This window comes from Mobula birostris, chromosome 9 (assembly GCF_030028105.1).
Source record: "Mobula birostris isolate sMobBir1 chromosome 9, sMobBir1.hap1, whole genome shotgun sequence".
In the NCBI taxonomy this organism is placed as follows: domain Eukaryota; kingdom Metazoa; phylum Chordata; class Chondrichthyes; order Myliobatiformes; family Myliobatidae; genus Mobula; species Mobula birostris.
The window spans coordinates 28487339-28614197 of NC_092378.1; the positions used below are offsets into that span (position 1 = coordinate 28487339).

Consider the following 126859-nt stretch of genomic DNA (forward strand, 5'->3'; position numbering starts at 1 on the left):
TTCCTGTCAGATAGAGTAATTAAAACATCTTCAGTGACTGATGATGATTTTTCTACAATCTCCCCCTGTGGGAAAATTCATGGTCCCTGCTGATCACAGCAGTTGGGATCAGCAAAGCTTAGAATATCCTACCCTTTGTTGCAAAGCCCAAATGCACTCCCTCTTTAGTTTCTCTGTAGCCAGAGTGGAATAATGATGCATCAGTCAGATGCAGGGAGCTGGCTTTCACCCTAAGCTTGGCTGCCATCTGTAGAGAGTCTGAACATTTTCCCTGTGACAATACGGATTGTTGCAGGGTGATTTCAGTGCCAACCTCAGCCATGGCTGTCTGTGTAGAGTTTGTAGGCTTTTTATCTGCAGAGTGCTCAGATTTCTTCTGACAGTCCAAACTCTGGAATAAAATATGCAGTCAGTGCAGCTTGTATGTAATTATTAGTTGTAGGACATAATTTGTCACAAGTGGCCTATAATCCTTCACTGCTATAATGTAATAGTGGTACTTTTTCTCTTACATCATCTCTATCTCCAAACCCTGTCATTGCCTTTTCAAATAGGCAGCTCACAGTGAGATGAGGATTGGCTTTTACCAACCTAACAGTGTGAAAATTCAGTGACAGTGCACGGAATGAGGGTTACTTGCTTTTTAGTTAGAGTACATGCGCCTTTTCAACACTGATGTGAACTGATTTCGATTAAGAAGATTATGCGCAAGAAATTTTTTGAATCCTTCACAGCTGCAGGCTTAAACAGCAGCCAATTTACAAGCATTACTGCAAGAAAGCCCATATACTGGAGCCAACAGTAACACTTTGGATAACACCCACACTACACAAGATGTTTTTTAAACTGACAGTGACTGCACTCACAGGTTCTTGTCCATAAATCAATAAAAATAGCAACAGATTGACTCTGCACATCGACACAAGGTGGTGATAATAAACCTGATTCTGATTCTGCTATCTCTAATTAATTATGTTAACCATCTGCTCTGCTCAATGTAAACATATTTCCTTTCTTTATTGCCCATTCTGGAATGCTGGGCATGCTCAGATGTATTTTGAATGGAAAATGCACAGTTTTGTTAAAATGGAGATATGCTAATACATTGTTTTATTGACCAAGTGCCAGGTCAGGTAGTACAACTGTCTTGCAGCTCCAACAACATGGTGTTAGTTTTGACCTTGGTTACTGACTGCATGGAGTTTGCATGTGTTCTCTGTGTGACAGTGTGGATTTTCCCCTGGTCCTTTGATTTCCTCCCACCTGCCAAGGATATGCTGGTTGGCAGATTAATTGGTTGGCATAAAATAGCCGCTGAGTGTATGTTCATGTTCATCTGCTGGTGTAGCTCAGTCATCCAAGTTTCAATGCTTGTGCATTCAGGGATGCTCTTCTGCACACCGCTGTTGTAATGAGTGGTTACTTGAGTTACTATTGCCTTCCTGTCAGCTTAAACCATTCTCGCCTGATCTCTCTCATTAATGAGGCACTTTTGCTCACAGAACTGCTGCTCATGACATGTTTTTCTTGTTTTTTGACCATGCTATGTAAACTCTAGAGACTGTTGTGCATGAAATCCCAGGAGATTAGCGTGAAAATCCCAGGAGATTAGAATCCAGAGATATTCAATCCTCTGAAGCTCATACTAACATCCGACAGTCAAAGTCACTTAGATCATATTTCTACCCCACTCTGATGTTTGGTCTGAACAACAACAGAACCTCTTGACCGTGCCTACATGCTTTTATGTATTGAGTTGTTGCCACATGATTGTGTGCTTAGATATTTGCATTCATGAGTGGGTGTACAGGTGTACCTAATAAAGTGGACACTGGTGTATTGTAAAGGGAGAAAACGCAATGTTCTCAAAATGGAGAATTGCTATCTATTGTTACACTGACCTACTGCTATGGCAAATAGTTCAACAATCTCACAGCTCCAACAACACAGTGTTGGTTTTGACCTTGGTTGCTGTCTGTGTGGAGTTTGCATGTGTTCCCTGTGAGAGTGCGGATTTCCTCCAGGTGCTCTGATCTCCTCTCACCTCCCAAGGATGTGCTGATCATAGAATCATGGAGTCAGAGAACACTACAACACAGAAAAAGGCCCTTCAGCCCAACTAGCCAGTACCAAACTATTAATCTGCCGAGTCCCATTCACCTGCACTCAGACCATAGCCCTCTATACCCCACCCATTTATATACCTATCCAAATTTCTCTTAAGTGTTGGAATCGAATCAACATACACCATTTCCTCTGATAGCTCATTCCACACTTTGACCACCCTCTGAGTGAAGCAGTTTGCCCTCATGTTCCTCTTAAACATTTCTCCTTTCAACCTTAACCAATGACCATTAGTTCTAGTCTCACGTTAGTGAAAAAAAACTGCTTGCATTTACCCCTCATAATTTTGTATACCTCTATCAAATCTCACTTCATTCTCCTACGCTCTAGGAAATAAAGCTGCTAGGTTAATTCGTTACTATAAATTGCTACGACTATAGGTGGCTGATGGGAGAATCAGAGAGTTGTTATTTTGAATATCTAAAAGAATACCTTATCAGGTAATAGCGTGGTTGATATAATTGCATGGAGAACTAGCGGCGTAAGCTGTATGGACTCCTGTCTTAAGAAAGTATGAAAATATATATGTAATAAACTAACTTAACACCACTACATCCAGCAGTTCCCCTTAACATACAAGATTACTTTTATAAAATCAGTCTTTAAGCCTCTAATTTCTAGGAATATAGCCTGAAGATTAGAATCTTAACGAGTGATTTTATTAAAGTGTGTAATGTTTCATCATAATTGAACTTTTGGTGAACAGATATCATTCTGATAAATTTCAGTTCCACTTTGCCCCCAGGCCAACATGCCCACCATCCTGGGTTCTGGTGACTACTCCAGATGTGGCATCACTATAGCATAATCCCCAAAGGTTTATATTCTTGTCTAAAGACCAGCATTCATTTTGCCTCTCCAGTTATTTTCTTTTAAGTTTCACCCGTGACAAAGGTAATAATCAGCGGATGTAGATCCCTAAGTCTCCCTAGATATCCACCATTCCTAATATTTCACCCTTTAGAAAGTATTCTACTCTGTCTTTTACGAATTCAAATGAATTGACTTTACATTTGCCTGGACTGAAAGTCAACTCCAACACTTACTTCATTTTCTTCACTTATGAAAGTATGCATGCATTTTTATGCTTCCAGGTGCATTAGCTACTATATGGTCCACATTTTAGTCAAAGGCAGCCTTAGAAATGTGACATTCTAAGGATGTAAGAATATAAACAAAAGGAGCAGTAATTCTTTCTATCACTTGTACCTGCCTCATCAGTTATGAGATCATGGCTGATCATCTACCTTGGTGTCCCTGTTCTGTGTTGGAGTGATTCTTTCTCATGCCTGGCTGGATTCAGGTGTTTACATTCCGATCCATCTGCCATATCCTCTGCCATTAGCATAACCTGTTTTTATCCATCACATGTTGGGGGGTGTAGGGGCACAAGCTGGCAGGTGACAGGTGAATTCAGGTGAGAGGGAAGGTGGGTAGGTGGGGAAGGAGATGAAAAGAGAAAATGGAAGGTTATAATACCCTTGATGGCCTCATTTAAATTATTGACATAGATTCTGAACAACTGGGACACCAGCATGATCTCTATGGCACCATTGTGATCACAGCACCCTGAGCTCAAATATTTCACAGTTTTTTTCTACTTTTCCTTTTCTATTTGTTAGCCAGCCTTTGGTCTATGCTAGTGTATGATCCCAAATCCCAATTACTTCATTGGGCTCAGGCTATGGGTCTACTTTGGCTGCTCTGGCCTGTTGGCTCCGGGTCAATGAACTCAATTTGTTAGTCAGTCTTCAGTTCATGCTGGTGTATGATTCCAATTCCCATTACTTCAGTCTAGTTTAGTTGGCTCTTGTGTTGCAGCTTTTCAAAAAGTCCAACTACATGGCATTAACATAATTAGGAAATTCACTCTCTAGTTGCAAACTTTCCATCATGTCCTCCATTGTCCAGTCCAATTATTTTCTAAATGTTCTCCTATCACTTCCATAATAACAGATACTAACACCTTGCCTACTCCTGGTGTAAGGATAACAAGTCTGCATTTCCATGGCTTCTCTCTCCCTCCTTTCTTACAATGTGAACGCATTTGCCGCTTTCTAATCTGTGGGAACTATGCCAGTTATGATCGAGTTTTGGAAAATGGCAGGTCATGCATCTCTCCATCGATGTCTCTTTCAAACTTTGGGATGTGGTTCATCAGGTCCTGTGGATTTAGGGTCATGGGATCCCGGGGAAGCCTGGATAAATAAAGGACTTGCAAAGAAATTCTCAAGGGTGCTGCATTAATTGTTTTCAAAACATTCAACTGACTTGCTCTTTACAAATAGCGTACAGTAGTAGGCAGCCGTCGATCCCAGGGGATCACGGGTTTGCGCCTCTAGTGGACTGTGTCCTCTCCAGGGCGCAAGCCTGAGCGAGGAGATTTGAAGAACCAACCGGCTGTTGCCCAGGCAGCGGGCGCCCCCTCTCCATGCCACCGATGTAGTCCAAGGGAAGAGCAAGCACCGGTACGGCTTGACACCAGTGTTGTCGCAGAGGTTGACAGAGTGAAGTCGTAAGCAACATCAAACTGCCTTGGGGACCCCGGCACCGGATTTCTTCCTCGGGATTTACTCCCGAAGCCTTTCCCATTGGTGGGCATAGCCTCAAGGCAGTGGAGGTTTAAAATAAGAAACACGAGGAATTCTGCAGATGCTGGAAATTCAAGCAACACACGTCAAAGTTGCTGGTAGACGTAGCAAGCCAGGCAGCATCTCTAGGAAGAGGTACAGTCGACGTTTCGGGCCGAGGCCCTTCGTCAGGACTAACTGAAAGAAGAGCTAGTAAGAGATTTGAAAGTGGGAGGGGGAGGGGGAGATCCAAAATGATAGGAGAAGACAGGAGGGGGAGGGATGGAGCCAAGAGCTGGACAGGTGATTGGCAAAAGGGATATGAGAGGATCGTGGGACAGGAGGTCTAGGGAGAAGGAAAAGGGGGAGGGGGGAAAAAAAGCCCAGAGGATGGGCAAGGGGTATAGTCAGAGGGACAGAGGGAGAAAAAGGAGAGAGAGAAAAAGAATGTGTGTATATAAATAAATAACGGATGGGGTACAAGGGGGAGGTGGGGCATTAGCGGAAGTTGGAGAAGTCAATGTTCAAGCCATCAGGTTGGAGGCTTAAAATCAGAGATTTCTTTCTCCTACGTGGGCTGCCGGACGAGCCCCACCTGTCGAATGTACAAATAACCTATGTGAATGAAACAGAAAGGAAAATAGAGTCAAGCTCAGGATCAGGTCAACAGGACAGATTCAAGGGCAAATGGTCTACCCCTGCTGCTATTTCCTTTATTTCTTATTATCGACATTGATGTAAACTTAACTGTGTCCTGCACCTATAAATTTGAACTGTGCATTGATGGGGAATGAGGGCAAGGATCAGGCCCAGTGCACTAATGACGGAGCAGTCGATCAGATGCATTATAACATAGAAACTCCAGCTACTCTTCAAGTTCAAGTGCAAAAAAACATTAAGATGAGGAGAAAGGTTTTTCCAGTGATCATTACTTAGCCCTCGATCAACTCAATGAAAAGAATCTAATCATCGTTCTTCACACGATGCATCCTCGCCACTTCAACCTGACTGCTGGATGTTTTCCGTTATAACGGGAAACTGGGTGATCAGGAGCCATCATAAGTCTTGTACCTTCAGGGTGCAGTAATTTCAGATGTGCTGGGGGAATTTCATTTTAATGAGATCCTGGAAATATGTTGGTGATGCTTCAACAAGAGAGGAAAATGATATAGATATAAATTCATTTTTACCTACCACCTGCCAAAACCGCCTGCCCTATTCTCAACACCAGATTATTGGGTGTGGTATATTTTTCCATTCTCTTCCTGAGAGTGATTCAAGTGAGAGACTAAAATATCTGTCTAAATATGTAACCTGGATAATTCATGTCTGTTTTGCAAATTGTTCTGCTTTCAGTCAGATGATTTAACAATATTGGATGTAGTTACAATAACATAAGGTTGAACAGTTTGTTCCTGGAGATAAAAGACATGCCATTGCCCTTGTTTATAATTATTTACAATGAAGAACGTGTATCACCATTGTGGTATTTTATTCAGTTCAGTGTGTATGTACTCTCACATGAAATATACACACCAGCAAGAATGTGTGCATATGGCTATGTGAGAAAAATGAAAATGAACCAAGTAACACCCATCATCTGGAGCTGAGTGGCAGGTGGTGTGTGTAAGAGTCAGTTTGTGGTTGTATCTTATAACCTCACAAAGTCCACGATCTGGAGCTGGGGGGTGGAGCAGTGGTTGTTGGCTGGAGGCAGAGATGGAATACAGCAGTCTCCATACTCATATAGAAAGAGAGATCTAAGACTCTGTGCTAACATTACTCCAATTATTGGATGGCAAATTACATACAGTATATTCAACTTTGCATCATGGCTGATGGAAGTTAATGGACTCCCATAATGCATATCTCCTTCTGTGTAAATTTGTGAAAAGCATTCTTAAATTTTGCCAACACCCTTTAATTAAAACTACCATAAACATGTTCATTTATTGATTGTCAGAGCCAGGATATGTTTCAGTGATGAATGGCTGCAGTTCAGATTATCACTGAGCTGCACTGTAAAGGGTGATCTCAGAGTTCCTAGAGGCTCCCAAGGGTGCCCTGTTGAATCTTGTGGAAGTGGTTAAAACATAGAGACTGCAGAGAAGGATAAACCATCTCTTCAAACTGACTTTACTGAACTGGTATCTGTGACTTGATTAACTCCACTCACAGAGGAGCATTTATATGCTGCTTATGGCATTGAGCACCTCATCGTGAAGAAAGAAATCCACCAACAATTCCAAACTCAAAAAAAAAACAAAATTCACTCATGCATTACAATCAATTTACATTGTAAACCTGGCAGATTTACTCTGTGAAGAAGAGATCTTCTGTAAAACACCAGGGCCATGAGCATCTCATGCTAATTTTGTACTGCCCTTGAACGGAAAATTCTGCAAAAAATAACGCATATGGCCCAGTCCATCATGGGTAAAGCCCCCTCCGCCATTGAGCACATCTACACGGAGTGCTGCCCCAGGAAAGCAGCATCCTCCATCAAGGACCCCCACCACCCAGGCCATGCTCTCTTCTCGTTGCTGCCATCAGGAAGAAGAATCTCATGACCCACACCACCAGGTTCTGGAACAACTATTACTCCTCAGCCTTCAGGCTCCTGACCCAGAGGGGATAAATTCACTCAACTTCACTTGCCCCATCACCGAACCATTCGCTCGACCTATGGACTCACTTTCAAGGTCTTTCCACCTCACATTCTTTATATTTATTGCTTATTTATTTATTTATTATTACTTTTCTCTTTTGCACTGGCACAGTTCGTTGTCTTTAGCACATTGGTTGTTTGTCTGTCCTATTGAGTGCGGTCTTTCATTGAGTCTATTGTGTGTCTTGGATTTACTGTGTATGCTGCAAGAAACCAGTCTCAGGTTGTATAATGTGTACTTTGGTAATAAATTTATTTTGAACTTTAAACAGAATTTCACAGATAGTTGGTGAAGTAGTAGCCACAAGGCATTTGTGCTGCTAAGCAAGTGGAAGTCATCTGCAGATGTACTCATCGTTAATGGTGTCATGGAAGTGACGTTTGCCATTATTTGAGTGCCTAGGTTTTTTCTTGACAGAGCAAACAATCCACTTTGGTTAATATTGATACTCTAGGTAAATTGTCTAATATTTGAAATCATAAACAGGAGAAAGTTTGCATATGCTGGGAATCCAAAGCAACAGACACAAAATGCCGGAGCAACTCAACAGGTCAGGCAGCATCTATGGACATGAATAGACAGTCAACGTTTAGGGCCGAGACCTTTCTGTAGGACTGGAAAGGAGGGGAGAAGGCACCAGAATGAAAATATGGAGGGAGGGGAAGGAGGATAGCCAGAAGGTGATGGGTGAAGCTGGGTGGGTGGGAAATATAAAGGGCTGAAGAGGAAGTAATCTGATAGGAGAGGAGAGTTATTTATCAAATGACTGAAAGCCCCTTTAATTAAACTTATGTTTCTCTACGGTATTCAGTTCCTAACTTGCTATGTTATCAGATTTAATAAGAAACACCTTAAAATGAAAATCATCTCCATCAATAAAATAATGACATCCTGCAATATAAATTCCCTTAAAATGAATTTCTATATTAACATAACAGTAAATCTGTATATCTGAATATATTAGAAGAATACTTCTGTAAAAATGTTTCCAAGTGGAGACCATGAGTTGGAGTTCCCTCACACGTTTCCTGGAATAACGATGGAAAATGGGTGACAGCAATTATCATAGCTCTGCTCAAGTGTCCACCTTTCGTCCCCTAGCTTCTGTGAAGTTCCTCAATTGACTAGTTATTGCCTGTAACATATAAAGTGCAATCCCCTTCTGCCATCATCATGCCTGTTACTCCTAGGGATTCCTCAATGGAAGGCAGTGGTAGATTCATGGGATACTGTTGGAAAGACCCCTAGGCCGCTGTACAAAGGAAGATATCCCAGCAGAAGGCCACCCACGCTCCATAATAACCTGTGAAATGTAGGTACTGAAGTAATTGATTTTGTTTAAGGGCTTCATTAAAAATTACTTTGAAAATTCTGGCTCCTTTGGAGCTTTTCTGGCTCAGCCAGTTCTATCTCCCTGCTTTGCAGCAACCAGCTCTCTTTTGTAGCATGAGCTTATCACGAGCCTGACCCACGAAAATGTCCTCTGGTTACAGGGGCATAAGGACACACAAAGGTACAAAATTGCAACAAGGGCAGGGGTAGCAAATCGTAAACACGAGAAATTCTGCAGATGCTGGAAATCCAAAGCAACAAACACACACACACAATGCTGGAGGAGCTCAGCAGGCCAGGCAGCATTCATGGAAAAGAATGGCGATATATATTCAGGACACTACAGTGTGTGATTCGGTTTTCCATAGGTATTGCCTGGCCTGCTGACTTCCTCCAGCATTTTGTGTGTGATGACTGGTGAGTGTTACTTTGCTATGATAGAAGTTTATTTTTCTGATACCCGGAATCGCTTTCATTGTGCTATGGCACTGCTGAGTTTTCTAAGGCAGGAGTCCCCAACCTTTTTTGCACCGTGGACCGGTTTAATATTGACAATATTCTTGCGGACCAGCCGACCGGGGTTGGGGGTGTACAAGTAGGGTTAAACTCACCTCAACATGTCTTTTATAGTTAGAGTTGCCAATTTTCTCACTCCCAAATAAGGGACAGAAGTAGCAGTCAAATACGGGACAATTGTGTTTACCCCAGGAAAGGCTACCATGACCATGAAGCCTTGCGCGGGCACCCATGTGCACATGCGCGTACGTGCCGATTTTTTTTCCCCTCAAATCTGTTTTGGCTTAATCTTCCCGACTACACTGTACATACATTATTTCTACTTTATATAGGCTGGGTATTTATCATATAATTCCTGCTTTTACTATATGTTAGTGTTATTTTCAGTTTTATGTGTTATTGATAGGTTATTTTTTGGGTCTGGGAACGCTCAAAAATTTTTCCCATATAAATTAATGGTAATTGCTTCTGCGCTTGACGCCATTTCAGCACGAAAGGTTTCATAGGAACGTTCTACCTTAGCAGGGGAAATACGGGACAAGGGTGGTCGCGTATGGGACAAACCAATTTGCTCCTTTGTGCATGATAAATTCAGGGAGTACTTGATGGAAATTTGAACTCAATAGAATGTTGATGGTCAGCGTGAACTCTGGGCCAAAGGACCTGTTTCCATGCCATACCAGCATATGACCTTCATATTTGCAGATGTATTGACAAGCGCTTTGCCGGAACAGTTGGCCAAGTCACTTTTTACCTTTGAGTCTGGTGGATTGCTTGATGGTGCTTGCTCTATACAGTTTCACCAGTACTTATTGTCACAATTTGATAGAACTGAATGACTTGTTAGATTATTCTTTAAATCCATTGAGAGTCATCCAGACTGTACTGGTCCAGGAGTCACATAAAGGGCAGATTAAGTAAGAATAGCAGATCCCCTTTCTTAAATGGTATAGTGAACTGGTGGGATTTTACACAATTATGTTCAGGGTGAAGATTGTGTATTTAATTAACTAAATTTAAATATTGCATCAGTCATGGTGGGATTTGAATTCATACTTCTGAACCATCATTAAAAACTGCTGAATTACTGGTCTGATGACGCAATTCCTACATTACCATTGTCACCCACCCTGTCTTTATATCATTATACTGCTTTCACTTATAGAAATATATGGTAAACAAAATAACCTTGCTTTAATTCACAAATATTATGCATTTACTTGGCTTTGCACATTAGCTTTGCACTTATTGCAGTTTCCAATGCACCTGACATCGGATTCGTTTATTGAGCTCACCTTGCAGCAGTGTCTCAGAAGGAATCTGAGGGAAATTGGGATTTCAAAAATATCTGTTCCATGTTCCAAGAGAAAAAAGCCAGAATGTCATAATGCCATCAGCAAAGGTCCCAGCAGCCCCCTGCTAACCTGTTTTACAGAGGAGGGGCTGCATTAATGGCAGTGATGGACGCAGCCTCTTTATTTTGCCATGTCACCTCTCAGCTCTGTCTCAGAAATGTGACACTGTCATCCCTGATTTTTCTCTGCTTTCCACATGTTGTCAGGTGGAGTGCTTTCTAAAACCCAACATGTTCAGTGCTCAAGTTGTAAGTTTAGCAAAGGGGCTAAACCATTCCACTAGGCTTAGCAAAGGGGCTAAACAGGCTTAGCTCTTTCTACAGTGTTTAAAGGTATAAAAGACTGCTGAGGTTGCATATTTAGTGATCACTCTCTAACTTCATTTCCTGAACCTCAAGATTAAATATCAGAAAATGGAGATTCTATCAGTGCAAAAAGTAGGGGAATTTTAAACAAGTTATGCAAATTCTCTTGCAACTCCATCTTCAGTAATGTTTACACACATTCAAATGTCTGGAGTAAATTCAAACCATAAAGTAACGGTATCCTCAGTCAAAATCATGTGATTCCACTGAAGGTCTTCAATTCAAAGCCTTAGCAAATGTTCACTTCCTTTGGTATACAAGCATATGTGGGAATGTTTCAAAGCTTTTCAATGTCGAAAAAAATAAAATATTAACAAACTTAATAGTCAATAGTGATGGAATTATTAAATGCTTCAGTGCAGTTTTGATAAATAATGTAACAGTTTGTGATTTTAGACTGTCACTCACAGGTGGGGAATTAAAACATGCTTTCTTTTATTTATAAACCTATTTTCAGATGTATTTACAAAAAAATTACACAACTCTAGATCACCATTGAAAAATTATTATAACTTACTTTTTGTAGAAAGAAAGAAAATAGGTTCTGTTTCTTTGTTTGAGTGCATTGGGTTATGGTAAGTTTTCTACACGTTTATGCAAACAAATGTTAAGGGCGATCTCAACGGCAACCTAACCAACAGCATTTCAGATGCAATCTGAGTGCAATTTCTCTACAGCAGTTGAATTCAAATCCCTATTGTCAGGTTCTTTGTTAAAATTCACCATAGAAATCCAGACATAAAGGATACTTGTGATGTTTGACATTTAATCATCAATATCTGAAACCCTATTTTCACGCAAATATTTAATGACAGAATATTGAATTTTTCCTTTTATTGATTCATGCTTTCATTCTTTATGAAGTCTTCAAAACTTAACCATGAGTCTTCTCATTACCTTACACAAAATCAAATTGGAAATGACCATCTTTAAGTTAAATATAGTGTGCATACTGGAACAAAGAGAGCTTAATCAGGCAGTAATACCCTAAAGGTGAGGTGAAGAGCATCAGTCAAACAATCTGTACATTCACACATCAGATCACGCCAAGAACATTCATGTGATGATTGCAAATCAACAAACGTTCAAACTGAAGGATAGTTTGCAATTACAGATCTTTATTGAGCTTCCAAAAAAATAAAGAAATCATGTGCAAATTTCAAAGAGAGCAAGGCAGTTTGGCTCCTTTATTCCAGTTTCAATTTACATTCCTACGGCAGAATCACGTATTCAGGAGAAAAAGCAAATTTTGAATTTCCAGGAGAGGCTGGTTGTTTTTGATGTAAGGAAGAACTGTGGAACCTGTGGGAAGAGATCTATCTATGGTCAATAGCACTAATTTGGTGTGAAAACACTGGTCTCATTATCTCATTCCCAATATTTGGTTCCACATAATTTAAAGGACAGATTATGGAAAAGGTCTATGCACCCAGTGGCTGAAATACCCATCGACATTTAGTACTTGGTGGCCAAAGATGATTATTTTTTTCTTTTTTTTATTATTATGCAGTCTGTGGATTTTGAAGGGATGGAACGAGCGCAAGAATGGAAGGAATATAGGTGGCTCCTCTGGTTCTAATGCTGAATCTATGACAAAGTGTGGTAAGCTGCTCGATAGAACCAACGTTTCAGTGCTGTGACGAGAGACCTTGTATTCAAGGCTACAAAAATGAAAAGATCGACTCTGCAGAGTGAACAATATCCACTGTGGGCCAGGAGTACAATGAGTCCTTTAACTTTCACTAATGATAGTGTAGACACAGATCTTTTGGGATAATGGACTTCATTGTCACATGTAAGATCCTCTTTGTCAAACAAGGCAGATTTAATATCACAGTAACACACTCATGATACTATGTGCAGATCTGAAGCAGTGAGCTCGTGGAGAGGGTTTACTTCTGAGGAACTAACAGCAAATAAAACCTTACTTCTATCTTTTCTGATGAGTCTGGAATTAGACCTGAGGGGTGAATTAAAACTACTGGCAGCCACCTCAACTACTTAGAACATTGTGAAATAATCTGTTCCTGCCTTTAACTAACAACACTGGAAGAGAGTAGGCTAGAATTGGAAGTAGCAGGAGCTTCACAAGCAATGCTTGTAGCTAACCCGTAGGGTGTTACGTAAATAGAACACTCACTAGAGCTCATTTAGCCAACAGTACATGGTGACCTGCGGCAGCCCAGGTAACTTTGACACAATAATTTGATTCTAATGATGGTGTCCAGTCAACTTGCTTATTTCTTGTTGCTTATTTCTCCAATATGCCTACAGGTGCTGACCAATAAATCACCAATATATATTTGCTAATTAATAATTCACAGTTTACGGAAGCTGTCCTTTCGGTATGGAGATGTACATGTTGTCATTTGATGGAATTTTGAGAACAATGGAACTACTGTTTTTTGGTGGGATAGGATATCTTTAATAGGTAAACTTTTATCCAGCAAAAGTTTGTAGAAAGATTAAACTGAAGAGGACAGATGTTCCCTTGTTTCCCGAGTACACCTTAACGGCCGCTTCTCGGTGATTAGGAGCTTCAAAACATTACAGCCCAAAACTCACATATTTCATAAGTAAATTTTAAATACATTGGAACGATGGAAATTTATGACTGTGGTGAAACATATTAACACTAGAGAATGAAGAGGCTCTGTACTTTAAAGAACTGAGTTAGATGTGCTCCCCCAATACTTAAAGCCATTTACCTTTGCTTTACTCTCAACACTCTGCCTCAGCCATAACTTCAAAAGGTCACCTCTACTGGACCAATAACCCATCTCCCAAATCTTTATACAAGCCATTTCTATGAAATTACTGCTCCAAATGAGTGTAAGATGAGGCCATTTTGTGCTCTGTCCAAATGGAGAAAGATTTAAGACTCATTTTTGCATTAGAACTGATACAGAAAAGTGACCTTCACATTGAAGCCTAGCATTTCATTAGCCAGTCTCCCATTATTCATAAATTAAAACTGTGTTATAGCCATTATGAACTGAGGTACATTAATAAAATTGTCCCAACATGTATGACTGAAATGGTAACTGCAGTTTGTACTACAGGTTTATTCTTTACATTAGTCTGCATTTTTTTAAAAAAGCAAAGACAAATATTGATTTGTTTTTGAGAAATACTGCAATCTTGGATCTGCAGTGGCACAATCTTGTTGTTGCACAGAAGGACTTTGAGAGAAGCTATGCTCTGACAGAATTTGCCATCAGATATCATTCATTTATTGATACAATGACCAAATTTGAAACAGTTTGTCAGCTCTGGATCCCATGGCAGTCCGGTGTGTGCACTGCAAAACCACCTTCAACAGGGAGACAGTAGCACTGTGAGAAAGGGTGGCTTCTCTCTCTCTCATAGCCAGTGCTCCTGCCAGCATTCTCTGAAATGTTATGAAAGCTTTCATAGTGCATGCAGCACACGCACGCACACGCACGCACACACATACACGCACACAAAATCATCGCAGGGATTTGGACTCACGGTGCTCACTGTTCAATAGGGAATAATTAGCACTTTCATCCATTGCAAATAAAAGCCATTTGCTCCATCAATAAAAGATAGCAAATCAAAAGTGGCAGCAAAGTGTGGTACAGAACCAGATATAGCTGTTGCCGTTAGAGACTGATAGCTCTGAAGGTTTAGTGGTGGTAAAAATAATGATCAACTTGTTTTCTGAGGTTTGAAAGTGAAAAGTCACCAAGGTTCTTGCTCCTGATTGTCATTAAGCAAACCTTGTTGGAAGACTATGATCCAGTATGGCTTGAAAGGCTAAATTGGCCACTCGTTTGTCTTGTTCTTACATGATGATTGATCTGCCTGCTGGCTAGGAACTGCTAAAGGCAATAGGATAATTTTTTTGTAGGAACGATAGCCTTTGGAAGAAATAGTTAGCAAAAACAAATATTTTTTTGAGATAAACTTTAAAATTCCATGCCCAAATGAATATTTCCCAAAGACAGAATAAAAACAAACCCTGAAAAATCCTCAAACCGCTAAAACAAATGCTCCTGATTTGAAAGCTGCCAAGTCAGAATGGGTTCCACCTCGCACTCCTGAATCATGTATTCTGGGGTAATGATTCTCGCTGCATTGGATCCCTTCTTTAGTTGGCCACCCATAATCAAATGTTTCCCAGGCTGCTGTGCACTCTCCCTGCACCTCTGGTTCCACCTCTCATGACTAAAAGCCTCTTGTTGTGTTGCTGGCTGTGATCCACTTTGGGAACTGATCCAGCTGGAAGAGAGGAAATCCCCAGGTGGTGATGGCCAGCATCACAGCGACCACCCCAATCACGTTCACTCCGAAACCAGCTTTCACCTGCAACAGAGAAGTGGGACTTTAGTATAGGCACCATCCTGGGAAAGCATTTAATTCACCATTCAGATCTCCAAGTCAAAAGTCACCAGCAAAATAGTTCTGATTCACAGTAGATTCAGCCTGCAACCCACACTGACGACAAATATCGTCACTAGTTCGGTGTTCTCCCTCTATGTGAGTACACACACTGAATGAACTAAAGCTGCTGACAAACAGTGTGAAATCAGAGAGGTAACAGAAACAACAGTACACAAACATGGGACTAAAAGCCATTCACCATTTAACCTCGGGGCCTGCTAGTTGAGCCATTACACAGGAAGCTATGCTCAGGATAGCCAAAAACAATTACATGCAAATGTAGTTGTGTGCACTGTTCACATCCTGTTCGAATACACACATTGCACACATTGGGGCTGTTCCTATCGGAAAAACTCACATTACCCAGGGTAATTATTGCTAGTATATCTGCCCTTTGAATCAACAGTGGACTTTCCCCATATCCCTGCCAAAGGCTCTGAGCACAAGATCTAGTATACAAAGATGGGCATGCAAATTCCAGTTACACCCACAACCATTTGCAGAGAAAAAGAGAAAATCTGCAGATGCTGGAAATCCAAGCAACATGCAAACACACACACACACAAAATGCTGCAGGATCTCAGCTGGCCAGGTAGCATCTATGGAAAAGCTGATGTTTCGGGCCAAGACAATTCATCAGAACTGGATGAAGGGTCTCAGCCCGAAACTTTGACTATACTCCTGCTGAGTTCCTCCAGCTTTTTATGTTGCTACAGCCTCTTACTGTTGGTACAAATGGCGAGATGACTTACAGCACTTGTTGAACCAAAGGATTACAATGGACATGAGTACGAGTTCATGCTCTTCTCTCACTACTACCATCAGGCAAGAGGTATAGGTCTGAACACTCTGAACTGATTCCAGAATCTATAGACTCACTTTCAAGGACTCTACAACTTATTAATTTAGCACTTCTTTTATTTGCACAATTTGTTTTCTTTTGCACTTTGTTTATGTATTTCGGTGCTTCTAGGCAGGCTGCAATCAGTGCAAAAGGTGGTTCGTTGGCTACGGAGTGCAAGTTTTAAAAAGAGCTTGGATATTTTTCGGCTCTTGTTCGGCGGGTTGCAATTAGTGCAGGACCAATAAAAAGAAAGGCAGTGTAAGCTGAGTGGCCACATTGGAGTGGGGCAGTGTCAGAGTGGTCCAGCTTTGGCTCAAAAGGCTTAGGCAGTTGGAGGTTCTAAGTGAGTTTCTAATAAGTTTTTTTAAAGTCTGTTAGTACATAGCTAGCATGCTGAGAATGGGTCTGGAGGTAGTGGCATGTTCTTTGTGAGATGTGGGAGCTCTGGGAGACCTCCAAATCTCCCTGATAACTACATCTGTATGAAGTGCACTGAGCTGCAACTCCTTAGAGACAGTGTTAAGAAACTGGAGCTGCACCTTTGGCTCATATGGGAAAATAAGGAGGTGATAGACAGTAGCTACAGGGAGGTAGCCACCCCTAAGTTGCAGGAGGCAGGTACCTGGGTGACTGTCAGGAAAGGAAAAGGGAATAGGCAAGCAGTGCAGAGTACCCCTGTGGCTGTTCCCCTCAATTATACATATACCGCTTTGGATATTGTTGAGGTGGGACAACCTACCATGGGAATACCGTAGCAACTGAGTCTCTGGCACTGAATATTCCTTAGTTAGATTAAATACAGGAGATACTGTGGACGTGATTGAGACACCAGTTTGCTTCTTAGGTGCCAGAGTCAGGGAAGTCTCAGATCGAGTCAATGGTATTCTAAATGGGAAAGGTAAACAGCCAGAAGTTGTGGTACATAGTGGTACCAATGACATAAATAGGAAAAGGGAGGAGGTTCTGAAAAAAAAATATAGGGAGTTAGGCAGAAAACTGAAAAGTAGGATCTCCAGGGTAGTAATCTATATATTGCTGCCTGTGCCACTGAGAGTAAGAATAGGATGATTAGGCAGATGAATGTGTGGAATTGGTGAAGGGAGGACAGCTACAGATTTCTGGATCACTGGAACCTCTTCTGGGGAAAGTATGACCTATGAAAAAAAGGACGGGTTACACCTGAACCAGAGGGGGGCACATATCCTTGAGGGCAGGTTTGCTAGAGTTGCTGGGAAGAGTTTAAACCGATTTTGCAGGGGGATGGGAACCGGAGAGATAGGGCTGAGGATGGGGCAGTTGGTATACTGTACAACTAGATGCAATGTGGAATGAGACTATGAAGAATGACAGGAAAATGATAGGGCATAATTGCATTCAGTGGGATGGGTTAAAATGTAACAGGGGGCCAATATCAAAACGAGGACTGAAGGTGTAATAATTGAATGCACGCAATATACAGAATATCGTAGATGATCCTGCAGCACAGTTAGAGATTGGCAGGTATGTTGTTGTGGGCATCTCTGAGTTGTGGCTGAAAGAAGATCATTGTTGGGAGTTCAACATCCAATAATACACATTGTATAGAAAGGACAGTTAGGCAGAGGGGTGGGGTGGCTGTCTTGGTAAACAAAAAAATGAAATCAAATCCTTAGAAAGAAGTGATACAAGATCAGAAGTAGAATCCTTGTGGGGGAGTTAAGAAACTGAAAGGGTAAAATGTCCCTGATGGCAGTTATATACTGGCCTCCAAACAGTAGCCAGGATGTGGGCTACAAAGTACAATGGGGGATAGAAAAAGCATGTAAAAAGGGCAATGTTGCAATAATCATGGGGGAAAGTTAGGCTGGTGCTGGATGCGAAGAGAGGGAATTTGTACAATTTCTGTAAATTGGCTTTTTAGAGCAGCTTGTGGTTGAGCCCACTAGGGGAAGGGCAATTCTAGATTGGGTGGTATGTAATGACCCAGATTAGATTAGGGAGCTTAAGATAAGGAACACTTGGGAAAACTTGGTCATCATATGATAGAATTTACCCTGCAGTTTGAGACAGTGCAGGTAAAATCAGGTGCACCAGCATCAGAATCAGATTTAATTACATTGTTACAGTGGATCAAAGGCATGGAAGAGGAGCTAGCCAAAACTGTTTAGAAGGGAATGCTAGCAGGGATGGTGTCAGACAGGGGAGAAGGCCAGGAACTGAGGTTGAGGAGGAGATAGAAAAAAGGATCAGTCATGATTGAATGGCAGAGCAGACTCGATGGGCCAGATGGCCTAATTCTGCTCCTCTGTCTTATAGTCTTATGGTTTTTCTGATGGAAATTCAGAAGACGCAGGAAAGGTACATTCCAAAGATGAAGAAGTATCCTAAAGGGAGGATAAGGCAGCTATGGCTGACAAGGGAAATCAAAGACATCATAAAAGCTGAAGACAGGACATACAATATAGCAAAAATTAGTAGGAAGGTAGACAATTGGGAAGCTTTTTAAAACCAGTAGAAGGCAACTAAAAAACCAGAAGGAGAGAAAAGATGAAAATGAAGGGCAGCTAACCAATATATAAAAGAGGATACAAAGAAGTTTCTTTAGATATATAAACAGTAAAAGGGAGATGACATTCGAAAGATTGTAATGGGGGACAAAGAAATGACGGATGAACTGAATAAGTATTTTGCATCAGTCTTCACTGTGCAAGACACTAGCAAAATGCCAGAAATGAGAGTGTAAGGGGCAGAAGTGAGTGTCACTGTACTACTAAGGAGAAGGTGATTGGGAAGCTGAAAGGTCTGAAGGTAGATATTTCACCTGGACTAGATGGACTACATACCATGATTCTGAAAGAAGCATCTGAAGAGACTGTGGAGGCATTAGTAATGCTCTTTCAACAATCACTAGAATGGTTCCTGAGGAATGGAAAATTGCAAACATTGCTCCAATCTATAACGAGGGAGGGAGGTCAATTTGCCTGACCAGTGATTGGAAGGACGTCAGAGATCATTATTAAGGATGAAGTTTCAGCGTACTTGGAGGACATGATAAAATAGGCTATAATCAGCACGGTATTCGAAAGAAGAAAACTTACATGACAAATCCTCCTGGGAGGGGGGAGAAGATGGCGGCGTGACGACAGCGCGTGCGGCCACTTCGGTGGTGATGTCTGTTATCTGTCAAGTAGGGGACCGTGCACAATCCTGATTTGATGGAGACAGACATGAGAGCACAGCGGAACATCTGGAAAACTTCTGAAATGTCCGCTTCACTACCGCTGCTACTGTGTGGTAACCGGAATCTCCGGAGCTGAAGGCCCAGAAATCCTCGGCTTTGCGTGTTTCAGTGGCCGGAGAGAGGGCGAAGGCGCTCGGCAGAGGATGGCGCTTGGGAGGCTGGTCGGAAGCTCGGAGTTTTCGGATGGATGGACTCAGTGTCGGCTGGGGTCGGCTGCTTCCAAGGTATCGGCAAGTTGACGGTGCCTGGAGGTTTATGGCAGGGAGTTTCTCCCTTTTGCCGCTGCTATCGGGGATTCGGGAGTCAATCGACTCGGGACTTTGAGACTTTTTTTAACTGTGCCTATGGTCTGATCTTTATCAAATTATGGTATTGCTTTGCACTGCTGTAACGAGATGTTATAATTATGTGGTTCTGACAGTGTTAGTCTTTGGTCTGTCCTGTTTTCTGCGATATCACTCCAGAGAAATATTGTATCATTTCTTAATGCACGTATGCATTTCTAAATGACAATAAAAGAGGACTGAGCGTTCTCATAATCTAAATTCTTTAAGGAAATATCAGGCAGGATAGACAAAGTCAGTGGATGTTGTTTATTTGGATTTTCAGAAGGCATTTGACAAGGTGCCATACATGAGGCTGCTTGACAAGAGCCCATGGTATTACAAGAAATGTACTAGCATGGATAACAGATTACCTGATTGGCAGGAGCAAAGAGTGGGAATAAAGGCCTTTCCTGGTTGGCTGCTGGAAACTTGTGATGTGCTGCAGGGGTTGGTGTTGGGACCACTTCTGTCCATCTTACTTATCAATGATTTGGGGTGAAGGAATTGATGGCTTTGTGGCCAAGTTTGCAGGTGATACAAAGATAGGTGGTGCTAATATGGTATACTGGATCAGCAAATTTGCAGATAACATCAAAATTGGGGGCATAGTACACAATGAGGAAGAATATCAAAGCTTGCAGCGGTATCTGGACCAGGTGGAAAAATAGGCCGGAAAATCAGCAGAAGGTATTTAATGCAGACAAGTGTGAAATGCAGCCAACTTGGGTAGGTCTTACACGGTGAGCGGTAGGGCACTGAGGAATGTGGTAGAAGAGAGGGATCTGGGAATACAGATCCATATTTCCTTGAAAGTGGAGTCACAGGTAGATCAGGTTTTAAAGAAAGCTTTTTGCACATTGGCCTTTGTAAATCAAAGCACCTGAGTGGAGGAGTTGGGATGTTTTGCTAAAATTGTGTAAGACATTGGTGAGGCCTAGTTTGGAGTATTATGTCCAGTTTTGGTCACCTACCTACAGGAAAGATGTAAATAAGACTGAAAGGGTGCAGAGAAAATTTACAAGGATGTTGCTGGGATTTGAGGACCTGAGTTATAGGGAAAGGTTGAATAGATTAAGACTTTATTCACTAGTATGTAAACAATTGAGAGTTGATTTTATAGAGGTATACAAAACTATGAGGGTATAGATAGGGTAAATGCAAGCAGGTTTCCACTGAGGTTGGATGAGACTACAACCAGAGGTCATGGGTTAAGGGTGAAAGGTGAGAAGTTCAAGGGGAACGCGAGGGGAAACGTCTTCACTCAGGAGATTGTGAGAGTGTGGAATGAGCTGCCAGCACAAGTGGTGCATAGAAGCCCAATTTCAATGTTTAAGAGAAGTTTGAATAGGTACATAGATAGTATGGGTATGGAGGTCTATGATCCTGGTGCAGGCCGATGGGAGTAGGTAGATTAAATGGTTCAGCATGGACTAGATGGTTTCCATGCTGTAGTGTTCTATGACTCCACAGTTTTTTTTTGTAAATTCTATTGTTTTTATTTTTCTCTAAATGCTTGCAAGATAATTATCATGTTTGTTCATGGTAACCTAGACATACTTTAATAAATTTGACTCCACCACTGTACCAGTCATGAAAGGATGATGGAATAGCAGATGACAGTGAGAAATATCGGTGTCAGAGTAAGAGATTAGCAGAGAAACATACAAATTTGGAGCAGAGATAGGCATTCAGCCATTGAGTCTATTCTGCTGTTCATTATGAGCATGGCTGATCATCCAGGTTTTTCTTGTTCCTTTTCCCAACATCCGGTGAACTTAACTATCTGTACTATATATAACTTTTTAAAAGCACAGTTGAGGTCTTTGCCTCAACTACCTTCTATGGCAGAGAATTCCAAAGTTCTCCACTTTCTTGGAGAAGACATTTCTCCTCCTCAACATTTCCCAGGTGGTCTACCTCAAATACTTGGACAGTGATCGCTGTCTGCAGCCCTACCCGTCAATGGTGACATCTTTCCTGCATCTAGTTTGTCCAGTCCTGACAGAAAGTTTCAATGAAAATAATTCTAAATCTGCGAATTGTTTTCTTTACTGCCATCTGCAACCCATTCCGTTGGTTGTTGGGATCGGTTCTGAGTTCTCCCTCTGTGTGAAGGTATACACTGGATGAGTTGGAGTTGCAGATAAACTGTATCAAATAGAATGGCAACAAAAACACCAGTACACAAATATGTGATACAAACTATTTCAATATTTAATCTAGTGGCTTGCTTCCTGAACCACTATACAAGTAGCTATGCTCAGTATAGGCTGAAAACAAGTACTATTATTGTTCTATCCTTCAGGAATTCTTTCTCTAAAGTATTGCTACTAGCCCAATCTACATTGGAGTTACTTACAATTTTGGCAATTTGGAAGCCCCCTCTAAGATACAAAATATAATTTCAAAATCATATTTTATTGGATGCCTATGTGGGAGGGAAGGGTTAGATTGATCTTGGAATAGGTTAAAAAGGTCAGCATGACATTATGGGCCAAAGGGCCTGAACCATGTTCTATGTTCTAAATAATTTCAAATGGAAGTTCATCACCTTAGCTGTAAAGTAATAACCAAGTTTCCATCATTACATCTGATTCACTTGGAGAAAGTAAGGTCTTGATCACTCATTCCCTTTCCTCCCTCTCTGCTTGTAAAGCAGAAGTGGTAAATACTCAACATATTGGAAGCAGAGTTCAAAGTTCAATGTGTGATTGAACTTGGTATATCGTATAACCAAGAGTGAAATTCAGGCCCAGATGTGCCTTACCATGTCCTGAATTTGGCAGTGCCCATAGCTGAAGACAATGGCATTTGGAGGATTACCAACAGGCAGCATCACAGCAAATGACACACACATTGTGGCTGGTATCAATGTGTACAACGGGTTTATCTGCAGCGTCTCAGACTACAAGGAAAACAGAAAGCAAGTGTTAAGGACAAAGTAATAATGTTCCAGGAGTAACTTATTGCTTATGTAAAGAATAATATAAAAAAAAACTAAAGTTTGCTTTCAGAGTCTGGGAGGGAGCAGGATAATGTAACTTCTGCCTCAGAAATCACTGGCTGGTGCAATGGAGCAGAAACTTCCCAACTCCTCTTTTACTTTAAAAGATTTCAAATGCCACAGCAATGAAGAAAACCATTTCTAGCCTTGGTGACATGTTACACAATGAAATGGAATTCTTTAAAAGGAGACCACCACCCTGTGGGAGAGGGCTTTGCTAACTCTCTCACACACAACAGCATCTTCTCGTGCTGAACATTCTCTCCCATAGACTCTCTCCACTGATACAATAGCAAGTTTCCTGCTTTAACTGTGGGTGCACACAACCCTAATATTCTCAGCTGTCAAATTTAAACCTGTGCATGTACATCTCACAAAGGTATACCCCACTTCAGTTCCTCAGTGAGAAAATTATTTTAGTTTCGAGCAGGTTTCACTGCAAAACATGTCAGAAGCCTCAGACACGAACAGGAGCTTTTATTTTATTATTAACTTTTTCTTAAATGTTGTTAGTACTTTTCTGAGAGCCAACTCCCAAGAATGCAATACATTTTACATTTTATTTTCATGTGAACTCATGGGCCCGATAAAAGGTGAAAGAGCTATGTTGACATTATTTAGTTTACCCCATTGCACATCAAGATCTGAACCCGAATAGGGCTGCAATCCTCTGTTGAAAGAGTTACCAAGGCTCAGCCAATCCGAACACACCAAAAATGAAATTGATAATTTGTTTTAAGCAAGCATATTAACAGCTGGGGCATAAGCAAGGAGATGGCATTAGGCTGTGGCTCAATCATGATCTAATTGAATGGTGGAACAAGATCGAAGGGATGAATGATCGATTCAGTGTTCCCATATTTGCAAAAAGTGGCAACTGGAGCATCGTAGTTCAATATCTTACAGGATAATTAGAGCATACATGGCCACTGCTTAGTATAGGCTCACCAAAGTGGAGAGAATAGGCAGGAAAACTGTGATGGTAGCTGGATTACTCGCAAATTCAGTGACGACAGACACCAAAAGGCATGCAATTAACGTAACAGCCCATGGCGGGAGATTACTCATTGGTTCCATTTGACGTCCAATCCACTCTGATAGGCCAGACACCTGAGGGGAAAAAGCCAAAATTCAATGAAGTGTTGTATTTGCAATGGAGATTGTGAAAAACAAACCCCTACTCAGGAAGCACGAAGACTATATGATGGTATAAAACACCTAAATCATAATTATACAACACAACTAACAGTTCAAATAGTTAGCTGCTGGACTGGACAACTGACAAACAGCTTCCTCTATGTACACTCCTGGAGTAAGGAATACTTCACCTGATCAGGATAATCCATTCCCCAAATGTTCCTTCCTATCCATAGGTTCAGCCAGCAGGACGCCCAATATTATATGAAGAGATACGTTTCATTTTACCTCCCTTACAGCGGGCATTGAGTTATTTCATCAATTTAGTTGTGGTTTATGAAAGCATCTTACAGGCTTGTTGAGTAGTTTGGTAGGACCAAAAGAGTTTTCTATTATCTCATCACTTTCAGTGGTGCAAAGCAACAACTTTCAACAACTGTCTGTGCCAGTCCAAGCTCACTTGCCTTTTGCTTACAGGTTAGCCTCTATGAGATTCCGCGTGCCCATGCATAATGAACACAGTTTTGAAGCACATTAAGCACTTATTGTCTCTCGTGCCCTTCTTTACCTTGCAGCCTGCAGCTAAGGCATATCCACCTCCAACAAGGATGACAATCTCCCAGGGCATGTGTTTCTGAAAGTCTTTCCAGTTTATCAGTGGTGCTAGGAGATTGTGTTCCTTTGATTTCTTCAGATTCTTTAAGTCCCTTGCACTTTCCACATCTGCACAAGGACAAATGATCAAGTTTAAATCTATCTCAGCACCTCCCCACTCACTCTCCATCAGTCACATTTCCAGTGTCATTACTTCAATCAATTACGTGGCATGGAGAAGCTGGTGGCAGACTGTGAAGAGGCCAGCAATTCACTCATCAGAACTCACCATTGTCCTCCTCACCAAAACAGGAGAAAGATGGTTTCTTAGCAGGAATCAAGAAGAGAAGAAAGCCCAGGAAAATGGACACAGTGGCATCTGTCCTATAGCCTTTTCTAGAAGGAAAGGAATCAACATTCAGACAATACTGAGAGAAAGGATTCATTGGATAGAGTCTACACAAAGCAGCCATTACAACCATCCAAAAAAAAAAGGTAATTTGTCATATGCTATGATTGTGGATCTGGGCACTGGACGCATGTGACAGTGGATATGGTGCAAAAGCAGAGACAGATAATCAAGTCAATGCTGATGTTGAAAAGCCTTTGTTATTCATTGAACCCCATCCTTACCTCTCAAAGAGTGATGTCCATCCTGGAACAAACCCAGGTTCCCGAGTAAACCACAATAATGTCAACAATACAAAGAAGATCCCTGTCACCATCTCAGGATAGCTGAAAAACATTAAAGTTGAATGAATGTAATTCTATTTTGAGAAACTTTAATGCCAAATATTGGCTCCATTCTAAAAGAGGCAGCAACAATTTCCCCCTTACCTGAATGGCCCCAATTTCTCATATTCTTCTTGAATTCTCCTTTCAGACACCTCCTCACGTTTTGTCTTTCTCTTTTTGCTCAGAGAACAAGTTTCCTTAAAGCTGTAACAAAAGATTTATTCAAGTGATGTAATGAAGTGAATTGTCATCTGTTCTATCCGATGGGAGACATTTTTACCCCTTTATGTAGAGTCAATATGTATAGAACAATGCCATTGGTGATATTAAATCACTGATTCCTTTAGAGACTGGAAATTATCTTAGTATCTGAGGTGATATTAAACCGAGTAGAATATAGAGCCTTAGGTTTCTAAATATTCATTCATACAGAGCTCTTTTGTCCAGAGTGAAGACTTACCAAAAATTCTTGGATGAATTTTAATGGACAGAAAAGCTGAGGAAGGTATATAATTGATGATATGTGATGGCACTGGTTTGTTTATACTATACAGAAAAACATTAGTAAAATTAAACTTGAAGTTCTCAAAGATTTTCAGCACTTTGGTAGTTCGCACCCTAAAGTGAGCAGTCTGTGCCTGAAACAACAAATCGGCTTTTGGTTACATTCCATTCAATGATAATGCTTTTCACAATGTAACCTGCTTCTTGTTCTTTCATTATGATTGTATTTCCAAAAAAAGATTTGCTAATTGCAAACAGAGGATGTATCATAGCAAATCAGTCTTCTTGCAAAACTGTTGTGTTACTTGTATTTCCTATAAATAAATTCATCTAGAATTGGATTGAATTCTGTAGGACTCAGATATAGAAACCCCTGGCTGAGCCCAAAATGGTAAAAATACTTCAGCGATGCATTCTGACAGCAGCGACTGGGGCTGGTATAAACACTGTGCTCTCCTAATGGAAGTGAGTTCTATGTATCTATTTACATATTCCTCCAAGAGTCACAGGGGAAACATATGCTGATATGATCTGATGAGCAGAAAATCCTATTGAACATTTTCTAGACTTCTCAAGGCTGGTGAGTGGAATTCAGCACATGTGGAGGAACTCCTCTTTGAAACCTGACTCTAGGTATGTGCAGTTGCTCTAGCTCTCTTCTTCATGGCATAATAAGAACCTTAGATTGGGAAATCTGTCTCCCATGCAGAGGTACATTGAATAAAGCCAAATGGAAATAGCAGCAAAACCTCCCATTGCTCTCCTGAAATACTACATCCATGGATAGGCAAAGTGCAGTAAAAGTGTAACTTTGCATGTGGTGAAAGTACTGCTGATCATTTCCTGACTGGTTCCATCATGGCAAGGTATGACGATTCATTTGTGCAGGAATGTAAGGTGTTGCAGAGTGTGGTAGGATTCATCATGGGCACATCCCACCTCAACACTAGAAGAACCTACATGTGGTGCAACAAGAGAATAATATCTATCATGAAAGATCCCCACCATCTGGCTATGGCATCTTCTCACACCTACCATCAGGCTGAAGGAACAAAGGCCTGAAGTCTCACACCACTAGGTTCAAGAACAGCTACTTCCCTTCAAACGGCCTGCCTCTCAGTTTTTTTTTTGCACTACCTTACTTTCCATTTTTCTATTTTCTATTTATGATTTATAATTTAAATTTTTAATATTTACTATTGATTTGTAATCCAGAGAGCGGGAAGCGCAGAATCAAATATCGCTGTGATGATTGTACGTTCTAGTATCAATTGTTTGGCGGCAATAAAGTATATAGTATCTTGAACCAACCAGCACAACCCTAGTCACTACTTCAGTGTTGAAAAACTATACAATTTATGGAATACTATCATCTTTTATAAAGTTAAATCAAGCAACAGCAGGGCTTCGCTTCCAGATGAGCTGAACGCTCCATGCTCACTTTGACCGAAAAAACATGGGAGGAACCATCAAGAACTCCACATCCCTCGATGATCCTGTGATTTCAGTCTCTGAGGCCCACATGCGAGCAGCCTTCAAGAGGATGAGCCCACGAAAAGCATCAGCCCAGATGGGGTACCTGGCCAAGTACTAAAGACCTATGCTGATCAACTGGTTGGAGTGTTCGCCGAGATATTTAACCTCTCGCCTCATGAGACTGAGGTACCCACCTACTTGAAGCAGGCTTCAATTATACCGGTGCCCAAAAAGAATGCGGTGGCCTGCTTTGATGATTATCACCCAGTGATGAAGTGCTTTGAGAAGTCGGTGATAAAACATATCAAGCCCTGCCTGAGAAGCAACTTGGATCCGCTCTAATTTGCCTACCGGAGAAGCAGGTCCACAGCAGATGCCATCTCATTAGCTCTTCACTCAACCCTGGAACATCCGGATAGCAAAGATGCATACATCATGATGCTCTTTATTGACCACTGCCCAGCATTCAATACCATTATCCTACCAAAATTAATAAATAAGCTCCAAGACCTTGGCCTCAATACCTTCTTGGACAATTAGATTCTGGATTTCCTCACTTGTAGACCCCAGTCAGTTTGGAGGAGAAGATGGCGGCACAAAGTAGAACGCGAAGCAGCTCCGAATGATATCTTATTTGTGAAGTAGGATGCCATGCACAATCCTGATTTGATGGAGACAGATGTGAAGAAGCACGGAGGAACGTCTGGAGAAACTTCTGAAATGCCTGCTTCGCTGCCGCTGCTACTGTGCGATCGAGAATCTCCGGAGGGGAAGGCTCCAGATCCTTGGCTTTGCCTATTGCCTGTTTCCGCTGGGGCTGGGGTTGAAGCGCTTGGCAGAGATGGTGCCCAGTGCTCGGTGTCGGAGAGCTGGTCGGAGGCTCGGAGTTTTCGGATGGACTCAAGAGTCGGACTGTGGTTGGGGTGCTTCCAGGATGCTGCATCGGCAAGTTTGCAGCACTGGAAGCTCATGGAAGGGAGTTTCTCCCTTCAACCGTCTGCGTGAGATGATGGGACTTTCCAGAGACTTTGAGACTTTTTTTTTACATGCCCATGGTCTGTTCTTCATCAAATTACGGTATTGCTTTGCACTGTCGTAACCATATGTTATAATTATGTGTTTTTTGTCAGTTTTTTTAGTCTTGGTTTGCCTTGTGTTTATGTGATATCATTCTGGAGGAATAAATTGTATCATTTCTTAATGCATGCATTACTAAATGACAGTAAAAGGGGACTGAGTGTCCTCATAATCTAATCTCCTCCATAATCTCTGTCAGCACAGGTGCACCACAGAGCTGTGTGCTTCATCTCCTGCTCTACTCATTTTCCACCTTTGACTGTATGGCTAAGCACAGATCCAGTGCCATATTCCAGTTTGCTGATGACATCACTGTTGTGGGCCAAACCAAGGTTGAGAATGAATCAGCACATAGGAGGGAGAATGAAAATCTGGCTGAGTGGTACCACAACAACAGCCTCTTACTCAACGTCATGAAGATCAAGAAGCTGATTATTGACTTCAGCAGATGGGAACCAGAGGTCCATGAGCCAGCACTCATTGGGGGTCAGCAACTTGAAATTCCTCAGTATTATTATTTTGCGGGACCTGTCCTGGGCCCAGTACGTAACTGCAAGTATGAAGAAAGCACAGCAGCACTTCTACTTCCTTAGGAGTTAGCAGAGATTTAGTACGACATCTAAAATGATAACAAACTTCTATAGATGTGTATTGGAGAGTATATTGCCTGGCTGCATCACAGCCTGGTATGGAAGCACCAATGCCACTGAACGGGAAATCCAACAAAAGGTAGTGATTCAGTTTAGTCCAGTCCATCGTGGGTAAAGCCCTCCCCACCATTGAGCAGATTTAAATGAAACACTCTTGCAGGAAAGCAGCATCCATCATCAAGGAAACCTACCAGTCATGACATGCCCTGTTCTCACTGCTGCCATCAGAAAGGAGATACAGGAGCCTCTGGACTCATATCACCAGCTTCAGGAACAGTTACTAGTCCTCAACCATCAGGCTCTGAACCAAAGGGGATAACTTCACTCAACCTCACTGGCCCATCATTAAAATGTTCCCATAACCAATGGACTCATTTTCAAGGAATCTTCATCTCATGCTGTTGATATTTGTTGCTTAATCACTCTTATTATTTATCTATTTTTGTATTTACACAGATTGTTGTCTTTTGCACTCTGGCTGAATGTCAAAGTTGGACAACCTTTCATTGATTCTGATATGGTTATTATTCAGCAAATTTATTATGCCAACATGAAAATGGATCTCAGGGTTGTATATGGTGACATATACGTACTTTGATAATAAATTTACTTTAAACTTTGAAAAGTTTGCACTACACTTGATTTTTTTTTGCTCTAGTTGTGTTCTTTTAACTGTATCATTAAAATTTCATTTTTGTTTTTCTTGTGTTACATTTCTAATGCTATGTGCCTGTGCAGCAGCTGAAAGTAAGCTTTGCATTGCACTGGTACATATATGTAATCATGCATATGACAAGAAACTATTTATCTTGAAACTTTAGTGGCAGTGCAGAACATGACCATCTCAATGCAGCATCTATATCAGGAATACTTTACTGCATCACACATTGCCATCTCCATAGTGGTGTGGTACTTTGGAGAAGACATTGACAAAATATGTCATCACATTTACATTAGTGACTGTTGGGCTCCCAGCTGGGCTGGGAGAAGACAACAAAACTTTTGGACTCTTTTTAACAGTTTTTCGATAATCACTTCTAAGAGATCTTTTTATTTTGTCTATTGCTTCAAATCTATAAAAGAAACTTCAGAATAAAATCTGTGCCAATGCAATTTTAAAGTGAAAAATATATAGTTACATCTATTGCTGAAGTCAGAATTCTGCAAAGGGTCTAACTACTTGTTTTCACAAATCATGTGTTTACCTTCAGTGTTCTGCCAGACAATTTTGGGTGATATCAGCTTTTTTAAAAAAAGAAGTTGATTGACCTTTGCTAGTTTTCTAGATTGGCAAGTTACACTATCAAAGAACCAAATACAAAGAATGGGCTGAGACTGCGGCTTCCTGTTTATCAGTTTATCTTAGTTTAAGAAGCAGACTTATCCACAGGCAGTAAACAAGGTACTTGAGATAACAGCCCAAGTAATACACAGACACAAATGTTTACAGCAGAGAGTTCTTTTACCATTTCAAAACTGTATTAAAATAGAGTACAAAGCACACTGTGATATTGTTCCTTAATGTAATTTCACAGTAGATAGTGTTTAGTGGCGAGCAGAGCCTTGTTCCAAATCCTCCATCGTTGTACATAAGAATGTTAGAAATAGGAGCAGGAGTTGGCCATCCAGCCCATCGAGCCTGCCCCACCATTCAGTAAGATCATGGCTGATCTGTCCGTAAACTCAGCTCCATCTACCTGCCTTTTCCCTATATCCCTCAATTCCCTTACTATGTAAAAGCCTATCTAACTGTATCTTAAATATATTTAGTGAAGAAGCTTCAGCTGTTTCCCTGGGCAGAGAATTCCACAGATTCACCACTCTCTGGGAAAAAGAGTTTCTCCTCATCTCCGTCCTAAATCTTCTCCCCTGAATCTTGAGGCAATATCCCCTAGTTCTAGTCTCACCTACCAATGGAAACAACTTTCCTACTTCAACCTTATCTATTCCTTTCAAAATTTTGTATGTTTCTATAAGATCCCCTCTCATTCTTCTGAATTCCCAGGCGACTCAATCTCTCCTCATAGGTTAACCCCTTCATCTCTGGAATCAACCTGGTGAACCTCCTCTGCACTGCTTCCAAAGCCAGTATATCTTTCCTCAAGTATGGAGACCAGAACTGCACACAGTACTCCAGGTGCGGCCTCACCAGTACCCTCTATAGTTGCAGCATGATCTCCCTGCTCTTGAATTCAATCCCTCTAGCAATGAAGGCCAACATTCCATTTGCCTTCTTAATAACCTGTTGTACCTGCAAGCCAACTTTTTGCGATTCATGCACAAGCACTCCCAAGTCCCTCTGCACAACAGCATGCTTCAATCTTTCACCATTTAAATAATCTGCTCTTCTATTATTCCTTCCAAACTGAATAATCTCGTATTTATCAACATTGTATTCCATCTGCCAGACTTTGGCCCACTCACTTAACCTATCTATATCCCTCTGCAGACTCTCCACATCCTCTGTACAATTTGCTTTTCCACTCAGTTTAGTGTCATCAGCAAATTTTGCTACACTACACTCAGTCCCCTCTTCCAAATCATCAATGTAAATGGTAAACAGCTGCGGGCCCAGCACCGACCCCTGTGGCACCCCACTCAACACTTACTGCCAACTGGAGAAACACCCATTTATACCAATTCTCTGCCTTCTATTGGTTAACATAAGAAATAACATAAGAACTTAAGAAATAGGAGCAGGAGTAAGCCATCCAGCCCATCGAGCCTGCCCCACCATTCAATAAGAAAATGGCTGATCTGTCCGTAAACTCAGCTCATCTACCTGCTTTTTCCCCATAACCCTTAATTCCCTATGTAAAAACCCATCTAACTGTTTCTTAAATATATTTAGTGAAGAAGCCTCAACTGCTTCCCTGGGCAGAGAATTCCACAGGTTCACCACTCTCTGGGAAAAATAGTTTTTCCTCATCTCCATCCTAAATCTATTCCCCTGAATCTTAAGGCAATGTCCCCTAGTTCTAGTCTCATCTACCAATGGTAACAACTTTCCTACTTCTACCTTACCTATCCCTTTCAAAATTGTGTAAGTGTCTATAAGATTCCCTCTCATTCTTCTGAATTACAAAGAGTATAGTCCCAGGCGACTCAATCTCTCCTCATGGGTTAACCCCTTCACCTCTGGAAACAAACTCGTGAACCTCCTCTGCACTGCCTCCAAAGCCAGTATATCCTTCCTCAAGTATGGAGACCGGAACTGCACACAGTACTCCAGGTGCAGCCTCACCAGTATCCTGTATAGTTGCAGCATGACCTCCCTGCTCTTGAATTCAATCCCTCTAGGAATGAAGGCCAATATCCCGTGTGCCTTCTTAATAACCTGTTATACCTGCAAGCCAACTTTTTGCAATTCATGCACAAGCACTCCCAAGTCCCTCGGCACGACAGCATGCTGCAATCTTTCATCATTTAAAATAATAATCTGCTCTTCTATTACTCCTTCCAAAGTGGATGATCTCACATTTACCAACGTTGTATTCCATCTGCCAGACCTTGGCCCACTTACTTAGTCTATCTATATCCCTCTGCAGACTCTCCACATCCTCTGTACAATTTGCTTTTCCACTCAGTTTAGTGTCATCAGCAAACCAATCCACTATCCATGCCAATATACTTCCTCCGACTCCATGCATCCGTATCTTATTTACAAGTCTCTTGTGCAGCACCTTATTGAACACCTTCTGGAAATCCAAGGATATGACATCCACCTGTTCCTCTTTGTCCACTGCATTCATAATGTCCTCAAAGAACGCTAGTAAGTTTGTCAAACAGGACCTGCCCTTTCTGAATCCATGCTGCGTCGGTCTAATGGAACCACTCCTTTCTAAATGTTTCGCTATTTCTTCCTTAATGACAGCTTCAAGCATTTTCCCGACTACAGATTGTAAATTGATCATTGCAAAGAGTGTTTTAGCAGATAATACAATACAGGGGCAAAACTCTGCTGTTGACGGTAAAATTCAAAGTACATTTATTATCGAAGTATATATACTATATACAACCTTGAGATTCATCACCTAACAGGCAGCCAAAAAACAAAAAGAAACCCAATAGAACCCATTAAAAAAAAGACCGTCAAACACCCAATGTGCAAAAACAACTGAAGAAACATAAAGAAAGCACATCTTTTAAGTTATCACACACCATGAAGTTGCATGCAGTAAGGCCAAAGGATAAAATCCTACAACGGGAGGTGGGTGGAGGGGATCATGATATACCCTACCCTGGCAGTTACTCAGACAAAATCAACACCTGCAGTATTTGTGAGAGATGTGGTTTACTTGTTTGGGACTCTGTGCTTACTTGCATCCCAAGAAAAGCCAGTGCATCCAGATCCAAGTCATAACCAGCATGATGATGGCAATAGGAAAGCTGAAAACAAACCATGTGCCAAAGTTGATAGATCTTGATTCAGGGTAGCGACTGTGAAATAAAAACAGCAGGATGTCAGAACTGCCAACAGCAGACAGACCTTTCAAGATCAAACATGCACGAACGCAAATTTTCACCACAAACTAAAAGGGGAAGGAACAGAGACGAAATGCCGGAGGAATTCAGCTGGCCAGGCAGCATCTGTGGAAAAGAGTAAACAATGTTTCGGGCCAAGACCCTTCATCGGGACTGGAAAGGCAGAGGAGGAGTCAGAGTGAGAAGGTGGGGGGGGAGGGGAGGAAGAAGTACAAGGAGGTAGGTGATAGGTGAAACCGGGAGAGGGAGAAGGGATGAAGTAAAGGGCTGGGAAGTTGATTGATGAAAGAGATAAAGGGCTGGAAAAGGGAGAATCTATAGGAGAGGTGAGAAGACCATGGAAGAAAAGGAGGGAGGAGGAGCACCAGAGAGAGGTGATGGACAGGTAAGGAGATAAGGTGAGAGAGGGAAACGAGAATGGGAATGGTGAAAATTCGAGAAATGGAACTTCTCAGGTTGGAGGCTACCCAGACAGAGTACAAGGTGTAATGGAAAGGAGCTCAGTGGTGATGTGGTGACTAAAAATGTCCCACCTGATTTCCTCCATACCTCTCCTATGCAGACTTGTAGCCAGGAAATCCTTGGACAGCAGCCAATTAATGGCACCTGATCCAGGCCTGCTCACGGCTGCCATGGCAACAACTGAGCTGGCCCTCTGCAAAGGGATCAGGTGACAAGGTGGTAGTGAGGCCTCAGAGATGACCAGCCTTGAGGAGGAACAGTGCTGAGGCCCTGCCCTTGTAACATCGCAAACAGCCTTGGACAGGAAAGCAATCCCAGCTGTGCGTTGAGCCTCAGCTCCAACCAAAACTTCAGGACATTTTTTTAAAATGTTGGCAACTTAATATTGCTGTAAATAATTACAATTTTAAGACTATTACAATGTTATAAATATAGAAAATATAAACTATATTATTTTGCCAAGAAATAATTTAAACAAAATAAATAACTTGCCCTCTTCCACTTAAACTCTAGACTGGGAATCCCCATTGATATTAAAGGGCTGACTGCTCCACAAGGCAGGTTCTCCATGGTATCCTGAAGAATCCCAGGACAACAGGCTCCAAAGTTGGACTTCAGCAGCACTCTGCACATCACTGACTTAACAGGAGCTTTGTGCAAGCTTGGTACTTATTTGAGTATGTTGGCTAAACACTGGAGGATGCATTTAGAGCAGCTGGCCACAACCCACACCCTTTATTCATAGCTTAAATTACTGATAACTAGAGGTTGCATTGTTGCAGGTCCTCCTTTTGGGCCACACAGCCACAAACAAACCAAAATCAGAAAATGAGGAAAGCAGCATCCTTGGGAAATAATACAGTCAATGGTTCAGATCAAATGCCTTTCATCTGAACTGAAATGTTGCGGAGAGAGAAAAAACAAATTATAGAGAGGTGAAAGAAACAAAAAAAGGGACACATTAAAGTTGCCAAGGTAACAATTGCTGTAAAAACTGGCAGGTAGAGATAGATGAGAGAGAAAAATAAAATCAGAAACAAGTTAAAATTGGGAAGTATAGCCACAACTATGGAAAAGAATAAGAATTATGAATTGAAATAGTTAAATTCAGTACCAGGTCCTGAGGATTACAATGCACTGAGTAGAAGAGAAAGTGCTGTTCTTTGCAGTTACAGTAGGCATAATTAGTGCAAAATTCAGGACAAATTCAAAGAGACTGGAGTGAGAATGGGTGCAGAATCAAAGTCACAGGCAACTGATTGCTCAGGACTGCCTTTAAGGACTGAATGGAGGTGTTCTATAAAGCAACTATACAATCTGAATACGAGGATATCTGCAGATGTTGGAAATTCAAGCAACACACATAAAGGTTGCTGGTGGATGCAGCAGACCAGGCAGCATCTCTAGGAAGAGGTACAGTCGACGTTTTGGGCTGAGACCCTTCGTCAGGACTAACTGAAAGAAGAGACTAAGAGATTTGAAAGTGGGAGGGGGAGATCTGAAATGATAGGAGAAGACAGGAGGAGGAGGGATAGAGCCAGGAGCTGGACAGGTGATTGGCAAAAAGGGTATGAGAGGATCATGGGACGGGATGGCTAGGGAGAAAGAAAGGGGGAGGGGGGGAAGCCCAGAGGATGGGCAAGGAGCATATTGAAAGGGACAGCGGGAGGAAAAAGGAGAGAGAGAAAAAGAATTATATATATATATATACACACACACACACATATATACACACACACACACATATATATATATATATATATATAGACACATACACACACACACACACAACCTGAATTTAGTTTTTCCAAGGTCGAAGCCTGTAACTCTAACTGTGAGGCAGTCCTTGCAGCATGGCAGTTCAGCACCATCTCCTTAGCAGCATTTTGGGGTGGAAGCTAATTACCGCTCTTACCAGGGATACCCAGAACCTACCGTAGGAATATATTTACTTCTTGAGATACTGTGCGAGATAGGCCCTTCTGGCCCTTCAAGCGCGCCACGTGGCAATCCCACAATTTAATCCTAACCTAATCATGGGACAACTTACAATGACCAATTAGCTACCAACCATTACATTTTTAGACTCTTGAGAGGAAACCGGAGCGCCCGGAGGAAACCCACGCAGTCACGGGGAGAAGGTACAAATCCCTTACAGGCAGTGGCAGGAAGAAAACAGGCACAGAGGGAAGTTTGTTCCAGAAGTGGCAGATCAGGTTGATTAACAGGATCGTTATCTGCGGAATGAGGATCTTACGTATTGAACTGCTCAGCGAAGATGAGGTTGGTTGAGGTTCCTGTAATTGTCATGAGGCCTCCAATGGTAGCAGCATAGGTGATGCTTAGAGAAAGGCACTTGCAGATCATGTGATCGTGCTTGGTCTTGTACTTACTGCTGTATTCCTTTCTGGGTTGACTTTGGTCCTGTTGGAAAACAGCAGCAGCATATATATTAAGTGTAACATTGATCCATCTCCCTCCTTCTCCCAGTCTCCTTCCCTTTTCTCAGTGAGCACCCTGTCTGCTATGGGTTGGTGTTCAGCAGCTACACCAGTTATTCAGTGTGTGGTCAGTAAAGCAACATTTCACATGCAACTCCAAACAAAACAAACGTTAAACTTGCCAATACGAGATAGCCATTGGATGTCTGCTGATCATTGTAAATACATGGGAACTGGACACTTCATTAGGTACATCTGTACACCTGCTTATTAATGCAAATATCTAACCAGCCAATCGCGTGGCAGAAACTCAGTGCATAAAAGCACGCAAACACAGTCAAGAGATTACGTTATTGTTCAGACCAAACATCGGAATGGGGAAGAAATGTGATCCAAGAAACTTTGACTGTGGAATGATTGCTGGTATGAGACACAGCGATTTGTGTATCTCAGAGACTGTTGATGTCCTGTGACTTTTTACACACAATCTCAAGAGTTTACAGAAAATAGTGTGAAAAACAAAAAAAAAACATCCAGCTCTGTGGGTGAAAATGCCTTGCTAATGAGAGAGGTCCAAGGAGAATGTCCAGACTGGCTCAAGCTGTCAGGAAGGTGAGAGCAACTCAAATAGCCAAGTATTACAACAAAAGTGTGGAGAAGGGCATGTTTATGAAGTATCTAATAAAGAGGTCACCAAGTGTATATGCAAATAGTAGACAATAACAACTCACACTTAATAATGGGTAACACGTGCAAACAGGTAGCAAAGCAGCAGCATGCATCTCCTGCTTCCAGGTCTTGTTCTATAGACCTCTATCCTACACTCAGCAAGTGTCACACACATTGTATTATAACTATTTGCGTTGGGGAGTTAAACATAGACTGCAGACTCAGTAACCAGCAAAGCCAGCCTGGTGGACGTTTGACCCATTTCAACACCTGGAAACTCTAAAAAGAGCTAAACCACAACTGATAAAGCTCTGTGAAATGCCACTGCCCGGACTGAGCTGGAAGGCAGCCTCAGTGGATATTTACTCTGTGGAGATTATCTGTTGGCTGCATTTGGCAAGCAAGCATATTAACTGAGACCTCGACCTTTTGGATCTGTTCAAGTATTTGATTTTGAATAATTGAGAATTTTGAGTAGATTATGCGGCCTGACAAAGGCCCTGGCTCAAGTATGCAGCTGATAGCAAAATGATCAATAGCCTAGCAGCTTGTTTACTTGTCTATTTTCAGCCAAAGGCAGGATGAGGAATGTTTCTGTATCCATGAGCCAAAGTTTGACTAAATCCTTCACACAAACTCTCTGCAGGCAGCCGAATGGTATGGCCCAGATAAATCTACTCCACGTCACGTCACATAAATGATGCAGCTTGTTCTGCTAATTAGTCCACTTTGGCCAACTTGATGTGAGCAGCTCTTGTGGAAGAGTAACCGCTCTTTTCCAATCGATTCCCTACTCTGATTCGAGGGATCAACACTTTGGTCCCTCTTTTATGGGAAGATGCTTCCCCCATACATATACTTCTGACTAGAGCACTGCAAAGCTACAGAATGAAAGGGTTGGACATGTTCCCTATTGATTCAGCAGCATATTTCACCATTCTGTTTACTGTTCTGCACAGCCCTGATATGTGTTCACAATGCTGATTGTGTTCGGTCTGTGAATCAGCTTTATCATCTGCTGTTTTGCTGTGGCAGTACAGTGCAATATCTAAAACATTTCTATCGTTTGCAATAATAGATAGAAAAACACTGCTAAGAGAGAGTAAATTGGTGAGGTTGTGTTTATGGATTCATTGTCCATTCACAAATCTGATGACAGAGGGAAAGAAGCCATTCCTGAAAGACTGTGTCTCCTCCAGCTCCTGCACCTCCTCCCTGATGGGTGTAACGAGAAGATGGCATAACCTGGTGGGTGAGGGTGCTTATTGATGGATGGCCCCCTTCTCGAGGTACTGCCTTTAGAAGGTGTCCGCAATGGTGGGGATTGCTGTGCTCGTGATGGTGCTGGCCGAGTTTACAACCTTTGCTCCTTCTTCCCCATCCTGTGCGGTGGCACCTCTGTATCGGGTGGTGATGGAATCAGTCAGAATGCTCTCCACGGTACATCTGCTGAAATTTTATGGAGTTTTTGGTGACATGCCCTACCTCCTCAAACTCTTAATGATGTGTAGCTGCTGGTGTGCCTTCTTCGTGTTTGCATCAGCACGCTGGTAGATCCTCCGAAATGTGGACGCCCAGGACCTAGAAGCTGTTGTCCTTTCCACTGCTGACCCCTCAATGAGGACTGGTGTGTGTTTCCTCAACTTCCCCTTCCTGAAGTCTACAATCAATTCCATGCTCTTACAGGCATTACGTACAAAGTTATTGATACAACACCGCTCAAATGGCTGATCGTGCCAATTCCACACCACATTCTCTTCCAGCGTTTAATACATTGTGATTATGGCCACATTTATATCTACCTACAATCCCCATTCTGTTTTAAAATGACATTTTTTTCTCGTCAGTTTTATCGGAAGCTACTACCTACCGCAACAACCCTTGTTTAGTATCATGTCCGGCGAGGACAAAATGTATATTCTTGAAACCCAGCTCAATAACAGGGTAGAAGCAGTCATTTGTCAGCTCTGATGAGAATTCCCATGAGGAATAGCTACACTTCCAATAAGTGCTAACCCCACAGGTCTGGCCTGCTGGGAAGTCAGCACAACTCCCTTTTGGTTGCAACAACAGATCAGGCCTCAGTGATATCGGAATCATGGTACTAAAAGAAGGTTGCTTTAATTTTAGCTTGTATCCTTTCTCAACAACCTGACTGGAAATGTAAAGCACAGTGGAATGTTGTAGGTACATCTGTACCTTGACTTAGTTGGTAGTAATGCCACCCCAGCTTCAAGCAGCCTCTCTTGGTAGAGGGCAATATTTTACAAATAAGCCTGTTTTACATTGCTAACCCAACAAAGAATGCACATCCCATTCCCCTCCCCTTCACTGCATGTTGCAGGATTAGGGCACCAAGGACAGCCTGAACACTGAGGTTTTGCTGTCGGAGCTGAAGGACAGCTTGCTGGTTTCAAGGGGAGCTGCTGCCGTTCAACCACTTGAGCGCTAGGTGAACTAGAACAGCGCCCACGTGCCGTGAGCCTGGCACTTACTGAGTTAGAGATGTGCTGCAGTGGAGCCCAGATGTGGAGGGACGGATGGACAGTGCACTCTCCCGTCCTGCACTGGTTCAGACCTGACACAGGATACCAGACCCCACTGATTTCAATGGACATTCTGGGCCTATGAGTCAGAAGGCTAAGTAATAATTTTAATATCTTACTTTATTATTTCCAATCATATCTCCGTGTTTTTATAGGTTTAATCCCCTACATCAGTGTTGATAGCTGTTAGATGTTTCTGAATATCGGAGGTAATTAACAGGGGAGATGGAAATATTACTGATGGTGTTGTCAGAAGGCCTTCCGCAACAGGGCCTATGCACTGCAGCCTGAATCAAGGAAGATCAGGCCTGCACAACCAGTCCTCGTAAGTGCAAATACACTGGGATCCCAGACACTGGTTATAGGCCTGGCTCAGGAAAATCCAACCCGTTAACATAAAATGTGTGTCCACTTGTTGCTATATAGCTGGAGTGACCTCACTTTTTGAAGGAAGAAATTTGTAAACATTTGCAAGCTACACAAATTTTTAAGTGAATGTTGCTGAATAGAAATGGTTTCCTAATCTTAACCTTTATCACAAGCAACAATGTAATCATAAAACATCATAATCAGGCTACTAAGAGAGGACAGCAGGGTCATAAAACAGGAAGAAACAGAATAAAGTTAGCAACCAATTTGTATCAGTGATAAGACAACAAATTTGATGAAGCTGCAAACCTGTCTGTCTGACTTAGTCAGCATCTCCTTGTCAGATTGGTTCTTCTTCATTCCACTAGAAAAACAAACAAAACGTTAAATAACTCCAGTAAATCACCAGTATTTTGCAGAATCACGTTGCCTAAAAGAACACCTGCTATTTCAAAGAACCTCTAATTACCATTCATAACAGCTAACAAGGAGCTTCTGGAGATTTCAAACAGTGCCATGTTCTCAGTTATTGAAGTAAATGGAAAGTGTTGCCTGATCAGAAATTCAACTAATAATTCTTACGGTCCACTGTCTACTTCCTGATAGACCACGAATGGGAGAGATAAACAAATTATAATGACTAGATGATCAGGTAAGTCAAGCAGTGAAGGGGCATCTGTTTGAACCTTAAACAGAGTGCACACAGCTGGAGTGCATTAATTTCAAGGATATAATGTCCAGATTGGATCTGAAGTGTGGTGCATACAGCATGAGCTCGTCTAGTTTGGATGACCCAGGTAATGTACTGGTCGATTCTCATTTGATCTTTTTGGATTCAGAATGGTCTTAATGGAAAGACGAGCAAATAAATTGCCAGCGCCACAAATGAGCTCGAGCTGATGGATACTGACTTGAATTCCCTCTCCTGGCATTTTTATTAGCCCCGTGATTCACAACTCATTCCTTCAGAAACTGGTATATAGCCGGTATTAGTCTATGCAAATTGCTCATCCCCACATTTACCAGTAGTTCACTTCACAAGTTTATATAGATTATGGACATTTTGTAATTATTTGGTTGTGTATCCCACTGCCCATAGAATTCTGATTGATGCATTTAACAGACTTGCACAAGAAGTAAGCCCAGAACTGTCTGTGACTCATTGTTCCAAATATACCATGTACACACCTCACAGCCTGGCATTAACAGACTCAGTCTGAACGCATCATAAGAACTGAATTCTAAAATGAATCAAAGAAGCCCTATATCCGTGATGATTTTCTTTCCTTGTTGTGTCATGTCTGCAGAAGAGTGGCATCTGAGAACAGTAGTGAGAGCTAAAATTAATCAGCTCACTCCATTACAGGCCTTACCAATCTAATTCCAAACCAAAAATGCATTCCTAATTTAAAATGGACAATTTTGCGAAGAATGTTCTGAAGATTCAAAGTCTTCATATATTTAAATATTAAATTTCCTCAGTGTCTTTCAATAAGATGCTGAACTTGAACCTGCAGCTTAAAATCAGTTTGGATCATCTTAGACTTAAAATGATAACATTTCCAGTCTCCACAAATGCTGCCTTATCCATTGATTATTTATACCATCTCTTATTTTTTTATTCCAGTATCTACAATTTCTACTTTTCTAGGAACATCAGTACTCTACTCTCTGAGTCTCCCAGTTTGGGTTCAAGACCAGTTCAAAGACTTGAGTGCAAAATTTAGAGAAACTCTTCAGAGCAGCATTCAAGGAATTACTTTACAGTTAGCGATGCCTCCTCTTCGGTGAGGCGTCAAACCAAGACCCACTGGTCCTCAGATTGGAAGAAAATCAGTTGAGATATCCCCAGCGTTCAGACCAATATTAATCCCGCAACAACATTCAGTAAAAAAAAAATCACTTTGTCTTTATCCATCCTACATCATTTTCTGCTATGGTTTGGTTAAACACAAAATGAGCCAGGACATCCAACCTTGTATTGGCCCACCATCCACTGGCTGGTTGCAGCCTCATTTGGCTCACTCATTCAGGACAACTTCAGGCTCATCGGTCATCGCTAAGTTCATAGGCTGACCTACGATGGACTGTCCCACTGGCCAATCATCTGCACACGCAGGAGGTCAAGTGACCATCGCTCTTACTCTGTGGCGATAAAGTTAAAAGCTACTCACTTCTCTAAAGCCTGCATTGCAACTCACTGGAAGGCTGCATGTAAATATTGAATCAAAATTATTAAAATTAATTAATTTCCTTCAAAATATTGGTAATTGGACTGCATTTGAACAAATATTAAATCATCTTTTCCTGTTAATGTCACTATTTGTTTAAACTAATCTCATTCAGACAGTTTACAGAGACAAGTCAGTGAGAAAAAAAAATTACAGCAGGGGAATGGATTGCTTGATTTGGAGCTGAGCACACTGTCAGTGGCAGCTGGGAAGCCCTTCTTTGCATATCTTATTGGCGTTGGTTAGTGGGCTTATGCATGCTGCGTATATTTTCTGGAGTGAAATAACGGCTCCACTTAAGGATGATTTCTGCAGGGTATGTACTGGGCTAAATTTTGCATGAAATTTTCATTCACGATGAGCTGGAACGTTTCTTTAATTTAGAAAATGTTACCTTCAACCCAGTAATTTTCACAAAATCAATAGACCCAGGGTGATTTAGAATGTGCCAGTATTTGATTGACAACAACAATTGAGCTAGAGAAATTCAGGGAGTTTTATATCAAGTATCGGTAGCCATTAATGGTAAGAAATCAGGAAGGAACCCTACCACTGCTCACTCTGAATAGGGAGTAGGAGCATTATGAAACACCTGTAGCAAACCAGGTAGGATTAACCATAGTTAAAACTTCAAAAAAAAACCCAGAATATCTTAAATGTGGGTACTAGAAAGTGCTAATTGTACTTAGACTTTGAGTGGTACTACAATGTCTACCCTTGTACCATGAAGTTTTATTTTCGGATTAAAGTTACTTTGGCTCTGTAGAAGGTGCAGACATGAAAATGCCAAATTTTTGAGCTTTGGATGATGGGAGCAGGCTTACCTGCTTTGGCAACATTGATGCCTGATAAGGCTGATGCAATTGTTAGGCCTCAGCTTCCTCAATTCACAGCTCTGCATCTGACAATTTATGCTTTCAGCTCCTCCTCAGTAGAGGCTCCTTTCTATGTGGCCAGTCAGATAGGATATTTCAAAGAGATAGTAATGGCAGAACTAAGGGTTTATGAAGTTTACTGGTGCATAGTTAGACAGACACTGAGAAGTATACATCTTAGGATCACGTTATTCTTCTTTCAATTTAGCAAGTGAGCAAAGAGCCCTTGTAAAGGGACAGACACAAAATGCTGGAGGAACTCAGTGGGCCAGGCAGCATCTATGGAAAAAAGTTCAGTTGACATTTTGGGCCGAGACCCTTCGGCATGACTGGAGGAAAATAAGATGAGGAGTAGATTTAAAAGGTGGGGAAGGGGAAAGAGAAACACATGGTGAGGGGAGTCCGACAGGAGAGAACAGGAAGCCGTGGAAGAAAGAAAAGGAGGGAGGCAGGTAAGGAGATATGGTGAGAGAGGGAAATGGGAATGGGGAATGATGAAGGAGAGGCCGGGGGGGGGGTGGCAGTGGCGGTGGGATGGTAAATTACCGTTGGTTCAAGAAACCAATGTTCATGCTATCAGGCTGGAGGCTACCCAGGCGGAATATAAGGCGTGTGCCCCCCTCTCCCTTCCTTGAAAAGGAAAGTGACATTTTGCTCACAGAAGAAGTAATTTGTAATTATAGGAGTTACCTGCTGGTTAGTGTGATTATTAGTCTTAGACAACCTCAGAGCTTTGCCTGATTGCCTTAAGGAGTCAGAGAGAAATTTCTCAGCAATTTTTCCATATGAACTGTTGCATTTATTTGCTGTTCCCAAGAGATAACAGGATGGAAATAAGCAGGAGTGGGCAGGATTGCATTGTTAATTTGCTCTTGCAAGGAACACAGCTTTTAGTTTACCTTTCAGGGCTCATGTACTGTCAACACTACCTGCAAGTGTTAAGACTGGAGTGGTCCCAGAGCGAGACAGGGATAGTTGCTCCACACAGTAACCTCCTACCACTCAGGGATCAGGCATCCTGAAAATTCTCAGTGGAGCCTTAGTCACCCGTACATGAGGTTGCCCATGTCACAGACGCTAAGAGGGTCCAGCTTTGAGGGATTCACGAATGAGTGGGCAGCTAGGAAGTCAGTGGTCCAGCAGTCACTCACGAAAGAAATCCATTGATCAGCCTCCTCTGACCAGACAGGGTACCATCAGCAAATGACCCAGCCCAAAGCGATTACATTTTATAACTTTCCGTTCCTTTTGCCTCTCATGATATTCCCCAATTTTGAATCTGCAATAAGTGTTCTAGCCCAAGACTCATTCTATCATAAAATATCTGAGTCACAAAAATCTGTTAGAAAAGTACACACACAGTTTAACGTAACAAATGCAAACAAACTAAAAGACGGCTTACAGCCAGTCTCAGCAGTTTTTAATCTCTGTTTCTCTGGTATTTGGAAGTGTTGGTAGCTGGCCTAGAAGGCTCACTTGTTGATGCTGAGCTGTAGTGTCAGTGAGAAAGTTTGGCTCCTCATTGTTACTTTTATAGATGTGGAAACTTTAACCTGACACAGATGGCCATGCCCTTTCCCAGTGGCCTGCGCTGCCTGTGGCTCTCAGCCAGTCCTCCTCAAGTTCAATTGTAGTACAGCAACACACAAACTGGTGGAGGAACTCTGCAGGTCAGGCGGCATCTATGGAGGGAAATGGTCAGCCTACATTGAGAGGAGAGTTGCTGTCAGTTAAGGCCCACTTTTACTGTCTCCCCCACACCCAGATTTACTGAGAACAACAAGAGCTGTTTGCACTTTGTACTCACAACGGGGGTTTTGTTTCCCCCCCTCCCCGAAGATACTCTTCGAGTATCAGCATACTGTTAATGATTTCTGCATCTTCAAGTCTGAAAGTTGAGTGTTCCAGTTCACTTCCAGGACATGGACACTGACATGGAATCTTATCTGAAAGTGAGGAGCTACTTTGCTGAAGATGTTTTAATAGGGAGGGAGTTTATCTTCTTGCTACACATTCATAATTGTTGGAAAAGGTCCCAGGGAAGATTCCCAAATTCCAATGCTGTACTAACTGATGTTGTGTGATCAGTAACTACCAAAAGATAATTACGACTCCCTCATGACTTTGCTGTTTAAGAAGTGCTGAAAGTTATTTGCCTACAAGCCAGTAACTGCACTTTAGGACTGATGGTTCTGTTGCTTGTTGAGATGTCCTATTAAGATGCGATACAAGTTCTTTCTCTCCCCTTATCTTTGCATAATCACATTTTCATGCACATGTTGTATGTTTTAATGCAACTTTCCAATATGTTTTAGACATCAAAAGAGACTTCAAAAACCTTGGGGAAAATTTAAATTGCGTTAACCAACTTTATGGGTCAGTTAAGCATCTCAAAGTCCAAAAGCAGTGGTAGTTTAAATTTAGCTTTCTTGGCCAAGACAGAAGCGTCAGCCGCCTTGGGTCTCTGTCACGTCTTTCACTGCCCATGTGTAACACTTGGAGCATGCAATGTCGATAAGAGGAAAACTTTACCTGTTCTGAGCATTAACAAATAATTTAACAGCAGGAAGGGTGACCGATTTCAATACCAATCCAAACCTCTTCTGTCGTATGTACTCAAGCTTACTCAACTCACCTTACATCATTTGAATGTTCTTTCTAATTCCCTATAATCAGGGACATATCTGATGAGGTGGGCTGCTGGATGGTCTCTTCACAGAGCCCTCAGCACATTGGGGATCACTGGTACAAGGAGGCAGGGTATCATCAGCAACATCGCCAAGGCTGCGGAGAAAGCCTCAATGTGGCTCTGGATGAGAAAGCAAGTCCACAGGGACTTGCAGCATATGCTACCTGAACACAAGCCGTGGCTTGGTCAACCACTGCTGGGTCACCTGGGTGAGGACGTCTGATGTTGAAAGACCTGAGACACCCAATGACCTCAGGTTACATCGCTGATTATGTGTTCAAAGCACAGGTGAATTCTTCAAATAATGCACTAACTCTTACTCACAAGTCCCACAGTATCGAGTAACACAATGGCATTTGAAGGCCTTTAAATTTCCTCAAAGGATTGCTTCTGTTGAAAGACCTAAATGAGTTTAATTCGAGTACCAGTGTGTTCATCTCGGAAGATTCACAACTGGTGAGGATCACAGTAGGCAAGTGAGCAGCACTCTGTTGCTTTAGGGTCATCCAGAATTAATTTCCTAATCTTTTATCTCCAGCAAATATAACACGAACAATCTCCAAAAACAGTATTTAGAAATTCAATTTAAATTAATCACTAAGTAAATTCCCTTTCCAGTCCCATTCCTGGAGCCCAGTTCTCATAACTTGAATCACAGGCACAGAAGGAAACTTACTTTTCTTTAAGGTAGATAAGCTCCAGTTGCTTCTTCTCATTTTCCTCCTCTGGAAGGAATAAGGGGCAGATAATGAAACTTGCAAATGAAAAAGACCAAAGTAAAAAGAAAAAGCCAATTGCATGGTTTGAGATTAGAGGTACTGCCAAAAGTATCCTCAGCCAGGCTGAGCCTGATCTCCAGTCTCTACTAACACCAGCTGACAGCTAAGCCTTTAGTAATGGTTCATTATCTCTACACTCAGGAGGAAAGCCGGCTCCTGATTACAATCCATGTTGGTCTTCAATAGAAAGCTCGCAGATAGAGAACAGATTATAGTTTTCATATCTCTTTACTCTATAAAGCTTATATCTCCTTATTCTGCAGTTGCTAGTTCCCAAAATATCCCAGCAGACCCAATTCTCTACTTATGTCCCTCTACAGCTAGGAACCTGTCGAGGAACTCAACATCTATAGAAAGAGAATAAACAGTGGATATTTTGGGCTGAGACCCTGATTTCCTCCAGCATTTTCTGTGTGCTGCTTTGGATCTCCTGCATCTGCACATTTCCTCATTTTGGTTATTTTTCTGTTCTCCCACACGTTCATCAACTCTGCTCTGCTCCTTCCAACCACCAATTTTTGATACTCATAGATAGACCCTAGGGGAATGGTTCAGTTGCCAATTAACCTACCAGTACACATCTAAGATGTGGGAGGAAAACAGAGAACTCAAGTCAAACCCAAGTAGTCATAGTGAACAAATTTGTAAATTCATACAGCCTATACCTGAGGTCAGGATCGAACACAAGTTGCTACCTGCTTCACCACTGATTTGCCATTGGTGGTTTGCAGTGGCCAAGGAGCCAAATGCCCCTTCTGGATGGATAAGATGCTGGGGCCTTACTATGGAAGGCCACTGTGTCCAGAAGGAGGAAATAGTTTTGATTTTAACTTGCCTGAACTGGCCATAATGAGAGAGTCATGGCTCTTTACGTGATCATTATAATTTTGACATGATCTTAAAGCAGGATGGTCCAAGAGTGTAGATGGTGAGTCTTTTAAAGTGCATGTTCATATAGTGACATCCACTAAAAAGCAGAGAGATGGAGGACAAAAATATTGGAATAGCATACTGAGTGGATATGGTCAATTTGAGTTATTATGAACAAATTAAATTGTGTGTCACTATGAACAATAGAAATTCCTGCAGACAATGCGAGTTAGCAAGAATAATGTGAATTAATGAAGTCATCATGAGTTACTCCAGGTTACCATGGTCGTTGTGAGTTACTTAGAACAAAGAAAGCTAATACACACCGTATTTTTGGGACGCTGGGCCAGAGTAGGTGTCTTCCACACTGTCAGTGTCTGTGATTACGGCTAACTCGACATCAGATTCCAGGCTGGTGTTGATGAGCTGCTGCAGGACAGCTTCTGCAATTGGCATCACCATGGCAGTGGTGGAGGTGTTACTGAGCCACATGGACAAGAACATGGTACAACACATGAAGCCAAGGACTAACCTGTGAGCAGAAGTGAATGTAAACACCTTGCAGAGTACTTAGCATCAAAGATGGGGTTAGGAGGAGAGGGAGGGTGATCCATATTGACGTGGAGGCTGATGTGAGGGCCTTGCCAGTGAGGTCACCTCAGCCCAAGTGGCAGCAGCCAAGATACCAATGGCTCCACCCTAACATACATCATCATTATATGCCTGTTGTTTGATGTGGGCAAATATGGTCTTTGATAATGATTGTTCTTGACAATTTTTTTTTGTACACAAGTGGTTTGCCATTACTTTCTCACAAGATGGGTGACCCCAGCCATTATCAATACTCTTCAGAGATTGTCTGCCCCTCATCAGCAATCATATAACCAGGACCTGTGATATGCGCCAGCTGCTCATACGACCATCCACCACCTGCTCCCATGGTGATCGGGGGGCGGGGGGGGGAGCTAAGCAGGTGCTACACCTTGCTCAAGGGTGACCCGCAGGCTAGCGGAGGAAAGCAGTGGCTTACGTCTCCTTTGGTAGAGACGCTTCTCCACCCGCCACCTGACCCTAACACTAGGTGCATGATGGGGCAGAATTAAACTTTGACAGTTCTGAGGGATGATAACCCTGTCTCAGACTGGGAGAATATAGAAGATGCATTCTCTATACCTGAATCAATAGTGGCTAATAATCCAGGAAATTCACCACCATCTTACTCAACTCTAATCCAGTGGAGGTAAAACAAGAAATATGCTGTACAACTCTTCAATGCCCAGAGAGAGATCAGCTCTCTGTTCAGACAATCTTCTCCCTTTGGGTCACGTATCCTCTGAAGGATTTTGAATGATTGTAATAGAATCCACTTAATCTCTCTGAAGATGACCTCTCTATCTAACTCCATTTCTTCCTCAGAACTACACTTTGGTCTACTGACCTCTTTTCATCTGACACACACCCTGCTGCTAGCTATTACCCACTGCAAAGCGAATGGTTCTGACTCTCCCCTCTTCCCCTTGGACTTCACCTGGGTTCTCCCCACCTCTATACCCAAACTCTATTCCACAGCAACATATGAAAACAGACAGAAAATATATTTCTTGTCGCCTATGTGAACAGCTCCTACCTGTTAACCATCAATGGATTTCATTGTAATAAGTAGTGCTTTAAAGTTTAACATTGATAGATTTTGGTTTTAATGTAGCTGCAGTGCCCCCTACTGCCACTGGAGGTCTCCATACTCAGAATCAGAATCAGGTTTAATATCACCCGCATATGTCGTGAAATTTGTTAACTTTACAGCAGCAGTACAAAGCAATGCATGATAATATAGAAAAACTGAATTAGTATACATATTAATTATAAATTAAATAAATCAAGCAGTGCAAAAACAGAAGTGAAAAAGTAGTGAGGTAGGATTTGTGAGTTCAATATCCATTTAGAAATCAGATGGCAGAGGGAGAGAAGCCGTTCCTGAATTGCTGAGTGTGCGCCTTCAGGCTTCTGTACCTCCTTCCTGATGGTAACAATAAGAAGAGGCCATATCCTGCCTGGTGGGTGTCCTTAATGATGGACGCCGTCTTTTTGAGGCAATGCTTCTTGAAGATATCTAAATGTGCATTTCTAACCCCTATAATTTGACACGACAGTGAGCTGACCCACACTCTCTGCCACCTTTGAGCATTTGCTGCAGTAAGTTTAGTGAAAATCCATGCTACAACGTAGAGTTTGCTGTTGATGGAGTGCCACGCCGCTGTCCTCCCAGGCTGGGACTTTCAAAAGCAGATCAAAAGTAACACCCACAGATGCTGCAAACCTGAAATAAACGAGAATCGAAAAAAAACTGCAGACAACCTGAAACGTCATCTCTGTCTGATACTGCATGACCTGCTGAATATTTCCAGCATTTTCTGCTTTTATTTCATCAATGAAATGCATTGAGCAGTGCAACGTTGCTGTGATTCCATGGCAGGTGTGAACTGAAGTCCCCAAAGACACTTGAAGAGGACTAAGGTGGATGTTTCAGAACGACTGAAGGCCTATGCTCACGTATTTGCAGCTGGTTAGCTTTGAAAGGTTGTTTTAATTGAACTTGATTTTATAATAACTGCCAATGACATTCCCTCAGAGGTAATTGTGCAAGGGCCCACCTCAAGGAAAAACTACACCTATGAAGGCTTGCTGTGAAGACCAGCTGGGTTAGAACCATCTCCTGCACATTCGCCTTTGAATAGGTAGATTTTTAAACTAATAACCAGTAGCGCATTTTTAGTATTTATCCCTCTTAATTTGCTTAACTGGCATAATATCGAACCTGATTTTAGGCATTCATCAAGAAAGACACAAGAAATGGAGGGTGATCAGGCTAAAAATAGGCAGAGCGTCTTCCTGAGGTGTTATCGTCTTCGTAAAACTGCGCAGGGAACACAAGTAACTGATAAAACTCAGAGACTAATGTCATAGGTCTCAGATAGAAAACAGATCTCAGGGTTTTATATGTTATTCTGTCTGGGTAGCCTCCAACATCAATTTCTCGAAATTCAGGTAATGCCCCCCCCCCCACCTTCACCATTCCCCATCTCCTTTTCCCTCTCTCATCTTATCTCCTTGCCTGCCCATCGCCTCCCTCTGGTGCTCCTCCCCCCTTTTTCTTTCTTCCATGGGCTTCAGTCCTCTTCTACCAGACTCCCCTTTCTCCAGCCCTGTATCTCTTTCTCCAATCAACTCCCCAGCTCTTTACTTCACCCCTCCCCCTCCCAGTTTCACTTATCACCTCATGTTTCTGTCCCCCTCCCCTCCACCTTTTAGCTCTGCTCATCTTTTTTTCCTCCAGCTGAAGGGTCTCGGTTCGAAACGTCGACTGTACTCTTTGCCTGTTCCTCCAGCATTTTGTGTGCGTTGCTCAGGGTTGTATATGGTGATATACATGTCCTTTGGCAATAAATTTATTTTGATCTTTGAAAATTGTTACAAAGACTAAGCTATAAAAAAAGAACGAACAACACCTAACTCCTTGTGAAGTTTCTGGCTAGGTGGTTCTCAATGCGAAGACAGAGTAGCCATCCCCTTTTGGTTACTGGCAGATGGCCCTCAACCTACACATGTTTGAGTGGAGGTATCACCACTGCAGCCTTTTCCTTCCCAACTTCCTCCAGAACAACTGAAGGAGAGGGCAATTCCAAGGTTGCCATTATGGTTTTCGTCAAAAAAAAACCCCTGGGGTACTTGAGAAACAAAACCTGCTAAGCAGATCATTATTGACTTGGAGAAACCTTCTTCTGGGCCTTGTTAAACATGTTCAATATAACCCCTTACAGTCCGTAGTACAATTATCCTACATCCAGGAGATTTTACTTTGTGCTTCTCTGCTGAGATTCCAGGTACTCTAGTGAATGCAGTCATGGACCTCTATTACACAATCTAATATAGACAGGTGGAGTCTCTTCAAAATGTCAGTTAAAATAGTCAGTAGAGCATTAGAAGACTGGTGGGCCAACTTAACGAGGCTCTGCTCTTTTTTATGATGTTAGGGTTACCATCCCCTCCACTATGAACACTATCTCACTATTTTCCATTCATTTTGCATTACACATTTCTTATTGCAACTTATAGTATTTTAATTGCTCTTTACAGCTGCTGCAAAACAAGTATCATGATATACGTCAGTGATGATAAACTTGATTGTGAATCTGATTCTACCATTTGTCCAGATATTGGGTGAATTGGTAGACATTGCCTTCAATAAACTTATGCACTAAGACGCTAGAGCAAACCTAGCCTATTTAATCGGAGTCCTGCTGTGATGCTCTAGGCTATATATTCCCAGCATAGATGAAACATGCAGATTAAGATGATATATACTCACATTCCTGGTTTGGCTCCTGCTAACATCACCATGCGAAGAGCAATCCTCTTGTGCAAGTTCCATTTTTCAATGGAAGCAGCCAGGCAGATGACACCAATCAAGAGTAGCGTTGTGTCCTTAAAGTACTCTGATGCAACCTATTTATAAAATACACAAACATCAGCTCCAGTACTGAAGGAAATTATGCCTGCATTGGTATTCACCAAGGAAAAGGATGCAGAAGATAACAAAATCAATATTAGAGAGAATTCTAAGGGACAGACTCACATTTGAAGTGTGGGCTTATTAGGGATAGTCAAGATGATTTGGTATGGTGAAGGTCATGCCTTATAAGTTGATTGAACATTTTGTAAAGGTAACAATGATAATTGATGAAGGTAGTTCATTATCTACATTGACTTTAATAAGGCATTTTACATGGCCTCTCATGGGAAGTTGATCAATAAGATTAAGATTCATGGGATCCATACTGACTTGGTAGATTGGATTCAAAATTGGCTTGACCATAGAAACGAGAGTGTGGCAGTGGAGAGGTAGCATCGTGACCGAAGGTCTGTCATCAGTGGAGTGGTGTCCCGCAAGGCTCAGTGCTGGGACCTCTGTTTAAGAAAAATGCCTGCATGAAAATGTAGATGGTTGATTACTAGGTGTGTGGATAACATGAAAATGGTGTTGAAGAAGGCTCCAAGGAGTCAGCAGGATATAAATTAATTGCATGTACCAGTGGAGAAATGGTGGATAGAGTTTAATCTGGGCAAATGTGAGGTGTTTCCCTTTGGGAGGCCAAATGTAAGGTGAAAGGACATGTGGCAGGCGGGTAGACCTCCCTGCCTCGTGTGGCGTCCCTCTCTCTTGATGAACGCCAGTGATATCGGTGGATGGTATTGTCATTCTGCATTTATGCATTGGACTATTGTGTTCTGGACTGTGGACTTTTTCAGACTTATGGGTTTTATCTTCTGTGGTTTTTTTTAAAATCACCTGTTCCTTTTCCGTTTGGTTGTGCAAGGGGAGGGTGTTAAGGGGTTAATGTTCAGTTAGTTTCTTTTTGTGTGGGGGGTGGGCTGTTTTTGGGGGGGGGGTGAATATTCCTGTTCCATTTTGTGCGAAGGGAGTTAATATTAGGGATGCCAATCTTTTTCATGCGGGTTGGGGGGTTGATGTTTCTCTCTGAATGACTTTCATGTTCTTTCTTTGTTTTGTGGCTATCTGGAGAAAACAAATTTCAGAGTTGTATATGGATACGTGTTTTGATAATAAATGAACCTTCAAACTTTTTTTGATGTATAGAGAGATGTTGGGGTCTAACTCCATTGCTCCCCGAAAATGGCAACAGAATTAGTAAAGAGGGCGGATGACATGCTTGCCAACATCAATCAGGGCACTCGGTATAATTCTGGTTAGGTAGTGTGCAGTTCTGGTCACCCCATTTCAGGAAGAATGCGGAGGCTTTGGAGAGGGTGCAGAAGTGAGTCATGAGATGCTGCCTGGATTAGAGATAATTAACCATAAGGAGAATTAACCATAATCTTGGATTGTTTTCTCCAGAGCAGATGATAGAGGTTTATAAAATAATGAGAGGTGTAAATAGGGTAGATAGTGTTTTTTGCCCCAGGGTAGAAATATAAAATACCAGAGGACATAGCTTTCAGTTGATGGAGGGACTGGGGAAAGATTAAAACAGATATGCAAGGTACTTTAAAAAAAAAGACAAGGGAGCAGTAAGTACCTGGAACATGCTCCCAGGGTTAGTGGTGAACATAGACATAATACTGGCATTAAAGAGGCATTTGGACAGGCACGTGAACATAGAGGAAGGAGGGAAATGAATCAAGTGCAGGAAGGCGGGGCGGCATGGTAGTGTAGCAGTTAGCACAACGTGTTGCACTATAGGTGATCCAAGTTAAATTCCTGTCACTGCCTGCATGGAGTTCCTTCGTTCTCCCCATGACCGTGTGGGTTTCCTCCCACAGTTCAAAGATTACCGGTTAGTAGGGTAATCGGTCATTGTGATTAGGCTAAAGTTAAGTCGGGGGATTGCTGGGTGGCATGGCTTGAAGGGCATATTCCACGCTGTATCTTAATACATAAATAAATAAACAAGTAGTATCAGAAGCCTTCCACACAACAATGCATCATGTTGGCAATTCTGCACCAGAATGTAAATTACACTGATGACCCTGCCTAATAACAGTGAAAGAAATGTATGAATAGCCAGCATTTATTATACAATGCTGTGTACAAGGAATGAGATTTGACCCAGTGCTATTGATTAAGATGTTCTGAGCAGCTGTAACTTTGAGCGTACAACATAAGGCTGTTTTTACGCATATGGAGGGGTGAGGAGGAGGGTTAGAAAGGTTAATTACTGCTTCCAGCACAACCATTTCTCATCATTTGCCAACTTCAGCTGAAAGCTTCAACAGGCAGCTGAAAGTTATGACAGCTTAGAACCCCAATTACATATTAATGAAGCCAGTGCAAAGTCTTTGTCATTCTCCCTGTCAGGCTGACACACGTAGTAAAACCACTGGAAATCTCAAGCCAGAATCTCAAGACAAGGCAGTTGATATTTTGGGCTGAAACCCTTCATCTGAACTCATTTATGCATCTTCTGTCATCAGTTCCTCTTGGAACAGAAGAACAAGATTCAGTCTGTCTCCATAAAAGCCAGTCTTGAATGGGAACAAGCAAGGATTAGGAAGTTCTGATGCTTTGTGATTTAGTAAAACGGAAGCTTCTGCTCAAATCTATACTAGTCTTGCTATACCTAAGGATTTCATTACACTATGACCAAGATATAGATATTGATGTGAAGTAGTGTGAATCATCTTAAATAACTAAGGTGCAGGGCAATTGGAATCTGCAGTATGAAGATAATGAGTCTTCATTATGTCACAAAGGCATTGAGTTTTTAACCATGCTTGTGGTCTAATATTGTGGGCAAAATTTAAACAATTTTTAGCTGCATTAGCAGCATTTTACCAAAGGATCTGAAGCAAGTTAATGAGAGGCAGGGTATTTGGTGGGTATTTCAGTGAAATCTGAGCAGCTAAAAAATGTGACACTATTGCTCTGACAATTAACATTACAGGGCCAAAATGTCCTCTGTCATTATACTTGTGGCACTCTTTTAGCACAAGGTTTGGGATTCTCCATGTACAAGGAGTGGATCAATGTAGAGTTTTTTTTTCTGGAGGCATAGGTTACCTGATTCTGCACAGTACAATGGAATACTCAACACAAAAGGCATGTAGAGAGAGAAGTCCCTGAAACTCACACCCATCTTCACAGCAACAGTAAAATCTTCTGCCAAGCAGGATTAGTTCTGCACCCCAGATCCCAATTTAGTCTCTGTTGTGAAGACATGCCCAGTCTCCGAAGCCAGGCTCATTCTTTCCCTGACTCAGATTGACATTAACTAAGCAGACCAAGGTCTAATTTGGGTGGACCCAATAATTAGAAATTTAAATTAAAACTCTTAACCTACTTTGCTGATGGATAACCCATTAAAGTTACATCATCTTCATCGTAGTACAGGAGAACTTTGGCCTCTGACGCAGTGATAATTAATCAGTGACTTTGATCACTTGAGAGGTTTCATTTACATTTTAGTTTTTATTTAAAAAGTAACATTTTAAGTGGCAATTTGCAATCCTTCTAGGTTCTCCTGATAAACTTTAATGAAGAAATCTTGAACAAAAGGCTGGGAATTTCCACAAGAACATAGAGGAACAAAATCAAATTGAATCGCACTCTTAGACATTCATGTGCATCCTGTTCCCTTTCTCCCAGCTTTATCTTCATTTCCTTCTGCAACACTTATTAGGTGTTGGTTGGGGATGTTTGCCGGATGAAGGGTTCCTGGTACAGGAATCGATATGCTGCTGCTAGGTAGCAAGGCAATGCATGAGCCATTAAAATGGAGAGGTATTATTCCCCACTCTTCAGATCCTCAGGATTGCATTATTCTCCTTTTAAGCATTGTTTCCTCTTCATCTCTGTGAGCATTCTCAATTTTACATGGTGGCTTAGTTTTGTTAAACAATGAAAAGACTGATTTCTTGATGAGATCATAGGACCATACCTGCAGGAATTCATGACAACTGAAGACCAGGGTTCAAAATAAAGTGAGAATGATTGAGGCGAATAAGCAGCCAGGGTTAGAAATGACTCCACAGAATGGTTGTGCCAACTTACTCTCAACTTATTGACTCAGTTTGGCTTATGTTAAAGTTTGGTGGCTAGAGACACCAGGAAGAAATAAATCTTCTCTCTATGATTTCCCAGGTGAAGTCAACTTTATGGCATCTACAGAACTAAATGTCCAGATGGAAATTCACCAGTAGCCAAAATTCTCATACTTTTAGCCTGCACAGATTTAAGGAGAATTAAAATCAGGCAGTTTTGTTGGAGATGCTTGTTCTGTCACATTAGCTTTGTACCAAGTAGCAAGTCTACATCCCCAGTGGTCACTGAACGAAGCTAAGTAGAACATCTCTCTTCATTTCCCCTCAGCTGGCAGGTTCTCAGCACATTTTTGTCTACTCATGCCTATATTAATCAGCACCATGATCAAGTCTACTCCATTTACCTAGTTATCCATCAATTACAACCTCTCCGTTCATCAGCATACTTAGTTCTACACATCTGCTGAAGAAAGTTCTTGATCGGCATAGAGAAAAGATGACGTTTCTTGAACTTGGCCAAAAACTTAAGTAATAATTTCAGGTTGGGCCTCTTCTCATGACTATTTGTGTGAAAGGTCACTGACTTGAAAGGTTAACTCTGTACTTGCAACATTTCTGATTTCATTTCAGTTTTCTGCCAAGTGGAATGTCCCGTCTTTGTGTTATGAGCCAAACGTATTGTGTGCAGCATGGGAAGGGCCAAAACAAAGTAAAGCAAAGGCTTACAGAAGAGAAATCTATAATAATGAATACACTGTTACATTCAAGTGACAAATAATTATTATTGTAATTACTTCTCTTAAGCACTGTGTTCACAAACAACATAGCAGAAGCCCAAATTATTACACGCCAGTCTGTTGTTACCCTTGAGATTCAGTTCAATAAAACACTGTTGCTTCAGTTCTTTAAATAATTTACTGGCAGTTTATAATCTTACATTTAATTTGGTATTTTCTATTCATGAAACTCCAACTCAAAAATCATTTCAAATCAGATAATATTCTTCAGAAATCTGTATTGCTTTCTAAACTACAATTGTCATGCTGTGGCTGATAAACCAGGCAGATCCCATGATATCTTATTCCCTCAAGAGCCATTAGATTTTGTGGAGTTCAATGAAATCAGCATCATAAGATCCTCAATAAACTTAAAGTACTAATTGGACTCATCACTATCCCTGGGAATACTGAAGATTCTAAAGTGAACAAGATTAATTCTTTCACAGGATCTTGTGGTTCATTAGTACTAGATTTGTAACTTGCCTTTGATCTTCAATGTCTTTTCACCCCATCATCTCTTTCTTTACTCCAACTAATTTCATGGAAACCAAAATCTCCAACAAGCTGAGTGTTCTTTCTTGTGGTAGTAACATGAGTATTTTCTAGAACAGAGGTTCCCAACCTGGGATTCATGGACCCCTCTGTTAACAGTAGCTCCATGGTGTATACTGTAAAAGGTTGGGAACCCCTGTTCTAGAATGTTTGTCAGTCTTTTATCGAAGGTTGGTCTATCCATTCTTTACCACAATCCACCTGTCTCCATTTCCCGTGCATGACATCCAAATAATGGGACTAAGTGCTGACATAATGTTCTTAACTTCGCACAAGAAATCGGCACATGCTGGTTACTGCAAGGACCTTCCTTCTGCTAGGTGACCCAGCCACTGCAAATAGATGAGAGACTTGCTAATTTGTTGGAAATAAAAGTCAAACAACATATTTTGGATCAGGGTACAACCCTGAAGTCAGTCATCCTCTCCTACAATTCATTCACGAGAAGTAGTCAAAAAAGTAGACTGAAGCTATCATCTGCTGGGCCATATTTATATAGTGCCATCCATATCCCTTTCAGCTTAAGATTATGGTCTATAGAGATCACAATCTGTAATTAGGTTAAACTGGAAGCATGTCTGGTATTGTACTAGCCTTTTCTGGGACTTCAGTCTTATTCCCCATTATAGTATTGCTGATTCTATTGTCCATTGACCTCCCTGACGGGGACATGGGAATAGGCTATTGATCCACTTAAGGCTTAACTGCATCCTAAGTCCATTTACCTGGCTTAGGTCTCTTGGTTTTAATAACATTGGTCCTATGAAATTCTGTCAAGGGATAAAAATAAAATAGAAAAGGCTGGAAGCACTTAGCAAATGAAAGAGAAACTGAGTTACTGTTTTACGTCAAAGACCCTTCATCAGAAAGACTGCCAGTCTCAATTTTAATGCTAACCTGGCCTCGGCAGCATATAGGTGATAGGAGGTAGGTAACACACAGAGAGGGTTTGTGTGATGTTTCCAGTATTCCTGGACCTACATATGCTGCGGGCCCACTCCAAAATGCAATTGACATTTGCAGTTCATCTGTTCGAGTTAACAATTACAAAAATCAAATACTCCTCCTGCCACGATCTTCAGAGGCACAAAGATTCTCATGTCTGCTTGCCTGATGTTAGACAGTTACAAAAACTGAATCCACCACCTCCAACATGTGAAGCCGTTCATCATTACAGAGCTCAGCAAATCATTGTGTGATGTCAACATGTACATTTAACTGAAAGCTTCAGACAGAAAATGGAAACATTACTGCAATCTTATTGGTTTAACCTGCGGTTGGAGATTAAGGCTAGAACGAACATAAAGAGAGTATACAATATAATGCCAGCAATTTACATACTGGCTGTACGGTTTTGTTCCCTCTGAAATGCTGTCTAATTTCTGTCAAATGCATCCTGTAGCAGCATACTAGTTTCAAACCTTGGGAAAAGTGAATCATCAATATTGATGCCCTTAATGTTCATGAAGGCTCTAACTGCCTCTATGATTCATTCCGGGCACCACAACAGAAACAGCTTAAATGGCAATTCTTAGCTGTGACACTGTTTCTGTAAGGTTCTGGGATGATATAACAGACCACCAAGAGACTTTCAGGTGAGTTGGCATAAAGGCTCCATTGAGTAGAGTGCTGAAGGAGCCCGATGAAGGAAGTTGAGAAGTTTTGTGAGGCATATTCTTCCACACAACTGGCTAAAGTTAAGCTCAAGAACTATTTCATGTACTTTATCTGCATGAATACATGGAAGAATAATATTCACATACAGTGGCATGCAAAAGTTTGGGCACCCCTGTCAAAATTTCTGTTACTGTGAATAGCTAAGCAAGTAAAAGATGAACTGATTTCCAAAAGGCATAAAGTTAAAGATGACACATTTATTTAATATTTTAAGCAAGAAAACTTCTTTATTCCAACTTTTACAGTTTCAAAATAGCAAAAAAGGAAAAGGGCTTGAAACAAAAGTTTGGGAACCCTGCATGGCAGTACTTAGTAACACCCCCTTTGGCAAGTATCACAGCATGAGGCCAAAAAGTTCTAAGGTACATTTAAACAAGCCTGATGCATTTTGGAAACAAGCCCTGTGGACTGATAAAGTTAAAATAGAACTTTTTGGCCGCAATGAGCAAAGGTATGTTTGGAGAAAAAAGGGTGCAGAATTTCATGAAAAGAACACCTCTCCAACTGTTAAGCATGGGGGTGGATCGATCATGCTTTGGGCTTGTGTTGTAGCCAGTGGCACGGGGAACATTTACTGGTAGAGGAAAGAATTAATTCAATTAAATACTAGCAAATTCTGGAAGCAAACATCATACCATCTGTAAAAAAGCCGAAGATGAAAACAGGATGGCTTCTACAACAGGATAATGATCCTAAATACACCTCAAAATCCACAGTGAACTACCTCAAGAGGCGCAAGTTGAAGGTTTTGCCATGGCCCTCACAGTCCACCGACCTGAACATCATCGAAAATCTGTGGATAGACCTCAAAAGCGCAGTGCATGCAAGACGGTCCAAGAATCTCACAGAACTAGAGATTCTGCAAGGAAGAATGGGCGAAAATCCCCTAAATAAGAATTGAAAGACTCTTAGCTGGCTACAAAAAGCGTTTACAAGCTGTGATACTTGCCAAAGGGGGTGTTACTAAGTACTGACCATGCAGGGTGCCCAAATATTTGCTTCGGGTCCTTTTCCTTTTTTGTTAGTTTGAAACTATAAAAGATGGAAATAAAGAAGTTTTCTTGCTTAAAATATTAAAGAAATGTGTCATCTTTAACTTTATGCCTTTTGGAAATCAGTTCATCTTTCACTCGCTTAGCTTTCACAGTAACAGAAATTTTGACCAGGGGTGCCCAAACTCTTGCATGCCACTGTACAAGGCCTTCAAACGAACTGAAGTTCTGAGGCTCAGTTACCATTCAGACAATTGGATTGAAGTTTACTTGAGCACGATACAGAAAGATGGGAGCAGAACTGGAATTTCTGCCTGAGTACATTAACAGTGGAGTCCCACACACTGTGTTAAGTGGTCAAAGGGGAGAGATTCTCCCGCAGCAGTAGCTGACATTTTCTCCCAATCACTTACACGACTAAGTGATTAATGTAAACAAAATCAGCATCAAAGAGATTTTGACTTATTCGTTAACTGCGTTTTGTATGCCAGTTACGTTAGGAAAAGTACACCTAAAAACAGAGAGCAAGGCTACAGAATAAATCAGCCCAGCTTCAAACTTGAAAAACAAGTTAGATGTGATTACTGATAATTTATTAAAACTTCCCAAATAGTTAAAAATATAGGATAAGCACGTAAAAAAAGTAGCAGGCACTTTTAATTCTTCATAATTCTTTGATGGGAATAAGGAAACAAACTATTCACCAGCTTACTGGGACTGAAAAGAGCACTGACTAGGATTAAAACACGATTGAACATCACTCTAAAACTGTCTGTGGAGGTCTTATGAAGATTGAGATTTTCATTTGCAGGGTTCAGCACAGGGCAGGGCTGTGTGAATTTCATCTTGAATACTGTATTAACTTATGATTTTTCACAGCAGTTGGCATTAGCCAAGTAGTTCTCAGCAGGCAGCTCTTAAAGGTATAAACCATAGCTGAATCAGCATGCTTCCAGTTATAGAGAAATACTGAATGGACGATGCAGTAATTTTAGTGAAATTGGCTGCAGTAGCTGGCAAAGTGCTCCTAAGAGTTAAGCGGAACATGTATAGGTTGATGGAGAACGCTGCCTATAAGAGACCTGCCCCTTGTGGAAGTGGTGACCCTCTAGGATTAATGACCGGCACTCTTGGTACGAAGTTGTAGGGGAATTTTCTACAGCAGCAAGTACTATGAGTGAATTCATTAAATGCCTGCTCCTTAGAAAATCCTGCAGTGGAGGAACAAGCTGAGAGAAAAGTAGACAAGGTCTTCTCTCAGAGCAGTGAGTTTGGGGTGACCTCTCTGATGCAGTAGAAAATAGCTTCTGTAAGATATGCCAGAACCTGGAACGATACTGAGTCTTGGAAGCTGAAAGTGTCCATGTCCTTGATGTCCACAAGCAAACCTGTCGAGGCCCACATGTGCAGGAGGTCACAGATCTCAGTGTGGGTAAGAATGTAGTTTGAGAACCTGTCTCTTTAAATAGCACCCTATCAGAGGGACTGAAATAAATAAATGTTCTGAGAGCTGGTTTTCAAATCAGTCAGGTGTAAAATATGCTGAGAAAGAACTTTGTGCAGTGCACAATTGTTGATATCATTGTGAGAGCTTTACAAAATAAAAAGAAAAAAAAAATCACAGCAGAGCTGATGAAAATTCCAATGAAAAAAGAATAATCAAGGGTTGAATTATCTGAGGCCCTTCTCCAACTTAAGTTGAGTTTCATCTGAATAGGACAGTTTTCATAGAACGGTATTAAGTAATTTTTAGGCTTAGATCCCAATCTCATTAAAGAAAGTTCCCTGAAACTTTCTGCATGGTTGAATATTTTGCTTTTCACCTCTGTAATTACCCATCTTTAGTTTGAAACATTTAATAGACATTCCATTTACAGCCTTCCAGGGTATACATTTTCATGTTCACAGGCCTTTGTGTGACCAACCAATTGCTGGATTTGGATTTAAATTGGCAAAGCCTGTCCTTTTAGAACAGGAAATAGATGGACATTGATTTGTCTAAGGGCATGTGGAATGAAGGAAAGATTTCAAGGAAAAATTCTATGGATGATATAACCACGTCATCTCTAAGTTACAAAGCTCAGACAAGGCAGCATAATTCAAGTCTGTACAACACCGACAGTTTCATCCACTGTACATCCCGGCGGCTTATTTAATTTAGATAGAGAACACAAAACTAGACAATAGCAGTTCAAAATTACCAAATACCATGTCAAGAAAGACAGAAGAGATAAAGTTGTTCTTTCCAGAAAATAATTTTTTATATATTAATTAATGTCTTTTCAGATATGGAGCTGAATGTTGTAAAGATAAAACAATCACTTCTGCGTGAAAGAAGAACTGTTGAGAAATTAGCCCAGGAACTTCTGCACACAGCTGACGTCAGTGAGTCCAACATTCACCGGGTGTCATTCATGTACCTAATGACATCAAAAGTCATGTAATTCAATGGAGGCAAGAGAGATTGCAGGGGCTAGAATCGGGTTCTAAAGAATCAGACTGCTGGAGAAAATCAGTGGATTTGGCACTGTCTGGGGACACGAATGAAGAGTTGACATTTCAAGTCGAGACTGATGAAGGCTCCAGAGGAAGGTCCCTGTCACAAAATACCAGTTGTCCATTTCCCTCTTGATAAATATCAGAGGGAAATATCCTCATAATGTAATCTAAATATCAGAATACGTTAATTCTTAAACACAAGAATTTAAATAAACACAAGGTTGCAGGAGTAAAGAACAGTTTCACCCATGCTAACAGACTGCCAGAACTAGGTATCAGTAATTGCTCCCTTTGCACTTCCACAGCTGGATGAGCTGGCAAGATGTTGAATTGTAGGAGAAACATTCACCCAGTTCTGTCTAATGCATCGTGTGCAGGGAGGCAGTTCTGGTGCTAAACCTCACATAACCATCAGGTTTAAATATAATGTGGCTCGCCCAGGAAACCAACCCCAGGCTCTGCTGCGTGAAGTAGTCACAATTCAGCCACAGTATCATATCAACCATACAACCTCTTGATCTTGACATACATGTTATTAGATATGTAACAGATACTAAAGAAATGTGTGAAAGAAAGATGCCCAAGTCACTTGGCACCTTACTCTACCCCAAGGTCACCCAATGCACTTTATAGCTAACAAAGCAATTCTGAAGTGGAACCCTATTGTTCAGTTCAAAATAGAACACTTAGCACATAACAAGCCATATGCTGGATCTTTTTTTAACCCCCTGGTGATGCTATTAAGGAATAAATGCTGGGCAGAATGTTGGGAATTCTGCTGCTGCTGGGATTCTCTACATCCACCTGACAGGAGAGCTGGTATATTAATTAATCATTTCTTTCAAATAATGGCAGCTCTGCGAGTGTTGTACTCCCCAAATACTCCACACCATTCGGCTTATGTCAGAGATTGTCTCCTCGCATTCTGCCAGCAACAGCTTTTAACAGTTATTGATGTGAATGAGGTACCCTGACTAGGCAGGTTACAAAGTGCCTTTGAATCAACACACACAAGATGATGGAGGAGCTCAACCGGTCAGGCAGCATCTGTGCAGGGAAGGAAACAGCCCATGTTTCATCTCTTCATTTCCTCTTGTTTTCTTTCACACAGAAAGTGGTGGGTGTGTGGAATGCACTGCCAACGATGGTGGTAGAGGTAGATAGAATAGGGACTTTTAAGAGACTCAGATGGGTACATGGAACTTAGAAAAATAGAGGGCTATGCAGTAGGGAAATTCTTGGCAGCTTCTAGATTAGGTTAGATGGTCAGCACAACACTGTAGGCTGTAATGTGCTGTAGATTCCTATGTTTCTATGTTCCATAGATGCTGCCTGACCAGCTGAGTTCCTCCAGCACTTTTTTGTGGGCGTTTCTCAAGATTTCCAGCATCTGCAGAGTCTCTTCTGCCTTTGAATCAGTCCTTTCCTATGTCATTCCTAGAATGGAGGACATATTTGCTGTTTTTGACTAGAGGGCAGCCGTTCGGCAAGTTAGATATGAGATGTGTGTGTCAGCTGGCAGTGTTAGAGGAACAGTCCATGAGGTTTTGGTCATCTGGAGCTTGTTTACTATAGCTGACCACTTTTGGAGGTTTGTCTGAACCTGCTACCTTTCACAGAACTATATAGTGTCTGCTGCATACTAGCACACTCTCCCGATCAGGGGCACCTGAGGGAATGGATGCCTGTGTAATCTGGAGGAATGAGCAACCTGGAAAAGGCAGGCTTGTGGCTGCAGAGAAGTAGGTGCCCTTTCGTGTTACACGAAGTACACAGCTTCTGACAGTGCATGGATGCCCAGGACTACACCCTGTTATATATAAAGGCCGCTCCCCGACCCATTGGGCTTCCCCTGCATTCTCTTTTATTTCAGATTCCCAACAGAGGTATTGCCTTGTATCTCACAGATCCAGCCAGTTTGACCTCCTCCACCCATCCCTCAATGACAAGGGAACCCCCAGCCACGAGTACACAGGCCTCATTGCATCAGTCCACTCCACCAAGTCCTGACTTGGACTCTCTGATCCAGATATCGCAACTCACCCACCAATTACTGCTCCCCCACTCCCCATCAATGCCTTGTAGTTGTCATTTTCACTAGTCATTGAACCAATCCTTGATCTGGCCTATTTATTTCATAGTCCAATCCTTAATTTATCTCCAAGTTCCCTGAGGCATTTCCCCAGTAACTAACCACACCCTTCCCTCACCTCCAGAAAATGTCTCAGTCCTTAACCTCCACAGAGTACATAAAAGGAACTGCTCCACAAAGTGTATTGCTATTCAGCAGAGCACCATACCTTCGGTACCAGGAACCACTGAATTTCTTAGCAAAGGCCCAGAAACAAAATATTCATTGGCCGAACATTCAGCAGCTGCAATTACTCTCTGAATTTGAGGTATTGTTGTAAAGACCAAACACAAGCAGCAAAGAATCCCAGCGCCACGGGCAACTTGTAGTTGCAGCCCAGGATAAAATTTTGGAGTAACATATGTGGAGAGATGCCTGGTCTGATTGTTGGTTTTTGTGCAAGAAAGTATACTACTCAGTGATCAAACACAAAACAGCAAACCCCCAACTAGCATTTCTATGAATTCAACTGCAAATTAAAATGCAGATTATACTTCTTGCTGCCAGGCATTTGACATTCTAAGAAACAAAATACCAATCTGGTAGCTTAAGAAAACAGACTGGAAATTACTCAGTCAAGTCATCATCTTGCCCTCCTGCTGATGCTGCTGATTGCCTCTTCCCCATTTCAGGCAGCAAATTGGAACAAATACGAAAAAGTCAAAGAAACTAAAAAGCTATAAAATTGGAGCAGGAAAAAGGCAGGTTACCAGGCAGGGCTGGCCTATACATCAGAGTGCACAGGTACATTCAGCTGCTATTGAAGTCTCATTTTCTCACTTCCTAAATCCTAACGTCTCTGACAAAGGGAGAATGTCCCCAGGGTCGGGGGAGCTTTAGAGTGGTCATACAAATACTATTAGTCAACATTTCAGAGCTTTAGTGTCACAATTCAGCACAATAAAAGTCCCAATGTGCCCCGTCAGAGCTTAGTAAATGTACTGAACAGGCATCTCCCTTCCTTTGCTTGTAATTCTCAGCTGTAGTTGACCACTATAGATGACTGTAGTTGTTGCCTTTATATATCAGAGATAAGAACTCTGACTCCCTCAAGTACATGAGGCTCTTCCTGAGGCAGAGCAGTGTGCAAGCTGACGGGGTCCTGCAAGGCTTGTCCAATGGATTGGCAAGTAGGAATTGGCAGTGGCAAATGGATACCAGAGGGGAATGCGGTGTGAAGAACTTGTGGAAGATGAGAGACTAGAATGCAAGACGAGGGGAAGATAGTCAGTGTAGAAGAGCAAACTGCATGGCGTAAACTGGGTTAGACTGGGCACAAGGAGCATCGTAGTATCTGACTGAATGGCACTGGATGCCAGGAGGTGTTACAATATACAAACAGAAAAGGGGCATGCTGCAGAGCAAGTGGGCACTGAATAGAGAGGAGAAAGAGGAAGGTGTAAGGACGGGAGGAGAGAAGTGGCTATCAGTTAAACAGAACCATTAGATCATTATGGAAGTGTAATGCTTTGGGGTGGAAATAGATCGGAATTAAGTGTATAGGAATCATATGTAAATATTGAAGTTGGGTAAAGGGGCAGAAGCAGTGGACTGTACAGAATGACTTGTGTGAAATTATCCATTAACATTGTTCATTTGGCTCTTTTTTGTTTCACAAGAAGTATAATTGGTGTAGTTCTATGATACATCAGATCTAAACGTTCATTTATTCTTTTTATTTAACCAATACATTTGCCATTTTTTAGCGACACAGGCCTCTAGAGTAACCAAGAAACAGATGCAGGAGTAGACCATTTGTTTCTTTGCCACTCCTATACCATTCAATGTCCTTCCTTAGGTAGAGCAAGACCTGGCCTGTATACAGTTTATCACCAGGAACTTGTATAATTATTCAGTTTACTCTTGTGCTCAAATCCACTTATAACAAAGCCCTAAATAACATTTGTGTTATGTTTTGAAACTCCAGAAATTAACTGAAAGTAAAACATGAGCCAGGGATACTTATGTACTTAATTCTTCTTTTAATGAGTCACTCACATATGACATTGTGACATAATGACGTATGCCATTTATGTACTTCTTACATAACGCTGAATTATATAAACAAAGAATGCTTAATCAAACAATATATTTACAATATTACTGAAATAGCAAATACACTACATTCTCTGCTCAGCTGTAAACTCCAGGAGAATATAGAATACATCTCAACACACACCAAGTATACTGTATATAGGCATCTATTAGTCTCGTGAGACCATGGATTTGTGCCTTGGAAGGTTTCCAGGGCGCAGGCCTGGGCAAGGTTGTATGGAAGACCGGCAGTTGCCCATGCTACAAGTCTCCCCTCTCCACGCCACCGATGTTATCCAAGGGAAGGGCATTAGGAACCATACAGCTTGGCACCGGTGTTGTCGCAGAGCAATGTGTGGTTAAGTGCCTTGCTCAAGGACACAACACATTGCCTTTGCCAAGGCTCAAACTAGCGACCTTCAGATCACTAGACGAACGCCTTAACCATTTGACCACGCGCCAATACAGTATACTATATAATATAACTACTATATAGACATCCAGAGCACTGTAAAATTTAAATTGTCCAATTCAGGGCTAAAGATTTAATTGTGGTGGAGGATTTCTTGCTCTTGTGGGATAACATCCCAGGTGAGACTTGTAGCTGTGAAACAATCTCAGGCTCCGGGGCCTCCTCCATGGTGGATGTAGGAGTTGATTTTGGGACTGCAGGAAGTAGTTCTGACAACCCTGGACACCTTTCTTCTCTAACAACCAACTCTGCTCTCCTGAACTGATCGACGTGTCTGATGTCACCTGGAGATGACACAATCTTCATTGTATAGGACAGTGGTCCAGTTCTGTTCTTAATCTTTCCAAGTACCCACTTTTGATCACCTCTGTAGCTCCGCACCAGGACTACTTGCCCGGGAGTGAAACATCGAACTTCCTTGTTTGAGGAGTCCTCAACTTGTCTCAGCTGTTTTTGCTGCATACTCCTTCTGAAATAGGTTTTGAGGAGATCTAAGCGTGAGTACAAAGGACTACCTAGGAACTGCATATCTGGTGAGTTGGTTGTGGAATGTGCTGCATTGTGATATGAAAGGAGGAACTTGGTGAGCTTCTGATTCAGTGATAGTGCAGAGTGTTCTACTGATATTGCTCGTAATACCATCTTTAGATGTAATAGGTCTTATTCCATTTATTTTCAGGAATGACTGAAATTCTTGCAAAACAAATTGTGGTCCATTGTCACTCACTAAGTGTTCTGGAATACCCGTCCTTGAGAAGAGGCTACTTAACATATCAACAATGTGCGAGGCTATAGCTAATGCGATTATGAAGACTTCCGACCACTTTGTAGCTGCATCCACTACCACCAAGAAATTTGAGCCCATAAAATGTACATGTATCATCTGCCAGAGCAATGCAGTCTATTCCCAGGGATGGATAGGCACCGCTCTTGACACCTTCTGAATGTGTTGACATCCTGAACAGTTCATGGCAGACTGGTTGATCTGCTGATCTGTCCCAGGCCAGCAGACAAAGCTTCAAGCCAACACTCTCATTTTCACCATGCCTAGATGATCAGCATGTACTCTAACACTTCAGCTGTCAGCTTGGATGTTACAATTCTCAATTCCTACATAAAGCAACCCCTGTCAAGGGCGTTCATGCCAGCACTGGTAAAAAAAAAAGCAATTGGAATTTGTGCTGCAAATTCCAGCCAATTTGAGTAGCCATGTGACCTGAGAGAATGTGCTTTCCCTTTGGATCATCTCTACCATATAGGGAGACTGCTAATTTGCATTAGAAAGAATACATAAATGTCCTCTTTCGTAAATTTTTCAAGTATTTCCTTTTCTAAAGGGTAAACAGGACACTGCATCAGTCGTCCTCTTGAATTTGGTCTTGCAATTGTGTCCTCCAAGGTACAGGGCACACCTCTGCATTGATGCAGTTACTGTTAGTGGAATACCCTTCTAGGGATTGAAAATGGACACCGGTGGTTGATTACCAGTGATGAGGGTAAACTCTATTCCATACATGCATGGTTAATAAGTGCCACACCCCAAACCAGACTCAAGGCTTCCCTGTCAATCTGTGCATATTTTCACTCTGCAGCAGGAAAGGAATGTGATGCAAAAAGCTATGGGGCATTCACATCCATCACTCATAACATGTGGCATGACTGTACCTAGATCTAGACCCATGACTGCATTACAGGCAAGCTTCACTGGACATAGTGGATTATAATGTCTGAGTACAGTGTCTGATGTCACCATTTCCTGTCTTTTGGAAAGCCACCTCACACTGCTTTGTCCGTTGCCATTTCTTCTTGTTCTGTAGTAATGAGTTCAAAGGGTGGCGCACATAAGCAACATTTGGCAACTGTTATAGTAATTGACAAATTCCAAAAAGGAACAGCTGCGACAAGTCCTTTGGCCTTGGGACATCCACCGCCACTTGAATTTTCTCTGCACGCTTGTGTAATCCTTGTACACCAATTGATGCTTGTAATTGATGCTTGGTTTAAGGAATTCACAACTTGTTGCTTTGTGCTCAGAGCCCATAATCTTCTAATCTTTTTAGTAATGTCTTGAGACTTTGGAGATGGTCCTTGTCATTCTTACCAGTAACAATCTTGTCATCCAGGTAACACTGAGTGCCTGGGAAGTCTTGCAGCCCCTAGTCCAGAGCTTTCAAGCAGAGTGCCAGTGTAGGTGCTACTCCAAAAATAAACCTATTATCATAATAAAACCCTTTGTGCATGCTTAGGGTGAGAAACACTTTGGACTCTTCTTCCACCTCTATGTGTAGGCCTGAGCTAATCTACTTTGCTGAAATGTTTACTTCCAGAAGGGTTTGCAAGATATCCTCTATCCTGGGCAGAGGGTATTGATCTAATTTCAGTTCTGGGTTGATGGTGACCTTAAAATCACCACATATCCTGACAGACCCATTCTTCTTGGCTACTAGGACCACTGGCATTGCCAGGGGCTCCACTCAACCTTGGAAAGAATTCCTTCAGCCTCCATGCAATCTGGCTCACTGGCTACTTCATCATGGTTGGTATAAGGAACCAAATGGGTGTTATAAAATTTGGGAGCGGTATTTTCATTTAACATTATTTTACCCTTGATATGCTTGAGTTTTGCAGTGCGATCCTTGAACGCATCTGTAGCATCATCCAATACCTTTCTTAATTCACTTTTGGTTGGCTCTGTTGCAAGGGATGTGGCCTGCAAATAGTGGATGGATCTTCAATTGTCCCAGCAAATTACAACCCCACAATGTTAACACTCCTGTTTTTAACCACATAGAAGCTCAATGTGGCTTGTTGGATTTCACTGTTATGAATGTCATTCCCACAGGAGTTATCTTTTCTCCAGTATAAGCTCTTAGTTGGATAACTGCAGGCTTTAGTTCAGTATCTTTGAAATGTCATTCAAGCTCATTTTGTGGAATGACTGAAACAGCCAAACTGGTGTCCAGTTCCCTTTTAATTAACTTGCTGTTCACTTCTGGTGTATGTCATATTGCTTGCGTATTGTTAGTTTTCACATTATAAATCTGAAGTTCTGTCATACTCATCATTATCAAATTTATCAAGAGCATGCAGATTAATTCTGTTTTGAGACTACAACCTGAATTTTGTTTTTTCATCTTTTTCTCTCCCCTGTGCAGACCTTATATTTTTGTCTACCCAAGATGCTCTTGCTATGTGTCCTACCATGTTACATTTTCTGTAAGTTTCGTCTGCAATAGCAGTAACACTGCGGATGTTTGGCTCAGGTTCATTTTAAAACTTCCTCGTCATCATTGTTATGTTTCGCAGCTGAAAAATTAATTGAAAAACAAACACAGGAGCCTGGAATACTCAACTGATTAGTTTTTCTTTCAGTGATGCACTCACATATATTGTAGTGTATAATGAGGTATATCATTCACCTACAGTGCCTCTTACACAGAACACAATGGACTACGCAAACAAATGCTTAATCAAACAATATATTACTGAAATACTAAATACACTACAATTTGCCATTTGAACTCCTTACTGTGCCTGAACATCAGCTATTTCTGATTTATGTACAAGGTCCCTCTGAACATTAATGTTTCTCGGTCTCCCAACATTTTGATTTTTCTAACAAGGCGAGTGATCTCCTCATTCTATTTGCCCCGAATTGGCTCCTCCAATTTCACCTTTTCAAAACCTTACAACATAGTTCTTCTGGTCCTGGGGATTTACCACCTTCCAGTCCTTAAGTGTCTCCTTTGTCTATTCTAATGCCAATCTTTCTCAGCTCCTCATTCACTCCAGACCTATTAATCTCTAATACTCCAAGAGATTTTCTATGACTGGTCTGCAAAAACAGACACAAAATACTGGAATTTCTTTGCTAATTTCCCGGTCCAAATTGCAATTTCTCCTCTTGGTCTGTAAGAGCCCTTAGCAACATATGCTAATCATTTTCTTTTTATGTTTTTATAGGCACAGCCACAGCCCTTTACAGTACATGTTTTGTGTTTCTTTCAGAATTACTCATATTCTACTTGACTATCTTTTATCAGTTCCTCCTCTGATGAATTTTGAAATGTTTCCAAACCACAAGAGAGCTGATCATTTTGGCAGGAGTCTTTACCCTTGATCTAATACTATATTCAACCTAGTTAGTTAATCATGCTATTTGGTTATGTGCCTTAAAGTAATACGAATAATTGGTTCATAGTTTTCACAAACTTAAGTATTAGCAATATTCTCGACTGCAGAATCTGAACATCAGAAGACAGTTCACAGACATCCCACCCTGCAAAAACTCATTTCAGGGAGGTAGCACCGTCAATTTGCGAGAGACTCCCGGAACTTCCGGGAGAGGTGGGATGTTTGCAATAGAGTTGCTCCTTAGCAGCTAGCCAGCTAGTTTAAATAACGTTAGCTATACTAATGAATGAATGACACCTGTTAAACTCACCTCAACATGTCTTTTACAGTCTTAACCCACCATGGGCAATAGAAAAGTCACTGTTGCAAACAGCGCAGTGAGCAACACTGTCATTATTTTTGACCCCTATTAGGCAGGGGTACACTTTAGTGTAGTCTGGGGTGACGTACGTTTTATATTTTCTTCTTTTGGAACACTCTGCCATGGCGTGCACGCGTGCTCTCTCTCTCTCTGTCTCGTGGTCGCTCTCGCTTGCTTTTGCTCACACACTCTCACTTGTTTTCTCTCTTGCTCTCGCTTGCTCTCTCTCGTGGTCACTTTTGCGTTTTCTCTTGCTTTCTCTCTCTCGCTCTCAAAAAAAATTGATTTCCGTGATATTGTATATAATTTGTGGGCATCAGGGAGCCACTATTAATATGCGGGAGACTCCCGGAACTTCTGGGAGAGGTGGGATGTCTGAGTTCATCATATACATATCAGTAGTTACATATACACCAGAGCAGTTACAGTTGCTCTGAATCACAAAACTTAGCGTCAGCTCCCACATTAATTAGCTGCAACACATCACCTGTCTTCATGTCAAGTCCTTGATTTAATTGTTTAAATATAATCTTACATCATTGTCCTCACTCAAAGTCCATCAGCCATAACAACTACACTGTACACTAGACTAAAATGAGTCTCTGCAGAGCCATGCAACCCAATGGGGACCCTACATACTGTGCAAAATACAGTGGATCGTTATTGCCATTACACAAGTTATCTGAACAGAAACAATGAATTTGAAATATTTTAGGTTAGCACTTCAAAATACTCAGAGCATTACACAATGAAAACAGGCACTCCTTACTAAACAGCAGCCAGAAGTCTTGGTCCATATTGGCACCAATGACATGGGCAGACAAGGTGAGGAGGTCCTGAAGAGAGACTTTGGGGAGCTAGGTAGAAAGCTGAGAAACAGGACCTTCAGTGTAGTAATCTCTGGATTGCTGCCTGCGCCACGGGCCAGTGAGGGCAAGAATAGGATGATCTGGCAAGTGAATGTGTGGCTGAGGTACCGGTGCAGGGGGCAGGGGTTCAGATTTATAGATCATTGGCATCTCTTCTGGGGAAGGTATGACCTGTACAAAACGTATGGGCTATACCTGAACCCGAGGGGGTTCACTATCCTTGTGGGCAAGTTGGCTAGAGTTGTTTGGATGGGTTTAAACTAATTTGGCATGGGGATAGGAACAGGAGTGATAGTACTGAGGTAGTTAGTTTATAAACAGAGGCCACGTGTAGTAAGACTCCTAGTAAGGAGAGGCCAATGATAGGGCAAAATTGCTGTCAACAGGATGAGTTGCCGTGTAAAAGGTGGACAAAAATCAAAAATGGTGAATACAGGATTGAAGGTGTTATATTTGAATGTGCACAGCATACAAAATAAGGCAAATGAACTTGTAGCACAGTTACAGATTGGCATGTATGATATTGCAGGCATCCATGAATCATGGCTGAAAGATTGTAGCTGGGAGCTTAATGTCCAAGGATACACATTGTATTATAAGAACAGGCAGGAAAGCAGAGGTGACATTGCTCTGATGGTAAAAAATGAAATCAAATCATGTGAAAGAGGTGATATAGGGTCGGAAGATGTTGAATTACAGCTAAGATACAGCTAAGGAATTGTAAGGGTAAAAAGACCCTGATGGGTATTAGATACAGACCCACAGATAGCAGTAAGGATGTGGTCTACAAATTACATATAGATATAAAATGCATGCCAAAAGGGCAATGTTACAATAGCCATGGGGGATTTCAATATGCAGGTAGATTGGGAATATCTAAATTGGTGCTGGATCCCAACAGGGGGATTTTCTAGAATGTCCATGAGATAGCATTTAAGAGCAGCTCGTGATTGAGCCCACGAGGGGATCAGCTATTCTGGACTGGGTGATGTACAATGAACCAGAATTGATTAGAGAGCTTAAGGTTAAAGAGCCCTTTGGGGAAAGTGATCATAATATGATTGAATTCATCCCGAAATTTGAGAAGGAGAAGCTAAAGTCAGATGCAGCAGTATTACAGTGAAATTGCAGGGGCATGAGAGAGAAGTTAGCCGAAATTGGAAAAATAACACAGGCAAAGCAGTAATGGCAGAAATTTCTGGAAGCAATTTGGAAGGGACAGGATACATACATCCCAAAGTGGAAGTAGTATTTTAAAAAAGCAAGATAACACAACTGTGGCCAACAAGAGAAGTCAAAGCAAGGGCATATAATACAGCAAAAATTAGTGGGAAATTGCAGGATTGGGAAACTTTCAAATACCAACAGAAGGCAATTGAAAAAGTCTTTAAGAAGGTAAAGAGGGAAAACGAAAGTAAGCTAGCCAATAATATTAAAGAGGATACTGAAAGTTTCTTCAGATAGATAAAGTGTAAAAGAGATACAAGACAGGATATCAGACCACTGGAAAACTATGCTGCAGAGGTAGTAATTAGAGACAAGGAAATGGCGGAAGGACTGAATAAGTATTTTGCATCAGTCTTCCTTCTGGAAGACACCAGCAGTATGGTGAAAGTCCATGTGTCAGGGATCATGATGTGTGTGAGGTTACCATTACTGTGGAGAAGGTTCTTGGAAAACTGAAAGGCCTGGACCTTTCACCCCAGTGTTCTTAAAGAGGTAGCTGAAGAGAATGTGGGGGCAAGTGTGGAGGCATTAGTAATAACCTTTCAAGAATCACTAGATTCTGCAATGGTTCTAGAAGACTAGAAGATTGCAAATGGCGCTCCACTCCTTAAGTAGGGAGAAGGCAGAACAAAAGAAATTTTATAGGCTGGTTAGTTTGACCCTAGTAGTTGAGAAGACGGTGGAGTCTATTTTTAAGGATGTGGTTCTGGGGTACCTGGAAGCACATAATACTGTTGGCCATAGTCATCATGGTTTCCTCAAGGGAAAATCTTGCCTGACAAATCTGTTGGAATTCTTTGAAGAAATAACAAGCAGGAAAGACAAAAGAGAATCTGTTGATGTTGTGTACTTGGATTTTCAGAAGGTCTTTGACAAGGAGCCACACATGATGCTGCTTAATAAGCTACAAGCCCATGGTATTACAGGAAAGATTCTAGTATGGTTCAAGATTCCGGCAGGAGGCAAAGAGTGGGAATAAAGGGAGCCTATTCTGTCTGGCTGCCAGTGACTAGTAGTGTTCCACATGTGTCTGTGTTGAGACCGATTCTTTTTACATTATTGTCAATCATTTGGATGATGGAACTGATGGCTTGGTTACAAAGTTTGGAGAGGATACGAAGATAAGTACAGGGGCAGGTAGTTGAGGAAGTGAAGATGATACAGAAGGACTTGGACAGATGAGAATGGGCAAAAATGTTGTAGATGAAATACAGTGTCAGAAAGTGTATGGTCATGCACTTTGGTAGACGAAATGAAAGAGCTGAGTATTCTCTAAATTGAGTGAAAAATACAAAAATCTAAAATGCAGAGGGACTTAGGAGACCTTGTGCAGGATTTCTTAAAGTTTAATTTGCAGGTAGAGTCTGTGGTAAGGAAGACAAATGTGATGTTAGCATTCATTTCAGGAGGACTAAAATATAAAAGCAAGGATGCAATGTTGAGACTTTATAAAGCACTGGTCAGGCCTCACTTGGAGTATTGTGAGCAGTCTTGGGCCCCTCATCTTAGAAAGGATGTGCTGAAACTGGAGAGGGTTCAAAAGAGGTTCCCAAAAATGATTCCGGGTTTGAACAGCTTGTCATATGAAGAGTGTTTCATGGTTCTAGGCCTGTATTCACTGGAATTCAGAAAAATGAAGGGTGACCTCATTGAAACCAATCGAATGGTGAAAGACCTTGATAGAGTGGTTGTGGAGAGAATGTTTCATATAGTGGGAGAGTCTAAGACCAGAGAACACAGCCTCAGAATAGAGGGGTGTCCTTTTAGAATGGAGATGAGGAGGAATTACTTTAGCCAGAGTGTGGTGAATCTGTGGAATTCTTTACCATAGGCAACTGAGGAAGCCAAGTCTTTACGTATATTTAAGGCAGAGGTTAATAGATTCTTGATTTGTCAGAGCATGAAGGAATATAGGGAGAAGGCAGGAGACTGGGGCTGAGAGCAAAATTAGATCAGCCATGATGAAATAGCGGAGCAGATTTAACGTTGATATATTCTTGATTGGTCAGGGCATAAAAGGATATGGGGAGAAGGCAAGAGATTGAGACCGAGAGGAGGAATGGATCAGCCATGATGAGATACCAGAGCAGACTTGATGGGCCAAATGGCCCAATTCTGCTTCTATGTCTTATGGTAACTCAGCCTCATCTCTGGGATCATCGTACCTTGATTTAAACAAAAAAGGAAATTATTTTCTTCACAATAATAATTTTTGCAAGAGAAAGGTGGTACAGGTTGCAGAAGACTACTGAATGTGGCGGACTCTAAAAAGCAGTTAATTTAATGTTGTTCTCAGTGAAATGGATTTTCCATATGTCACAATCTGTATCTCACTCCTGCTCAGACAAAATTCACGACAACTTCAACGCATGCTCCTAACATTCTAAATCCACAAGCTGCTTATTGTACAAAAAAAACTAATTATTTCTTTGTCCTAGCAAGTTGCAACATAAATATCAGAAATGAATGAACCAATTTAAATTGGTTGGAGCGAGAAGTGAGTATTTAATTCATTATAGAACAACAGGGTTCTTTGGAAGTAGTAACTAACGGATTCAGATTAGTCCCGATTATGATGAGGAATGAATGTTGGAGCAAAACTAAAATAGTATGCCCACCCACACAGCTGAGTACCAATGCATAACACTGTCTGTTTCTGGAGTCAGCAACATTTGCATAGTGTACAGGTCTAGCAGTTACTGGGTGCAATACTGCATGGTGATGATCTTTGTTTAATTTAACAGAATCACTATAATTGGAAAGACTGTTGAGTATTGTATCACTATTACATTGAATATACTTGCTTACTGCAATGTACTTTTACTGGCCTTCCAAAGCAATCTATTGACAAGCTTCAACCTATTGGGGGACTGCTTCATAGAGCACCTCCACTCCGTCCGCCATAACAGACAGGATCTCCCGGTAGCCACCCACTTCAACTCTGCTTCCCACTCCCATTCAGATATGTCCATACATGGCCTCCTCTACTGCCACAGTGAGGCTAAGCTCAGCTTGGAGGAGCAACACCTCATATACCGTCTAGGTAGTCTCCAGTCCCTTGGTATGAACATAGAATTCTCCAACTTCCGGTAATTCCCTCCCCCTCCCTTCCTCAATCCCTATTTCACTCTGCCCCCTCCCCCAGCTCCCTATCACCTCCCTCTTGGTTCCGCCTCCTTCTTCTACTACCCATTGTTTTCCTGCCTATGACGTCCCTGCTTTCCCTCCCCCACCCCTTTGTCTTTCAAATTACTGGTTTTTCAACCGAAACTACGAGCCTTCTTCCAACACTCCCCCACCTTCTTTCTTCAGTCCTGACGAAGGGTTCCAGCCCGAAACGTTGACTCATCGTTTCCACTGATGCTGCCCAACCTGCTGAGTTCCTCCAGCGTATTGTGAGTGTTGCTTTGATCCCAGCATCTGCAGATTATTTTGTGTTTAAGCTTCAACCTATTCAGAACGCAGGTGCTAGACTTTTAACCAAATCCAGGATAAAGGAGCATATCACTCCTGTCCTAGCTACTCTGAATTGGCTTCCTTTATCTTTTAGAATTGATTTTAAAAGTTTTCATACCTGTTTTTAAAAGTACCAAATGGTGGGATGGGAGTACATAACAGAATTGTTCTCTTTTTTAAAATCCTGCTTGAACCTCAGGGCTTCTTCTGCTGGTCCCTTGAATTGTTTACAAGCTCCCTCAAAAGATAGTTGGCAGATCAGCATTTTTTTTTAAACTCAGCTCCTAAACTGAGGAACTCAATACCCAAAAGTACAAGGAGTGCAAACTCAGTTGACGCCTTTTAACACCAGCTCAAAACCTATTTAACCTTGCCTTTAACTCACATATTTTTGTCCTTTATTTTCAGGTCAGCTGTTTATCCCTTTGCAGAGCACTTTGAACTAAATCATCTGTATGAAAGATGCTCTATAAATGAGTATTTCTTATTATAAGAAAAGTGACAGTGATCATCCACATGTAATGCTACTTGCGAAAAGAGCAGGAGTTTTCAACATCTGGACTGTTGTAGTAGATTGAGATCCAGATCTTCTGAGCATTATCTGCCACACTTCAATCATACTGTTCCTTCCACCCGCATAGATGTTGGACTATCTTAGATGTTGCCTGGAGGTATCCTGCAGTGTTATTGCAAGTAACCCAGCTGACAGAAATGCTTATAGTTCCACAAGATATCAAAAATACACTTTACAGGTTCACTATTGTAGGTGACACCAGGGTAGAAGACACCAAGGCAGGAGACATCATCAGAATGATATGCACGAAGTATGACAATTTTGTAAAGCAAAGGTGGTAAAAAAGAGATATAAATAAGTCCAGGCTAGGCATTGTGCCATAGACAGAAGTAGAATTCCATGTCATGAATTCAAATGTTCCTCTTCACTTGCTCAAGAGTGACCATAGGAACAGTCAGGAAATAAAAGTCCAGAGACACAAATCTAAATGGCACATTGATCCCAGGAGACTTGGTCGGTGGGCTTGAAGAAAGTGTAAAAGCTGATACAGTTACAGTCGATGGCAGGTGCAGGTAAAAATAGACCCCTTTATCTGAAGGGGATGCAAACCTTGTCGAACAAGCATCAGATGGGGCACAAGCTTTGAAAAGAATAAAATGTGTATTGTTTATTTATTATTATGATCTATTTTTGTTTCTGCACTCTACCTGAACACCCAAGTTAGGTGGTCTTTCATTAATTCTGTTATGGCTATTATTCTATAAATTTATTTAGTATGCCCACAAGAAATGAATCTCAGGGTTGTATGTGATGACACAAGTTTGATAATAAATTTACTTTGACTATTTCTTTTGTTCAAGAGATTCACATTCTCCCAGCTCAGATTTACCAACGACAAATGGACTGCAGTTGGCTGGGAGTTAAATCAGCCCTCTTTTGGTGTTGGTTACTCTGTCACACAAATCCATGGTAATGTTGAGATTGTGGTCAGTGTCAAAAGCATATCTGATGTAGGCATGAGTGATGCAGCTTTCGGGATGACAAAGCTGCTTTCAGGTGACAAAGCAGAAGCTACTGAGCAAACTGTTGACAGACCTAGTGTTCTGAAACTGGTTAAGTTGGAAGCTGAGCCACTTGAGGCCCCAACTTATGGAGACCCAAGTCACCTCACACACTTCTATAAATGAATACAAAGAAACAAAAAAGAGATCAGATTCTACATCCCATCAGTCGCACACTATCATGGCAGTGCAGGGAGTAGACAATTGTGGCTTCAGAATGTAATTGCACAATAAAAAGTTTTCAATGTTCATTTAAAAAAAATAATCTTGTCTGGACTGCAACTTGATAATGACCATTTCCAGGTTATTTTGCAATCCTCTAGGCATTTGTCCATTGTCTTCCCATCATTCCCATGATTTACTCTTGTGCATTAGGGTGCACTAGAATTTCTGAGTAAGGAAGATGTAAGACTGTATTGTGCAAAGCTATACTTCCCAGAAAGCACTCTTGTTGTGGAATTGGAAGCTCTAAGTGAACAAAATATTATCTTCGGTGTTCAATATGAGGTGAATGCACGATAGGGAACACAACCTATTTGATGTCGTCTTCAAAATGTGAAGTTATTTGTTTTTGCAGTGGGAGAGATTTTGGTTAGTTCAGTGTTTTGCTTCCACTCATAATACATTCCATCTCCAAAAGAAAGTCTACTAAATTTTTAATGCTCCCCAACAACAAGTACAGTGAATTCTTATTAATGAGGGCACGTCAGGACCAGTACATTTAAGTAATAAGCAGCTGCCTCAATTAGCCAAAGTTTCATGCAAAATGTTTAAAAGGTACAAAAATAACAAACTAGCATTTAACTGAGTAATAAATTATGTACTTAAGTGAAATACAGAACAAATTAGAACACTACTACAGTACTATGAGACTGGATATTAGTTCCTAGTACTTATCGATGGAGGAATTCATCTGCGTCATGTTCTTTTGATTGACTGTAAATAAACAAAATCAGCATAGGCACCTAGTGCAGATAAGGGACTGCCTTCATACAACGCTTTAAATGATTGTGTTCTCCAGATCTTCAATTTCATTGTAACATTGTCAATACCTTCAAATTCTTCGTAATTTGTAACTTGTCGTAGTGAAATTGTTGCATTTTCATGCCTGGCTGTTTCTGGCATCTCCAAGCCTGAATGCGTAGAACCACAGCAAGCAAAACAATTCAGAATTGTTTTACTGCTTATTTGTCGCCAAGCATCAGTGACAAAAATCACTGCTTTTTGAACACAGACAAATGCAACTGATCATTTAATAACTATTCACTCTAAGCATGGTGTATCGCCTAACAGCCACACAAGTACACATGACTGGTGATAGTTAGAAACTGTTCAGCAACCTGCTCCTGCCCCAGTTAAGTGGTGTAGTATCCCAAATAAATGGCTGCCCGGATTAACCGATAGCCTAATTAACCAGAATCCGCTATATAGCTTGGGCTTTTGTCCTGCGCCTTCCAGTATCAGGAATAATAAATTGATCAGTCTGTAACTCTATAAAACTGTACCCAATCCCTAATCTGAACTTCAGCTGAGCCCACATCAGTTTCTTCTGGGATTCTCATCGCTCTAGAATATTATTAATTCCATCCACCGTTGCCACTTGCTGAAATCTTACCTTTGTGGAAATATCCATTCCTACCAGCATCGCCATTCATAAAAATCAGCATTTAAAAGATCATGTGTCATTTCCCTTCTGAAAGTAATGATTTTAACTGCTGACTGCTTGGAAAGGAGTTAGGATTGTAAGTTTAACTTTGTTATTCAGGGTGCACTGAGTCATAATCACCTATGATCATTCTTCTTCAAGATCACTAATGCATCAATGTCTATTCAAAAATATGTTCTGTAACATGCAAAATGTAAGCTGAACAATAATATACAGTAACTGTGCCTTACCTTCAACAAGAAGGGAGAATTTTAGGGAATGATCGATCGCTTTTGCACCATTGTTACTGGACAACTCTCAGCAACCTTTACATTTCTTGCCCATTTCTTATGCCTTACTGTAGGTTTGTACCAGTACCCACTATGAAAGTATTCTAAGTCTCCTAGAGTAATATTTTCTTAAATACTTTGTGCTTATCATTGCAACATACAATTTATATAAACTTATAGCAGAGACACTATTTGTTAATTAACCTCAACTGCATCCCCAAAAAATACACTTCTATTAACATAATTAGATAATATTGCTGTCATATCCAACAGCATACTACAACAATGATGTACTGTATCTCATTCCATTCACTGTGGCCATTTCTAATGCAGCATCATTGTTGATTTTAACAATTTTTGAAATGTTTTAGCTGAAAAACTTTGTTATATCCTGCCATAATGTCCTTTGACACATCTCACCCCTTGTTATACAAATGAAAATGTTGCTCTGTCAAAGTTCACAGAATAACAACATAATTCTGTCTGGTGCACATCACGATGCTGCATTATTCCCTGACTGGCCTTGTTTTCATTGTTAGAAAGTATAATCTACCACATAAAATTTTGCATGCATCTTGTTCATTGGGTTCTCAGTCAATGACATTTCTGATTCCACAACAAATGCAAAGTGATCACTTCTCTTATCACATATAGTTGTCTCTTTTGTTCCATCCATTACCACAGTTTAGGACTTTAAATAGTCCTGCATAGTTTTTTTTTGAAGTTGGGCAACTCATTATTTATGGTAATTGTCGGAAGCACAATACAGAACTCAGACGCTATTCTGGGATGATCGTTAGAAAAATCGTTCCACAAGACACTTTTTTTCCCCTTCCATGAGTAATTCTTTCTACAACAGCATAAACAAGCACACACATTAATGCATAAAACATGGAATGAATATTTTCTTACTTCACTGGCCTTTAACACCCCAAACAATGGAAAGAGGAAAGCAGGAACCATTGCTGCTGCTCCAAGCGGGACCACCTCAGACACCCAATACACAGCGGTGACTATAAGGACATACGCACACTGAGCTTCTGGCTGGAAAGCAAAAAGAGAACATTTACTTAGTTGAATCAGAGACAGTGAGTATCATATCAGCTGGAAAATTTGTGACTGGTGCAGTGTGAAAACTTGAGCATTTTCAAAGCAGACATGAGGAATTCTGCTGATGTTGGAAATACACAACACACATCAAAGTTGGTGGTGAATGCAGCAGGCTAGGCAGCATCTCCAGGAAGAGGTACAATCAACGTTTCAGGCTGAGACCTTTCGTCAGGACTAACCAGGTTAGTCCAGACGAAGGGTCTCGGCCCGAAACGTCAACTGTACCTCTTCCTAGAGATGCTGCCTGGCCTGCTGCGTTCACCAGCAACTTTGATGTGTGATGACTGTTTGACATACATTTAACTACAGCAGAAGCAGCAGCACAATGACAAGCCAATCCAAACCACAGAAACAACATGGTGCCCAGGGAATGAAATATACAAATGGAAAAAGTGCAGACTGGGCCCCGAGAATCTTGCACATAATCACACCATGCGCACTCATCCCAAATACTCCAAAATGTAACTGATTTCTGTGTCAGCAATCTAACATTCAACCAAAACAGTTGCACACTTTCTGGAGCAATCAAACAGTCGCTAAAGACTCTTGTCTAGGGAGTCCAGCTAATAACCATAGCAACCCCAAGTTTAGCAAGAGCAATGGCACAAAGTGTCTGGGCGATGCAGTGCATAATCAGTAGCTGTACTCCACTCCAACACTTGTACTCTGCCTCAACAATCTGGCACAGCACCGCAGAAACTGCACACAGTCTCATGCAGTGCAGCAAATTCCCACTGAAGCCCCAGACAACCCTTCATTTAATCACAACAGGTACATGCCATGAGTCCACAACACTGAACCAATTTATTCACAATTGACCATTGAGTGTGGACGATCCAATTTCAACCACAGAGAGTGATCACTGCGACCACAATGTAACCTCATCATCAGACTACAGTGCCTGGGTAATCCAACCTAATATCCACAGCAACTGCAGTGCAGACAATGCCCAGGCAGTGCACACCCCCTTATCAACCACATATTTAACTGGGAAATTCAATATCCAATCACAGCAGGTGGACACTATGGCCTGGCCATCCAAGTTATAAAGCCAGCTGGCGCACTGGACTTTGAGGAGAGTGGTCCCGGGTTCGAATCCGGCCAGCTCCTTGCATGCTTTCCATCTTTGCTGGGTTGAGTGTCGAGTTAGCAACTTGTAAAAAAAACACAGACAAAAATGCTAAAGAAACAGCAAGGCTACCGCCTGATGCGCCACAAGGCTCAGAAAGAAACAACAATCCAAGTATTTTTTAAAAAAAAAACAAAAACTCCACAAAGTTCCTGAATAATGCAATAAAAAAAATACAGCATTAAGGCAAAAAAAAAATCAAGTGCTGGAAAACACCATAGGCATGTTACCATAGCAACAACACCCTGTGTTCAGGCAATACAACACGTTCCCACAGCAATAGCACAATGTGTTTGCGTAGTACAAGACACAACCACAGCACTGCACACTATCCCTTCAGCACAATACACAACTCCAGCTACTGCATTGTTATTCATAACTACCAAATCATTTTCCAGTTTTGATCAGCTTTGGGGTGCAACGGTAACATCGCAGCCAGCACGACACTATGGCAGCTCGGGGCATTGGGGTTCAGAGTTCAAATCCAGTGCCGCCTGTAAGGAGTTTGTACGTTCTCCCCGTAACAGCCTGGATTTCCTGTAGGTGCTTCAGTTTGCACCCACAGTCCAAAGTACCACCAGTTAGTAGGGTCATTGTTCACTGGGAGCTGTCCAGTGATTGGGCTACTATTACGTAGGTGGGTTACTGGGATAGGTAGATGCCAAGTTCAGAGCTATTTTATATTCCAAGGCCATAATTAGCCAAGAACAATCATGCTCAAGACCATGATTGCCCTCGTCATACAACACTGCACTAATGATGGTGTTGATAACAATGATCGGTCTGCACATGGTTTCTATCCCTCCAACCCACAACTGTTAACATTTAGTCAAAAGTTCAAAGTAATTTTATTCTCAAAGTACATATGAAAGCATATACAACCCTGAGATTCATTTTCTTGCAGACATTCACAGTATATACAAAGAAATGCAATAGAATCAATGAAAGAGTACACAAAAAAAGAGACGAAAAACCAATATGCAAACGACAACAAACTGCAAATACAAAAAAAGATTTTTTTAAAAATGATAATCATAAATAAATAAACAATAAATGTCAAGAGCATGAGATGAAGAGTCCTTGAAAACGGGTCCATAGGTTGTGGGAACAATTCAGTGTTGGGGTGAGTGAAGTTATCCCCCCAGTTCAGGAGCCTGATAGCTGACATGTAATAACTGTTCCTGAACCTACTGGTGTAGGTCCTGCGTTTCCTGTACCTCCTTCCTGAAGACAGCAGCATGAAGGTAACATGGCCTAGATGGTGGGGGTCCTTGATGATGGATGTTGCTTTTCTGTGACAGCACTCCATGTAGATGTGCTCAGTGGTGGGGAGGGATTAACCAGTGATGGACTAGACTGCATCTACTATATTTTGTAGGTTCTTCTGTTAGAGGCAATGATATTTCCATACCAGGCCATGATACAGACAGTCCATATACACTCCACCACACATCCATAGAATTTTGTCAAAAATTTTAGATGACATGTTGATTCTTCACAAATGCCTAAGAGAGTAGAGATACTGCCATGCTTTCTTTTGCTTCTGCCTACCTGTCACCCATAGTTCAGTCCCTCCCCACCTACATCCAGGATACATACCATGCCCTCCACCTCTTCAATAACTTCCGGTTCCCCAGTCCCGACTGCTTCATTTTCACTATGGATGTCCAATCCTTATACACCTCTATTCCCCATCAAGAAGGCCTCAAAGCCCTCCGCTACTTTCTGGATAATAGACCTCACCAGTTCCCCACCACCACTACCCTCCTCCGGTTGGCGGAACTGGTACTCACACTTAATAACTTGTCTTTTGGCTCTTCCCACTTTCTTCAGACCAAGGGTGTAGCTATGGGCACTCGCATGGGCCCCAGCTATGCCTGCCTCTTCATTGGTTATGTGGAACAGTCTGTGCTCCAAACCTATTCTGGTACTACTCCCCAATTTTTCCTTCGCTACGTTGACAACTACATTGGTGCTGCTTCCTGCACCCATGCTGAGCTCGTCAATTTCATCGACTTTACTTCAAACTTCCACCCAGCCCTCAAATTCACTTGGTCTATCTCGGACACTTCTCTCCCCCTTCTCGATCTCTCGGCCTCCATCTCTGGAGACAGACTGTCCACTGACATCTTCTACAAGCCCACTGACTCTCATAACTACCTCGACTATACCCCTTCCCACCCCACCACATGCAAAAATGCCATTCCCTATACCCAGTTCCTCTGTCTCTGCGGCAACTGCTCCCAGGATGAGGCTTTCCATTCCAGGACATCTCAAATGTCCTCTTTCTTTAAGTATCGTGGTTTCCCTTCTGCCGTTATCAATGATGCCCTCACCCGCAACTCCTCCATTTCCCGCACTTCGGCCCTCACCCCATCCTCCCGCCACCACAACAGGGGCAGAGTTCCCTTTGTCCTCACCTACCACCCCACCAGCCTCCGGATCCAGCACATTATCCTCCACAACTTCCACCACCTTCAATAGGACCCCACCACTAAGCACAACTTTCCCTCTCCGCTTTCCGCAGGGATCGGTCCCTCCGCGACTCTTTGATCCACACGTCCCTCCCCACGGATCTCCCACCCAGCACTTATCCCTGAAAGCATAAGTGCTACACCTGTCCCTACACCTCCTCTCTTGCCACCATTCAGGACCCCAAACAGTCCTTCCAGGTGAGGCAACACTTCACTTGTGAGTCTGTTGGGGTCATCTATTGCATCCGGTGTTCCCGGTGCAGCCTCCTCTACATCGGTGAAACCCGACACAGATTGGGGGACCGCTTCATCGAGCACTTCAGCTCCATCCGCTATAACAGTCAGGATCTCCCGGTAGCCACCCACTTCAACTCTGTTTCCCATTCCCTTTCGGACATGTCCATACATGGCCTCCTCTGCTGTCATGATGAGGCTAAACTCGGCTTGGAGGAGCAACACCTCATATACCGTCTTCCAGCCTCTTGGTATGAACACAGAATTCTTCAACTTCCGGTAATTCCTTCTCTCTCCCTTCCCCTAACCCTATTTCACTCTGTCCCCTCCCCCAGCTGCCTATCACTTCCCTCATGGTTCCACCTCCTTCTACTACCCATTGTGCTTTCCCTTATTCCTTCTTCACCTTTCGTGCCTATCACCTCCCTACTTCCCCTCCCCCACCCCTTTATCTTTCCCCTTACTGGTTTTTCACCTGGAACCTACCAGCCTTCTCCTTCCCACCCTCCCCCCACCTTCTTTATAGGGCCTCTGCTCCTTCCCTCTTCAGTCCTGACAAAGGGTTCCGGCCCGAAACATTGACTGATCATTTCCACGGATGCTGCCCGACCCGCTGAGTTCCTCCAGCATGTTGTGAGTGTTGTTTTGACCCCAGCATCTGCAGAGTATTTTGTGTCCCGTATAATTGAAGCCTGCTTGAAATAGTTGGGTACCTCAGACTCCCGAAACAAGAGGTTAAAGATCTCAGTGAACACTCCAGCCAGTTGATCAGTACAGGGCTTCAGTACTTGGCCAGATACCCCATCTGGGCTGGATGCTTTCCATGGGTTTACTGTACTGAAGGATGCTCTCATGTCACAAAAGAGACTGAAACCACAAGTTTATTGGGGCATGTGAACATTCGTGAAGGTGCCTTCATGCTTTGATGGTCAGAGCTAGTATAAAAGACAGACAGAGCTCATCCGAGAGCAAAACCCTGTCGTCACTTTTCACTTGGTTTCACTTTGTAGGAAGTGATAGCATTCAAACCCTACCACAGCTGTTAAGCATTCCTCAGTGATTCAAGCTTGGTCCAGAATTCCCACTTCACATGTGACTTGGCACTCCAGAGGTTGTATCTGCACCTCTGGCATTTCGGTCTGTCAGCCAGTAAAATACAACTGATCTTACCCTCAGCAGACTGCAGATCTCTTGGTTCATCCAGGGCTTCTGGGTGAAGAAGACCCTGAATGATTTTGTGGGGTCTCACTTGTCTGCAATTGTTTTTATAAAGTCCATGGCAACTGTGGTGTATTCATTCAGTTCCTCAGATGGGTCCTTGAACACGGCCCAGTCCAACTCAAAGCAATACCGTAGCCGCAACCTCTGCCTCCTGCGACCACCTCTATTGTCCTAATCTCTGAAGTCTAGCTCTTTAACCTCTGCCCGTATGCAGATAGGAGGAGGACAGCCATTTTGAAAGCTCTGGGCAAAGCATGAATGGATCACTAATTGCATTCCACACTAGTAAAGAGATAAGAGAATCTTTAGCTGCATAGCCAGAGGATGAGAGTACAAACTTCAGGAAGTGAGATTACCTGCTTGAAGAACTGGTGTGAAATAGAATGACTTCATTTTTCTTACTCGCACAATATCTCCACAGTTACATAATAATGAATAATTAATGACAAAATAGCTCCCAAAATCATACTTTTGTTCTAGGATACTTATTCTCCATTTTTATTAAAAGAATAGTTTATTCAAAAGCAAGGAGGGAAATGATTTTATTATCCCTTATGGTTTCAGAACATCTTGAAGCACTTTATAACCAAGCTTTCTTTTTAAAAAAAAAAGAGCGCACATAGTTGCTTAGTTGGAAATGCAACTATTAATTTGATTTGCCCTAAGCAAGGTCCTTCAAGCATCAGTGAGCTAAATAATTGTTTTGGTGATGTTGGTTGAGTGACATTGAGTTTCCTGCAATCAAGTGACACCACTTCATTTCCTGAAGCCTTTCTAACATTTACAAGACAAAAATGTAATGGAATATCACCCATCTGCTTGAGCAAAAAAAAATTATATAAATCAAACTACCCATCACAAAGCTGCTTGCTTGAATTCACCTTCATTAGCATTCACTCTCTGCAGTATCTGCACATCGTGTACAATCTCTGACTCCCCAATATTACTCTACAGCATTTCTCAAGCCAGCTGAATGGACAAGGATAGTAGGAATAAGGGAACAACTCCCAAGTTTTCTTACAGGCTACCTTCCATCTATTCTGGGAAGTGTGTTGTTATTCGTCACTGTCACTGGCCAAGATCTAGAGCTTCATTCCCAACAATACTTTTGAAGTAATTTCAGCATGACCAGCAGCTATTCAAAAACAAAGGTCCTTCCTTCTTTCTCAGACTGCAGTGGCAAAGCTAGTTGAGGTACTGCCTAACCCAGGTTTGATCCTAACCTCCAGTGCGGACTGTGTGGGAGTTTGTGTGTTGTCTGTGTAACCACGCAGGTTTCCCCAGGTACTCCAGCTTCTTCTCAGGTCACAAGGACGTGCAGCCTGGGAGGTTAATTCGATATTGTAAATTGTCCCTGGTGTATAGGTGAGAGGTAGAATCAGGGGACAATTAATGAGAATGTAGAGAGGGGAAAAAAAATGAAAAAAGTAGAAATTGAAAATGGATTAGTGTCAAAATAATGCATTTGGGAGTTTGGTTGTCAGCAGGGCTGGAGGGCTGAAATTCTCTTTCCCTGTTGTGTTACTCTGCAACATTTATGGATGAACTGTAAATTATGTCCATCATGAATTGGCAAGTTATGCAAATGAACAAAAATATCTGACTAATCTCAAGTTTTCCTCCCTGTTGTCATATTACAGAAATGAAAACCATTTTCCTATCCAAGTTCATCCATCAAGATGGACTCTCATGTCCCCATTAATATTTGCCGTTGGATCCAGAGTTTTTACCTCCAAACAGAAGTCTGCTCTCTCTACAATCTTAAGTCAAGAGGAATGTGCTGATATCAGACTGAAATGTAACTCTCAGGATTTAGAACCTCTGGCTCCTTCTCCAATTTTACCATTGTCCTGTTTGCTAACCTCACTGCCAATTGAACTTTGCCTTTCACTAGCCCAGTTCCGTCACCTTTTAACTGTTCATTGTCTTCATTTTTACATTGGGCCCAATTTCTGTTTTCCACATTAGCATTTTTTTCCTCTATAGCCTCTCACAACCAGCAATATATTGATCTGGAAAGCAATCAAAACAACCAGCTTTTGAGATCTCCTTTGATGGCTCATATTTACTTTGTGTTAAAGATTTCTATATGGATTCTGCCTTTGGAATAATTTCACATGTGAACAGGGGAAGACGGATGCCAGGAAAAGGTACAGGTCTCTGAGGGCCATGTTGAACTGGACTGAAGAGCAATATCAGGCACAATGATATTGAATACTGGGGTAGGCCTGGGGCCTGAAAGCCTACTGCTGCTCCTATTCTGAGGTGTTCATGTATATAGAACCCCTTCAGTGTATGCAACCATTTAATTAAACTACAACTGACCCACATTTGAATCAACTACCATTTTGTGATACACATCACAAAAAGGCTCTTGAATCCTCATTCTTGAATATCTCAAGTAATCCAACATCCAAAACCCTCCACTAGCCAGGGTTCACTCCTACTTCAGGTACTGTCTGTGTGTGGGTTTGCCCTGGGTCCTCATTTCCTTCCAAATCCCAAAAGAAATGCAGGTTGGTAGGTTAATTGCCCCATTCATTTCCTTGTGCAGGTGGGTGGTAAACAAATTAGGTGAGAGTTGGCGGGCAGGTGAGAGTTAATAAATTATAGGGGAATGGTGGTGATGTGATCGCACTGAGAACTGCCAAAGATTCAAGGAACTTTATGAACCCCTTCTGTTTCCTAAGATCATCTTTATGGTAAGCATATTCCACATTTCTGTTACCCTTTGGGTTAAACATTCAAATTATGAAAATTTAATTAAGTTATTTTATTTTGTATTTCTTCCACTGGTAGAAATTCTATCCCACTACAAGATCATTTTGAAGTCCTCAATAAAATTACCTTTCAACATTCTAATCTCAAGAGAATGTAAACCAAGTTCATGCAACTGCTCCGCAGAAACAACCCCCAAGATCCACAGCGTTTTTGTAAAACTATAGGGTGTCCGCCTTTGAAGCCGATAATATTGCTGCACAGCAGTGCTGAACAGTCCAGAGGGAATTTGCCAAGAACTTGTTCAAATGAAGCACACCCTCCTCCTATTGATGTTGATGTTCCTGAGATAGCTTTGTGCATTCAAGCTTTCTGATAGAATCCCAACCTACGCTATGTTTTCCCTTCCCATCTTTCCAAAATCTTTACTGGTTATGGGAAGTGTGCTTCAGGTCTTTAAAAGCTTTTCCATTTAGACTACAGAACATACTCCCTAGAGTCTCATGTACATAAATGGTACATACATGAATCGGGGGAGTGAGCTTTTTTGCTCATTGCCCGATTTAGGTTTTTTTGTGTATATCAAGAGATTGGCCAAGAACACTAACACAGCACCCATTTACTGCACCAATATGAAGAAAATTTCAATTTCTAGGCTGAAACTTATGACAATTCATAACACAAAACTTTTTGAGGTTACGAGCAAAAGGGCAAGCAATCGAGATGAGTAATTAGCCCAGGCTTATTCACCCTGGGGCAAACTTCTGCTGCCAGTTTATTGACATGATTATGCCATCCAATACTAGCTGTGCTGCTAAGTACATTAGACTAAACAGGGAAGGAAGTGTTAATTCAGTCATGCCCTCCAGGGTGGCGAAATGTTTTTGAGAGCATGGGCTTAGATTGGCGAGAAATCTTCTAATAATTCTCTTGCATACTAGAATAAATTTTGAGCATAGATCATCACTGATTAATGAATTAGTATCAATATTTATTATATTTAAGGAATAGATTAACCCTGTTGTTTATGTTTTCATTGTTTTACTATTAATAAATTACAGAGACTGAAATAAATGAAGCATTTTAAAACATTCAAAAATTATTCTTAATCTTTTGTAAGACAATTAAACAATAATAATGACAAAATATTATTGTTATTGTAACCACTTACCACTAAGTACTAATATGTACTGTATACCAGGCCACTAAGGATTTCAAAACGTCTCAACCAACGTCATGTGTTCTGGCACCAAGTCGGTGTGAAACTTTTCCCATGAAAATATCTTACTGCTCTTGAGATGTAAAAAAAATCATTCACCACTTCATTTGGCAGTAATGATGATCATAATGCATCTTTTTATTATGAGTGAGTTTTAAGTAACCGAGGAGTGGCACTGCATGCCAACAAAATTTTTGTGCATGCCATTTTGGGCATGTGCACTATAGGCTCCCCAGACCATTCTGTGTGGCTGGTTATTAACCGATACCCCCGATAACAATATCCTCACCGCCCCTAATCCTCCATCAGACATCTTATTGCCCCTTCAGGCTGCAGATGTGCACAGTCGATTCTTACATTCCTTCCCACTGTCATTAACTCCAGTCTTGCAGCCTTCTCTTTTCAGTTAGTGAAGCTGGACAGGCAGTGAAACAAGGGCTAGAAGAGACCAAAGGTGAAGACAATCTAACGTGGCCAGCCAACTGGAAGGATAGTCACCGGACATTAACTAAAGGATGGAACTGCACATAAGGGGTTACCAAAAGTCTGCTGCTAGGGCAGGAGGAGAAGGATGTCCTGCTGCTAAGATAGCACAAGACCAGAGATGCTCGATGATTTTGCAAAGATATCTAAACTGCAAATCAAGACCCAATCACAGGCCATGTTATAGGCATTCTGAAGCAATCTAGGAATTGAGAGCATTTGTGGCTTCCCTTACACAAAGTTATGAAGGATATGCTTGGGATGTGTCCCAGTAAATGAGGATTTTAGACCACTAGGGATGCAGTACATTCAGTAGTGCCCGATAGTGGGTTGTATCTGGCATTTAAAGAATGGGCAAAACAGTCCTTGTGTTGCCTTGTATCTGCAGGTTTGGATGGAATACATTACACACCATGGTATCAAGCTCCACTCTACTGCAGACATCTCTTGGTGTATACAGGATCTCTTCCAATAGAACCATAGTGAACACAGCCTCCTGCTAAATATTCCTAGTTAAAGATGGTTCCAAAAAACTAATGTGCAATAGCTCAATTATACCAGTTCAGTCACCACTTTGGTTGAGAGGGGAATTAACTAAGTATCTCCATATTGACAGATTTCATCTGTGTCATCATGTGCAGCCTTCAAGGAATACAATGACTTACTATGACTTAGCCCATAGTGGTGGGGTGGAGATGCATCTCTACCAAAGGTATAAGGCGCTCCTTCCCTCCGCTAGCCTATGGGTCACCCTTGGGCAAGGTGTACCTCACTGATCCTGGAATGGTACCACAGCATAAAAGCCAGGACCAACAGGCTCTGGGACAGCTTCTTCCACCAGGCCATCAGACTGATTAACTCATGCTGATCTGAGTATATTTCTATGTTACACTGACTGTTCTATTTATAATAAGTTACTACGATTGCCCATTGCACATTTAGACAGAGACGTAACGTAAAGATTTTTACTCCTCATGTACATGAAGGATGTAAGAAATAAAGTCAATTCAATTCACATGAAGCCGTAGGAGCAGGTGATGGATGGCCGTATGAGTAGCTGATGCATATCAGAAATCCTGGCTATGCAACCACTGACACCAGGTAGACAATCTCTGAAGAGTACTGATAATGGCTGGGGTCACCCATCTAGTAAAGACACTGCCCAGAAGGCAGCAATAGCAAACCACTTCTGTAGAAAAATTTGCCAAGAGCAATCATGGCAGACATCCCACCTCTCCTGGAACTTCCGGGAGTCTCCCGTGTATTAATAGTGGCTCCTTGATGCCCGAAAATTATATACAATATCTGGGAAATCAATCTTTTTGAGAGCGAGCGAGAGAAAAGCAAGAGAGAGTGCGAGAGCGACCACGATAGAGTGCACGCGCGAGAGAGAAAGCAAGCGAGAGTGCGCGAGAGAGAGAGAGAGAGAGAGAGAGAGAGCGCGCGCGCGCGCCATGGCAGTATTCCAAAACAAATATATAAAACATACGTCACTCCAGACTACACTAAAGTATACCCCTGCCTAATAGGGGTCAAAATAACGACAGTGTTGCTCTCTGCACTGTTTGAAACAGTGACTTTTCTATTGCCCACGGTGGGTTAAGACTGTAAAAGACATGTTGAGGTGAGTTTAACAGGTGTCATTCATTCATTAGCATAGCTAACATTATTTAATCTAGCTGGCTAGCTGCTAAGGAGCTACTCTACTGCAGACATCCCACCTCTCCCAGAAGTCTCCCACAAATTGATGGTGCTACGTCCCCGAAACGAGTTTTTGCAGGGTGGGATGTCTGTCATGGTCCTGGAAAGACCACGATTGCCCATATCATATGGCAGGGCGCATAATGATGATGATCCCATAGTGCCATTTTAACTAACCTAAAGGCCAAGTTATGAAAAAGAAATGATAATGGTTGTACTAAGGCATTCTGTGGAGGAAGCCCTTACTCTGCATCTCACCTAAACAAAATATAACTTGTACCACAACATTGACTCTGATGAGAAAAATGGTGTTTCATTCTTAGCAACAACATCCAGTGGCGTACAAAGTTAAAACAAAGAAAAAAATCCCCTGAAAATATATTATATTGATTTTGAATTGATATTTGTTCCAAATTGACTTCTAGAAGGGATATTACAGAAATATGTTATAGGCATTACTATATATGCATTTTGAATTAATTTTACATATATACAGTACCATGCAAAATATACACACACACTCACCCCTAAGGTTTTTGTACAGGGTTGTCATATTAATTGAAAGGTACTTTTAATTAAATTTTGCACATTATGGGAAGATTTGATTCACATCATCTCTAACATATGGCCATACAAATTGCGAGCATATTATTATAATTTTGCAGATATTTAATATATAGATCTATGAAATACTAGCCTATACCAGTCTTGATACAGGGTCTCAGCCTGAAGCATCAACCATCCTTCTGCCTCTATCTGATCTGATCTGCTGAGGTCTTCCAGCAGTTTTTTTTTCCTCCAGATTACAGTATTTTCAGTCTGTTTCCACAAAGCAGCACCATGGTGTTAAAGTCATTGTAAAAGCTTTATTATCTTAAACCCATGTTAATCACACCCAGACTACCATTTATCTGCTTGCACAGTGATGTAAACTAGCAGTTAACTATCTTTTGGACACTTTCTAAACGTGGTCAAATCCATCATTTGATGAGACAGGATATGATACAAATCATGATTCAATAAGTTGAATCATGATTTGTGTCACTTAATTCAATTGTGCAAAGAACTACCATCCCCCTATACAAAATAAGCCCATCTCTCTTCAACCTGTTTACAGAAGAAAGCATCTACCCAACATCATAGCTCTTATATAGCACTTAGTAGCCTGTCAATTTATCTTAAAAGACCTGCCAGTCCTGATGAAGGGTCTCGGCCTGAAACGTTGACTGTACTCTTTTCCATAGATGCTGCCTGGCCTGCTGAGTTCCTCCAGCATTGTGTGTGTCCTACCCACACAGCGTCCTGCTCAGGAAGAATTTGTCCCTGTTTTTTTTTGTTGGCACGTGGCCAAGTGGTTAAGGCGTCTGTCTAGTGATCTGAAGGTCGCTCATTCGAGCCTCAACTGTGGCAGCGTGTTTGTGTCCTTGAGCAAGGCACCTAACCACACATTGCTCTAGTGTCTGTGCGAGGAGTGGCGCCCCCACACACTTCCAATTTTTTTTTTTAATTTCAAAATATACTTTATTCAAAAATAAAATTATATACAATAAACCATTCAATAACTTTCCATCCTTTACATATGTTTCCATTATAGTCAGTACATATCCATACTTATGGCCACCCACATGGCACTCCAGTTGTTCACCTTACCACATCATTGTTAAGGGGTATACTGCCCACCACCCGACCCCTCCCACTCCCACGGGTGGGGAAACCTATACCGTGGTCCTTCCTCACCGGGCCCTTGCGGCGGCTGCACCGAGTTTCAGTGCGTCCCTCAGCACGTACTCCTGCAGCCGAGAATGTGCCAGTCGGCAGCATTCTCCCATGGACATCTCCATGTGCTGGTAGATCATCAAGTTTCGGGCTGACCAAAGAGCGTCTTCAACCGAGTTGATGATCTGCCAGCAGCACTGGATGTTGGTCTCCGTGTGGTCCCCAGAAACAGCCCGTAGATCAAAGAGTCATCTGTTACGCAGCTGCCCAGTTTGCGACTTGTAAGGCATGAAAATGCCCGACGCAGGCCTCTGATGGTCTGAGTCGACGTTCCCTCCTTTTTTTACCCTCACTTTTCACTAAAAGTGAGGGCAAATGTTTGAAATAAAGAGCTCTCCAGCACAATGAGCAACTATGAGTTATTATTTACGGACACTAATAAATTACACATTATCCAAAGTCAGTGACAAAAATAATATTTAAACCAGCTCACTAGCACCCCAACTACACATGGCTACAGAGGCATCTGATTTGTGATTTTGCATATTGGGCCTTGTTTATGGCAATCCAACTAGAATCCCTGAGAATACTGTCCCTGAAAACCTGTGGAATTTCAGTCAGCCTCAGCCTACTGAAGGGAAGGAATGAGAATGGATTGAACACTGGGATGCTCAGGTGAAAAGTGTTACATGCCACCCGAATAATTTAGGGCAGATTCTGCTTTGGGGTGATAATCCCAGAAAGCGAAGGTACTCAGGTCAGAGCCTCTTAACGGACAGTGGCACCATACTTTGCCCAAATCCACAGTCAAACTGTGAATGGATGAGCGTCTATGAGCATTTCGAGTTGGTGCAGGTGCCAGGGTCAATCACAAAAAGGCAAGGCCATGTTCCTTCACAACTGTTCCAAGAGGTTTTTTGTTCCATTCGCCAAGAGGCCCCACATTCCAACCATACTGGGGAACTGATTCAAGGGAGTTAGACCATTCCACGCAGAACTAGGTGGAGGGTATAGACAATGTAAAGAAAAGGTTAGTGATTTCAAGGGGGCACTTACAGATATTTGTTCTAATCAGCTGCTTAACAATCACTTCATATTTTCTATCCAGTTGTGATTAGACACTATGATGGTTAGTCTACAGCAGTTGTGGAAGTACATCAGAGACCTTTCCTTGTCCCCTTCCATTTTCTCATCTCCATATTGTTTCTTGCCAGCACCAAACACAATTGCAGCTTTAATGTGTACATTGAGAACATTCAGCTCTACCTCATCATCTCTTCCCGAACTCTTCTAATACTGCTAAATTGTTTCACTCCTTCCCCAACACCTGGTACTGGCTAGGCCTCTGTCTTCTGTCCCAATCAGAAACTCCATTCCCTTACCACTGACTGCATCTCTCTGGCAGCTGTCCTACACTGAATGAACCTTTACAAAATTCTGAGTTGAGCTTCCAACTTAACATCATTAGTATCAGGATGACTGTTGATTTTCACCTCTGGAATAGACGCCCACTCCAGCCCTGTATCAATGTATCGCCTGCATAAATTTCAAACGTATCTTCAGTACCAGCCAGATTATCCAGAGCAATAGTGTGGAAATCAAAGTAGCTTTGGACTCCACAAATGCAGTTGCACATTCAAAAGAGATGGTGACAAATGCTTGACTAGGACTTGAAACTTCATCTGGAAATGCCGACTTCTGACCCAAGCTCAAATTCTTTCATTTCTTCATACTGATCCTAACCGCCTTTTTGGTTCATGTAATCCTGACTGCCGTTGTAGCTCCTCCGTTATAAAATAGGTAGATAACTTAAAGGTTGAATTGGAAGTAGGCTGACAGAAATAAAATAAAAAATGTTTTTTTTAGTTTTCTAAATTTTAGTGCTATATTCTTTTTAATTCTAAAGTAACACATCAGATGGAATCTCACAATGCATACCAGATGACAAAAAATACTGGAATCTGCTCCCTGTAATAATGTTCAGGGAAAATCCTTTGGATGGCCTGATGCTAGGAATATTTAAATGGGTTCACTTTGTAGATACCCCCATTAAGATTATGTTAGGAAGCATGGAGTTTGATTATGGTGCAAATATTGAAAAACAGCAGCAATAACACAAACAACTCAGCCCATCAAAAATATTGGAGAATGTATAATTAAGTACACAGTTTGCTTGTCACAAGCAGCTCTTCAAGATACACATCTTGTGACATACAGTATTTCTGTGTGTGTGTATAAAAGCAAAGAGCAAAATGCACAAAAATTAATTTTGACACTTCCTGTGAAGATTATGGTAGTTTCATTTGCATGAATCTGATGGACTTCATTAAATCCCAATAATACCAGCACATTTAGAATTTCAAGCACTATATATTCCCCAAGATGTCCATATTAAAAGTTCCAATGCAAATCATACTCTTAAAAATCACACTTATCATTAATGTAGTGCCAGCAGACTGGAAGAGGATGCTGGAAAAATCCCCCATAGAATACAGAAATTCCTTTTACTATTCATCTGCCTGTTAGTTCTCTGCCACTCAATTATTTTTGTGCAGAATACAAGGATTCTAACAGGTATGGGATATGATGGACAGAGAGCTGCTTCACTGCATTCTAAACCTTTACTTTATCTTGTTTACCATTTACCTCACTACTAGAGATGGAGTATACCTTGAAGAAACTTATCTCCTGTTATCTTTGTTTTTGAATGTAATCCTGAAAAAACCTGATACAGATTACAGTATGTAAGGTGCACTGAGACACGACCCCGTTAGCATTGTGTAACGGGATCAGATACATGTTCCCCCTGACGTGATTTATTGGTTTTAATTACATTTTTTTTTCTGCGGAATTGCATCTTACTGATTCTAAAGTTCATCCCAATTTATTTGTGAATTGTTTAACTACAATGGGTCCTGCCGGACTAAAGCTCAGGCCATTAAAGTGCATTTAAAAGTTGTGGCTTAGGTGTTTATGATCAGACCTTGCATTTAACCACCAAGATTAGTCGTCTTTTCAAACTTACTGAGAGGTACTATGCTCTTAATGAAATCTCTGAAAGGCCATTGTGTTCGTGATTAAAATCACTGAATTGTACATCTGAGCCATAATGCACAGTCCTGTGGCCGTTCCCCAAACACCAAAGGATTGGGAAGGATGAAGGTAAATCACCATAGGATGGGTTCACCATACCAAGTAATATCACGCTGATTTCTGAAGCGGAACACAGATATAGTTGTGACTGAAGCTACCTCTGACAACACAGGCAGGGCATAATCTGATTTTTTTTTCCTCTTTGGAAGTGTTCAAGATTAGAGACAATCAATGATTTGAGTTTTTTTTCTAATCAGTGGATAGATGCACACTGTAATTGTGAACAAACAAAATCTTGGTTGGGAATAGTACTTTTGCCACTAATTCAAGAAGGTGTTTCTATGACAGATGTGTTAAAGGCCTTAAGGGACCACACCTGATATATTTTAACATGTTCTCTCTCTATCACTGCATCAAAAATAGATTTTTCATCACATTGTAATTTTCCAGATAATGTAAGTGCATTAAACAGACATCAGATTAATCTGCTCTGCATAAAGCATTTTGGGATATCTTTGAAGGACAACAGCTGATTGAAGTATTGCTGTGCCATTTTCTATGTCCACAGCCAGGATACTACAATTCACCACAAAATCTTTATGTTAACGATGGTAGAGTTCCTTCCCAAAGTGATTAGAAATGTTTGCAGATAGTTTGGGGAAGAAACTTGGTCACAGTTGTGATACATCAAGAGTAGAATAGCCAACACTGTAATACACACCATGGACAAGTCATGAAAGGGTATTAGTGCCATTTGAGATATTATTTAAATAATTCATCATTCCCTGGATTAGAGGCAAAAATCAAAGCCTACTGATTATAATACCATTCACCTTTAACTTCACTCATCCTGGCCCTGAGCCAAATAAAAGAATTAATATTTAATTCCTTCCACCTGGGCACTATACATAGAGAGGGTGCAGAAGACACATTCAGTAATGCATCTCAGTTTCTTGAAAAACTCTCTTCCACACTTTCTTCAAACTGAAAGCTCTCTTCCTTATATTCTACTCAGCCTCACCCACCAATACTTTTATAACCTTCTTCTGTACTCTTTCCCCACTCACCAGTCCTGACTCCAGTTGTCTGGCCATGATCAAGCTGCCTCTCCTCCTGCAATCCCACCCTGACTCCTCATTCTAATTCCAGGATTTTAACCCAGATCTTGGCCACCCCTCTAATCTCTCATTTTATGACCTATCTACTTGAAAGTTCCCTACATAGACCCATGGAATGGTTACCATTAGAAAAGGACATCTTGGAGGCCACTCTAGTGCCCTTAGGAATATCTCCACATAAAGACCCTTTGGAAATCGCGATATTCAATCTTTCCATATTGAACCCGAGTAGCTCATATATCTTGAGGAAATTTACAGTATACCAAATGCTACTAATCGAACAACAGCGGGGGAATTATAAATTAGCCGTCAGCGAACCATCTAATTTTCGTTATTTTCTAAATACATCCGTTATATACCTCAACAATGAAGTGTGTATGTTTTTTTTACAATACAACGCCAATTGATATTGAATTAACACTTGATCACCACCGTGGCTGTACTCAGTTAGCTGTCTTGCAGCCACGAGGTGGGGGGGGTGAGAGATCACGTGAAACCGCGGTACTTTGCGAAGCTGCGTGATGAAGGCTGAATGAAATGGTGCACTTACACTGTCAGGGTAGAGGACAGGCAGAGGTAACATCAGAAGGGGGATCAAGATGACCAGCAACAGTTTCCGGGCTCTCCAGATGTTCCTCAGCATCCCCATAGTGTCTTAAGTAGCAAATCTTCAGGCTTTACTGAACGAAGGAACTTCTCATTGGAAGCACGTGATGAAAGCTGATCCCTGAGGTGGATGCGAACCTTCTGAACTTGACAATGTTTGCTTCGAGTTAGGAAACCTTTCCAAGGTGATGATATCCGATTTTTCTGTCAGTTGTCTGAAGATGTTTGTTATTAGTAGTTCCACTCTAATACCCAGTGTCTCTAGTCTGGGGATAATTCCTCGATGTCTTCTTGCCAGATTGTTGCCCTGTTTTACGCTGTGTCGCTCAAGCCCGAAAGCAACGTGCTCCCGTGCTTGAATTTCCTCCGTGAAGCTTCAGAGCCGGTACCGGGTGTTCTCTCTCGTATCTCTTTCGCTGCGATCAATTGGAAAACCGCCGATAACTTTCTTCAAGTAGATGGTGATGTGGTAGGAAACTGTAACTTTTTTTTCCCTCTGTCTGTCCTTTACCCTGACCCTATTCCTAACTCTACCCTTAAAACTTCTCAAAACTTTTCGCTTTTTATCAAAAGTTAATTTCAGCCTTGGCAAGACACCGCCCACTAGCGGGGAATCCCCGCCAATCAGTGCATGACAAACTCCTCTTGTTTCCAATCAGGCTGTAGCCCTCGTTTGCAGATCTCCGCCCAAAGGTTTGTGTAATGTCCGAGCTACTCAGGTGATCCGTAGGGATTTGCGCTCCCAGTGCAGAGTTAATACCCCTGCCCTTTAACCCCAGTGTGTGCCCAGCCCAAAACCTGTTACAGAACTTGGATCGCTTGTTTATTTGCTTGCTGTCCTGGATAGCTTAAAAAGATACTAGAGATAACGAATGGTAAGAATTGACTGCAAATCTTATGAACTAAGTATTCCGCAGATATGGATGGAGATATTACTTAAAGTTTGCTGTATTTAATAATACAACTTGAAGCTATTCGGAATTTATAGGCAGGATGATGTCGCATCGGGTGTTCCACCCAGAACGGCGATCATACTACGAAGGTGGACAACTCCGTGGGTATTATTAATTAAATCATATACCGTGAATTCCGAATAGATGTCCAAGTCAACTAACTTCAATTTTCACATGCAAAAACAAACTGGATATCTGAAAATGGAAATGTCCTGAAATTACATATAATGTAGACGTGAGGTCGTAATATTTAAAAATCGGGGCTCCTTTTTTCAGGTGAGCTACGCAGAACATATTTCATATCAATCTTCGCAATTTCTTTATAAAGAACATGTAGAGTTTCTGTTTGTGTCTTGCTTTACAGAGCCATTGGATATTGTTTAAAAGGATGTTCACCAGCAGCCAAGAAAGCTTCAGAAGTTGAAGCGTGAATTGTCTGTCCATTCGCTTTCAGCCCGCTCCCGCTGTCAGCTCCTTTCAGGAAAAGGAATAAAATTGTTTCCAATGCACACAGTTCCCGTCCATGGCAGGCTGTGCCATCCTCTGCTCAGTATGGAGGACAGCATAAGGACCTTGCTGAAAATGATTCTTGAAAGAAAAATAAAATCTTGGTTTAAAGAACACGTTTTGTGTCCCATTTATAACATGCCAGGGCTAAGGATTAAACTGTTCACGTGAGCTTCTGCTGTAATATGGGAAACATAGTGTCCATTTCTGCACAGCAAGATCACACAAATAGCATTGAAATAATGATAGACACAAGAGATTCTGCAAATGCTGGAGATCTTGAGCAACAATTGGAATTCCGGAACGGGTTGGACAACATCTCTGGAGGGGAATGAATAGTCGCCTGTTCATTTCCCTCCATAGAAGCTGTCTGCTCCAGCGTTTTGTGTGTGCGTTAATAATAGTTAATCTATTTAGTAATGATGATTAAAATGGATGAGGACACCAGAGCTAGCTCTCCTCTTGTGCTTTGAAAGACTGTTACGATTCTTTTTATGACTGAATGAGTAATGGTAAGCTTTGGTTTAATATCACATCTAAAACTCTGCATATTTTCATGGCAGCACCCAGTTAGTACTGCACTGGAGTACCTGCTTAGATTTCCCCCAACAACCAACACCTGCCAGTACCTACAGCCTCTTGTGCCTCCACCCAATGTCTCTGTAACATTAGCAGATGGGAGGCCAGCGGCCTCCTCCACGCCGACCAACACCCTCTCCACTGTGCCAAGGCTGACACCTTGCTGATGTCCACTGAGGAAGGTGCCTACTTTGAGCTAAATCATATTAACACAATGGTAGCTAAAGGAAGCACAGATCCAGATAAAAGTTTCGATAGAGGATGGAGCAAATAAAGACAGGGGTGAGGAAGGGATGTCAGGAAAATGCAACAAGTTTCGGAACTTCATTGGGCATTTAAACTGCAATTCAAAATATGTCCACTCATGCAACTCCAGAAAAAGCTGGTGCTATGCTCTTAAAAATTGGATGTGTTGAATGTTCAAAATTGAAAACGGATCAACCATTCCAGTTAGCCCCCACCCCACCTCCCTCTGTCTATTACCTCAGTCACTGCACTGCCCTGTAAGCACCTCAAACCACTGATAATGCTGTTTACATTGTAAATACATGTTGCTGTTTACAGTAAGGATTTATGTGCATTTTATTCCATATCTGTGCTTCAACCTCAGACTTTATATAATTCTTTATTCTTTATAATTGTTGAATGCTGCTTTTGATGCATGTCATGCCAACACACAACAAATTCCTAATACATGTGAACATAAATGGTGAATAAAGTTGATCTTAGCACTTTTTATTTTTCTTGGTAAAACTCCCCCACATGATGGTAGTCTAATGCACCATCTTGCTGCTTTGAGATTTTCTGCTCTGAGAAACAATTACTTAATGGACAACAATACTTCAATCACCCCATTTCTTAAAACAGCAACATGCTTTGTAAAGGGACACTGCTCAGACTGCACTCTGTGGCCTCACTGTAACCCTTGACCTCTTTGTGATCTTAAGGACAAGCCCACACATTCGATTGCTGAGCACAGTGAAATCACGCACCTCAGGGTCATTCCAGATCTCCATCTCATCTCAATGTCTGTTGCTCAGTGCTGCATTAGGAACTTCAAGATTGTTTAAGATTGCTTAAATTTAAAGATTCTTGATCGTTGCAGGGTCAATGAGGGAAGAGTGGATTCAAGATTCAAGGTTGTCCAATGTCATTTCCAGTACACAAGTGTAAAGGAAAACAAAATATTTGTTACTCCAGATCTGATACAGCACAAAAAAAACACAATAAACAAACATAATAAAAAATAACGCTATAAATACATTAGGTAGTTTTTATACCAAGGTTGATTGTATGTACATAAAGTGACACTAGGTATGGGGGTGTTTGTACAAAAGGTGACTGTCAGGATATTATGAAGTCATGGTGGAGGTGTTGATCAGCCTTAATGTAAGCAGAATGAAATAATTATTACTCTGGATCTGATGTAGCACAAAATACAATAGAAAACACACAAATGTAAATACGTAAGATAGCTTATATATATTAATTGTACCAGTCTATTGAAGACCAGTCACTCCCTCCAACAAACAATCAAGTCCTTGTCAAATGCAGCAGAAGAAAGCAGCAATTGGATTTGGATTAAAAGGAAAGGCAACAACTGGGCTGTAAGATGAAGACAGGAGGGTATGGAGCTGAGGGCGGTGTATCTGGGACACCAGGTAGCACCGTTGAGCCCTCTGGAGACGTCGTGAGCTTATCAACGAAAGGTTAAAGAAGGAGGGTGCCCACCTGATGACCCCGATGACGTACCTACCCTCCCTCCTTGTCACCACTCCAAACCCACTGCCAACATCGAGAGTGCCCACTTACCATAGGGATTGAAACATCAAGTCCTAGTAGCTCTACTGTCCATAAAGTGATGCTAGGCTTGTTCATAGGTGACTGATAGGAAATAAAAAAGTAGTGGTGGAGTTAGTGGGTGGAGCTGTTGATTAGCCTTATTGCTTGGCGAAAGTAACTGTTCTTGAGTCTGGTGGTCCTGGCGTGGATGTTACGTTGCCCCCTCCCTGACGGGAATGGGACAAACAGTCCATGAGCAGGGTGGGTGAGATCCTTCATGATATCATTGTCCTTTCTCCTGTACCTTTCTGTATCTATTTCATTGGTGAAGGGTAGACTGATTTGGGCGATTTTGACTACCCATTGTAGAGTTTTACTGTCGACCGCAGTGCAGTTTCCATACCTGCAGTGATGCAACTTGTTAGGATGCTCTCTCCTATGCATCTGTAGAAGGTTGTGAGTGCATAGTCCAGCTCTCTTCAGACTCCCTAAAAGGTAGAAGCATTGGCAAGCTTTCATGATTTTGTTGGTTGTGCTCTGGGACCACAAGAAGCTGCGCAAGATGTGCAGTCCCGGAAGTATGAAACTGCACGTCGTTTGCAGTGCTGTGCTGCTGATGTATAAGGGGTGTGAGTGGTTCCAGTTCTCCTGAAGTCAATAACCATCTCCTTTGTCTTGTTGACATTGAGGAAGAGGTTATTTGCCTGGCACCATGTATCGAGCTCTTCCTCCTCCTCTCTGCAGGCCATCTCATCAATGCTGGTGACGAGTTCCACCACTGTCATGTCACTAGTGAACTTGACAGTGTGATTATTCGGATGTTTGACCATGCAGTCATATGTGAGCAGAGTGTACAGTAATGGGCTCAGCACACAGCCCTGGGGGGACACCTGAGTTGAGGATGATGGGGAGGGAGGAGCGGTTGTGCACCCTGACTGTATGAGATCTGTGTGTTAAGAAGTCTGACACTCAGTTGCAGAGTGGTGCTGTTAGACTGAGAGGTAGGAGTTTGTTCACCAAGGTCTGTGGGACAATAGTGTTGAATGTCGAACTGAAGTCCATAAAAAGCATTCTGATATAAGTGTCCTTGTTTTCTAGGTATGTCAGGGCCAGGTGCATGACAGATGCTATGGCATCAGTCAAGTTCAATTTCAAATTGTTACAAGGATTTCCCCCTTAGTAACAATGGTAAGAGAGGCACAGAGAGATTCTGTAATTACTGACATGTACCTTTATTGTCTCAACAGAAGATCCCATGAATTTACACAACCACGTTCTAGTGTGTACACCTCCTGAGTTTTCCTGCCCCTACATGAACAGTCAAATAATAGAAAAGGTAGTACTCTGAAAAGGAATCTATACTGGCCATATGTCTCTCATAGTCCTGATCTAATCTCCACATGCCCATGGAGTATTCAACATCTGCGATGGCTGGTCTCTGGAGAGCTGTCGCTACTTTGCATTCAAAGCCTCTTCTTTTATATTCGTTCTTTACCAGTTCAAATGTTGCACTTCAGTGTAATTGGCAATGGACCATGTGACTGATCTGTAACATCTCCTTATTGGCTCTAGTCCAAGCCAGCATCCAGTTATTGCCCTTCTTCCACAAATGACAACTGACAATTTTATGGTTCTTGTTTACATCATTCACCAAATCACTAACCATCTCAAATCTCTCAAGTCAAACACAGATCCCACCTTGCACAAATTTACATGATATATCTAACCAAAGAACATCTCACAAATAACTTCTCATTTAGAAATTATCTCTAGTCCAGTAGATTACCAGGAGCATCACTGTGTTTACTTTAAAACACTGATTCAACCAAGCTACAGCAGTTCACAAAATGGAGGATGCAGAGTAACTTAACAAAATGGCAGCCTCTATTCCTTTGACCTCATGCAAGAACAAAGACAATTGTTCTGTCTGCTTCCACTGTCCTTGATTCATTCAAATTCACTGACTTGTAAACTGTAGATCTTTCTGGCCAACATCTCCCTCTTGATCTAAATATATTTATCTTGGGATCATTATTCACCTCTCGTTCTGCTGACTACCCATAGGATTGCCATGAATCCCCAGCAGGTATGCTACATGTACATTATATTAAAGATAAAGTTAACAAAGTTCAAGATAAAATTTATTGTCATTCAACGGTATACATGTATACTGCTAAATGAAACAGCGGTCATCCAGACCAAGGTGAACTTCACAGTACATGCAATTACACGCAATATGTAAGGTAATGTTACCACAAATAAATTAATAAATAATAAGGTATATTTATGACACATGTCAAAACGTGAACACTGTATACTACCTGTGCTTCATACATGATGTGGAGAGTGGTTCTGTCGGTAATCATATTGGTGAATGTCCAGTATGGCAAGAATGGAGTTTTTGATAAGTGTTTTTGATCAATGCTGTTCAAGGCATTCCGTGATGATTGGTGTCAGTGCGACTGGGTTGTTGTTTAGTGTTGAAGATGTAGTGTTCTTTGGTACAGGGATGATCATGACTGATTTGAAGCATGTGGGAACGGCAGTCTAGATTGAGTGAAGTATTGAAGGTGTCTGTGAAGACGTCAGTGAGCTGGTGTGCACACTTCCAAAGTACTCAACCTGGGATGTTGCCTGGCCCCGCAGCATTATGGAGTTAACTCTCTACAGGGTCCTTCTCACGTCTGCTGCTGTTACAGAGAGTGGCTGCTCACCTCGAAGGATGTAATTTTCATGGCTGGCATTATGTTGCTTGTTTCAAAAGTTGTTTAGAGTTTAGGTGGGAGGTGCCACTGGTACAGTTGGTGCAGCTTTTCCTTGCATAGTCAGTATACCCTTTTTGCATAGCTGCATATGCAGAGGACCTTTACTGGACAGGTGTTCCTGGATTTTTTTTGTGCATAGGCACTCTTTGTCCTCTTGATGTCTAACATGAGGTTTTCCTTGACTGTTCTAGAAGCTGCTGTCTCCAGATTTGACAACAATTCCCTGGGTTTTAGTAAGGAGTGCATTTGTGGGTTCAGCCAGGGCTTCCGGTTAGGCTGTGATTTGACTGTTTTTAAGAGACCAACATCATCTGCACACCTGCAGATGTAGCTGGTGACCAATGAGGTTTATTCCTTGAGATCTGTGTCTTCTCTTTTTGTAGTGGTTTCCTTGAACCTCTGCTAGTTAGTCCAGTCAAAATGGTCCTGAAGAATAGAGGTTGCCTCAGTAGGCCATACAGTGATGTTTCTCTTGACTGGTTTCTCCATTTTCAACAGCAGTTGGTATGCTGGCATTAACGCTATGGAGATGTAGTCAGAACGCCATGATGAGGGTGTGCAGTGGCTATAAAAGTACCACATCAGTTTGTATAAACATGGTCTAAATTTTCCTTCAGTACCCTAGGAGCAAGCAGCAGCTTTCCCATACGTAGGCTGTACTTATCTCCTTAGAGAGATTTCCTGATAACTTCATTGCCTTTAGTGCTGTATCCCTAGAGAGTATCCACGAGCCCCATGAATTTGCAACAAACCCCTCATGGGAGATGTTACTCTTCAGGCTCATTGGAACTCTCTCCCAACAATACAGCATCCATTTGTTCAGCATTAATTCTCTCCTCTCAGTATAAGAGTATTGCTTGTGATATGTCCCTTTAAGTACCAGCTCCAGAGATCATATATAGGTAAATGAAGAACGTGGAGGGCAATACTTTGGATCTTTTGATCATAATTCCATTAATTCCAAGACATTTATGGAATAGGATAGGTCTGGTACTTGGGCTGAGCTTCTAAATTGGAGAAAAGACAATTTTCATGGCATCTGTAATACATAGCCTAGGTTAGATTGTTTTCTGACAAAGGGATGCTTAGTATCTGGTTATCTTCAAAAGCAAAATATTGAGAGTACAATGTTTGTATGTTCCTGTTAGATAAAAAAGTAAGGCTAGAGGTTTAGGGAACCTTGGTTTTTGAGGTCTGTTGAGGCCCTGGTTAAAAAGAAAGTCAGTATGATTTCTGTAAAAATAAATCTTGCCTGACAAATCTGTTGGAGGACTTTGAGGAAGTAACAAGCAGGGTGAACAAAGAAGAGGCAGTGGATGTCATTTACTTGGATTTCCAGAAGGCATTTGATAAGGTGCTTAACAAGATAAAATCCAATGGTATTACAGGAAAGATACTAGCATGGATAGAGGAATGGCTGACAGCCAGGAGGGAGCGAGTGGGAATAAAGGGGGCCTTTTCTGGTTGGCTGCCAGTGATTAGTGTTGTTCCTCAGGGGTCAGTACTGGGACTGCTACTTTTCACATTGCTTGTCAATGATCTTGATTATAGAATTGATGGCTTTGTAGCAAAGTTTGCAGATGATAGGAAGATAGGTGGAGGGGTAGGTAGTGCCAAAGAAGCAATGTGATTGCAGCAGGGCTTAGGCAAATTGGAAGAATGGGCAAAAAAGTGACAGATGGAATACATTGTTGGGAAATGTACGATAATGCATTTTGGTAAAAGGAACGATAGTGCAGATTATTATCTAAATGGGGAGAAAGTTCAAACATTAGAGGTGCAGAGAGACTGAGAAGTCCTCGTACAAGGCTCCCAGAGGGTTAATTTACAGGTTGAGTCAGTGGTAAAGAAGGCAAATGCAATGTTGGCATTATTTCAAGGGGAATAGGATATAAAAGCAAGGAGAAATAGTCAGGCCACACTTGGAGTATTGTCAACAGTTTTGGGCCCCATTTCTCAGAAAGGCTATGTTGTTATTGGAGAGAGTCCAGAGGATGTTCATGAGGATGATTCTGGGAATGAAGGGGTTAACATATGAGGAACGCTTGGCAGCTCTGGGCCTGTACTCACTGGAATTTAGAAAAATGTGAGAGGAGATCTCATTGAAACCTACCCAAAATTGGAAGGACTAGATAGGGTGGATGTGGTCAGGATGTTTCCTATGGTGGGGGTATTGAAAACTAGAAGGCACAGCCTCAAAATTGAGGGGTGTACTTTTAGAACAGAGGTAAGGAGGAATTTTATTTAGCCAGAGAGTAGTGAATCTGTGGAATGCTCTGCCACAGACTTCGGTAGAGGCCATGTCCGTGGGTATAATTAAGGCAGAAGTTGATAGTTTCCTGATTGGTCAGGGCTTCAAAGTATATGGTGAGAAGGCTGGTGTATGGGATTGAGTGCGATCCAGGATCAGAGAGAAGTCGACTGTAAAGCCCGCCCACAGAGAAAACTGATAGATCTACTTAGCACAAAGAGAGACCAATCTGGATGCTCTCTCTGTCACTCTGTCACTATGTCTGTCACTTGCTCTCTCTCTGCCACTCTCTCTATTGCCCTCTCGCTCATTCGCTCACTCTCAAAAAAAAATCGATTTTTGGGATATTGTATGTAAATCATTTAATCGTATCTGGTGTATTGTCTGTTATTGGGGCGGGATGGGGTACATCACACAGCATCCACACAAACTAATTACCCAGTTTGGCGGGGCTGAGGCTGTTTCCTTAGACGACAGCGAGCCGAGCGACCCTGAGGCTGGCCAGGGGGGCTACATTGTGGGGGCTTCCGGGATTGGATCTGCTTGTATACTGTGTGGTTGCCCTGTTTAATGTGTGTCTCTGTGGGTTATTTGCTGGTTATTGCTGTATGTGTGTTGGGAGACAGAGGAAAGAGTGTAAACACGAGGAATTCTGCAGATGCTGGAAATTCAAGCAACAGACATCAAAGTTGCTGGTGAACGCAGCAGGGCAGGCAGCATCTCTAGGAAGAGGTACAGTTGACGCTTCAGGCCGAGACCCTTCTTCATGACTAACTGAAGGAAGAGCTAGTAAGAGATTTGAAAGTGGGAGGGGGAGAGGGAGATCCGAAATGATAGGAGAAGACAGGAGGGTGAGGGATGGAGCCAAGAGCCGGACAGGTGATTGGCAAAAAGGATATGAGAGGATCATGGGACAGGAGGCCCAGGGAGAAGGAAAAGGGGGAGAGGGGGGGAAACCCAGAGGATGGGCAAGGGTTATAGTCAGAGGGACAGAGGGAGAAAAAGAGAGAGAGAGAGAAAGAATGTGTGTATATAAATAAATAATGGTTGGGGTACGAGGGGGAGGTGGGGCATTAGCGGAAATTAGAGAAGTCAATGTTCATGCCATCAGGTTGGAGGCTACCCAGACGGAATATAAGGTGTTGTTCCTCCAATCTGAGTGTGGCTTCATCTTTACACCTCCCCCTCATACCCCATCAGTTATTTATTTATATACACACACATTCTTTTTCTCTCTCTCTCCTTTTTTCTCCCTCTGTCCCTCTCACTATACCCCTTACCCATCCTCTGGTTTCCCCCCTCCCCCTTTTCTTTCTCCCTGGGCCTCCTGTCCCATGATCCTCTCGTATCCCTTTTGCCAATCACCTGTCCAGCTCTTGGCTCCATCCCTCCCCCTCCTGTCTTCTCCTATCATTTTGGATTTTCCCCTCCCCCTCCCACTTTCAAATCGCTTACTAGCTCTTCCTTCAGTTAGTTCTGATGAAGGGTCTCAGCCCGAAACGTTGACTGTACCTCTTCCTAGAGATGCTGCCTGGCCTGCTGCATTCACCAGCAACTTTGATGTGTGTTGCTTCGAGGAAAGAGTGGTCTGATTTGGAGGTAGTGTCTGCAAATAAATGTTCTAGCTCTGGCAGGCTCCGCCTGGCGTTTGGGATAGTGTCCACCCCAAGAGGGGCGGAGGCGTGCGAGACGTGGGCGGAGCAGATCTCTCAGTTGTTAGATGAGTGGCAGTGCTCGGTGGAGGGAGAGCGACAGGGATTGGTTGAAAGATTAAGTAGGCGGGCTGGTGACGGTGTTAGAGCTGTCAGGTTCACTTACGCCGTAGTGACAGCTGTCAGTTATTTGAAAGGAGGGGAAAGTTTTCAGTGTGTCTTCACTGGCTAGGAGGGCAACTAAATTGCTTGCAGTACCAGGGGGATCAGCCCCTCCTTCAGTTGATCAGCTTGTCAGATTGGTGTCGGGAAACTTAGTGGAGGCTCAGTGGGGGAACGACTTGGGGTCTCTGGGGGAGCACGTTCCCAACAATGTACCGATGAATTTCTGAAAGGAGAAGACCCTATTCCTGAAGGCTCAGAGGGACCACGCCCCAGGGTGTTGTTATGGATAGACGGAAGCGATGCTAAAGCCATCCTCGACCCCGGGGTGCAGGTCAAGTTGTTGTACAGTTCGTTTTACAACCGGTGTCTGAAGTATTTACCCTTGACAACCGCAAGGGCACCGGAGACTTTGGGTACCAGTGGCAGTAGTTATCCAGAAGACGATGATTGGTTAATAACCCTGGAGTTCATAGGGGCATTGTCTGGGCACCCAGCGTGTCGAGTTGCTTCTGAGGATGTGTGTAGCAGCCTTGAGCCGGTACCGAATTTAAACGAGACCCAGCGGTGGTACGGCCTGGGGAAAGTAGCTGAGGGTGAGACCCTCTTAGTAGATGCTCCGAACTACCACAAGGGAAGGGAGTTGACTGCTGAAGACACCTCAGTGAGAGAGAGGTCGTGGCAACTGGACCCTGGCGGCGTGGAAGATGGGCAGCGTGTGTGTGGATTATACGATGTGGTTTAATGTGCTGGATCTAAGGAGTGGATGTTGCCAGATCCTGAGGAGTGCAGCTGTTGAGCGGAAGATGGCCGGTATTAATTCCCTAGGATTATTCCGATCTGAAAAGATGCCCAAGGGCATATCCGGAGCCCCTGCATCCATCCCGCGGGGCATGAGGAAGACCATGGGGGAAGTGAATGTGTGTAGAGTTTTGGCGTATGTGGATGACCGCCTAGAGCTTGGATTCGTCCGGGGGGACTGTGAGGCGAGGCGAGTGGCTCAGCCCAGGCGACAGAAGCGAAGTGTCACATGTGGAGGAGTTTTTGGCTGGAGGAGTTTGGTGCAATGTGAGAAAATTAACCCGACATACCAGTTGAACTTCCTGGTGTTGGAACAGACGGCGGTGGACGTGGGGGTGGAAACCCAGGTCGTCAATCAGAATGAGACACAGGGGAGAGAGGGGATTTACACCGCTGAACTGAGTGCTCAGAAATGCCGGCTGGAGACTGAGTGCTGCACTTGTGGGACAACCATTGCAGACTTGCAATTCACGCTCGTCAACGTGGAGAAGGAGCAACGGAATTCCGAGCCGACACTGCGATCATGTACTGATGAACTAATCTGGCAAGAAGAAACAATGACCCACCTTCGAAGGGATCAGCAGAAACTCAAGACGTCGATCCAGAAAAGATTGGAAGAATTACAAGTTGGGGAAGATCAAGGAAGTGTTCTGACTAAGGCCAACAGAAAACTGAGAGCCCAGGGAGGGGAGTTTGACTACACTCCCGAGGAGGTGAAGAAATGGAGGACAGATCTCGGAAAAGGGAGGCGGACGCCTGAAAGGAACCTGAAGGTGACTATCAACAGTTTAAATGAAGTGGAAAAACTGAAAGTTGACCTGGAAGAAGCTGGTGATGTAACTGCGTCCCAGATTGAGATGGCCAAGAACCGTGAGTCAGAACTACTGAGGTTATGGCGAGAGTTGAAGGAGTCCCCGAAGAAGCTGACGTCTCGACTGCAGGAGGCTGAAGGGGTAGCCCTGACTAAATGTTTCAGTGTGGAGAAACTCAAACAGCAGCTACCGATCGAGGGAATGAGGAAGAATACAGATTCGAAGGATGATGTGCTGGACATGTAGCACATGCTGCCTTTCGCTAACTTCCCCGTGATTGAGGAAGAAACCTTTAGCCCTTCTCCCACTGAGTCAGGTGTAATGGGGAGGGCTAGCTGTGGGCAGTCTGAGTTATGGCAGGACCAGGAAGGAAAAGAAGCGGGGCCCAGGACGTGGGACAGGGGGCTCCGAGCTGTAATGGTGGCCTGAGTGAGAAAGGAGTTGGCAAGCAGGCCCGAGGTATCCCTAGTAGTGTCTGAGCCTTTAGGGTTTAAGTGAGGGGTTACGGAGGTCTCAGAGGATTAGGAAGCTCTCAGATAGGTTGGCCTATGTAGCGCCTGTGGCGGGCAGAAGGTCCACTGTTTGGGGAGCAATGTCACTGTGTGTATCTGAATGGATTTCTGTGTCCGTAGGACTGGTTGGCGAGTTATCTAGAAGTCATGAGGACATGACTTTATTTGGTGGGGGGAGAGTGTAAGGGGTTTCTTTTTTTTATGTCACTGCGTAGTCTAATTAAAAAGGCTTCTTTGTTATGTTATAATTGAAAGGGATTCTTTGTTATGTTAGCTGCTGAGAAAGTCCTTCCCGCTAACAGTTTGTTTGAATCACGTTACTGATAAGGAGATGTTATGAACCAATTGCAATAGTTGTTATGTTTTTGGTGTATCTGTAAGATATTGTATGCACGGGGTTTTGGGACAGAAGGCGGGAGAGAGAGAGACAGAGGATGGACCAGGTGCTGTGAGTCTGCTAACGGGGTCAGACCCCGAGCGGGGCATTCGGCGAGATGAGGAGACAGAGACGGACTCGTGTGGAGCGTCTGGTCGACCTCCGTTGTTGGTCCCAGGCGGCCGGTCAAGGTGGTCCGAGGGGTCGCAGCGTGAAGAAGAAGGGTTCTGAGCTCCTACTGTTTGTGCACGAAGAGATTGAACTTTGATAAGTGTGGCGCCTTTTATTTTACTTTTATATTTTATTCTCTATTAATTATATAGTTCCAGTAATATCTGTAAACTGCAAATCATTTAATCATAGCTGGTGTATTGTCTGTTATTTGGGCAGGGTGGGGTACATCACACAGCATCCACACAAACTAATTACCCAGTTTGGTGGGGCCAAGGCTGTTTCCCTAGACGACAGCGAGCCGAGTGACCCTGAGGCTGGCCGTGGGGGGGCTACATGTATATAATTTGCGGGTGTCAGGGAGCCGCTATCAATATGCGGGAGAGTCCCGAAAGTTCCAGGAGAGATGGGATGTCTGAGTTTTTGCATCTGCATTTACTCGGGAGACAAACGCAGAGTCTATGGAACTGAGACAAAACAGCAGTGAGGTCATTGATTGTATATGGATTACAGAAGAGGAGGTGCTTACTGTCCTGAGGCAAATTAGGTGGATAAGTTCCCAGGGCCTGGCCCCTTGGCCCTTGTGGAGGCCAGTGTAGAACTTGAAGGGAATCTGACAGCTGTATTTAAACCATCCTTAGCCAAAAAATGAGGTGTGGGATGACTGGAGGTTAGTTAATGTTGTCCTGTTGTTTAAGAAAGAAGCCAAGAATAAGCTGGGGAATTCTAGGATGGTGAGCCCGATGTCAGTATTGGAAGGTATTCTCAGGGACCGGATATATAAGTAATTGGATATACAGGGCCTGCTGAATGGGACATGAAAGAGTTAAAATCTTTACGTTGCATCTCCATTGCTATGTACAAGCAATAAGTAAGGGAAATATGGGAGGATATTGTCCAAACCCTCAGACTGTATATATAATTGTTTTGTATGTACAGTCAGATATGCCATCTGATCGATGTGTATTGATAAATCTGATGGCCTGGTGAAAGAAGCTGTCCTGGAGCCTGTTGGCACAGGCCTTAATGCTGTAGTCCCATTTTCTAGATGGAAGCAGCTGAAGCAGTTTGTGGTCGGGGTGGCTGATGATCCTCCGGGCCCTTTTTATGCTCCTGCTGCTGTAGCTGTCCTGAAAAGAGGAAAGTTTACATCCACAGATGTGCTGGGCTGTCCGCGCCACTCTCTGCAGGGCCCTACGATTGAGGGAAGTACAGTTCCTGTACCAGGCGGTGATACAGCCAATCAGGATGCTCTCAATGGTGCCCCTGTAAAAAGTCCTGAGGATTCGGGGACTCATGCCAAACTTCTTCAGCCTTCTGAGGTGAAAGAGGTGCTGTTGTGTTTTTTTCACCACACAGCCAGTATGTATAGTCCAGGTGAGATCCTTGGTGATGTGTATACTGAGGAACTTGAAATCACTCACCCTCTCAACTATAGTCCCATCGATGTCAATAGGGGTTAGCCTGCCTCCGTTCCTCCTTTAGTCCACGATCAACTCCTTCAGTTTTTCAACATTGAGGGGGAGGTTGTTTTCTTGGCACCACTGTGTCAGGGCATTGACTTTTCCTCTGCAGGCTGTCTCATCGTTGTTGGAAATAAGGCCTATCAATGTTGTGTCATCTGCAAATTTGGTCAACGGATTAGAGCTGTGCCTGGCCACACAGTTGTGGGTGTATGGGGAGTAGAGGAGGGGGCTCAGGACACAGCCCTGGGGGTTGAGGGTCAGAGGGGCGGAGATGAGGGAGCCCATCCTTACCACCTGCTGGTGATCTGACAGGAAGTCCAGGATCCAGCTGCACAAGGCGGCATTCAGTCCGGGGAACACTCTGAATAAGTGCTTCTCTTCACTAGCCCAAAGTTCAGTGGTGCTGCAGTGTGTTAGTACTCACTTATATAAGGTGCAAATGCAGCTTTTATTGTGGCAGGCTGGGTGGTTGCCATGGTAATTCAATACTTGGTCCGTATGTGTGCCTTTCCGACTGCTTGAAGCTCACGGCATCTGCTGCCAGCGGAAGTGGTGCATGTGGGTTTGATTGCAATATTTAAGAGAAGGTTGGGCAAGTATATGGACGGGAGGGGTGTGATTGGTTGTGATCCAGGTACAGGTCAATAGGACCAGGCAGAATGGACTAGATGGGCTGAAGGGTCTGTATCCATGCTGCAGAGCTCTATGGCTTTATAAAGGACAATATGTGCAGAGAAATTTAAGAAAAAGGCAACACATCAGTTTCAGCACAGTATTACACAGGGAAATCCAGCAACACTTTTCTGTGGGTCACACAACTGATGTTCTCAATCAGTCAATGGCAGCAGTTGAGCCCTGATCTCTGGCACTATAAATCATTATACTAACTACTGTGCTACATTGCCACCCTTTACACTATAGTAGTGACATATAAACACTATGGTGCGCAATGGTAGTGTAGTGGTTGGTGTGACACTATTACAGCTTGGGGCATCGGAGTTAAGAGTTCAGTGCCATTCATAAGGGGCTTATAGCTTCTCCCCATGAGCATGTAGGTTTCCTCTGGGTCCTCTGGTTTCCTCCCACAGTCTAAAGGCGTACCAGTTAGTCGGCTAATTGGTCATTGTAAATTGTCCAGTGATTAGAGAAGGGTTAAATAGGTGGATTGTAGGTGGCACAGATTATTGGGCCGGAAAAGCCTGTTTTACACTGTATTTCTAAATAAATAAATATATCTAAAGAGCCAGAAGCTACAAGTAAAAGTTTTTAAAATTGTTCAATAGTATTTTCAACTTGCACATCATGAACTGGCAGATGAAAGAAGGAAGTCTTAATTATTGATGATAGTGTCCAAATACTTGTGTGTTTTATCAATCAATGTCACAATGTCATGACCATTTTTGACAACATGCTGTTCTAATTAGTCCACTGGGAAAACGTTGGGTTTGAGTATGGTGCCCTGTTCTTGCTGGCTTGAGAAAAAAATGTCTGGTTATTCAAGAATATCCTAACCCTGAAGTGATTGAAGGAGTATCCAGTCAGAACTTATGGGGGATTTTTTATTCTTGGTCTGCTTCAGATTTGCATCATTGAAATTCCACAGATACTAAGGTATTTCACTTTGGAGTATTAAGTATTTGGGGTTTGCATGCGACAGCGCCACATCCCGGGCAATGGCTTCGACAAGCTGGCTAAACCAGGTGAGGGTAGTCGACGAGTCTCAAACCCTCAGTGAGATAGGGAGATGTCTATCCCAGCGTGTGAAGACAGACTCCGGCGGATTGAGCGGAGACCAATGGAAAGTCCAACGGTCAAGAAGGCGGTCTCTGCAAGCGTCATGGAATGTGTAGAGCAGGACAAGACACAGAAGACATCCTGGTCATCCACTGCGCCTAGTCCCATCTCCAGCCATCTTGAACTCTGTCTTGCCACTGGATACAGATAGGAATTGAGAAGAGAGAGTGAGGCTGATGCTGTGCTACTCTCCCTCACAGAAATCCAAATCATGCACTAGTCTCAACACTACCATCTGTGCGAGAACGGGAACCATTGAAAAGAACAGATCTTACTACATATGAGTTTTACGTGGGCCTATAAAAAGAGATGAGGTTTAAGCGGGATGACTATTGTGGGAGAGGCCATTGTTGGAGTGGGACAGAATTAGACTGGGGAACTAAGGTTTTGTCTTAAAAGAGGTCAGCAAAAAGAGGTGAAGGCAAAGGTCTCAGAGGCCATTTTGGAGCAATCTTTGTATCATTAGGCCAGTGTAGGAATCTAAGATCTGAAGTTTTGCCTCATGAGGCTTCAGCGAGGACGTACAGGTGAGTAGCAGGCAAGAACAGGTAGAAGCTGTTTTTTTTTATTTAGTAGTTAACTAAATAAATACCAAATTACATCAAATAAAATAAAATAAAATTCAGGATCAGGTGATGTGTTGTAGTTGCATGACGTGAGAGCTGGTGGATTCCATTGTGGTTCTTGATTACCACATTTGCAGCAAGTATTAGCTGCTCAAGGGACTCAAGCTCAGAGCTGATGAGCTGGAATCTGAGTTTCAAACGCAACAATCCATCAGGGAGGGGGAGAGTTATCTGGACACTGTGTTTTAGGAGGCAATCATGTCCTCTTCAGATTAACCTCTTCAAATTCGGTCTCTGGCCAGGGACAAGAGGGTGTGAATGTGAGTGAGGCAGGAAGAGGTAGTACTGGAGGATTCTTAGTCCTTGAGCTTGTTCAACAGGTCTGAGACAGTTGTTCCTTGTGAGGATGAGAGTCAGGTCTATAGGGAGGATGATTGACCAAACAGTGGCACCATAGTTGAAGGAGCCATTCAAAAGCGGACAGAGAAGAGAAATGTTGATGTAATTGGGAATAATATGCCAGGGGAATAGACACAATTCTTTGTCACAAGGAGCAAGGGTCCTGATGGCTATGTTGCCCGACTGGTGCCCAGATTCAGGATATCTCATCTGAGATGCAGAGGAATTTGTAGTGGAAAGTGAAAGATCCATTTGTCATGGTCCATGTGGGTACCAACAACATAGGACAAATAAGGAAAAAGGTTCTACTGAGGGAATTTCAGCAGCTAGGGACTAAATTAAAACACAGAACCAAAATGTAATAATCTCTGTATTGCATATTACCCAAGCTATGTGCAAAATGGCATATGCTCAATCAGATCAGAGAGATAAATGTGTGGCTCAAAGATGGGTGTGCGAGAAGTGGGTTTAATCCATTGGACATTGACACCAGTATTAGGGAAGGATGGGACGGGCTCCACCTAAAGCATGCTGGGATCAGGGTCCTGGTGAATTGCATTATTAAGTCTTAAGCTAAGTAGTGTGTGGGGGTGGGTGTGGAGGGTTAGTTCAACAGCTTGGAAAATTATGGATAAATTAAAAGGGAAGGAGAGTGCAAGAGATGTTACTGATATCTTCAGAATAAAGAATAAAGGAAAAGTGTATAAAGGGTTAAGAATTCAACTTCAGGTAATGTGAAGACAAAATTGAAAAGAGTGGTGTATACGGACCAAAGGTGTTATAGTTGAATTCCTGCAGCATACATAGTAAAGCAGATGATCTTGTAGCACAGTTAGAAATTGGCAGGTATGACGTTGTGGACACCTCTGAGTCATGGATGAAAGAAGATCACAGCTGGGAGCTCAACATCCAAGAATACACATCATATTGGAAAAAAAGGCACATGGGTAGAGGGGCTGGAGTGGCTCTGATGGTAACAAAAAAATGAAATTAAATCCTTAGAAAGAAGTGACATAGAGACATAGAAAATAGGTGCAGGAGTAGGCCATTCGGCCCTTCGAGCCTGCACCGCCATTCAGTATGATCATGGCTGATCATCCAACTCAGAACCCTGTACCAGCCTTCCCTCCATACCCCCTGATCCCTTTAGCCACAAGGGCCATATCTAACTCCCTCTTAAATATAACCAATGAACTGGCCTCAACTGTTTCCCGTGACAGAGAATTCCACAGATTCACCACTCTCTGTGTGAAGAAGTTTTTCCTAATCTCGGTCCTAAAAGGCTTCCCCTTTATCCTCAAACTGTGACCCCTCGTTCTGGACTTCCCCAACATCGGGAACAATCTTCCTGCATCTAGCCTGTCTAATCCCTTTAGGATTTTATACGTTTCAATCAGATCCCCCCTCAATCTTCTAAATTCCAATGAGTATAAGCCTAGTCGATCCAGTCTTTCCTCATATGAAAGTCCTGCCATCCCAGGAATCAATCTGGTGAACCTTCTTTGTACTCACTCTATGGCAAGAATGTCTTTCCTCAGATTAGGGGACCAAAACTGCACACAATACTCCAGGTGTGGTCTCACCAAGGCCTTGTACAACTAGGGATCAGACAATGTAGAACCCTTAAGAGTTAAGAACCTGTAAGGGTAAAAAAAACCCTGATTGGAGTTGTATACGGGCCTCTGAACAGTAACCAGGGTATGGGCTACAAACTACAATGGGGGATAGAAGAGGCATGTAAAAGGCCAATGCACCGTATGCCTTCTTAACCACAGAGTCAAGCTGCGCAGCTGCTTTGAGTGCTTTGAGTGACCCCAAGATCCCTCTGATCCTCCACACTGCCAAGCATCTTACCATTAATACTATATTCTGCCATCATATTTGACCTACCAAAATGAACCACTTCACACTTATCTGGATTGAACTTCATCTGCCACTTCTCAGCCCAGTTTTGCATCCTATCAATGTCCCGCTATAACTTCTGACAGCCCTCCACACTATCCACAACACCTCCAACCTTTGTGTCATCGGCAAACTTACTAACCCATCCCTCCACTTCCTCATCCAGGTCATTTATAAAAATCATGAAGAGTAAGGGTCCCAGAACAGATCCCTGAGGCACTCTACTGGTGACCAACCTCCATGCAGAATATGACCCGTCTACAACCACTTTTTGCCTTCTGTGGGCAAACCAGTTCTAGATCCACAAAGCAATGTCCCCTTGGATCCCATGCCTTCTTACTTTCTCAATAAGCCTTGCGGGGGTACCTTATCAAATGCCTTGCTGAAACCCATATACACTACATCTACTGCTCTTCCTTCATCAATGTGTTTATTCACATCCAATCAGGCTCATAAGGCATGACCTGCCGTTGACAAAGCCATGCTGACTACTTCTAATCATATTATGCCTCTCCAAATGTTCATAAATCCTGCCTCTCAGGTTCTTCTCCATCAACTTACCAATCACTGAGGTAAGACTCACTGGTCTATAATTTCCTGGGCTATCTCTACTTCCTTTCTTGAATAAAGGAACAACATCCACAACCCTCCAATCCTCCGGAACCTCTCTCGTCCCCATTGATGATGCAAGATCATCGCCAGAGGCTCAGCAGTCTCCTCCCTCACCTCCCACAGTAGCCTGGGGTACATCTCATCCGGTCCCAGTGACTTATCCAACTTGATGCTTTCCAAAAACTCTAGCACATCCTCTTTCTTAATATCTACATGCTCAAGCTTTTCAGTCCGCTGCAAGTCATCACTACAATCACCAAGATCCTTTTCCATAGTGAATACTGAAGTAAAGTATTCATTAAGTACCTCTGTTATTTCCTCGGGTTCCGTACAGTCTTTCCCACTGTCACACTTGATATGTCTTATTCTTTCACGTCTTATCCTCTTGCTCTTCACATACTTGTAGAATGCCTTGGGATTTTCCTTAATCCTGCCCGCCAAGGCCTTCTGGCTGCACTAATTTCCTTCTTAAGCTCCTTCCTATTAGCCTTATAATCTTCTAGGTCTCTAACATTACCTAGCCCTCTGAACCTTTCGTAAGCCTTTCTTCTTGACTAGATTTATTACAGCCTTTGTACACCATGGTTCCTGTACCCTAACATAACTTCCCTGTCTCATTGGAATGTACCTATGCAGAACTCCACACAAATATCCCCTAATATTTGCCACATTTCTTCCGTACTTTTCCCTGAGAACATCTGTTTCCAATTTAAGCCTCCAATTTCCTGCCTGATAGCTCATAATTCCCCTTGCTCCAATTAAATGCTTTTCTAACTTGTCTGTTCCTATCTCTCTCGATATTTGGAAAATTAAAATCTCCCATCACGACAACTCTGTTATTATTACACATTTCCAGGATCTTTTTCCCTATCTATTCCTTGATGTCCCTGTTACTATTGGGTGGTCTATAAAAATCACCTAGTAAAGTTATTGACCCCTTCCTGTTCCTAACCTCCACCCACAGAGACTCCATGGACAGTCCCTCTATGGCGTCCACCTTTTCTGCAGCCGTGACACGATCTCTGATCAACAGTGCCACACCCCCACCTCCTTTGCCTCCCTCTCTGTCCTTTCTGAAACATGTAAAACCCAGCACTTGAAGTAGCCATTCCTGTCCCTGAGCCATCCAAGTCTCTGTAATGGCCAGCACATCATATCTCCAAGTACTGATCCATGCGCTAAGCTCATCCATTTTGTTCATAACACTCCTTGCGTTAAAATAGACACATCTCAAACTTTCGGTCTGAGCGCGTCCCTTCCCTATTCCCTATCCTCCGTCTTGCGCTGCCTACAGGCTTTCTCTATTTGTGAGTCAACCTCCTGTTCCCCAGTCTCTTCAGTTCAGTTCCCACCCCCCAACAATTCTAGTTTAAACTCTCCCCAGTAGCCTTAGCGAACCTCCCCATCAGGATGTTGGTCCCCCTGGCATTCAAGTGTAACCCATCCTTTTTGTACAGGTCACACCTGCCCCAAAAGAGGTCCCAATGATCCAGAAATCTGAATCCCTGCCCCCTGCTCCAATCCCTCAGCCACGCATTTATCCTCCACCTCATTCTATTCCTATTCTCACTGTCACTATTCAAGTTTGTCCAGCCTCTCATGATAGCACATGCCCTCTAAACCAGGCAGCATCTCAGTAAACCTCTCCTGCACCCTCTCCAAAGCCTCAACATCCTTCTTGTAGTGGGGTGACCAGAACTGTATGCAATTCTCCAGATGTGGCCTAACCAGAGTTTTAAAAAGTTACAACATAACCTCTTAACTTATGAATTCAATACCTCAACTAATAAAGCATGCATTCCATAAGCCTTCTTAACCACCTTATCGACCTGTGTAGCTACTTTCTAGGAGCTATGAACTTGGATCCCAAGATCTCTCTGCTCAGCGACACTGTTAAGGACATGTACTGTCTCCTTGCATTTGTCCTAACAAAGTGCAACACCTCACATTTATCTGGGTTAATCTCCATCTGCCATTTCACTGCTCATAACTGAAACAGATCTATATTATACTGTATTCTTTGCCAGTCTTCTACAATATCCACAACTCCACGAATCTTCTGCAAATTTATTAGCCCACCCTTCTACATTTTGATCCAGGTCATTTCTATATATGTCTAACAACAGAGGTCCCTGCACAGATCCCTGTGGAACACCAGTAATTATCGACTTCCTACTCAAGTAAGTCCCTTCCACCACTACACCCTGTCTTCCATGCACATGCCAGTTCTGAAACCTAACAGCCAATTCACCACATATCCCACGTATGTTAATCTTCTGGATTAGCCTCCCATGAGAGACTTTGTCAAATGCCTTACTGAAATCCATGTAGATAACATCCACTGCCCTGCCTTCATCAATCTTGTTACCTTGTCAAAAAACTCAAATCAAGTTGGTAAGACATGACCTGCCCCATACAAAGCCATGTGGCTCTCCCTAATTAGCCCATGGGCTTCCAGGTGCTCATATATCCCATCCCTAAGAATTTTCTCCAGCAATTTCCTGACAAATGCCGTGAGACTCATCATTCTATAGTTCCCAGGATTTTCCTTTGTTCCTTTCTTAAAAAGAGATACAACATTAGCCACTCGCCAGTACGCTAAGACCTTGCCTGGGCCAAGAGAGGACATGAAGATACTGGTCAAGGCCCCAGCAATCTCATCTCTTGCCTTCTTCAATAATCTGAGGTAAATCCCATCAGGCCCTGAGGAGATATCCATCTTAGTATTCATTAGGAGGACCAACTCTTCCTCTTTCTTGACGTCCAAATTCCCTAACATATTTATATACTCAGCACTGATCTCTTGGTCCTCCATGTCCTTTTCTGAAGCAAATATTGTATGCTGAAGCAAAGTACTCATTAAGGACCTCACTCACATTCTCCACATCCATGCAAATGTTCCCTTCTTTATCTTTGAGTTGTCCTACCCTCTCCCTAGCTCTCCTCTTGCTCTAGATGTATGTTTAGAATGTCTTGGGATTCACCTTAACCCTTCTTGCCAAGTACTTTTCATTGCCCCTCCTGGCTTTCCTAATTCCCTTCTTTAATTTTTTCTGGGTTCTTTATAATCCTCAAATGCTTCATTTGATTCTAACTTCTGAAGCTTTACATACTTTTCCTTTTTCTTCATAACTAAATTCATCATCTCTCTGGACATCCAAGGTTTTCTAATCTTTCCATCTTTGGCTTTCTTCAACAGGAACATACCTTTCCTGTACTCCATACAATTTATCTTCAAACACCCTCCACATATCTGATGTGGGCTTGCCACAATTAACTATTCTTAGTTTCTGCCTAATAAATTTCTACCTCATAATTTGCAGCAGCTTGTGCTTGAATCCACTAGTTGTGTAATGAACCAAATTTGATTAGGGAGCTTAAGGTAAAGGAACCTGAAGGAGACAGTGATCATTGTCACGAGCCCGGTGGCTTACCATAGAGTGTTGAGCTTCTAGGATTTTTCAACACTTGTATTTACTAATCAATATTTTAGTTAAAATCGTTAAACCCTCGTGTTTTTGGTTTAATTTTGTCAAGTTAATTGTGGCCGGCACATGTTTCCCGCATTCTATTATTATTTAAAGAGGACTCTCAATCAGTTCCTTTGGTGGGGGTGGGTAGGGGTCGTAGTGTTAGAGAGAATGAATTGGCTCAGGGTGTCAGTCAGTTGCTCCTCTGAGGCTCTGTCAATATTCCATTGTCTAACCTCTTGTTTCCAAGTCTTCCTCAGGATCCTGCACACCTGGGTCCAGTCCTCTGAGAGCACGCCATGACAGAATAATAATAAGATAGAATTCATCCTGCTAAAATTAGATGTATCAGTATTAGAGTGAAATAAGTGGAACTACAGAGGCATGAGAGAGGATTTGACTAAGGTTGAGTAAATCAGAAGATGCAGGATCAGTTCATCCCTCAGAAGAAGTATTCTAAAGGGAGCATGAGGCAATCGTGGCTGACAAGGGAAGTCAAAGACCGTATAAAATCAAAAGAGATGTCATACGGTACAAGCAAAAATTAGTGGGTAGCTGGAGGATTAGGAAGTTTTTAAAAACAAACAGAAGGCAACCAAAAAAGCAATAAGGAGTGTAAAAATTAAACTTGAAGGTAAGCTAGACAATAAGACTAAAGAGGATACCGACAATTTTTTCAGATATGCGAAGAGTAAAAGAGAGGCAAATGTGGGCATTAAAAATAGTATAAAATGATAATGGAGAGGTAGTAGTGAGAGATAAAGAAAGACAGGCATACTCAATAAGTTATTTTGTATCAGTCTTCACTGTGGAATTATACCAGTGGCATTCCAGAAATTCGAGAGTATCAGGGGGCAGAAGTGAGTACTAACGAGAAGGTGTTTGCAAAGCTGAAAGGTCTAAAAGTAGATAAGTCACTTGGACCAGATGGACTAAAACCCAGGGTTCTGAAAGAAGTAGCTGGAGAGATTGTGGAGGCATTAGTGACCTTTCAAAAATCATTAGATTCTGGAAGACTAGAAAATTGCAATTGTCACTCTAATCTATAATAAGGGAAGAGGCAAAAGACAGGAAATTATAGGCCAATTAGCTTGACTTCAATGTTTGCCAAGACTTCCGTGGTTGCCAAGATATTAGATTCATTATTAAGGATGAAGATCCAGGGTATTTGGAGGCACATGATAAAATAGACAAAAGTTGGCATGGTTTCCTTAAGAGGAAATCTTGCCTGACAAATCTGTTGGAATCCTTTGAGGAAATAACAACGAAGATAGACAAAGGAGAATCAGTGGATATTGTTTACTTGAACTTTCAAAAGGCCTTTGAAAAGGTGCCACACATAAGGCTGCTTAACAAGATGAGAGCCCATGGTAGTACAGAAGGACAGAATGGCTGATTGGCAGAAGGCAAAGAATGGGAATAAGTGTTTTTTTCTGGTGTCAGTGACTAGTGATGTTCAACAGGGTCCGTTGTTGGGTCCATTACTTTTCATGTTATATGTTAATGATCTGGATGACAGACTGATGGCTCTGTGGCCAAATTTGTAGATAACATGAAGGTAGGTGGAGGGCAGGTAGTGTTGAGGAACCGGGGAGGCTGCAGAAGAACTTGGACAGATTAAGAGAATGGGCAAAGTAGTGGCAGATGGAATATAGTGTAGAGAAGTGTATGGCATGCATTTTGGTAGAAGGAATAAAGGCATACAAGGAGCAAATTCAGAAATCAGAGGCACAAAGGGGCTTGGAAGCCCCAGTGCAGAATTCTCGAAATGTGAACCTGCAGGTTGAGCTAGTAATAAGGAAGGTAAATACCCTGTACAATGTTCGCATTTATTTCCAGTGGACTAAAATATGAAAGCAAGGATTAAATGCTAAGGCTTTATAAGTCAGATCACATTTGGAGTATTGTGAGCAGTTTTGGGCCACACATTTAAGAAAGGAATGCTGACATTGGAGAGGGTCCAGAGGAGGTATACAAGACTAATCCGAGAAATGAAAGGGTTTGATTTGATGGCTCCAGGCCTGTACTTGCTGGAGTTTGGAAAAATAAAAGCGGATATCACTGAATATTGAAAGCCCTAGACAGAGTGGACATTTCTTATAGTGGAGGAGTCTAGGATTAGAGAACACTGCCTCAGAAAAAGCCATCCCTTTAGATGAGGAGGAATTTCTTTAGCCAGAGGTTGATGAATCTGTAAAATTCATTGCTGTGGAGATCATGTCACTGAGTATATTTATAGTTTGATAGGTATTTGATTAGTAAGGGTATCAAAGGTTACAGAAAGAAGGCAGGAGAATGGGGTGTTATATGGAAATTAAGTGGATGTCACGGTAGTATAGCAGTTAGTACGATGCTATTATAGCTCTGGGGGTCAGAGTTCAGCATTCAGTTCCAATGTTACCTGTAGAGGGTCTGTATGTCCTCTCCATGGAATGTGCGTTTTTTTTTCTCTGGGTGCACCAGTTTTCTCCCGCAATTCAAAGACATATCGCTCAGTCGGATAATTGGTCATTGTAAATTGTCCCACAGTTAGGCTAGGGTTAAATTTGGAGTTGCTGGGCGGTGCAGTTTGAAGGGCCTATTCTGCGTAGTATCTCAATGAATGAATAAATAAATAAATAAATAAATATTGACTTGCATTGAATAGCAGAGCAGACTCGATGGAGCGAATGGCCTAATTCTGCTGTTATCTCTTATCACCTTATGTCCAGATATAGGTCAGGTCAATATTTGGAATTATCCCATGTGATTTTAAGGCATGATAGTTTTAACAGTTAGCTAACAATATCACAGTGCCAGCGATCCAGGTTCAAGTCCACCTCTGTCTGTAAGGAGTTTGCATGTTCTCCCCATGAATGGGTTTCCTCCGGTGGCTCTGGTTTCCTCCCAGATTCCAGAGATGTATGGGTTAGTAAATTAATTGATCACATGGGTGTAATTGGGAGGCATGGCCTCATCTGGTTGGAAGAGCTTGTTACTGTGCTGTATCTGTAAATAAAAAATAAAATAATTACTGGTGGTCTAAAATACTTGCTAGTTCTAAGCAAATTGAGTTAATGGAAACTGTTCTTTTCCATAGAAACCATAGAAACCATAGAAACTACAGCACAGAAACAGGCCTTTTGGCCCTTCTTGGCTGTGCCGAACCATTTTCTGCCTAGTCCCACTGACCTGCACACGGACCATATCCCTCCATACACCTCCCATCCATGTATCTGTCCAATTTATTCTTAAATGTTACAAAAGAACCCGCATTTACCACCTCGTCTGGCAGCTCATTCCATACTCCCACCACTCTCTGTGTGAAGAAGCCCCCCTTAATGTTCCCTTTAAACTTTTCCCCCCTCACCCTTAACCCATGTCCTCTGGTTTTTTTCTCCCCTTGCCTCAGTGGAAAAAGCCTGCTTGCATTCACTCTATCTATACCCATCATAATTTTATATACCTCTATCAAATCTCCCCTCATTCTTCTACACTCCAGGGAATAAAGTCGTAACCTATTCAACCTTTCTCTGTAACTGAGTTTCTCAAGTCCCGGCAACATCCTTGTAAACCTTCTCTGCACTCTTTCAACCTTATTTATATCCTTCCTGTAATTTGGTGATCAAAACTGAACACAATACTCCAGATTCGGCCTCACCAATGCCTTATACAACCTCATCATAACATTCCAGCTCTTATACTCAATACTTCGATTAATAAAGGCCAATGTACCAAAAGCTCTCTTTACGACCCTATCTACCTGTGACGACACTCTTAGGGAATTTTGTATCTGTATTCCCAGATCACTCTGTTCCACTGCACTCCTCAGTGCCTTACCATTAACCCTGTATGTTCTACGTTGGTTTGTCCTTCCAACGTGCAATACCTCACACTTGTCAGTATTAAACTCCATCTGCCATTTTTCAGCCCATTTTTCCAGCTGGTTCAAGTCC

At 42.1% G+C, this 126859-nt stretch overlaps 1 protein-coding gene across 2 annotated transcripts; it reads right to left on the bottom strand.

Annotated features, from left to right (window-relative positions):
• Positions 1-12029: 12029 nt before the first annotated feature.
• Positions 12030-99950, bottom strand: LOC140202616 (solute carrier family 13 member 4-like). 2 transcript variants are annotated; one of them, XM_072267674.1, is made up of 15 exons: positions 99337-99948; positions 81483-81614; positions 51688-51824; positions 47648-47853; positions 46349-46397; positions 40187-40241; positions 36110-36276; positions 33226-33345; positions 25301-25402; positions 25097-25198; positions 24753-24859; positions 24438-24592; positions 23681-23842; positions 22496-22633; positions 12030-15260 (listed from the first exon to the last, which is right to left on the bottom strand). In XM_072267674.1, the coding sequence occupies exons 1-15, from the start codon at positions 99433-99435 to the stop codon at positions 15123-15125; spliced, it is 1869 nt and encodes a 622-aa protein (XP_072123775.1). In that variant the 5' UTR covers positions 99436-99948; the 3' UTR covers positions 12030-15122. The 2 variants fall into 2 exon arrangements, with proteins under 2 accessions (XP_072123775.1, XP_072123776.1); XM_072267675.1 differs by lacking the exon at positions 12030-15260 and adding an exon at positions 19319-19368 and having other exon boundaries at positions 99337-99950.
• Positions 99951-126859: the final 26909 nt, after the last annotated feature.

Bases quoted from the DNA above. Each gene is read 5' to 3' on its own strand.
- LOC140202616 (XM_072267674.1), bottom strand. From the start codon at position 99,435: ATGGGGATGCTGAGGAACATCTGGAGAGCCCGGAAACTGTTGCTGGTC. The intron at 25,403-33,225 runs GTAAGCACAGAG...CTTTTGTTACAG, and splicing joins TGGCTTTTCTTGGGATGCAA to CTTTAAGGAAACTTGTTCTC. The intron at 24,593-24,752 runs GTGAGTTCTGAT...GTCCTTGTGCAG, and splicing joins TTTTGGTGAGGAGGACAATG to ATGTGGAAAGTGCAAGGGAC.